This window comes from Sander lucioperca, chromosome 10, assembly GCF_008315115.2.
Source record: "Sander lucioperca isolate FBNREF2018 chromosome 10, SLUC_FBN_1.2, whole genome shotgun sequence".
NCBI classification, from domain to species: Eukaryota; Metazoa; Chordata; class Actinopteri; order Perciformes; family Percidae; genus Sander; species Sander lucioperca.
The window spans coordinates 3,855,338-3,999,516 of NC_050182.1; the positions used below are offsets into that span (position 1 = coordinate 3,855,338).

The 144,179-nt window shown below is 41.9% G+C and overlaps 3 protein-coding genes across 9 annotated transcripts in view; 1 reads left to right on the forward strand and 2 right to left on the reverse strand.

Annotated features, from left to right (window-relative positions):
* The first annotated feature begins 26,813 nt into the window (after window positions 1–26,813).
* On the forward strand, window positions 26,814–29,786 carry cited4b (Cbp/p300-interacting transactivator, with Glu/Asp-rich carboxy-terminal domain, 4b). 2 transcript variants are annotated; one of them, XM_036006409.1, is made up of 3 exons: window positions 26,814–27,085; window positions 28,007–28,468; window positions 28,502–29,786. In XM_036006409.1, exons 2-3 carry the CDS (start codon window positions 28,016–28,018, stop codon window positions 28,886–28,888), a joined length of 840 nt encoding a protein of 279 aa, XP_035862302.1. In that variant the 5' UTR covers window positions 26,814–27,085; window positions 28,007–28,015; the 3' UTR covers window positions 28,889–29,786. The 2 variants fall into 2 exon arrangements, with proteins under 2 accessions (XP_035862302.1, XP_031145114.1); XM_031289254.2 differs by having other exon boundaries at window positions 28,007–29,786.
* A 6,823-nt stretch (window positions 29,787–36,609) lies between these two features.
* On the reverse strand, window positions 36,610–109,738 carry LOC116042856 (polycomb protein SCMH1). 5 transcript variants are annotated; one of them, XM_031289274.2, is made up of 18 exons: window positions 109,616–109,738; window positions 109,027–109,116; window positions 57,291–57,421; window positions 51,726–51,797; window positions 51,377–51,454; window positions 51,099–51,169; window positions 50,710–50,944; window positions 50,248–50,336; window positions 49,750–49,996; window positions 44,730–44,974; window positions 43,700–43,891; window positions 42,821–42,947; window positions 42,339–42,539; window positions 41,854–42,024; window positions 39,648–39,770; window positions 38,446–38,577; window positions 37,564–37,697; window positions 36,610–37,397 (listed from the first exon to the last, which is right to left on the reverse strand). In XM_031289274.2, the coding sequence occupies exons 4-18, from the start codon at window positions 51,748–51,750 to the stop codon at window positions 37,278–37,280; spliced, it is 2,190 nt and encodes a 729-aa protein (XP_031145134.1). In that variant the 5' UTR covers window positions 51,751–51,797; window positions 57,291–57,421; window positions 109,027–109,116; window positions 109,616–109,738; the 3' UTR covers window positions 36,610–37,277. The 5 variants fall into 5 exon arrangements, with proteins under 5 accessions (XP_031145134.1, XP_031145151.1, XP_031145124.1 ...); XM_031289291.2 differs by lacking the exons at window positions 109,027–109,116; window positions 109,616–109,738 and adding an exon at window positions 58,047–58,164 and having other exon boundaries at window positions 49,750–49,993; XM_031289264.2 differs by lacking the exons at window positions 109,027–109,116; window positions 109,616–109,738 and adding an exon at window positions 58,047–58,164.
* Window positions 109,739–133,350: 23,612 nt separating this feature from the next.
* LOC116042875 (forkhead box protein O3-like) overlaps window positions 133,351–144,179 on the reverse strand; it is a 32,477-nt gene continuing 21,648 nt past the window's right edge. For both annotated transcript variants that reach the window (XM_031289313.2, XM_031289303.2), the window contains one exon: window positions 133,351–136,976. In XM_031289313.2, coding sequence (XP_031145173.1) covers window positions 135,264–136,976 — 1,713 coding nt within the window. In that variant the 3' untranslated portion in view covers window positions 133,351–135,263. The remainder of the gene's footprint in view (window positions 136,977–144,179) is intronic.

Below are 144,179 nucleotides of genomic sequence, written 5' to 3' on the forward strand. Positions count from 1 at the left end.
ATGACACTGGAACAGCAGCTCACTTTGAGCAGCGTACCCAACACATCAGCAACCTTCTGAAAATCAATAGTGAAGATAATTGAAAAGCTGAGTTAGCTCTGTGTGCTTCTTCTATCTGTCTTTAGTTGCAGTGTCACCGACCTGCCTGGTATTTGTATGCAACTTGTTGGATGGCACTTAATTGATCAACAGCATGCATTATCCCAAAAAACAACAACTAAAGAACCCAGGCTGCCAGCCTCCCATCACTTGGCACAGGCACACCATGTAAATTTCATGACCACAGGATGTTACTGCTGCCAATTCTTTGTTTTGAGTCGGATTCACTGGGACACCCACAAAGCCTTGGGCATTCATCTTTTATAATGCTGGTTTTGTCTTTATTTGACGGTCTCAATGAAAAATTTAGGGAGATGCTAAATCCTATAGGTCTAGCCAGGTAGATGGATTCTGCTACTGCTACTGCTACTGCTGTGGTGATGAGACCCGCAGTGGAATGATGGAGGGAGGCAGGGTGCAGACTGACAAGCAGACAGACAACCATGGCTGTTAATATAGCAGAGAGGGAGGTGCTGATGGCCTGTTGCCAAGGTGACATGGGCCAGCCGGGTTCTGTCTCATTTGCAGATGCAAACGAGACCTCGCAGCTCCTACCGACACTTGCTAAGCCTCCTCTGGAGACACAAACTGAACCCCCTCCTCCCCGGAGAACAGCCCCTGCATACACCTGAGCTGAGAAGGGAGGGGATGCGCAACTATTTATTTGCTTTTCACGTTTGCTTGTGATTTGCCTCCTTTGTGCCCCGTCTGTCTTGGCTCCTTTGGGAAAGAAGGATTGCTTATAGTTTCTAAGTGTCCAACAACCCCCACATTGACATATTCCCTCCTTGCCTCCTATTCCATTGATTCCCTGTGTTGAATTGGCATTCAAAGAGGGGGGCTGATAGCAGCGTGCGCTGTTGAATAACAGCCCTCAGCCGACGCAGAACTCCACCCCAGCGACAACAAAAAGGCAGACTCCTTTGTTTGGCTGGAGGTAAACAGCTGGGAACAGATGATGCTGGCCGGGCTGATTTACGTGGCCACAGCTACCGTGGTGACAAGGTTTTGTTATGATAAGGACAACCAGAAGAAGGGAGAGGGAGGGAGAGGAGAAAGGCAGAGAGAGCATGATAAGTCAAGCCAGATGAAAAGAAAAAAAGAAAATTTTGGAGAGCAATTTGGTTTGTTTGTTTGGGTTTGTGTAGTCCCCTCTAGAGAGCACACCTGAGAAAAAACAGAGGGCCTAGCAATAGATGTATCAGTGGGATGTCACACAGGTTTCAGAATAGACATCCAAACTGCAGCAAATTACATTTAAAAACTCACCAAAGAAAAAAATAAGGGGAGAAAAAGACACACCATCCCCACTCTTGTGTTGTGTTTTTCTCTTTCCAACAAACACAAATATAGTTTGTCTTGAATTATAATATCGATCACCTGGAAGACAGAACAGAATTTTTGAGTGCTGTTTTGTGATAATTTGGAGGTACAGAATAGAAAACACAACAGTAATGAAAGTGCCATTTAACAAGTGTGGCTGACGCGCACTTATGAGAAACGCCACATATGCCACGCAGACCAAATCCTGAATGGTTAAATGGTCATGAATAATTAGGGCATTCTCTCACTGAGCAGATGTCTCTTTCTGCCAAACGCTGCTTCTCTCAAGAATGAACGGCTGGGCAAGATAAGCCTGGTGGAGGAACAGAGTGGGGGTCTCATTGGATAGAAGAGGAGAAGGGAGGAAGATTGGATTCTGTGGCCTGTAATACAGTATGCCATGTGTGCACTATCACACACACAAGGGCATATATAATGCAAAGTCTCACAAAATGCACACAAGCGCTGATCAATGCCTCAAGCCTCCTGACCCTCCCCCAAAACACATGAGCACACTGCACTAACATTATTTACGAGCATTCCCACTTGAAGGCCCTGGAGTCTGGAGAGACTATGGTGACGAGGCCCCACTCAGCTACATGGTCACTGTGTCAGTGAACACATAAATTACTCACCTTGCCCTTCAAATATGAATAAGGCAATCCCCATCTCACTAATACAAAGGAGACACATTTTCTCCACTTTGTTGTTGAGGTCCAAACATGTTTTCATAGAGGATTGCACATTTTTCTGTAATACTTGTCAAGTGCAAAAATACCTTAGATTACTCATTGGATTAATCTGTTTCCTCTCAGGTTACCTTGTTGCGTCACACTTTTAAAGATGTGTGGTCCATGGGAGAGTGTATCCATATTACAAAGAGTGGATAAACTCTACACTAACATAGAAATGAAACAGAATCGGACAGACAGGCTGTGAACAATTAAAGCTATAGTGCGTAGTTTCTGTCGCCCCCATGAGGAATTCTAAGTAATGACAACAAAACTGTCGGCGTGTCCACATGATACAAGCCTTTCCGTGATCGCGCACCGCCCCCACCCCTCCCCCACGCAGTTGCTAGTAGCCAAGGAGGACACGGAGGATTAAAAAAACATGATGGAGTCTTCAGAAGAAGTAATTACCTTCACTTGAGTTTCTGTGCGCGAAAGTCGCCGGATGGCACAATCTTCTGAACACAGCAATACGGAGAAATACAGAGAGAGTTGTCTGGAGCTGATAGTCTTAATTAGCTTTGTAGCAACTCATTTGGCAATGGCTTCTTGAATGTAACGTTCATTAATATGAAAAAGTTACACACTAAAACTTTAATCTGTAAACAATTTTTCATATTGACAAAAAACACTCAAGTAGCTGTTCTGGAGCTTCTTCCTCCGCAGATGAAGCTGTCCAATTGTGGATGGAAATAAAGATGTTCAAACTTCCATTTTTTTCTTTGTCTTGTTCTTGTTTTCTCGTTCATGGTGCCTTAAAAATGAGATTATTAATTAATTAATCTCAAACTTTCAAATGCTTGCTCTCTCTTATTTATGCTTCCCACTCCCAACTTCAACAATCTGACTGAGGGTGTTTCCTTGTTGATACATTTTGCTGTGACCTCTGTTAAGCAGTTATCTTGTTGCTGTCCAGTTTTTTGTTACTCTCCGGGCTGCTGTCAGTTGTCATTTTAGAGCTCGATTGAGACAACTGACTGCCAGCCCTCGACCTCCCGTGTTAATCAGAGCTCGCCCCAGAGTTAGGTTGAGCTTCAGGTCACAACCACCTAGCTCTTCAGGTTAAGGTAAAGGGAATAGTTTAACATTTTGGGAAATACGCTTATTTGTTTTCTTGCCCAGAGTTAAATAAAATAATCAATATGAAGCTAGACCTAGCAGATGGTTAGCTTAGCTTAGCATAGAGACTAGAAGCAGGCTAGTTAACATGGCTCACTAGTTAACATGGTATAATATTGTTTGTTTAAAGCTATAGTGCGTACACTATAGAAAATGCAAATTTTCGACCCTTTTCTGGCAAGATGCTATGCTATCTCAGCCACAAATTCCATCCATCTCTGTGGAAGCAGTGCTCGAGCATCATTCCACATTAGTTAGCACCGAGTTTGAAAGAGCTTTCTAGTGTTTTCTGTTTACTAACCGTTTTCCGGCGCGTTTGCCACGTTAAATGTGTCACACCCCAAAAAAGGGAAAGGAGTCTATTATTTTTAGTGGGGTTGTAAAAAAAACTATATATACGTGCTAATTTTGGTGAAAAAAGGGTATTAGTGACCTTTGGACAGAGCAAGGCTAGCTGATTCCAGTCTAAATGCTAGGCTAAGCTAATTGTTTCTTGGCTGTAGCTTCACATTTAGTGTACAGACGTGAGAGTCCTCATCCAACTCTCGGCAAGGAAGCAAATAAGTGTAATTCCCTAAAATGTCACACCTTTGATGTTGTGTTCAACACCAGCACTGTATTTACTCCATCAGGAATATTCTGTGTCTTCATGGGGTTGAAGAAAAGTTGAAATCTAATCGCCTCAGGACTCACATATCTCCCCAGCTTTAACTATATTGTGCAGTGTATGGGCACCTGGGTAGCTCACCTGGTTGAGCGCGCGCGCCCATATGCAGAGGATCCGACATGCGGCCCTTTGCTGCATGTCATTCCCCTTCTTTCTCCCTTTCATATCTAAGCTGTCCTATCAAATAAAAAGGCCTAAAATGCCAAAAAAAAAGAATTTATATATATATATATATATATATATATATATATATATATATATATATATATATATATATATTGTGTTATTAATTAAATGTATGGCATACACTGCACTATATATATATATATATATTGTGCAGTGTATGCCATACATTTAATTAATAACTGTCTAAGCCTTTCTTTCAATTAGTTTCTCCTAGTTGAACTGAACAGCAGCTCTCAAATCTGTGCTCAATGAGCAGCTGTATTTTAGCAGTCATGGAACGGTGGTTTTTATCATGTATAAACGCATTCACAGTATCTAAAGGTCATGTCATGCCGGGCAGAATGAAGTGTATTCAGTGGTCCGTCACACTCATTTGACTTAACTGTTTTAGGTCTGTGGACAGTTAAAACTGTCAACCCCCAGAAACATGACGATGGCCAGCAATGGTGGTTCACGTGTAGGTGTCTTGCCACCATTCATTGATACACATTCCCACACAGTTATGAATTCAACCTCACACCTGCAAAGGTCAGCTAAGGAAAACAAGTGAGGAATCGATGTACAGATTTGTCTCTTTGGAATCAAATTAAGGCAAACGGACTCGAACTCTGGGATTTGAAGCAAGGGAAACAATAATATGTTGTTATTAAGCGGATTGAATAACAGAGATGTAGATTCTACTCGATCATTGGCTTGCAAACAATTTAGCACTTGAAGTTTATTGATTTCCACAGCTTCCCATACATGCTGTAGGGATTTGGAAAAGCCTTGATGGCTCCAGGTATGGCTGTATTATGACAGGGAACAAAGCAGTGAGTCAGAAGGAGACACTGACAAAGACTCCTCTGCTGTTTATTTGATCCCGTATTGAATTCAGTTGAACCAAGGAAGCTGCTGTAAACCGTAGCTCTTCTACTGCCTCATTGCTGCAAAAACCTCTTATGGAAACTGAATCAGCTGCCAGTTTTGGAGATGAAATTGTCTGACAGTGAAAGAGCTTAATGTGGAAGGCACTCCTGGTTGTCACAGTAAAATTGTCGTGACTAGATAAAAGAAAAGTGTTTTTCTAGTTACAGGCTTCATTTTGTTCTTTGTCAAATGCTGCCTTCCTGCTCCTCAATTGAGTACAGAAACTGGGACTTTATCAGTCACATAAAGATTGATGTCTGAACAAGAGAATAACTTACGGGGAGCCTGTGAATCGAGACAACTGTGACTAATTCTGAGTTGCCCTTGTCATCCTATGAATTTGTTCATGACTTATATGCATCACAAGTCGAACAGTCATGGCCTCACACCTTTATAAGGCAGGGGAGCTGTGTTTGTCCGCCTGGCTGAAGCAGGATATAAGTCCATCAAATAGGCAATGGTATTTATGTTTGTGTAAGGAAGTGTGTGTCCTGATCACCACATCGCCAGGAAATCCCCACAAGAGGCAGCTTGTGGCACCTCATCCTATTTCAGAGATAATGCCATCATTGTCTTTTTGGTAAGAGATGGAAATGAGCTATGCTCTGCTCCTTTAGTTGAAATGCTGCCATAGTCAAATAAGGATGTCTTTGTCCCACTCTGTATCATCCAACTATTGTTGCTTTTCCACTTATTATGGTGTATGTGTAATGATTCAGCAGGGCAGCATGTTTATTAACATTAAAAGAGAACAGCAGCATCGTAACAGTGGTTTTTAACAGCTCTAAACTGCAAAACATTTCAAAAAGTGTTTCTGAAATTGCTCTAACACATCAGCAGTGTTGTTTGGTTTGTGTAGGTGTTTCAGTTCCTCATGGCAGAATGGCACATCACAACAGGGCGATCACAGTTTTTTTCAAGGAAGTGTTACTAAACACTTGGTTACTAAAGCGGACTTGGGAATGGCTTCTACTTGTATTCTTCCCCTTGGCAGAAATGGCAAACTGACCTTGTGTTACCAGTTTTTGAATAAACTTCACACCTCCCAAAATGCAACTGCAGGTGTGAAGTCATTTTACCTCCTGCATAACATTTTCTCTGAGCCAGCTGGAACAAAAAGTAAAACTGGTTAATTGTAAAAGCCTTTGCTAGCCAGTGACTGATTGCTGACCATTTAGCAAACATTTGCTTCCAGACATGTCTCTAAAACTGGAAGTGAGAGATTTTTTCAACCTGATCTCACAGAATTCCGTGAAATGAACACGGCCCCTTAACTCAAAATCTGTGGCAGTTTCAAGGAATAGTAAAAAATTCTGTGATGAGCCCATGGAAGAATTCCGTGAAATGAACACGGCGCCTTAAGTTAAGGAAAAGGTCGTGGGTGGGCTTACGTTTCCATGACACGTGGGACAACAACGGGACAGTTGGGTTTAGGAAAAGAAGAACGGGATGGTTGGGTTTAGGACAACAATAACGGGACGCGGGACAACAACGGGACGGTTGGGTTTAGGAAAAGAAGAACGGGATGGTTATGGTTGGGTTTAGGAAACGTGAAACGCGGGACACAATCCCCGGTCCCCTGGGTGAAAGTCCTGTGTTTGACCCATCCACCACCCCAACCAGCCTCCCTACGTGGATTTTCGGGCTTTCATACTACTCGCTACCGTAGTCGCTCTTAATACTACGTAATTTTCTGATTGACTTTACATTGGCATTGTTTTCCGTGGTGGCCACACAGAATTTTCACATATTCCGTGCCGCCACCACGTAATGCGGTGTTAACAGTTTGTGATCATTTCACGGAATTCTGTGAGACCAGGCTGGATTTTTTACCTTCCATAAGAATGAGATTTAGGATGCCATCAAGGAGAGAATAACCCTTAGCTATAGCAGAAAGATCAGAGAGGCAGAGTGACACAGTAGATGACAATTCTGCTCTCAAAAAATTGTTTGTTTCAAGCATACTGACACCATAACATGGGCAGGGATTCATTCTTCCAGATCTGTTGAGGCACTCTGGCCAGCTTGGAGTCACTTGCACAATGAATGAGCATACATTCTCATTAGTTTTCCAAAACTAACATGGAAAATGACTGGATCCGATGTTAAAAGCATCTCCGACCTCACAGAACAGTATACCCTCAATCTGGCCCTGAGGATAGTGGATGATCCATCCCACCCACTTTTCTCAGAGTTTTACCCCCTCACCTCTGGACGTAGATTTCGAATGCCCCTAACAAAAACCAAACGTGCCATTACATCATTTGTGCCGAGGAGCATTCAGTTACTGAACAGATCAGACACAGGCACATAGACATTTTATAATGTGCACTATTGATTATTTATTTAATTATTTATTGATTCATCTTAGCTATTGGACTGATGATTGCATGTCACCACCATTGCTGCATGGTTGTTTTTTATGTTCTGTTTTGTGTATCCTCTACGTCTTCAATGTTGTTGGATGTTTGGTGTGGTTTTTATTGTTTATGGTTATTTACTGTTGTATGTACTTAATGTTTAATGTGGCTCCCTTGAGTGCAAACCAAATTCCCCTCGGGGCAATAGAGGTTTCATTCATTCATTCATTCATTCATGGCTAATAACGTCTGATGGAGGACCTGGCCAAGCCACATGAATCACTGCAAAGAGTTATTTCCTCTAAACTCAGGCATCCATTAAATCTCTCAGGTCAAAATAATAGGGTTGGTAGAGGCACCATTAGCCATAATGATTTTAAACATACTATACTGTACATACTGCAGTAGTTCAAAATAGTTTTGCTGCATATTAATAGCAATAATGATCTCTGAACACTTGACTGCCTGAAACTTGTACAATTTCTCTTATGACAGTAAAGAACTCTTGAGGGTATGTACTGATGTCACTTTTTCCACACAATCCCATGATCATCTACTACTGAGAAGCACACTGACATACCTACAGTGGTTGGCTCTTGGCTGTTATGAATGGGAGAGTTGTGATACTTATTCATGTTTTGTGATAATTTAATAAATAAGATGAAAAAGGTAAAAGTCAATGATAATGCGGAATTATTTCATTCTTTCTTTTTACAGTCAAATAAACTAAAGCTTTTCCATTTTTATTCCCAGGTGAAAACAGTTTCTTGTTGTTTTTCACTCAGATGAGTGTGACCAATGCAACTTTTACAAACAACACACACATAATTTATTACAGGCCCTGCTGTGTTTCAGTGAAAAGTGAATTTCAACATAAGGTTCATTTTTTATTCTAAAACTACAACTCTTTTTTCCGGTTTTCAATGTACAGTATGCTATGTGTCGTAATCGTTGCAGTTGCAACATGATCTAATATCTCCATGTTTCATACAGCAGAAGCACTGCTTGTGTACACTGTCACAGGCGAAGTTATGTGAAAACTCTAATTAATTTAAAAATGTAAGTTTCAGAAGACCATATTCAGACAAGGCTGACACACAATGTCTGCACTGAGAGATGATCGATATATTTACTTAGTAAGTTTAGAATGGGCCAAAGAAGAACCCATTGCATTTAGGACCAATTATTTTTCACTTTTGTTAACATTCGTGTAGTGTCAGAATAATCAAAAAACTGACTACCCAGCTAGGAAAATTCACACTGCATTAACATGTGAGATAGGGCATGGCTTGGCAGAGGTCTGCGTTCTCAGAGTGCTGTTCTAGTTTTTAAAGTTCTAGCTCTGTTCTGTATTTGTTACTTAACACCATTATAAATCAGGTTAACCTCCTCAACGGTCATTAAGAGTAAAATAATGGTTACAATAATTCAATAGGTAGCCAACTGGCACTAAACTTGACCATACATTATACTAGAAACCCGATCAAACTGCAAACACACAGTCTGTGTTTTAGGTCGATTCACATAATAACACTCAACAACTGATAGAAATTATTCTTATAAACAATGCAAATAAAAAACCTATACCACAAAAAGCCACCAATTACGCATTAGTACTGATGAATGGAATGCATGTTTCCAGCGCCCCAGTCTTCATCAGTGTGTTGATATGTTAATTCCAATTTTAAAGCAGTGGCTAAACAAGTTGATCAGGTGCCTACAATGTGAATATGCACTGGTGTAGAACTAGGCACCTTAAAATGAAATGAAAAGGCTATAGTGCATTGATGCGCACTGTACTGAGGAATGTAGAAAGTTGTAATAAAAGATGAGTCCAGCCAGCAAACGTGTGCAGTGAAATGTTATTTTGGTCATAAATCAGCCATTTTTCCCGTGCAAACATGCCAGATAAAATTGCTGCAGTAACACTGACATAATCCAAAATTACTAACAATGTACATCATACTTTCAGGGGTTTTCGTGTTTGAAATGTTTCAGGCAAATGTTTTCAATTTAAAAAATGAGCATGCAGCTCAAACAGCCTTTACTCTACTTAGTTTTTTATTAGCATATGGATTTAGAATTGATCTACTGTATTGTATATATTAGTTGTTTTGTTTTTTTTTAATCTTTTTAATTGTATATATTACTTATCTTTTATCTTTATCCTTGTTTTACCTGCACTTATTGCACCGTGGGTCGGAGAGAAATGTATTTTCGATACCTTTGTATGTCAAGCAAATATTGCAGAAATGACAATAAAGTTGTCTTGACTTGACATTGCATAAAATGTGAAAGCGATGTGTTGTGCAACAGTATGATAGCTCTTTTTGAAGCATTATTAACTTTCTTTTTCTATGAGAGGAGTGGTCTGGAGAATGTTTTTAACAGAGTTCACTTGTACTTGTTCCAGTCCCATGCTGTTTTCTCCCCTGACTAAACACCATGCAGCACTTGGAGAACAAGCCAGAGGCAGCAGATAAGAGGGACAGAGGAGAGGAGGGAGAATGGAGGAGGGAGAGGAGGGCGTACTCCCTGACCGCAGAGCACAATGTCTTATCTTGTCCTCTGTCCTCCCTGTCGTTATCTCCTGCACATGGACGTGGAGACTGTACACAGCTGTTTGCTGCCCGCAGAAATGGAAATAAGAATGTGATGTTTTATACAAATACAAAATATTTTGCCTCAGTGATATTCTAACAGCCAGAGTCTGTTCAGAAAAGTACTAACACAAAGGTTAAAACTATATATGACCAATAAATGTTTGAGCGTTCAGTTGCTCTTATTTAAAAAACAAGATGTCACAATGGCTCCAAATATCCTCTTTCACTGCCAAAATGCAAAATGTGTGACTTGGTTTGGCCAACAGCCAAGATATAGTATGTTTTATAGTAAATGTCAGATCCTATTGTACAGAGCAATCTTCTTTGGTCTAAAGAAAATATTTTTTCAGCCACAATAAACAGTTTTATAGCTTAAGTGTACGGTGAGACCTTAACAGTGTGATTCCAGAAGAAAAAAATCCCATTCATTTTCTGAATCCAGATTTTGATTATTAGCCATAATGTCTTAACTATCCAAGGTACCTTTCCATGAGCTACAAGATTGTGAAACGATGTTATGTTTTATTCGCGCAGTCATGGAGAAGTACTACACTACCCACAATCCTAAGCGTAACAGAGAAGCCTCTGATTGGTGGAGCTCCTGTTACCATTAAAATGTTTACCGCACTTGTAGTCTATATCCACGACGTTCCACTTCCGGTATTGCTCCGTTGCCAACGGAAATTCCGCTGGATTTCACTCTTTTAGGCCGGATATCCTTTACCTTGGGCTTTCTTTGTGTTGACATTTTAAACTCCAGTCGATTTATGAGGACTGTGGTTAACCATTTCGCAGATCTCTGCAGGGTAAATCCAGACAGCTGGCTAGACTAGCTGTCCAATCTGAGTTTTCTGTTGCACGACTAAAACAACTTTTGAACGTACACGATCCACCAAAACAAGTTCCTTCCCGAGGCTATTTGCAGAGGCACTGTTGCTCCGTAGGGCACTTAGCGCCACCCAAGATGATTGTGATTGGTTTAAAGAAATGCCAATAAACCAGTGCACGTTTTTCTCCCATCCCGGAATGCTGTGTGGACTAGCCAGACCCTCCTCTGCAGCGCTGTGGAGGAAGGTCTGCCAAAGCGAGACTACTGCACCTGCAAACCCGCGAACCGCTAGTGAGCTGCTACCACTGAAGTCTATGATCGTTTATGTACACTGTCTTGTACCATTGCCTTTTATCCTGTTTCAAAATGGGTTTTTTTGGACACCAAATCACATTTTTTTTAATGTTCACAATTCATCTTGTATTTGGTTTTGTTTGGTTCCAGGCTTAAAACTCTTTATATAAGTATTTTCTGAAACATGGAGCAATTGAATAGGGAAAATCACTCCCAGACCCGGAGCACTTCAAAAAGTGTGTGGTCACTGTTGAGCTCCACGTAGTGGTCATCGCCGCAAATTCAAGTCCACCAAAGTGAAAAAAAAAAAAAAAAAAGCTCAGCTCCAGTTTAGTTTGCCTCCATGAGCAAATCTGATCGCGATAATTCCACTGAAATTAACTGTCTATGAGTTCTCTGTTATGCTACTCTCTGCTTCTGACTGTTGTAGATAATAGTTAATTTATAACTGCACTGTGCATATTATATTCACTGGATAATTACCAAAATGCTTGAACATGCAGTTCAAGTATTTATTAAATCAGTATCTGAAAATGTTATTTGACAGTTTCTTACAGTGGATGAATATTGTTATGGATATATGACAGGGGCCTTTTGGTTTTTATTCTGTATTATCTGTTCTTGATTCATGGTTTCAAACAGCAATATCCAGGGATGAGCCTAGAGTGGATCTTGGATTAGCCTCTAGCCCTTGGCTTAGGTCCCCACCCCCATCTCTCTAGTGCTAGCTCTACTTCTCTCTCTGTCTCTCTCTCTCTCTCTCTCTCTCTCTCTCTCTCTCTCTCTCTCTCTCACACACACACACACACAGACTCCAAAAGCACTACAGACACTCTGCCAATTTAATAAAGAGAGACTTTGTCATGCGTATCTCTCCCACAGCTTCCTGGCCAGAGTGACAACAGTGTGGGTGAGTGGAAAAACAGGAAGAAGACAGACAGACTATAGACAGCTCTAGCGGGCAGTGGATTGGCCTGTGTGCGTGTGTGTGTGTGTGTGTGTGTGTGTGTGTGTGTGTTTATATGTCTATGCTGAAGCCTGTGCATGTGTATGTACAGCATATGTACACTTAGACATGTGCTCACCAGGACATTGCTCAACATTTAGAAGCAATGGTGGTGTAACACAGATAGGGCTCCCCGGTCAGGAAGGAGAACTAGCTGTTTCCTGGAGGGGATGTCTAGCTGTCAGCGCCCGGCCCGGGTAGGAGCGGGATATGGCTTCACCATTAACAGACCTCATGATGGGAAGACCAATGGACAAATGCCACAGAGGAACCTCACCCAGGCACACAGCTTTTAGGGGGACTCGATAATGCATGATTTGTGTTTTCTTGGTAGTACAGGATGATTGCTCTCCTGAATGTCCCTCTGGAGGATAATATCTCTGAAAATGTACAGATCTCTCAACTAAATAAACTCCAAAAGATGCAGCATTATGCCTTTTAGAGCTTGGCTATTCTTTAATCACCGACCCAGAGACCACAGGTAGCCTATTCTACCCTGTTTTTGTAGTGCATGAGCAGTCCACCATTGTAATTTGCCAATATTTTCCTTATTCACCCACACTTCCCCTCCTAATTATTTTTCTGCTGTCAACGATGTTGTAACCAACTGCTTGAATACTAACTGTGTGTCCAAACAGATTTCTGCTGTGAGTGAGTCATTTGGTAAATATAGGGAATGACAGCACTGACTTTCAATTTGGGCTCAGCTGTTTAGCAGTCTAGTTGGAACACACAAACACATGAACATGATGACAGATGCACACACACAAATACACAGCTGTCAGTGGTTTGGGTGTTCAGAGAATTCTGCAGTGCATACATGTAGGAGATGAAACTGCAGTGTGCAAACATGGCATGACATGAAACCTTGGTGTGAAAATAGGTCATATCATAGATTGTACAGCTTTTGAACTGCCTCAAGTGTTATTGCACCGATGTATCAGTAGATGAGACCTGCTTTAGCTTGACAGCCAAAGAGGCTCCCCAGATGGCAAACTGAAAAATGAAAGTATGCCCAGACCAATCCAGATTGTTATTGTCCACAAAAGGCTGTTACTTCCTGGTGTTTATGTGGGGCTGAGCTACAGTCAGAACTACCTTACAGCTCACTGTCATATTTATACCTTAAGATTTATTTTGGATGAATGAAAAAAGCCCACCCCCAATACCCCTGTACAACACAGAGACATATCTGTTTACTGAAGAGGTGTGTGTGTGTGTGTGTGTGTGTGTGTGTGTGTGTGTGTGTGTGTGTGTGTGTGTGTGTGTGTGTGTGTGTGAGAGAGAGAGAGAGAGAGAGAGAACAGACATGTGCATGCATGTGTGCAGGCGTGTGAACAATATTTTCCTGCGTCACATGCATGGGTGTTTGTGGAGGGAAAAGTGTCACCCGGTGCTTTAGCCCCGCCACAAACCCGACTCCTCCTGACATCTGTGAGTCAATTAGCTGACTAAAGAGAAAACATCCCTGCCCCCTCTCTCCCACACCCTCCTTTCCCTCCATGCATCCCTTCCTCCACCAAACAACTCCAACCAGCCAGCCAGCCAGCCAGCCAGCCAGCCAGTTAGGTAGTGTAGCATAGCAGCTCCTGTCTGCCCTGCCTGGTGTGAGGCACTGGGGGAGGGGCGCTAGTCAAGCCCGGGGGTGGGAGGGTAGTGGGGGTGATGAGGTTGGATGTCAAGAATGTGGCTCATGGTCTGCTCTTTTGTGTGTTTTGTGCAAGATGAATAGGCCCATGGCAGGCTGGGGTGGTAGCCGGCCGCAGCTCCCCGTTGACTTGTGTGTTAGAAAAGCCTGAAGGCCCTGGCCTGCCCCTCTTGAAATGAGACAGACGGATAATGAAGGCTGCTGGGTGAACAACTTAAACGCCCACTACATATAGACATAACTATTTCAATGTGTTATTTCCTCTATGGCTCATTCTTGTCTCAATATTGCGTATAGCTCCATTATCTCTCTTCTCTTCGGTCTATCTCTATCTCTCTGTCCATGCCTCCCAGAGCCCCCTATCAGGATAGTTATTGTTTGCTAAGCTGGTGTGGGGGCTGTTCTTTTTTTGTGCCTGGTGCATCCCATATTCCCTTCCACACTTGTCCCCAATGGCCTCCATGTCCTCAGGCTACTGCTATGGAAATATGCTTCAGTCACATTGCTAATTATTTAAGAGTCTTCACCTCATTAACAGTGCTGGGAGATAATGAATGATTAATAGGTCATTCTTCACATCGTCACTGTGTTCTCTCACTCTCTCCCTCTTTCCATATAGCTACTTGTTTGACAGGTTGTATTGGCTCTTGTTGTCGATCTAGGCTGTGTTTCCCCTGCACTCCTGCCATGCATGTTCATGTTCCTGAAGGTAACTGGAAACGTCATCAGTGGCTGTAAGGCAGGAAGTGCAGTGAAGGGGACATGATTAGTGTTTGTGTCGACAATGATCCCTCAGGCTAGTAAATGCTGAAGAATGATGTTGCTTCGAAATGCAGGCAGTGGGCTTGTGGTGCTGACTGTGAATGAATGGCATTGCTTGGTAATGAGCCAAGATTGGATACATGAAACCAGGGAGTCAACTCCAGTCGTATTTGTATAGCTTGCATTAAGTCAGCGTTGGGGTGTGTGAACACCTGCAAGCACTAAGCTTATGATAAGTACGCTAAGAATTCTCAGCTGAAGTAAGGAAGTTATTTCAGTTGTTATCTGGTGTCTCAGAAATCCCTTTATGGTCTCGACTTTCTCAGCTAACAGGAACTTTGCGTTCTTTAACACATTAAGACAACTCTTCTCTACTAAAGGCCTCAGGGCCAGATATACATACATTTGCGAATGTAGCGTCATCAGCGCCATGGCCAACCTGCAGAAAGCGCATGCTGTGATACTTCAGCTTACATCGTATTTACCAAACCTGCAGTTCATCGGGTAATCAGCGCCTTTCTCTGTCCACTATGCCGTAAATTGCGCTGTAGCAAAGCGTTAAGTACTGGTGCTATGATACGGCTGAGTGCAGACTGCGATATTCCCACTGCTGATGCTATGACTGTTTGAAATGATCCTGATTCCAATATTTGTAATGTAGCGAGGAGTTTAACAACTGCTGGAATGGAATGTGAACGCTGAGTCAGATATTCAATGTCATCTTTGATTTCTTCCAGTAACTGTAATATTGCATGGCTGCTTAATCTGTAACGCTTAATGATTTCGTGTTCACTCAACTGAAAAAGTGTGATCCTTGTGGCAAAAATCCTTTCCTTTCCTTTTTTAATTTGTAGTTTGTTAGAAGTCATATGGAGTACACAGCTGTTTGCTGCCCGCCAGAAATGGAAATAAGAATGTGATGTTTTATACAAATACAAATATTTTGCCTCAGTGATCTTCTAACAGCCAGAGTCGGTTCAGAAAAGTACTAACACAAAGGTTAAACATATATGACCATAAATGTTGAGCGTTACAGTTGCTCTTATTTAAAAAACAAGATGTCACAATGGCTCCAAATATCCTCTTTCACTGCCAAAATGCAAAATGTGTGACTTGGTTTGGCCAACAGCCAAGATATAGTATGTTTGTATAGTAAATGTCAGATCCTATTGTACAGAGCAATCTTCGTTGGTCTAAAGAAAATATTTTTCAGCCACAATAAACAGTTTTATAGCTTAAGTGTACGGTGAGACTTAACAGTGTGATTCCAGAAGAAAAAAATCCATTCATTTTCTGAATCCAGATTTGATTATTAGCCATAATGTCTTAACTATCCAAGGTACCTTCCATGAGCTACAAGATGTGAAACGATGTTATGTTTTATTCGCGCAGTCATGGAGAAGTACTACACTACCCACAATCCTAAGCGTAACAGAGAAGCCTCTGATTGGTGGCGCTCCTGTTACCATTAAAATGTTTACCGCACTTGTAGTCTATATCCACGACGTTCCACTTCGGTATTGCTCCGTTGCCAACGGAAATTCCGCTGGGATTTCACTCTTTAGGCCGGATATCTTACCTTGGGCTTTCTTTGTGTTGACATTTTAAACTCCAGTCGATTTATGAGGACTGTGGTTAACCATTTCGCAGATCTCTGCAGGGTAAATCCAGACAGTGGCTAGACTAGCTGTCCAATCTGAGTTTTCTGTTGCACGACTAAAACAACTTTGAACGTACACGATCCACCAAAACAAGTTCCTTCCCGAGGCTATTTGCAGAGGCACGTTGCTCCGTAGGGCACTTAGCGCCACCCAAGATGATTGTGATGTTTAAAGAAATGCCAATAAACCAGTGCACGTTTTTCTCCCATCCCGGAATGCTGTGTGGACTAGCCAGACCCTCCTCTGCAGCGCTGTGGAGGAAGGTCTGCCAAAGCGAGACTACTGCACCTGCAAACCCGCGAACCGCTAGTGTGCTGCTACCACTGAAGTCTATGATCGTTTATGTACACTGTCTTGTACCATTGCCTTTTATCCTGTTTCAAAATGGGTTTTTTTGGACACCAAATCACATTTTTTTTAATGTTCACAATTCATCTTGTATTTGGTTTTGTTTGGTTCCAGGCTTTAAAACTCTTTATATAAGTATTTTCTGAAACATGGAGCAATTGAATAGGGAAAATCACTCCCAGACCCGGAGCACTTCAAAAAGTGTGTGGTCACTGTTGAGCTCCACGTAGTGGTCATCGCCGCAAATTCAAGTCCACCAAAGTGAAAAAAAAAAAAAAAAAAGCTCAGCTCCAGTTTAGTTTGCCTCCATGAGCAAATCTGATCGCGATAATTCCACTGAAATTAACTGTCTATGAGTTCTCTGTTATGCTACTCTCTGCTTCTGACTGTTGTAGATAATAGTTAATTTATAACTGCACTGTGCATATTATATTCACTGGATAATTACCAAAATGCTTGAACATGCAGTTCAAGTATTTATTAAATCAGTATCTGAAAATGTTATTTGACAGTTTCTTACAGTGGATGAATATTGTTATGGATATATGACAGGGGCCTTTTGGTTTTTATTCTGTATTATCTGTTCTTGATTCATGGTTTCAAACAGCAATATCCAGGGATGAGCCTAGAGTGGATCTTGGATTAGCCTCTAGCCCTTGGCTTAGGTCCCCACCCCCATCTCTCTAGTGCTAGCTCTACTTCTCTCTCTGTCTCTCTCTCTCTCTCTCTCTCTCTCTCTCTCTCAAACACACACACACACAGACTCCAAAAGCACTACAGACACTCTGCCAATTTAATAAAGAGAGACTTTGTCATGCGTATCTCTCCCACAGCTTCCTGGCCAGAGTGACAACAGTGTGGGTGAGTGGAAAAACAGGAAGAAGACAGACAGACTATAGACAGCTCTAGCGGGCAGTGGATTGGCCTGTGTGCGTGTGTGTGTGTGTTTATATGTCTATGCTGAAGCCTGTGCATGTGTATGTACAGCATATGTACACTTAGACATGTGCTCACCAGGACATTGCTCAACATTTAGAAGCAATGGTGGTGTAACACAGATAGGGCTCCCCGGTCAGGAAGGAGAACTAGCTGTTTCCTGGAGGGGATGTCTAGCTGTCAGCGCCCGGCCCGGGTAGGAGCGGGATATGGCTTCACCATTAACAGACCTCATGATGGGAAGACCAATGGACAAATGCCACAGAGGAACCTCACCCAGGCACACAGCTTTTAGGGGGACTCGATAATGCATGATTTGTGTTTTCTTGGTAGTACAGGATGATTGCTCTCCTGAATGTCCCTCTGGAGGATAATATCTCTGAAAATGTACAGATCTCTCAACTAAATAAACTCCAAAAGATGCAGCATTATGCCTTTTAGAGCTTGGCTATTCTTTAATCACCGACCCAGAGACCACAGGTAGCCTATTCTACCCTGTTTTTGTAGTGCATGAGCAGTCCACCATTGTAATTTGCCAATATTTTCCTTATTCACCCACACTTCCCCTCCTAATTATTTTTCTGCTGTCAACGATGTTGTAACCAACTGCTTGAATACTAACTGTGTGTCCAAACAGATTTCTGCTGTGAGTGAGTCATTTGGTAAATATAGGGAATGACAGCACTGACTTTCAATTTGGGCTCAGCTGTTTAGCAGTCTAGTTGGAACACACAAAACACATGAACATGATGACAGATGCACACACACAAATACACAGCTGTCAGTGGTTTGGGTGTTCAGAGAATTCTGCAGTGCATACATGTAGGAGATGAAACTGCAGTGTGCAAACATGGCATGACATGAAACCTTGGTGTGAAAATAGGTCATATCATAGATTGTACAGCTTTTGAACTGCCTCAAGTGTTATTGCACCGATGTATCAGTAGATGAGACCTGCTTTAGCTTGACAGCCAAAGAGGCTCCCCAGATGGCAAACTGAAAAATGAAAGTATGCCCAGACCAATCCAGATTGTTATTGTCCACAAAAGGCTGTTACTTCCTGGTGTTTATGTGGGGCTGAGCTACAGTCAGAACTACCTTACAGCTCACTGTCATATTTATACCTTAAGATTTATTTTGGATGAATGAAAAAAGCCCACCCCCAATACCCCTGTACAACACAGAGACATATCTGTTTACTGAAGAGGTGTGTGTGTGTGTGTGTGTGTGTGTGTGTGTGTGTGTGTGTGTGTGTGTGTGTGTGTGTGTGTGTGTGAGAGAGAGAGAGAGAGAGAGAGAGAGAGAGAGAGAGAACAGACATGTGCATGCATGTGTGCAGGCGTGTGAACAATATTTTCCTGCGTCACATGCATGGGTGTTTGTGGAGGGAAAAGTGTCACCCGGTGCTTTAGCCCCGCCACAAACCCGACTCCTCCTGACATCTGTGAGTCAATTAGCTGACTAAAGAGAAAACATCCCTGCCCCCTCTCTCCCACACCCTCCTTTCCCTCCATGCATCCCTTCCTCCACCAAACAACTCCAACCAGCCAGCCAGCCAGCCAGCCAGCCAGCCAGTTAGGTAGTGTAGCATAGCAGCTCCTGTCTGCCCTGCCTGGTGGGGGGCACTGGGGGAGGGGCGCTAGTCAAGCCCGGGGGTGGGAGGGTAGTGGGGGTGATGAGGTTGGATGTCAAGAATGTGGCTCATGGTCTGCTCTTTTGTGTGTTTTGTGCAAGATGAATAGGCCCATGGCAGGCTGGGGTGGTAGCCGGCCGCAGCTCCCCGTTGACTTGTGTGTTAGAAAAGCCTGAAGGCCCTGGCCTGCCCCTCTTGAAATGAGACAGACGGATAATGAAGGCTGCTGGGTGAACAACTTAAACGCCCACTACATATAGACATAACTATTTCAATGTGTTATTTCCTCTATGGCTCATTCTTGTCTCAATATTGCGTATAGCTCCATTATCTCTCTTCTCTTCGGTCTATCTCTATCTCTCTGTCCATGCCTCCCAGAGCCCCCTATCAGGATAGTTATTGTTTGCTAAGCTGGTGTGGGGGCTGTTCTTTTTTGTGCCTGGTGCATCCCATATTCCCTTCCACACTTGTCCCCAATGGCCTCCATGTCCTCAGGCTACTGCTATGGAAATATGCTTCAGTCACATTGCTAATTATTTAAGAGTCTTCACCTCATTAACAGTGCTGGGAGATAATGAATGATTAATAGGTCATTCTTCACATCGTCACTGTGTTCTCTCACTCTCTCCCTCTTTCCATATAGCTACTTGTTTGACAGGTTGTATTGGCTCTTGTTGTCGATCTAGGCTGTGTTTCCCCTGCACTCCTGCCATGCATGTTCATGTTCCTGAAGGTAACTGGAAACGTCATCAGTGGCTGTAAGGCAGGAAGTGCAGTGAAGGGGACATGATTAGTGTTTGTGTCGACAATGATCCCTCAGGCTAGTAAATGCTGAAGAATGATGTTGCTTCGAAATGCAGGCAGTGGGCTTGTGGTGCTGACTGTGAATGAATGGCATTGCTTGGTAATGAGCCAAGATTGGATACATGAAACCAGGGAGTCAACTCCAGTCGTATTTGTATAGCTTGCATTAAGTCAGCGTTGGGGTGTGTGAACACCTGCAAGCACTAAGCTTATGATAAGTACGCTAAGAATTCTCAGCTGAAGTAAGGAAGTTATTTCAGTTGTTATCTGGTGTCTCAGAAATCCCTTTATGGTCTCGACTTTCTCAGCTAACAGGAACTTTGCGTTCTTTAACACATTAAGACAACTCTTCTCTACTAAAGGCCTCAGGGCCAGATATACGTACATTTGCGAATGTAGCGTCATCAGCGCCATGGCCAACCTGCAGAAAGCGCATGCTGTGATACTTCAGCTTACATCGTATTTACCAAACCTGCAGTTCATCGGGTAATCAGCGCCTTTCTCTGTCCACTATGCCGTAAATTGCGCTGTAGCAAAGCGTTAAGTACTGGTGCTATGATACGGCTGAGTGCAGACTGCGATATTCCCACTGCTGATGCTATGACTGTTTGAAATGATCCTGATTCCAATATTTGTAATATAGTGAGGAGTTTAACAACTGCTGGAATGGAATGTGAACGCTGAGTCAGATATTCAATGTCATCTTTGATTTCTTCCAGTAACTGTAATATTGCATGGCTGCTTAATCTGTAACGCTTAATGATTTCGTGTTCACTCAACTGAAAAAGTGTGATCCTTGTGGCAAAAATCCTTTCAGCTCGTCTCCTTGGCCTATGTCTCCGTCTTGCTCGGATTACTGCTGCCATTTCACCAAGAGGCATATGCGAGGAAACCCCCTTCCAGGTTTACACCTGCTTTTAAGAGGCGGAGAATTTTCACCGCAAAATAGAGGCGCGCTTTCACAGGCGTTTTTTGTACATACCGCGGAATACATAATTAGGCGCACTTTACGCTTCCCCTCCCATCTCTTTATGGGAACTCCCACTTTCCCCTTGACCGTCCCGTGAATGCATATGCATGACACGGAAAAGCGCAATTTGCCATTTTCAGTTCCCGCGACAGGCAGTCTGCGCTTTTACCTCAGTGCGGCCTGTTTGTACATACCTCGCCATGCTTTTACGCGCACGTTACGAAACAAATACGCCTGAAGTGGGTGCAAAAGCATTAGTACATCTGGCCCTCAGTTTGCTTCAACAAAGTCATAGGACATGTCATCTGACCATGTCTAAAGGGAAAAGAGTTAATTCTGAATCGCCAAACTTTGATAGAGGGGAGGGGTTGGAGAATGTAGAATGAATGAAACAAATGGCAATAACAGCACATAATCAGTCTCTCCTCTGAGGCAATCATGGTGTTGTGCTTGGTTGTACAGAAGTAGTTGCATGAGGAATGACAAAAGAGAACTTGATAAAGACATTCAAACCCTGCATTACTTATTCTGAATTACCACTGCATAGTTTGGCTTGGCTCGGCTCGACTCGCCTTTAGTACCAGGTACTTTTCTCAATTTTGTTTTCCACTGCGGATAGTACTACATCAATGTAGGCAGGATTCTTAGCTGATCGTCGTAGCAATGCCATGTGAAATTGCCATGACATCATCTTCTATGTGACACAAACACAATGTGTTCTCGCGCTTGATCGCTTTATCTGCAACCAAACAGAGGAACGTCTGTACTTTGTCAATTGACCACGCCGTGGTTTTGCAGTCTGCCATTTAAAAAAAACAAAAACTGGGTCGAGAGAATAAAAAACTTTGTGCAGTCCAGTGTTATGCAAGTACTGATTCTATTGGGATTCTCTCTGACCAATCAGCAGTATCAGCTCAGCCCGCTTGGAACCTCGACCGAGGTTGTACCAAAAAAATACCAGGTACTATTCACAACTTTCCCAATGGAAAACCCCAAAAGAACAGTTCCATACGAGTCGAGCCGTGCCGTACCATGCAGCACGCATTTTTTCGAGGGAGACCAAAACCAAGTGTTAAAGCCTTAACGTGTTCCTGTTCAGAACCACTTAAACACTTTTGCCTTCCAACACGGTCGGACTACTGGTTCGATGAGAGCCCCCTCCCTTTACTTGCTTGAATGTGGGTCTGGACAATAATAATAATTTAATGTTACTATGTATCACCTCTCAGCGGAATCATATTGTGACGACATGATTTTACCATGCTAATATTTCACATAAATCTGTTGTCCAAGTCAATACATTCGACCAAGCTGTAATGAAACTAAAACATTTTTTATTGAAAATGTTGTTTTACACGTGTGAAGTGTTGTGCTATGTAATACCAGTGGAACACAGCTAACTGCAGACAGATATTGGAAAGAAAATCTTATTAATATTGTGATATTCATTTCAATTATATTGCCCAGCCCAACAGGACTGACCTAATTTTCTCCACACAGATAAACTATGAGCCCATTCTTACCAACTATATTTTTGGATCTTTTTTAATTTGTAGTTTGTTAGAAGTCATATGGAGATCAGGCCTACTCTGGCTTTTCAAGTGGCACGAAATAAGTGTGTAAAAAACAAGCCAATCAAGTGTATCACTGTCAAACAGTGACAGACCAAAGTTGTTTTTGTAGAAAAAATGTTAATTTAACTTCACATGGAACGATCACAAAAACTGGAAAGCTGCTTTAATGTGGTACGTTCCAACCACCCCCCCACCCCACCACTTTCACCCAAGCCTTACCCCTACTTGTGGACTCAGTTACGTGAGTGGCAGTTACCAGGTTTCTCCCCCTCCCTCACTTCCAAAGTCCCTTACCCACTTCTCCACCACAGCATGTTTGAGTCAGACCCTCCCCCGTTAGCCTTGACTCAGGCTTATTGCTCTCTCTCAGCTGCTCGGCTGAACAGGGACTGTTGATTGGTGGTTGAGTTGGAGAAGGAAGCCTTGGGAGTATTTATAGAGACTCTCTCATTTACCAGAACAATAACAACCCTCCCCCACACTGAGAGAGAGGCAAACTGACTTTTGGTTTCACATCTCAGGGGAAATGTACATACTAGGACACGCTTTGTCCTGGTGAATACAGTGACTGTCCATTCCTGTTAATGCTGTGTAGCAATTATAACAAAATAGGTTGAAAGTGATTCATAATTAATTCATGTCTTGAATTTAGAAAGATTGAGAGCAAACTTCTGGGATGTTTTGAAAAATGTGTTATGTTGCAACTATTTAGGTGATTGTGTTAGCCTGGTTGACTCCTGTAAATGCCACTACTGAAAAGGCTTAAATGTATTATTTTTTACAATTAGAGTCAGCAGAAACAAGTAGTTTAAATGATTTATATTTCAATTACCTTCTGGAGCACCATGTGCACATAACACATACAGTAGTATTTGTTTTATCTGAGATGAGCCAACACATTGTATATCAGGAATGGTCATACCGGCAATCCAGTGATGCAAGTGAAACCGATTTATTTTCAGGATGTGGCAGCACTTCCTGAGTACTCAGCCCTATGGCTCCACCTCTATAAACGCACATGTCTGTACCAGCCATGAGGCTCTATACATCGCTAACATTGGCAATAATTACTGGCAGAGACAGTGTTGGGAGGATTAGTAGGTAGGCAGAATTGAGTCAGCTGGTTTCAGTTGATGATGACAGAGATTAAAGATGACTTGTGTGATCAGTTCAGTCTTCACTGGTAGATGATTACTGTAGCGCATAGTGCTGCCCATCAGTTTGACCATCTGTTCTTCTGTAGACACAGGATAAGTCATTTTTCTCAGACTACAGACATAGAAAGTGGTGTCACACAGCTACAGGCCTGACGGGGCATTTACACCAAAAAAAGCGATCCACGATTTTTCGCAGGGTGGTGCGGCGGGGGGAGGGTCAATGAAACGGCCCATTTGTGTGACGTGTGTTGTGTTCTTAAACCCCCCAATAAATGCACACATCGACTTTATATTTAACAATTACTGTTTTCCGTCAGATCGTTTACAGATTTCGACGTTCCCGACCGCGCTTGAAGGCAGCTTTTTTTCACAGGAGAGAGAGAAAGAAAGAAAAGAGATGAGCGAGACACAAGTTTTTTGTTGTTTAAGGAAACATTCAGTTATTACACAAACTCCCGGGCAGTTCAGTGCTTATGTTTCGTTTTTTACCCTCATAGTGTTTTAAAACTTTCTCGTGGCAGCAATAAAGGCAGTGATGTTTCCTGTTTACTGTACGGGATTCTCACACCACCTCAAACTATAGCTCAAAACACACAAGTCTGATCTCCGGTTGCATGATTGGCCACCAGTGTGATGTGGGGTTGCGTACCTTCAAAAGTTGAGTCTAGCACTACCCCCATACAAAATGAATGGAAAGACCTGCGTTTTTGCCAGACCGCCGTAAGGCCGACGCAGGCTGTCTGAACTTCAAACCTAGCAATACTATCATGAACATACAGGATTTAGAATAAAGCATTGCAAAAAGTACTTGTATTGTAATTTAAGTGTATAACGTATTAGGAAGGCCTACTTCAGATAAGTTTCAGAAAGAGATGCTGTGCAGAAGGGTCCAACAGGCACCCACCAAACAGAGTTGGTATGTTGGCTGGATGCCACATGTAAGAACTTTCACCATTTTCTTGTTCTTCGGTTTTGGGTGTTGAGCTCCTATAAGCTTCTCCTCTACCAACTTGCAGAACCAGGGATAAAGCTGGTAGTAAACACATCATCCTGCAGGCAATTCCTCTGTGCAGAACATCAGACTTCCACTCCACTACACTCCAGTGAGTGCCTTTGCTCCAGGGGGGCTCTCCACACACTCCAAGACCCTGTTGAGGAACAATAAAAATTGGCCTCTACATTTCTACAGACTGTTGGCTCCCTCAAAGTCTGACGTAGAGGGCCTGGAAGCGGCAGCTAGATGTTTTGTGATCTTTATGGCCAACTTCATAACAGCTAGGAAGGTTGTTGGAGTTAGTGCAGTCACCTCAGACAGTGGGAATTACATGCAGAGTGTTATAGGCAGATGATGCACAGACAGAGTAGGCTGAGCTGTACACAGCGATCTGACAAAGCAGCTATTAGCTACGTTATTGTCTGTTGTCACTAAAGAAGAGTCAATGAGGAATGTTGAGGTCTTTCATAGGGGGAGCTCATCAAAGGTTGGAAAAGCTTATAGTCATACTGATTAGCTGAGAACACAAATAAGTGAAGCTAAGCTGTTAATTCTTTAGACCCCTGTTAGAGCGTGAAACCTGTATGAAATGAACTGATCCTGCAACTGCATCATTTTTATTGCATGTTTTACAGTGTGGTACAGGGGTGTGTCCAAGTTGGGAATGGAAGCAACATTTCCATCCTATTGCTCCTATAAACACAGTCACATTAACTCTTTCTCTCTCTCTCTCTCTCTCTCTTGCTCTTTATCCCTGAAATAACACACACACACACACACACACACACACACACACACACACACACACACACACACACACACACACACACAAAAGCATAGTACAAAAGTCAATAAATGGCTCAAGGCAAGGTGTGTGGAGACTCCTCTAGCAAACCATAGACCACAGCCAGAGAAAGTAAAAGATACACAATATACAGAAAACAGCCTTTAAGGGACATAACTGCAGTGTATCCTCTATCTAATTACAACCATGCAAGTCTGTTCAATGGAAATATAATTACAAAATGCATATCTTCCACTACAATCATTGCTGATTGCGATTATATGCAAATATCTTGGGTTTTAAACAGACGCAGTGATGTGATTGTGAGCTCCATAAGGTTTGGACACAATGACACCATTAGGAGCTTTTGGCCCTGGGATGACAATAAGGATTGTTTTGATGCATTTTAAAATGTGTGTTTGTCATACTGTCACAGGCTGCAGTAACCTTGCTCAGAAGACACTCTACTAAAAGAGTGATCCTCACAGCACAACAGAAACATATGTTGATTGTGTGTTTTGTTTGAACTGACTGGCTGGATGAGTTTTTCAGATAGTACCCATACCTGGGAGTGGCTTATTAACACTAGCTTAAAGTGGCTGGACAATGTCAAACAATGACAAAACGCCGGCCAGTGGTTGCCCATTTATAGTTGAATTCCTGGGACAATAGATTGGCTTGCTCTCCCAAAGTGGTGCCATTCATTTGCAATTGCAGGCAAGAGGTCGTTGTTCTGAAGTGGGCAATCAAGAGACGTGTGCATCTGCAGAGTGGAGGTACACACTCAAACACACACACACGGAAACATACACACGCCTGCATCCACAGTCCATACACGTAAACCAGTCAAACGCACATCCATGCACAGCAGTAGTTACACTGCCGCTGCAGCTAGTGTGGCCTAGAATAGCACACAGGCTACATTCCTCTGCCCACCCTCCACTGCCTCACTGAGGCGAACACACAGCAGACTGGTGGGTCACATGGACCGACAGTGATCTTGGAAATGAAGTGTACATGCACATACCAGGGGCAACACTCTTGCTACACATACACATATACACTAATGTTATGCTGTCTGACACACACAGGCAGATAAGAGCAAACATTCTTACTCCTACATACATGCATAAAAGAAATAAATATGTCAATAATATCCCTATCTATCTATCTATCTATCTATCTATCTATCTATCTATCTATCTATTTGTCTGTCTGTCTGTCTGTCTGTCTATAATTGTTTTTATTCAATCACAACAGCAGCAGTTATGAAGACATACAAGATGTCCAAATTTTCTTTAAAAAAGAAACAGTGGGGAGGAGGGTATTTAAATTGGCTACTGTGTCACAGCTCTCGAACAGCCCCTTTTTTCTACGCCCATGCACAATTATATTAAGTAGGGCCAATAGGAACAAAGAAGAGGCAGGACCGAGGCTCCACCTCTCCCCGAGTGCCTTCCTCTGAGCTTTTAGATGTACATAATCCCTGAGTTGACCCAGAAAATAGGCAGTCGTTTCAAGATCTGATGCGGCAGTCTTTGTGCACACCGTCCCCGCTTGAGCATGAAGCGTAACCCTGTGGAATATATACTGTAATTCAGAGGAGCTTTGCCTTACAGAGGAAAACTGTTTAAATAGACGGAGCCGAGGCAAAGTCGCGCAACTTTGTGAAAACGTAGCGGATACGGGTAAGTGATTTTATCGGATTTATTTGTTGGAGAAATTGGGGTTTTGGTCTGTGGTGGTCTCCGGGGCTGCTGCTCCATTGTTTGCATTCCCTTCTTTCAAACTCGAGATTATAAGCAAATTGATAATATTAGGCTACAGTGTACAAGATTATTGAATACAAACATTTAAACAAATCGGCACAAGGTAGTCGGAGAAAACCGAAGCCTTTGTTGAATGTATGCCTTGTTAGAAATGTGGTGATTCAGCTGTTGGGTGATGTTGCATGATGTCAGTGTTCTTTGTTGCAACCTTACGTGCGTAAAATGTAACAGATTTGTCTGCCTCAGCTGGCATGCAACATGGATGGGGTTTAAGCAATGCATTACGCGATGCACGCATTTTTCCTCCGTTTTGTCAACCCCTTCGTGCATGAATGAATCCGCATCTTAAACGCACCCAAACAATGTATGTTAACCTGTAATTCCGACCTGGGCGTCCATTCCTTGGCACAAAGAGGGGAGGCTTTAGGAGGACTAAACACACGAGCAAGATTTTCAGTGTTGGCAAAACTAGCGTGCAGATTTTTTTTTTTTTTACGGAAGCGTTTCGTTGGTTTAACTTGAGAGGTGGAATTGTGACATTACAAGGACAATTGTCTGTGTGTTTTCAGTGAAATTAATTGTGTGGTCACTGTAAGAGGAGTCAGTTGGCTGGGTATGCAATTGGTTTTAACCACAGCAATGTACAATTTCTTGTACTACACATGACACCGTCAACACAATGGCTGTGTATCTTAATAGTGATACTGGTTCAAATGGACCGCTACATATGCTCATGTCAGCCTTGATCCAGCTGCACCTCCCCATAAAATGTTTTTACTGCTTCCAAACATCTTGTCTGCCCTTTGCAATGTTCTAACAGTGTCTCCTCTCTTTTCATAGACAGGAGGCATGGCAGACCATCTCATGATGCCCATGAATCACAGCTCAGCGGGCGCCAGTATCCACGGCTACAGGATGGGCATGAACGGTGGCCTGCAGGCAGGTCACCAGCAGCATCCCAACCAGCAGGGCATGCGCGCGCTGCCCAATGGCCAGATGATGCACTATGGTGGTGCCCAGGCCAACATGGAGACCGCCATGAGGCAGCGACAGGGCATGGTGGGTGGACCCATGAATGGACAACTGAATGGGGGGCAGATGGGTCACCACCAGATGACATCTGGTAACATGATGTATAATGGCCCGCCCCAGCAGCAACAGCATCACCCGCAGCAGCATCACATGCATCCACAGCAGCACCAACAACAACAACAACAGCACCAGCAACAAGTCCAGCACCCGCAGCAGCAGCAGCACCCGCAGCAGCAACAGCACCCGCAGCAGCAACAGCACCCGCAGCAGCAACAGCACCCGCAGCAGCAACAGCACCCGCAACAGCAACAGCACCCGCAACAGCAACAGCAGTTCATGAATGGAGGGTTAACGTCCCAGCAGCTCATGGCCAGCATGCAGCTGCAAAAACTAAACACCCAGTACCATGGACACCCACTGGGGCCTATGGGTGGGAACCACATGGGGCCTGCGGCCCAGTACCGCATGAACCCAGCCCAGTTGGCTAACATGCAGCACATGGCCGGGCCGACACTGGCCCTGAACGGCATGGACGCAGATATGATTGATGAGGAGGTTCTGACCTCGCTGGTCATGGAGCTTGGCTTGGATCGGGTCCAGGAGCTGCCAGAACTCTTCCTGGGCCAAAATGAGTTTGACTTCATCTCAGACTTTGTCAGCAAACAGCAGCCCAGCACTGTTAGTTGCTGAGAGGACCCGATTTGCCAATGGGCGCAAATGGAGACAGAAGAGTGAGAATTGACCAGGGTGGATGAAGAGTGCTCATCTCTTCACTTTTTATTTCCTGAGCACCTCCCTGTACAACTAAGCCCAGTTGTGGCAAGCAGGATGCACAGAAGAGAACTCTGGATATCCACAGGGAACACACAGTGCTCGAGTCCCGCATGTTCTAGTGGCCAGAGGGTGGCTGCCTTCAAGGCCGAGTTCCACTTTTCCCATTTCCTGGACATGAATGTAATAAAGAAATGCTGAAATTCTTAAAAGCCACTCTGAACAATGCTATGACACTGTGTAGCCTCCAAGCCTGGACTCCAAGACAGTTTACCAGTACAAAGGTGTATTTATTTATTCCTATCTGAGAAAACTGATATAAAGAATAACCACCTTCTCCATTTTGGGAATCAAGTGGTTTTAATGATTTTTTTTTTCTGAGAGTAAGATAGGGGAGACAATTTAAATTAAGTTCTCTGCTCATGATTTTTTTTCCCTCATTCTATTTGGCCTAGAATTTAAATAAGCTCAGATGACAAGGTCATCTAAAAGAGAGCCTGGGTTTTCTATCATAAGTCAGGCACGATAGAAGTACAATGTTATCTCATTTGAATGGGAGCCTCATCAGATCTTTTGGTAAAGTGCTGCCTTTTTAGATGTGATGTTCTCAAAAATCTACTGCTTTTACTGTATGAAGCTGTATAACTCCAACATGTCCACACTGTTGTGTTCTATTGGAGATGTAGAACCGCCTTAATCACGCAGATTCTTATTTATTGTTTGTTTATATTGTCCCCTTTTTTGTGGTCAAGATGGGCGGGTGGTCTTTGTGAAGGGGGTTTTGAGGATCAATAAAGATGGCCTGGATAGAAATGTGGCCTGCTTTTCCATTCATTGCACAGTTCTTCCCCCAGGCAGTGGAGAGCTAGCTGAGTGCTTAAGTTAACCTGTGGGTGAAGGGAAACCTCAGCTAGGGATGGAAACGTTTAAAACAGATACACTATTTATGCTTTTTAAGAAGAACATACTCCAAATCTCCTGGGTTTTCAGCATCCTGTCTTTTCCTTTTTAATTTCCTATTTTCATTGCTAATAAGACCATTGATGTCACTGACAGGAACATGATTGATTTACGGTGAATGACATGTTTCTCTGCCGGTTAGCGAAAGAGGACTTATGTCCGTGTACATCTGACATGACATCTCGGGTAGTGATAGCCTAATGTGATTTACTATTCAACCTTTTATCTTGATGCTTATCTAAGCAAATGCCACACACTGGCATTATAGGTGGTAAGAATGTTTACCATAATGGCAGGATATTCATTCAGAGGTTGATGGGCTTTCAAAATCAGCATTTGAATAACACTGGTTTCTCTACAGCACAACAAACATTTGTTTCTTTTCTGTGTGTAAAGGGTAATGTGAGTGTGTGTGGTTGGGGGAGGTGAAAATGGCCAAAGAATGCTTACCTTGATGGGGGTTTAACTGACTTGAAGCTTGTAAGCCCGGACTTAAAGACAGTGCTGCTTTCCCCCAGCTCTCCCAGTGGATGATCAGAGAAACTACTGACTCTAAATAATAACAAATGACTTGTGCAAATTCAGAATAAACCCTCTCCTGTCTGACCTAAGCCACAGCTAGTTGGAGGAGTGAAACAATTTTCCTCATATACATAATTGCATTTATTATGAAATGAGGGTAAAGAGATTCTCTGCGGTGGCTGAGTTTGTTGGATTGTTTTGTGCCTGCGGGCTATGAAAATGCTTGATTGAGGTCATGTTGGGAATGTCATCACCATGTCTAGCTTTTCACATTGTCAACAAAGGCATCTTTAGTGAGTAACGAGGGGAAAATGAGAGCACTGTTGCTTGCAAACCAAGAATAGTGTTTGTTGATTGCTCAATTTTTGAGTCAACTCTGCTCTTAAAGCACCCTCATCTCCTCATTTATCCAATTGTGTTAAAGGCTGATGTGCTCAATTTGAAAAACGGTATCATGGATGATCCAAAATGAAACATCCTGGCCTGAATGCAGGCTTGTTTCAGAGAGTAGCTAAAGGGTGTGTGTGGATTTCCTTGGCTTTGCACTGTCAAGAGAATGGCTCATAAGTAGGCCAACAGCCTTGGCCCAGTGCCGATCTGGTGAGATGGTCTTCTGGTGTGTGGCACATTGGGGCATGCTGGCACACTGTCAGAACTCTGTCGCCTCATATATCTCATAATTGTATGCTGCACTGTGAGCTCCTTGTTTAGCCCCAATTAAATGCAGAGGTTTAGTTTCTTGATTGTGACTCCATAGACAAATGGTTAACTACGCTAAACAGCCCTGTTTGCTCTCCCAATCCCTTGTTATGACTGCTGCCTGCCTCATAGAGGCCAGTCTAGACGCATGCTAAGCAGGGTGGGACACTCAGAGACGTTTACAGTTACTACTGTTCTTCTTATTCTCTTGTTTTCAGCCCACCCACCGCAACTGCTCAATAGAACACTGTCTTCCTGTGGCAGCTTGCCGGTTTCTCAATATAAGTCAGAGACCAAAAGCCACATTCTGATAGAGGCAAAGTGAAAGAGACAAGACATAAGAAAGAGGGTGAGAGAAAAATGTAAGGATCTCTCCCGTTTACAACTAGAAATTAGGTGGAGGGATTTTTTTCTTCTAGTCCTCGGGGATTTCTTACCTGGGTTTTCCCACAACACTTTTATGATTCCATTTAAAACCCCTTCAATAAACATCACACGAGGTAGGCTAAATGCAATCTAGGTGACATTCCTCTCTTCTGCCACATATCTTTAGATGAACTGTATATGTCCATGCATTGAGCACTATCTAGTTGTCTTTTTCCAGGCTTTGGTCCAGCTGGTGCCAAGCCTGAGCTCATGGTAATCTCAGGCCCTAGCGCCAGTGATGGATAGGTGGTCATTTGCTGTTGTCACGCATGGCTAGGTCTTCACATGCACACACACACACACACACACACACACACACACTCACTCACAGCATCAGCACACAACCTGATCAAACAGGCTAACAGGGATACCTCAATATCAGTGTGGAGTCAGGGGAAGATAAAGGATTTATGTCGCATCTCTGGTCATTGTGATCCTTACACATGTTGGTAGATTATGGTGGATCCATTATTGGTGTAAATGAGAAACTCCCATGAGTGATAGTACATCCAGAAAATATTAATTTATAAAGACGTACTAGAAATGTGTCATTTCCAAACAGTATGACTAAGCTGAGCGTTACCTTTCATTGGAGTGCTAATTCTGGGATATTGAAAAAGAACCCCCGCAGTGTGAATAACTATAAGCGAAGATTGCAATACACAATGGAAGTGAGATTTATTTATTGACAACAGGGGGCATGTTTCTATCGCTGTGTGTGAATATGGTGAGAAGAGGGCACGTTTTAACTTGTCTGCTCCAACAAAAAAGTTCGGAGGTTTTTGGCATTGTGTGTGTGTGTGTGTGTTTCATTCAGTGGACATGTTGCTCAAGCTGAACTTTCTAGCTGAATAGTCATCTTGTATCTCCACCTGACATGCACTCCTATTGGATGCTACTCTTCTCTCTCCTTGCGTCAACTTCCCATCACAAAAACACTTAACATAGCACAGATATTTCAATGCAACAGGCTTTCTCTGGAAAACATCAGTTGTTGCACTGTTGTATTCTGCTCGTGGGCTTTTAGTAAAGCCCCGCATCTTCTGAGCAACAAAACCTTTCCTCTTTCTCACACGAGGGGGAAAAAGCAATATAATCACATCACACTTGTTTCTCAGAGCCACATAGTTTAGCTGTGTCACAGTAGTTTTCCATATGATCCTGCTGAGGAGGCTTTTAAATGCAGCCGTGTACCTTGTGCAGAGGTAAGTTGCTGATTTTGGCATGTCGGGGCAGGTGACCTAGAGGTTGCCTAGTGACTAGCACCTCCTCTTCCGACCCACCTCCCCAAATCTGGGGTTGAATGGTTTGCCAGCTCTTTGAAGTCGAAGGAGGGGGTGTAAATAATTTATTTTCCTGCACACAGCTGACACTTCTCCGTCGAGCCGGCTCAAACACACCGAGGTGTCCCAACAATGTCTAACGGTGGTAAATATTTAAGGGTTGTGTGATTTACACGGTTGAGCCAAACTGAGCAGAGCTGCAGCTTTGCAACAGTGGCAGAAAGTTAACCTTAGTGTCAGCACATACCCAGTAGAGCTGGTCCCTTGTTAAAATGTTTGTTAGTTTGTTAACAGCATGGATTACCAGATGGAAAGGGTTTTTTTTATCACGTGATTCAGACTAATTCAGTCATGGAAATAAGCTTAGATTGCCTCTCAAACTCCTTTTTATTGTTGCTATTTTACAGTTTGTGTCAAAACCTGCCAAGCAGATTACAAGGACATAGTAACATTTAACTGCAACATTTGTGCAATGTAATACAATCCAAAACAATATGACCCTCTTGAAGCTTAAACGCTGACAGTGTGTCAGTAATGGAGCTGCAACGATTAATCGCTTCAATAATTAGTGGTCAACTATTAAATTAATCTCAAACTATTTTGATAATCGATTCAAATTCTTTGAAAATCTCTGATTCCAGCTTCTTAAATGTGAATATTTTCTAGTTTCGACACTCACTCTATGACAATGAACTGAATATCTTTGAGTTGCGGACAAAACAAGACATCTGAGGACGTCATCTTGGGCTTTGGAAAACACTGACATTTTTCACCATTTTGTAGACCAAACAACAAATCCATTAATCGAGAAAATAACTGACAGATTAATCGACAATGAATATAATCGTTTGTTGCGGCCCTAGTCAGCAAGATATTCTTGTCATGACACCTTACTGTACAATATAATATAGAGGCGAATCTGACAGTCTCAATAAAGATTGAACATCATAACCTTCACAAAGGTATTATTTTGTTGCAAGGCTTTTTTCAGAAGTCCATACTATTGTGTTCACCTCCTGTACTGACAGTTTTATTTGCCTCAGGCTCGTTTAACGTGAGCAGGCGAATTATGTTGGCTTGCCCGGGAGGAGTTACAGGTTTGTAGGTTAGAATAGAGTGAAACAGTATTAGCACAGGCTATGTTCTGTACACAGTGTCTTTGTGAGCAGAGCTTTAAGCCTGCGTGCTAATCTGGTGACAGTGGCAAGCACATGCGACCAAAGAGAGTAACAGGCTATAGGCTGGGGGGTGGAATTAATACAAGAGCAGTTCTTGTGAGGCTTTACAAGTGCTATCTTGCCAGTGAAATCTCCCACTGTAATATCCACCGTGATATCAATGTGTTAATGCCAAGAAAAACCACACACGTCATATTCACCTGTGTATTCGTTGGTTTTTGCGTATGTTTATGTGTAATCCCTGCTTTTTATTTTATTGCAATCGTGGATAGATAATACCCACGCAGCCGTGTGACCAACATTTTCCTTGTAGGAAAATCCTGACATTAGCCGGCCCATACCATCTGCAGGCACCAGGCTGACAGGGTAAGCGTGTTGGGGTGAGGGCTGTCAAGTTCTGTCAAGTTGTCATCGTTCTTAGCAGATTTCTCCAAATCAAAAGTCACTAGAGACAAGCAAGCAAAGCATGTCAGCAGCCTCATTTATAGAAGGTAATGAAATCAGATTTTAGAAAGATTTGTAACTATACCTGGCCTACAGGTGTCATGTATTATAACATACGTAAAAAGGCTTTGGGTGTACATCCCTGAGATGTTATTGTTTCTCTGATGTGTGATCACATTTTCCTTTCGCATCCCTCATTATTTGGTTATATAAACCCTCAGAAGTTTATACTCACTGCATTGTGAAATAATACATTTGAAAGATATAACATATATAATACTGATAGACTATAATATAGAAATAATAAACCGTAATCAGCGACAGATGGTTCATATCCGGAGTAACAGAAGTGTGGTCGTCCCAACTCTTGAAGCATTTAGATAACGCACTTAATGCACAATCTGGAAACATGATCCAAAGAGCAACCTGACAAAGAAATTCAAGTAGTCTTTTATAACTGAGGGCTTCACAGACACACCAAGACCTGAGGCCAGCAGTACCATCACCCCAGAGCACCTCAACTCTCAGCCCAACAACATGCTGGGAATTCTGGTTTCAGCTGGAAAGTAGTGGACTGAACACCTTATTTTTGTATCGTTTCTCTCTAACTGCCCGCACTTGTTTTCAGAGTACAACCAGACTGTCTCTACAAAGAATATGGTATTTCCATACCAGAGCATGACACCTGAAGCAAAGACCCGAGAAAGTCGTTTTTTCTTCTTACAGTTATGACTGATCTGCAAGCCCGCAAAACTTCCTTTCATACATACTGAAACTGTCTCGCTGCTCTATTTAGTGTATGACAAAGACAGGGCAAAGACAGTGGATGACTCAGGAGCCCTGCACAGCATTGTTGGTAAATATAAGAGGCTGAATTTCCCCAAAGTACCTAATATGTCATAACAATTAAGATAATCTATCTTGCCTCTATGTTTTCAGACAACCCAATCAGTCATGTTGAATATTCACCATACCATTCACAATACTTAAAAGACCTCTGCCTGTTGCAATATCAGCAACACAAGAATGGCGCCCGATAAAAATCACACTGTAGTGTTAGGTGCTAAAGTAAAAACTCACTTCACAAACACAATATGCAACACAAGGAGCTGTTATTTCTAGAAATAGCACTGGCTTCATGCACAACACTTTGGCTACTATTACACATCAACAAGCACAGGCATCAGCCACGAGCTCGGAGCTTGTCACATGTGCCTGAGCAGCACAGATTGAGAGAATGTGTCATATGCTCACACACAGAGAAATGCATTCATACTCATCCATGTCAGTTAGAATCAGTGGGTTTGGTCACTGTTTTCAACCTTACGTGATGTGTTCCTGTTTTCACTAGGAGGATGTGGTTAGATTTTCTGTCTTGTGCTGAGTTGCTTCAGTAGACACAAGTCATTTTTCGCCCACAAGCCTAATAGCCCACTCGTGTACTGACACAAACAATGACAGCAACATTTACCAGACACAGCATGAACAATAGGTTGACATAATCATAAAAGACAGGTTTGTTAAATAATGGAAAATACATGAATTACAGCAATACAGGAGAAATACTGACAACGGAGCAACCCAGTAATAACAACCATATGAAGAAATCTTCTACGTGATGTAGAAATATCACTGGGTGATCATGCTGAGTCTACCAGATGGAGATATGGCCACCCATGGCAGTGCATGTCAGTGAGTCCCAAGCAGAAACAGCAAGGAGAGAGGACTGCAAACAGGTAGAAGAGGCTGTGCTGCCCCCTGTTGGTGAACTAGTGTCACTACATTTAAAAAAAAACAAACAGTAAATGGCACTAAATGTATTTTTCAAAATCAAATTATTAATTAATAACTTTAACCCAGTAGTTGGCATATAATAAGTCTATCTGAAAAGGTCAGGCACAAAAATATTGTACTGATTAAAATAACAAGTGAACATCAATTTATGTAGTGAAAACAAGATCACAAATTGTGCCTTAAAAGGTTGATGTTGCAGAGCAAAAAGCACAGAAAAAAAAGAATAAAACCAACTTTTGAATTATTATATATTTATTGAACAATGTTAAGTATGATAGGGCTCTCCACGTAGGAACTCTAATAATATAGTATAAAAATTAAAAAAGTACAAATAACAAAGACAAGACAAGGCATTGTAAACAACATTCAGAATAAGAATAAAGAAACTGATTTCCTTATGGCAGTATTGTCAGATAAAGTGTTTTTTTTCTTTCTTTCATAAAGCGTGTTTCTCCTCCTCACTATTAATATTGTCGTAGTTGCAAAATCGTGCCTCAAACTGAGACGTTAACCAGAAGCATTCCCAAGTAACGGGGATGAGAGTAGTGTTTTCTTTTCTTCCTTTAGGGTTCTTTTAGCATATCCAACACAAACCGTTGAACAAGGCAAAAATACAAGTCCATATAGCCATGAAGTACAAAATATGAAATGTACAAAATAAATGTAACATAATAAAAGCCGGCCAAAAAGCCTTTTACAGTTAAAATGGCCACATATAACTTCAAGTTGTACTGAAATGCAAAACAGATGGCGGACAAGTCGGTGATCCTACGTATCCCATGCTGCCTTAGGGCTGGATTGTGCTACACAAAATAAACATTCCTCATTGGATGAGGCCAGGACAGGGGTATGTAATACCAGATATGGTGGTCTGATGGAAGTTGCTACATGTAAATGGTCAGTATATGTCCAATATGCAATGCATGACATACTGATCTTAGAACAGGGAGATGAGGTTGGAGTTCAATCCTTTGGAAGGCTACGGCTGGTCGGCTGACCTCCTCAAGCCCGTTTGAGCTTGTCGATATGGAAGGTGAGTTTGAGGGCGGGGCCCAGCTTCAAGCCCATGTATTTCATCATCATGTCACTACGCAGCAACAGGAGGGCTTTCCCGTCAATCTCCTGTAGCAGAGAGATCGAGGGAAAATTGAAAGACTTTTTTTTAGCAAAGCTATCCACCAAGTTAAACACAAATCAATGTCTAGTGTAATAAGTCTAATAAATTGAAATGTTCTAATGCAGAATATAGTTATTCTAAGCATCTTTACCATTATGGTAGAATACATACATGTTTTCTGAAAAGGTCAGCATGAGGTGCCAGCACTGGGTCGATATCTCTGATATACTGCCTGACATCTTCCACTGTCCACAGGTTGGGGTCCTGGCCACTCGGCCTCGGGCTGTCCCGGAAACTACCTGAGCCTGAAAGTGCAATCCATGAAGACAGTCAATTCATTGGGTATTTCATCGGTCTATTATGTTACTTACATCTTTCGCAATTAATGATTAACTCACCAAGCACTATAATAGACTCTAGCTTGTAATAACATGTTGATAATGGGCCAATTTAAATTTAACCTGTCAAATAAATCAGACATCTGCTAGTCACTGCTACCTGTGCTGATATGATGAAGTTGTAAGTTGTATTGGTTAAAACCTACTTACATTTGAGTCAATATGATTCTTCTGATTTTAAGGTGCGCGTTTAGACAGACAACAGCACTGCGTGGAAAAAGCTCATTCATTTGAATGGGGCGTTTCCGGCGACGCAGCAGAAGTGCCAATGCAGAGGGCTCCAGCCAAATAAAAAGCAGGGTCATCATCCGTCAAAGTGCTATGTCAATTAAATATGAGCGAACACAGAGTCCTGGTAGATTACTCTGTAAGGTAACGCTGTATTTCAACAGGTTACGTCTCGATCTTCGCAATGAAAGAAATGATTGTTGACATGCTTTCAGAGAAATTCTGTGTCAGAGTATTTTATCATTTTACTAATATATTTAGTGTCTGACAAGCCTTCAAACACCTTTCCAGTCTCTTGCCGTTTTAAAAAATATATATAAATACAGGGCAGCTTTTGGTTTGATCACCCACTTGGGAGCATTACAACCGCTACACTGAAGTATGTGCAAACGCAGACAGCGTTTCCTGTATCAGTGTCTCTTCCTACCTGTGGAGTTGTTGTGATGCAGCAGCTTGGAGGGAGACCTCAGGCTGGGAGTTTGTACCGTAGAGTTTGGAGACAGAGGGCTCTTCTTTAAGTGCTCTGACGCCACAACACTCTTCTCCATGAAGGACTCACCTGAGGACAATGAACACAGAAGACTCACCAGGGAGATGAAAAAACACATAGATGCTTAAACATGACCAAAGTAACAAAAGGGACCACCAGCCCCCCCTCAAAAAAACTAATATATATATATATATATATATATATATATATATATATATATATATATAGGGTATACAGTGATTAAAATGCTACTTGCACAACGTGTCTTATTCTCATGATATATTTCACAGAAATATGCCTGTAACCCTCAGAAATTATGACAGTGATTTGAGTTTGTGTTCTAGCCTTCTGGAAAAGTTGAAGGCCATTTTAATATAAGGGGGATATTACCCTTTTACATAAATCTCTTCAAATATTCCATTTACTTAATTAAAATCTAAGGAAATTGAAAGACAATTAAATGATTAACCTCCTGTCCCAGAACTTAATACGACTTACTCCTGAGCCAAGGGCTTCTTCTGTTTTACTACCTCCTTTTATATGATTATATAAGGCTTTACTGGACAACTTAGAGCAGTCGCTTATTAGAATTAAATGTCCTACATAAAACGTGGTGCAGCATTAGAGCTGAGAGCCACTGATTATTTGAACAAATACTAATACACTTGAGTGGAATGCTTGTTTAATCACTGAAACCCTTTGATTTGTGTAAGGTACTTCTTTTTTAATTCACCAATAAATAAAAATACTATCGAAAGGCATTAAAACCAAACTGAAGTTTACTAGCAAGGAGCAGCAGCATATACTTTGTTTCAGCAATGCACAAAGTAGATATGGTAAAATTCAGGCACCTGCCACATCTATCTAATGTAAGGATGAACAACAGCTAATCCTCCAATATATAGGAGAAATATTACTGTTCTAATAGTGGAATCAAATCCAGTCATTAAAAGTGATATATTAGGGGTAAGTGAACTTATCAGAAAATCCAACTATGTGGTACTGACATTGTTCTTTGTTGTTCTTTTCTGAATATAAACAAGCAGAAAATCGTGCCTTTTTATAATTAATGAGGTACAGGAATGAGGTCCAGGGTAGAGAAAAAAGAAAAAATGACAACAATCACAAAAGTAACATACCATCAGTGGAGTGCCGGGGGATTTTGGCTAGTTTCTGAGGCAGTGAAATGTTGTAGTCCTGAAGGAACCGCTTGGTGCCTCGGCCCGGGCCCGTCGTTAGGCTGTCTCCAAAACTTCTCCTCTCTAAAAACCAGCACATATGCAGGAACAAGCCACAAATGAATCATGATACCGGTAGAGGTGAGAAAGGTTCAGATAAGTGGATCAGACTGTATATCATTTGGTTACACTCTTATTTTTGTCAAAAGAGTCTGAATGGAAATATAGAACCTGTCAAAGTACAGTAAATTTGGTTTGCGTCAGTGAATACTATGGTATGTATCATGTTTTACGATTAATCAATTAATTAATGACTTTAGAAAACTAAAATGCATCAGTAAGAATACACACTGTAATAGTTTAACCCTGTACATGACCACACTAGGTTTTGATGAATGATAGAAGGCTATCTACAGCATTAACAACAAACAATCATCACAGCAATAAACAGCACAAAAATACAAAATACAAAAATACACTTTTAAATAATGGTTGTAAAGCTGGTAGCCAACAAAATGTTTTTTACGTCTGCTTTATCTTGTTGCCAAGAAATCTAAACTCTAAGCATGGCACAAGTTATTTGCCTTTTGTACAGCAGTGTTAAAAACACACTGTGCAGATACTCAGGGGAGGCACACCTCCCTTGAGTATTTACAAGATTTGTTTCTTAGAAGGTCACTGCCAATATCTCCACATGACTAAGGCAGACAAGACTTTCTTTTGCTGTAGGGAGTTTTTAATCTAAAACACAAACAATGAAAAAAAACCAATACTGGTGCCCTTAAAGATGATCCATATTGGAGGCACTCGGTGTAAACAACTGAACGGAGTACAATGGAGTATTGTGCGCTTTGGATACTTTAAGTGAATGTAGCCATGTCTAAACAACAGAAAAGCTCATCAAAACGTGTCCAAGATGCAAAGGCATATAGGGAAGGACTTGGACCACAAGAAAAGGTGCGATATTTTGAGAAATTACGGTTTATTGGCAGTGCAGATCCCTACAAGTTGGCTCCCTCTTCTTGGATCCATGACGACCCGGTGATTCTTCCTTCAGTTGCACATCCCAATATAGTCAACTACCTGGTTTTCTCGCCAAGCCCATACACAGCGGAAGACCTTAAATCCTACAAAGGTTTGGACCAGATGGTGTGTGGATGGGTGAGGGAGACGCCGTACCAAGTCATTAACGACCGTTGTTTGTGAAGGCCAAAGTAAGTAATGCAATAACGTCTTTAATCAACCTAACCTTAACTGTATGATATAATTGCGACACTTAAGGTGTAGCCAAGTGACTCTCAATAGTTTTTTTTTCATTTCAAAGACTGAACAAGACAGATTTGTCCCTCGTAGATCCTGGTTGAGCTTTGCCAACCTCAAGCGCCTCCTTTCCTCTGATAACTTCTGGCATTCCTCTCCCTGGTTTTTAATAACTTTTGGAAGTCGATAATATTTCGAATGATTTTCTCGGTCTGACCTATTGGTACAACCTAAAACACGGCAATAATTAACCATTTTCCTTGACGACGTTTGGGATCTACTTCAGTGCCTGTGCTTTGTTGTTTGTGTACCTCCAATATGGCGACTTCCGGTCTGATGACGCGTCGTGAAAACCCTCTATTAAGACATTAAGAGTGGAATCTATATTATATGAATTACGTAGCACTGTTTTATTCTTGTATTCTTGTCAACTTAAACAAAATGTACACATGCAATCTAACTGCTATCTGGACTCTGTAGAGTCTAGTTTTAGTTTCCAGCATATTAAAAAATGGGTAACACTTTACTTGAAGGTATCTACATAAGATACCTTGTGTTCATGACACTGTCATGAACACATGACACTGTCATGACACAGTCATGACACATGAACCCTAACTCTAACTTGTCATGACAAAAACCAAATGGCACGTACTAAAAGAAGCGTTGTTATAAACGTTTATGACTGTTTATAATGTTTATGACACGTTCATGACAGTGTCATGTCACTGTTATGTAGGTACCTTCAAGTAAAGTGTAACCAAAAAATGCATTAAAGCTGACACCCCATTAGATTTGTTTCAAAGGGCACAATTCTCAACATAGCTGCTGTAAATCAAACATGGCATTAACACTAACCAATGTAGAGGTGCATGTGAAGTCACAGCAAGAGAACAGTAGCACTGACCTGTAGTGTATGTGTGACTGTCGTAGTGCAGGCCTCCTCTGGCTACAGGCTGGCTGCCAAACAGAGGATCGCAGTGAAGGTTGTGGCAGAGTTTTTCCAGGAAGCGGAGGACGTAAGTGACACTGCTGACTGTGGGCAGGGTCAGGGTGTGCTGCTGCTGGTCAAAGCAGGCTAGACAGGGCAAACAGGGGCAAAGGACAGAGGATCAAATTCTGTTCAATATAGTGTACAGTCTTTTGTTGTACGTTTTTCTTTTGTTGTTTTTTGATGTAACAATTACAACAGAAATAAATGCTCCATATGGCCTGGTCATTTTTTGGTGGGGGTTCTTTTAAAACAGCACTACATTCTGTTAATTGAACAAAGATGTGATCGCTACAATAAACAAGTAAACAATAAAGCAAAATCCTCCTAAAATGCTGCTTCATGAAGACTTTCCACAGAAGCAGGAGTCATATTTCTTTTAATGAGAGTTTTAGCCCCACCTGAAATGACTTCACCTCCTTGCCCAGACTTGAGGCAGGCAAAGACTGTGCCCTGGTTGTGCGAGGAGTCCACACAAGCCTGAACACACTGCTGAAGCACCGAGGAGGCCCGGCCTGGCCCAAAGTGGTCTGGGAGCTGCTGAATACGCCGCAGGTCCAAATGGGGTCCCACCTTGCCATACTTGTTTAGGTACACACAAACTAGGGGGAAAGCAACAAGCAGAGGAGTCCATTTTAAAGAATATGTGACTTATTTGATCAACAGAATGTTATTGTAATTTAATAAAAAGGGACCACTATGTCTATTTTAAACCTTGTATGCATGTATTAACCACTTTTTCCTCAGATTCTGCTGCAAACGCAGCAAAAAAGGCAGTGACAGTGTGTGCGATTGTGACAGCATGAGATGCACTGAACATCCCAGACAGCTATAGCCTTCAATAGTAATGTGCAGTATGTCCAGGTCTGAGGACATTGTGTACCTGTGGGGGCCTGTAGTGCAGAGTTGGGGATGGTGGCATTGTCCAGAGGCACAGTGCTAGTGTCGGGCTCTGGGGTGCTGCTGGTGGGAGACGTGGGGACTGGATTAGGTACCACGCGTGGTTTTCTCTGGATACAAACACACACATTCAGACATGTTACAGCATTTGTCTCTCTGTTGGTTCCTTACTATCACTATATTTGATGTACTGATTTGAACAATTCATAATATTGCATCAAATGTGACACTTACGTTGCTCTTTGTTATTATTTTCATATTTGAACTCTTAAAATAAAGTGCCTGTAAATGTAACATGGTTTAAGATCTGAAAACAAAAGGAAAATTCATGACTGCCAAGTAATTCCATCATCTCTCTTCAGTACATTATTGGGACCTGATGAGTGAAGCTACTTGCTTTGCTAGCATACAACAGTTGGACAACCACTGTGTGTTTTTTAACCGTTGTTGCCTCTTAAATGAAAACAAGCTCAATCTGCCTCCCTTAAAAATGTCAACAAACAGGATGGTATTTATACATTTTAACCCAAGACAACCATCATGATGAAAAATAGATCCTTTTTCCATTTGCTTAGTATTTTGAAACATATTCTCTTGATGGGTCATCCAGTCTAACTTGTCAGAAAGGTATTAAGTAATAACAGAGATGAGCGCAGGATGTGGCAGAGCAGAAATAAATATAACAAGCAGCGGATGTAATTTCAAAACAATAGTTATTTTTATTTAATTTTTTTAACAGGACTAGTTTCAGACTAAACAACTTCTCTAAGTAAATAAGTTGTCCTCGTGCAGCCAAATGCTATAATGTGATATTCTGTGGTTCAGTGATGCCTGTGTTAATGTGTCTGTACTGGATGGCTACCTTGCTGCCAGGCTTGGGCCCTCTTTTCTTTGGGATCTTGACAGGTTCTGCCGGAGTCTGGGCCTGCTGCAGAGCTATCCTCTGTGCCCAGTTGGCAGGCAGTCTGCCTCTGGTTCGCCCTGGTCCTGTCACTGGCCGTCCTGGGCCAGCCATGGCATCTTCCAGCCAGCCAGCTCTTTTTGCCCAGCCCAACTGCAAACCAAGAGCAAAGGAGACAAAGAGTCAAGTGGGTTAACTCTTCATTTTGTGACACTCTACAATGATAATGCTCCTCCAACAGAGAACAAGACCAAAAAGATGCCCTGTGTGACACAGAAATAAGCACTCATTTTGAGACGTCAGTCAACTCATTTTAATTTACCTGAAATAGTATTTAGCCATGTTAATACAGTAGTTTGGTTTTAGTCCCTTGGTTGTGACATATGTGCCCCTGAGATTTCTGCTGACACCCCAATACATTGGAATAGAATTCTGTCTGTGGTGCTCACAGCATTGAAAAATTCAACGGCAACATGCTGTGTTTCCGCATTCCGCCGCTGCTATATTATTGCCATCGCTGCTTTAGAATTTTATGAAATGTCATGAAGTTGTAATTACACGACTCTGAGGGTGATCCACTGGAACAGTGACAGGACGTCATCACTCGCAAAGTCATGACAACCAAATAAACAACAGCGCGAGTACAACCGTTTCTCTTCAGGCAGAGTTACAAACAGGGACGAAAGCCTGTAGCTTGGAAAATAGCGTTATGGGCACTGAATTTGATGAATTCACTGTTAATCAGCCCCAGATGAGACAAGATGTTAACGTTAGCGAACACTGTGGCCCGTCAGCCTCACTCCCCGCTGCAGAAGACGTATTCACACACTGGTTCGGTGGAAGAGGCAGAAATCTTGACACAGATATCACAAATATCGAAACACCATTAGATATAAATGAGAAGATAGTTTTTGTAATTTGGGTGAACTGAACCTGCAATTAAAGGCAATCGTCTGTCCCTGATGGTATCTCTGAACCACTTCATGCCTACCTTACTGCCAGGCTTGGGCCCTCGTTTCTTTGGGATCTTGATGGGCTCCAGGCCTTTGCCTGGCTGGATACTCGGTTGTCCCAACACTGAGCCCTTCTGATTCCAGGGCCCTGTCAACTTGGTTTTCCTGCGGCCGGGCTTGCGTCCTCTCTGACCTGGAGGTCTGCCCACTGTGGGCGTGGGGTGCATGGCTGGGCTCTCCACACTCCCGTCTGTCAATGCCCCAAGGCTCTTAGGCAACACTACTGCATAGGCAAGGATGTAGAGATACACACAAAAAGGGCAATTGAGTAAAAAGCTGTGTGAAAACAGGGAAAAAGAACTAAATAACAATTATAGCTCCAGGCTTCCCATTTAACCAGAGGGGGTATATACAATTTAATAATGTTTGAACAGTCAGAATAGTTATTTTCTCATTAATTGCATTTGCGAGTTTAGAAAAATATTTCTCCACCAATGTGAGTATTTAGTCTGAAATCTAGACTCCATATTGTGGTTATGTGATGTAAATGACAACAGATATAATTGAGAAACAGATATAGGTTCATTCGAAATCAACTATACCACACTTGCCATGTAACATGCACATGAGACCAACACAAAGTAGAATACGTCCGACTGCACACACATCCAAGAAGCCTTTACGCCGTTGGGTACAACGTCCCTGTTTGACTCTAGCTGCTGCCAACCCAAAAAGTTGTGTCTCACTCACACTCACACACACACACACACACACACACACACTCTCATGTGGCTCATCATGTATAAGTATTACTCACCTAGGCTATAAACACATTTCTCAAATGTTGAACAAGTAATGTACCACTTCATTTTCAAAATCTGTAGCATCAAACGTTTCAAAATTCCCAAATATTTCAGTCATGTTTAATGCAGAACCAAATCCAGACTGATCATAACACCTGAGCTCAAAGTTTCTGACAGTAGCACAACAGCAGAGAAGGCAAAACATTCTTAGCAAAACTTTTTTTCCCTCACTTGAACTTCCTTCCTTAGTTATAAGCCTGAGGACAGCACACTACACCTCACAGACTGGAGAGTCCTTCACAGTGAGAGAGTGATCAGTTTGAGAGAAGTAAAGAGGGTGAGAGGTAACATTAAGAAGTGCATGCTCCAGTTCGCTTCAGAAGACTGCTCATTGTGAGTTTTTGACCTTCCAGTGAACTCAAAGGATTTAGGTGGCTTTTCCCCCCGTATATAAATAAGGTCACAAATTTTAAGACTCTTGAGAAATTCACTGCAATATGATGTCTCTTCATGGTCGTCAGATTAAGGTAGGGGAAATAATAGATGCCTACAACATCTAATTAATCATTGTATCATGTTACACAAAATACCCTGCAAATGGTAATCATGGTACTTTCTCCCGCAATATTAAAGGTTGGTTCATCCACATTACAAAAAATATATAACAAAACTTGTCAATTCAAATGAGGAGAATTTTGTTTGCAGTACTCAAAGCATAGGGTGACCGGGTTAATCTAAGGGACTGATATCTAAAAACCTGAGCTAATAAAGCCTAACCATCTGCATGGCCAGATAACAGTAAAGGTTAGCAAGAGCATATGTATCATTAAGGTGGTCAACAATATACAAGTTTGTTGTATTGTGAAATCAGACAAACAGGCATTACCTGCATAAACTGTGATACATTACAACCAACAAAAGATGAAGTAGAGGAAAAACAAGGACTGAAAGATATCAGGCAAGAGGTGAAGGGAAAGAAAGAACAGAAGTGATCAAAGATGATTTTCTTTTGGTCCATCTTCAACTCCCTGCTGGCTAGAATAAAAAAGAATAAATGTGTGAATACCTTAAAAGCCTAGGAATAAACCCTAATAAAGAAGTAAGCTGCTGACAACTGACAGTCTTAAAATGTATCCCTCCCACTCCCACCCATGAATGCACACACTTCCTTTCTTGATAGGAAGCACTTCAGAAATCACATGAACCACTGAGGGAACATGAGCATGTTAAAATCATTTAGAGCTGGGCCTATATTAAATACATAGAAATAACAAAATAAGCCATGTACTTTATATAAGCCAACACAGCTGGCAAAACTTCAAGAATGTGTCCATGAAAAAACAAACACACAGAAGAAAGAACCACAGTATAGCAAGGATAGTTGGCTTCACATGCACCTGCAACACCCCCCCCCCCACACACACGATTAACCAAGGACACATTTACGAGAAGAGCGGCCACATTCATTAACACAGGTCTAGGCCCGTGGGGCTGTATTTATTAAACACACTTTAACACGAGCACATCAATCAATGCAAAGCTCACTCTGCAGGCTACTGCGACTTTTCATAGGGGAGCCACTGTGAAGCTAAGAAATAAACAAGACACCTGATTGATCCTGAACTGATTGGACCAATCCTAGATAAAATGTTTAAAGAGCTTGAGGTTACATGTTCATTGATCAATGGCACTGTTTGTAAATACAGTCAAACACGTAACCAGCAAACCCTTTTTTTTTTTCCCCTCTCCCTCTACCGCGAGTGCACCGAGTTCATTGAGTTCACAAAGCCACCACTGCCAGCTTCACATTACAAGAAGATAACTTCTCACAAGATTTCTATCACTCCGACTGCATTTCTGTAATTTTCATTCATCTTTACTCACCTCTCGTACCCAAACAAAAGTGAAAAGTTTGTGGTTGTCTGCACAGCTGTCCTGAGATTCACCCTCTCCTCCTGCCCTGTCCTCCTCTCCCACTATTCCTCTGCGTTGCTCCTCCTTTCTTTTTCTCGCTCCTTTCTCTTCTTCTCTCCTCCCACCATCTGCTGACACTGTAAACAATCTACCTCTCACAGCGTACGTCTGTCTTTTCCCTTCGTTTCTATCCCCTCTCTTAACTCATTTCTCTCCGTGGTGTCTAATCAGACGCTGTTAGCCAGGGTGCCAACGAGAGGCCTGTGGAGGGGCATCCAGGCCCGTTTCAACCACGTCATGGCCCGACTCTGCCAACTGGGGGAGTGCCAGGCCTTCATAAAACACTAGCAGGCTACAAAGGCATGTCCTGCCTCCCCATATCCCTGCTTTCTTCTCCGCTCCTTTAGATACTGTAGATTCTAACAGAAGAGTACAGCTGACCCTGTGGCTGATAACCCTTGTATCTACTTCATCTTTTTAGGTTTCCTGTATAACAAATTGCTTCCTCTGGTTCTTTATGTTGAGAAAGTAAACATGGCTACAACTTCTGTAATGCTCCAGCTTAAAGAGAAACTGACTGGTGACAAGAAATGTCCTCGTTTGCTGAATGGAAAAACAAAGAAACAGTGCATCGTGTAGTTCTGTTCACCGTCAGATTGTGTCACAAACGCAGGCAAAACCACAGACATGCCCGTTTTAACATTTTACAAACTGAAAGAAGTCACTTTTGCAAACACAGTTCAAAAGTTATGTGGAGAGAGATTCAACACTATCAGGAATTAAAAATAGCAAACTCATGTTGATGACCTTCAGGCGGATGATGTACTTACATCACACTGCAAACAGTGTTGCACCAACCAAACCCACAAATACCATGAGAAGTAATGGGAAAACTCCAGAAGAATATGTTGATGAAATCTGCTGATTATTGTGGTGAGCAGTTCTTAAATTTAAAAGCAAAGCAGACAAAAAGTAAAGAAAAGAAACTACCACTCAAGGTTGTCCTAAAATAAGCACCACAAAAGTGTTTGTTATGCACTGGATTTCCTGTACAAATGGGTCTCAGATTTTTTCAGCACGAATGGTAAAATACAGTGGGTGGACATAAAACAAAAGCAACATCTTTACAGTGTAATGCAATCCAACACATAGGTAGAAGATCAATTATACCCTTATAAAGGTTATAAAGTTACATTTTTGTTGGGACTTAGTCGTGGATGTGTTAATCAAATTCTAATTATTACAATTTGGGTACAATATAATAAATATAAATATGTCTTGCAAAGCGGCATAATGTAATGTGTGCCCACCCTAGAGCTGTAATCGGGCCTTAAAAGTTCGGCCCGAAAAGGACCAAGCCCGACAGAATTCAGCCCGAGCCCAACAAGTACATTTTGATTGATAGCTTTTTAAAAGCCCAAGCCCGTTTACAGCCCGACTGCACAAAAGGCCGTCGATCAGCAGTGATTAGAGTGCATGTCGGAAAATAGCGCGGACACGCGCTTCACACCGCGAGCGGGCACACGCCCCACTCGGCGGAAAAGGGAGAGAAAGAAAAAAGTGTGCCGCACGCACACAGCTCTTTCGTCAAGAATGAGTCATTTATACATTTTTTAACCTCATTTATTCATGACTAACGTAGGCTATAGTTAGTTGGAACAAAGAAATAAAATAAGTCTGTTTCACCTCCTCAGCATCCATTTACACGATAATCGAAACGCATCAACTGACCGCTCATTTACCACGCAACCCGGAGCGCAAGCCAGAGTCCGGCCCGAGCCTGTGTAAAATGATAGAAATTAAGACCGAACCCAACCAAACCCGTCGGGTCCCATCGGGTTCAGGCAGAGATCTTCAGCTCTAGCCCACCCCCGTTGTTAAAGGACCTGCACACTGACAGGTATTTTCAGTTACCCTCATTGATTGGATCTCTGCTCTGGTCAAAGTTGGTCAGAGCTATGGATTTTTGTGGTCGCCGATCTCGACATACCAACAAGAAGGATAAAAGTGTAAGTTGTAACTGGAGAGAGAGAGGGACATGTCAAGAAGCCCATTTCAGCACACTTCCACTATCCTGAAAGGACGTGCAATCAGGCGAATAAGTGAAAACGTCTGCGTAGGTGTACAAATAGTGTAAGTGGCTTTAAAGGGTCAGTTCATCCAAACTACTCACCTACTCTAGTGTTATCTAGCAATGTAGAAATATTTGGTTTTACATGTTGAGATTTTTAAAACTAAATCTCTTCTGGTGTTTCTGCCTTCTTAACAATATAGTGGAGGTGAAAAATGACATGTGACACCCTTTTCATGAAAACTCCCCCCCTACTGTTAGAGTCCAGACCTTTGGTGCCAGGCGGCTGAAGGTTGTCTCCAGTGAGGCCGCACCAGCCTACAGGGAAGATGTCTCGCGAGTCATAGCGGCAGTAGTAGTCAAAGGCTCCCCGCCAGCCATCAAAGGTGACCAGCACCTCGACACCACGCAGTGCACCCACTGTCGCTGGGCAGATAAAGTGGGGATTTTTACGGTCCACCGCCTCCAGCTTCATGCCTATCTGGAAAGAGTTCTGCTCCGGGGCGGGAGGCTCCTGCTGGGAAACATGGAGAGAAAGAAAGGAAGTCAGCAATGAAGTTGGCATGTGTGAGTATCTGTGTATTCATTTGTACACCAAATATTGGTGGATTTTTGTTATAGGTGTAAAGTTTTCTTCTACCGGACATTATCAGTTATCTTGTGTGAATCTTGGTCAGTATGGCAAATAAATATGCTTGTTTTCTCAATGATATACGACAGCAACTAGTTTTCCGGAGCGTGTTAAGCTTGTGAGCCTTGTACAGGTACCTTGTGAAATATGCGAGAGGGTGCCATCTCAGCTCCATTTAGTGTTTTCAGAAGGAACATGGGCCAAGAGGATGCATTGAGACGGAAACCTAAAGAAGAGCAGAATTGTTGTTATAACTACGCCAGCTTCAATCATGGAAAAAGACATCTGAAGACGCCACCTTGGCTCTGAGAAATTCTGATGAGTTTTCACCAGCAGATGAATGAATGGATTATGAAAAGAATAGTTAGTTGCAGCCCTAAAACAGTCAACAACACTTTGTGATAACAGTCAATAGTCAAACTTTTATCCAATGGGTATTCAATACAGACATTTCCTGGGTAGGAGGCTTTCTAAGCTGTGTCAAGAAGTTATTCATAGGCATTGACATTCAGTGCTGTAAGCCGCTGACACCTAGTGGACCAAAATGAAAAGTGAGAAAAGCTACCGTGTCAGTAGAAAACCTTTGTGAGCGTCCTTACCAAGTGGTGGCTGCAGCATGCCTCCGTTCTTTTCACAGTTGCCAATTGGCTGGATCTCTGAGGAGTCCACGAGGCGCCAGAAGTCGTTCTTGTTATCAGACCCGTCCAAGCGCAGCCGTAGCCGCGAGCCTGTCAGGCCCACCACTGTGGCGATGCAGGTGGACGTTGTGTTTCGCGGGTCCTGGGCCTCCAGCTTCATCCCTGCTTTGAACTCGTTAAGTGGAGGTGTGAGGCTCTAGATGGTGACGATAGACAAGTGTTAGTTGGAGAGTGGCAACATAATATCAGCAGAGCAAAAATAATTGTGTGTAATTAAATTAGCGAAAAAGAGATGCTTACACATAGGTTTGATAAAGACAGTTGAAAGTGGACCTTTCAATCTTGCTCACCTGTCTGAAGCAAGCAGAGGGTGCAGCAGTGGCACCTGTCTCTTTCAGGTATTTCTCCCAACTGAAATGTCCTGTAGAAGAACACAAGGAGCAACAAGAAATTAAATAAATAAATCGCTATTTTCTACCACTAACAAGGCTCAAAATAGCAGGCACCATCTTGGGAAAACAGTCATGACCAGTCAAACCACGAACGCCCTGCTAGAGCTATATTACTGGTTACAGGTTGCACGGCGTTCGTGGTTCTCATATATCACTGGCTACTGTGGGTTATTTACCTTGGTACTGTGAGGGCACCCGGGAGGGCCGTCCACTCCGGGCATGCTTGATCCTTCTGGCATCTTTCCACTCTATAGCTAGAGGAGCCAAGAACGATAGAATAAGCTCTCAAGCATGGGTGAGTCAGTACCTTGCAATGCCTGCTACACTCAGTGCTCCAAACATTGTCTGGGATTACAAGACTATTACAAGATAATATATAAATCTGCCTGCACAGTAAAAACTAAAAAAGATTGGCTTGAATGAACTCAAACTTTAATGTGCCATACTTCTAGCTTTACCTGAAAGCTACAATGAATACTTGTTTGTTACAAATCATACTGAGAACACGGCATAATAATTTCTTACCTTTCTGTGGCACGGGTTTCCTCATGCTCCAACAATACTGACCAAGCTCACAACACAACAGTGGCCTCCACTCTAAAGACAAGAAAAAAAGCCACACAAGTAGCTGTTACAGCTGTGTCAAATAAAGATAATCATTTGGTGACTCTTGTTTGTTGTTACTGTGACAATTTAATTTATCACATTATTGCTTAAATATAATCAAATATAAGATACCTCCAGTTTGGAAAAATGACAAATATTTGTCTTTCATCTCTCAAATATTTGCATTCGATGCAATAGTGCAGCCCTAAAAACAAGGTACGAGCATCATAGAATTTAAATGAATGTATTTAAAAAGGACCATACTCCCTTAAAACCTTGATGACCCACTTGTATGTCAGTCATTACAAGCTCGTGCTACAGTCAAACCTTCTCCATTTAACTTTATTTCAAATTCTAGTTGATAAAATGTTTCAAAAGATGTGTCAATATGTCAGGTGGAATTTTGGGGAAATGTGTTTAATATTATGCACAAGACATCTAGAATATTTCCATTTGATGGAATAGTGCAGCTATAGAAAACATTTCATTCAGTATAACATAATATTGTATAAACAAAGAGCTGGAACAAGCTGAAAATGAACCATGCTGTCAGACAGTATGGATTTCTCCAACCTTAAATCTACTTAAGGGCCGTGCTGTTTAGGGTTGTTCTGAAATCTCCCTAAAACTGGCATTAGAGACCCAGCAGGCTTTAATGTTTTTTATGGTTATAGCTAAAATGGTTATTTTGAGAGCATGGAAATCTAGCTCCCCTCCTTGTTGCTCAATTATATGGTTTCTTTTTATATCTGGAGGGAATTAGGTACTCAGCATCTGACTATAAATTTGTTATGATTTGGGGTCCCTTTGTAGATTATATAAGACAGTAAATCGACTCGCCTGTAAATAAGTAGTGTATGTTGATTTATGTGCCCCTCGGGTGTGGCTTAAAGGGATAGGTTGTTTTTTTTTAAAGTGGGGTTGAATGGGGTGCTTATCCATAGTCAGCTAATGTATTTAGGCCACCTAAAACAATCAATATTAGTTTAAGTGTACGTAAGCTATATTTAGAATATTTTTACCACTTTACCTTGGTGATTTTAATATCCATGTCTGTTGTCCATCAAAGCCTTTAGTTAGCCAGTTTCTACAACTTGTGGACTCATTCAATCTGACTCAGTCTGTAACTGGTCCCACACACTAACATGGTCATACACTGGATCTTGTTTTATCATTAGGTTTTCCTGTTTTAAATATTGAGCTGGATGTTGCTAGTCTATCTGACCATAAACCTATGATTTTTAATGCATCACTTTCTAGAGCTGGACAATATATCGATATTATATCGATATCGTGATATGAGACTAGATATTGTCTTAGATTTTGGATATCATAATATGGCATAAGTGTTGTCTTTTCCTGGTTTTAAAGGCTGCATTACAGTAAAGTTATGTCATTTTCTGAACTTATCCAGACTGTTGTAACTGTTCTATTATTTGCCTTTACCCACTTAGTCATTATATCCATATTACTGGTTATTATTTATCAACAATCTCATTGTGTAAATATTTTGTGAAAGCACCAATAGTCAACACTACAATATCGTTGTGGTATTGATATCGAGGTATTTGGTCAAAAATATCGTGATATTTGATTTTGCTCCATATCGCCCAGCCCTATCACTTTCTAATCCATTACCTAAACCTTGCTTGCCAGATCGCTACATCCGAGCACTGAACCCGTCCACTGCTAGGCAATTTTCTGATACTTTCATAGCTTGTCCTTTTGCTAGCCCTACAGAGATAACCTCTCTGTCTACAGATGAGCTAGTTACTCGGTTTAATACCACTGTCACAGATGTTCTTGATATTGTTGCCCCTTTTAAACTGAAGCGACCCAAAGTCAAAGCCCTACCTTGGCTTAACAGTGAGACTCGTGCCCTTAGACAAAAGTGTAGAAAAGCAAAGAGGAAATGGAAAAAAGATAAACTGCAAGTGTCCAATGAGATACTGAGAGATCAGGTATCCTACCAACGCCTTGTCAAAGCATCTAAAGCAAAGCATTTTTCTGATATCATAGCTAAAAATGCACATAGCCCTAAAATTTTGTTTAGTGCAATACTGCACTAAATCATGCTATTGCACTCCCTGATGCTACGTTTGAAATCACAAAACAATTGTTGAGCTTTTTTTATCAACAAGGTTGACACTATCAGATCTTGTATTTCACCTACTGATCATGACCCTTCTAAAATCAATCCTATGCCCTGCTTCTCTGAATTGTTTTGTGCCTGTGGCCCTGTCAACATTGATGGATATTGTATCACACATGAAACCTACTTATTCATCTTCAGATATTGTCCCCTCTCGTCTTTTGAAAGAGGTATTTGATACTATTGGTCCCAGCCTCTTGTCTGTAATAAACAGCGCTCTTGTGAATGGCACAGTCACATCTAGCTTTAAACAAGCTGTGGTTCAGCCTCTAATTAAAAAACCCAACCTTGGGCGCCCAGATAGCTCAGTTGGTAGAGTGGGCGCCCATATAGAGAGGTTTACTCCTCAATGTAGCGGGCCCGGGTTCGACTCCGACCTGCGGCCCTTTGCTGCATGTCATTCCCCCTCTCTCTCTCTCTCTCTCCTTGCTGGACCTTAATGCTGCATTTGACACTGTTTATCATGCCATCTTGTTTAGGGCTGGGATGGTTACCGCATTACCGGTGGCCGGTGACCTGCACATGTGTGCACGTTGTGTCTAATGACATGGATTCATTGATTCTAATGACATGGAATCATTGATTCTAATGACATGGATTCATTGATTCTAATGACATGGATTCATTGATTCTAATGACATGGATTCATTGATTCTAATGACATGGATTCATTGATTCTAATGACATGGATTCATTGATTCTAATGACATGGATTGTGTCTGATGACATTGTGTCTTACATGGATTCAAGGTTTTCTAAACAAAACTTATCATCAAAAGATGGAGCAAATCCGACCTTTCGCGAGTTGGGGAGCGCAATGTTCAATGACACATAATAACATTCCATTCGTGTTGACTATTAGGCCTATATGCGAGAGTAGCCTACCTGTGTAATGACTTGTATTGGAGAAATGTCTTTGGCAAAGACATTTCTCCGTTCTCAGCTGAGGTAGACACATTAACGTTACAGCTGCAGTGTTTACCATTGCACATTAGCCTAGCTAATGGTTTATAGCTTTATCCCGATAAAACGGCACGGTTGAATTTTAGCCTGCATGGACGTTTCGTAGCCTAAAACAGAGCGACTTATATTGGTAGAGAGAGCCACAAGTTAGCGGACTGTCGAGTCGCCCTCTCTGTCTGCTCAGCTGCTAGACGGGCTGCAACATATTTTGTAAGGTTTAAGCTTATGTTTTTCGGGGGTAACGCCATTCACTTTACCGGCAGTATTGACAACAGATAAAGCCACCGTGTCTTGAGAAGCTCTAGCTTGTTGTTTTATTGTTCACTTTTAACTCACTTTACATCAACTTTGCTATCTCTTTTTCCTCTCTCTTTTCCTCACAGCGGCACTCATACGCTACTCTGTTACTGCTCGCTCTCTTTGCGCGACCACACGGGCACTGACGTCACTCACTTAAGGCACCCTGCCATTCTCGCTCTAACTTACGCTACTCTCGTAAGGGGGTTGCAGTATACCGCTCTGCCGTGGGAATTTCTTGCTTTTCAACCATGGTAAGAAAAAATCCATACCGCCCCAGCCCTAATCTTGTTGGATCACCTTCAGCATAGGGTAGGCTCCAGGCTGTTGCTCTACAGTGGTTCAATTCTTATTGAAAAAATAGAACCTTTTCTCATACCTACAAACTCAGAAGGGCTGAAAAAGGTGACACATCTCTCCCCCCCCCCCAGAAGGAAATAAAGGGAAAAAACAACTATTTCCCGGTGCTAAAACGATTAGCATTAGCATTTAAAAGGGTTTTAAATGTGCTCTATAAATAAATTGACTTGACTTACCTTGCCATCAGACAGCCCTTTCCAAAGTGGAACTGAAGCCCTTATATCCATTTAAACTCTCTTCAAAGCCACCAGACTCCTTTGACAAAAACAGAACATTTACCTAGCAGAACAGGGGAGTTTCTGGTTTACTGCTGCCTCCATCAGTTAGTTAGGTTGTGTTATTGTGTGACTTCTTCCAAATTAACCCCTTAATCCACTAAAGTCACACAATAACACAAACCGTTCAAGGCAGCAGTAGACCAGCAAGTCCCGTGTTCTGCAAGGTAAAATTGCTGTTTTTGTCAAAGGAGTCTGGTGGCTTTGAAGAAAGCATATAACAGCTTCAGTTCACCACCAGAAAAGGGCCCCTGATAAAATCACTTCAAAAAACAAAAGGGGGGCATAAACTTTATGGCAAGGGGGTTAACAACACGGTAATAAAGAGCGTAAGAGTTAACTGAAATAACTGATCACACCAATAAAAGACCAAGCAGTATTTGGACCCAAGGTTAGGCTACCTCATGTTAACTGTACTGTACAGGGAAACCAGCGAGCTGCCCTCGTTAGCTTTGCAGCACACAGGACTTCTCTCCAGGCAGGGGGTCGTCATGGGAGGCAACCAATGGCAAGTTCAACAAAGAGACCCAAGATCATGCCAATAATGTACTACATATGGATTTAATTAGCTTTTTTTTCCCCACAATTAAAGATCAAAATACATTAAAGCTCCTTGCTGTGCTAACTGCATGTGCAGGCAGCAAATTATACAAACAAAGTGGACACAATAAAAGAAACACCCCTCAGTATAAAGCAAAACAATCAGCACAAACTACAGCCTCCAAAACCACCATATTGAATTAACACCTCTCTTAAAATTGTGTCAATATCGCTCAGCTCCAATTGCTATTATGGTTACTCCACACATCAATTACCATGCAATAATCTCATAAGAAATTAAAACATATTGCCTTTGTTTAAGGAAAAATTTGCTTTATAGTGCTGAATGTTCACAAAATGTCTTGTCAATCAGTGAACAGGGGTTTAGAGAAGGGCAACATGTTTTCAGGATCAATGACTTCTCCTGTAACCCAAACCCTGGGAAAACCAACATTACCAACCAGACACAACATCCAGGTCAACAGGTCAGACTGAGACTGGTATGAACAAGTGCTTCAGCTGGTTGTTTCTCCAGTCCCACAGTAACCACAGCCCCACGTGAGATTTATTAATATAATCCAAACTTCCGATTAGATGTAGTTTATGATACGATAGGACTGCAGTGACAGACAATATACAAAAGCTTTTTTTTTTTTTAAACATGCACAAACTATAACGTGAGGAATCAAATACGAGTTAGTAACGTTGCACAGCGTCACTTGCTAACCATCTGCCAAATATTTGAATTTGCCGAGAAAAAACACACAGCTTTATTGTGAGAGCAGTTCTAAATTAACGTCAACTGTTAGCTCGCATGGAAAAAAACGCGTAAAAGAGCAATAACACAGGACCCACATGGCAACTTAAATAGGGTGCTGTTGTTATAAACATACCCACCTTATAACTTCATAACCGTTTAGCGGCGTTTCTCCTCCCCGGATGATTTCCTTTTCAATGGAAGTGCGCCTTTTTCTTCCGCCAAGAGGGGTGGCGTCCAAATTAAAGCGGCCCGGTCCCTGTTCTTCCGTCTGGGAAAGTGACAGTTGGACTGGCATTAGAGAGCTCAGCAGGTACAGTCTCCTCCTGTTGCTAACCCAGCAAGTGTTTACAACTCAACGTCCAGCTAGTACCACTTCTCTGACATCTACACGGGACACCGTTTCCATTCATAGCCAAAATATCGCGTCTCACATTGCCGAAGTGTGTTGAGCTCCTTTCAAAACACAAAGCCAACACATGGGACCACCTCCCCTCCGCCGCTGTCTCCTGTGCTATATTTGCATGCGCGCCAGATGCCCATTTACGTGACAGTATCGCTAATTGTGTTATTCAGGAGTTAACGCTACCTTGACGGTAGCCTCTAGGGTATGAATAAAAAAAACAACCACTGAATCAAAACCAAACGCGCATGCAGCCGTGCAGACACCACTTCCAGCATGCTATGCTACGCACGGCTACACAGAGACATGCCCACTGCCCGGGATGCTAGCTTAGCATGCTAGGTGGCTTGCTAGTCGTTGACCTGATTATAAATATTAGCATTAGCAAAACGGGAGCACACCAGCACTGAGAGGCCAGTCTGTGGTAATCTGGGCTCAACACTGAAGCCGAGCCTAATAGGCGACGTTGCTCGGTGTATCCGGAGATGTTTACCTTGCTTTTTAACGTGTGTTTGTTTCTGATGTGGATTTAGCGCTTGTCCGCCATTTTTTCCCTACACGATGAGGAGGGGGTGTTTTGCCAACATTTGTTGTTGGGCAGTCAGTCAGGCAGGCTGAAGGATGGATAAAGGGCAAAACAACAACCCCTGGCGGCCAAAGGTTTTCAAGCATGGGAGGAAAAAAAATTATGAAATGTAAAAATAAAATAATTATTTTCTTATCCAGTTTAAGCCCCAGGGTAAACAACAAACACAATTTAATAAAACTAAATACCTTATCTGGTAGGCATACCTAGCTAAAATGAATGCAGTCTAATATAAAAAACAGGCCTGCAATAAATTCTACCTTCATGAAGGTTATGTTGTCTTTCAAAGGTTTAATTTATTTTGGATGCTGCAGTTTGACTATATATATATATATATATATATATATATATATATATATATATATATATATGTATGCATGTTCCTACATGTATACACACACACACACACACACACACACACACACAGTTGCCAAAATACAGCGTCCAAAAATAAAGTTATCAACACCTAAAAAATTGCATTATGACCTGCATTAAGGTGGGATTTATTGCAGGCCTGATGTAATAGACTGCATTCATTTCAGCTAAGTGTGCCTAATAAACTGGCAACTGAGTGTACTGTAGATGTGTTATACGTACAGCATACAGCCTGCTTATCAATAGAATAATATGTAGTTTAATGCTATTGCGAAAATTGTCCTTTATATTATATATCCCCATTCAAACAATTCCCAGTCCTCCCACAAGCACTGCTGAGATTGCTGAATTTCTTGTAAGAATGCTGCAGAAATTGAGTTTCTGTTAGAGTGTAGCTCTTGAATTTAAAATAAGGTCTCATTAATAATAAGCAGTCATTTTATCGCACAATGTTGAAAACCATGATCAATTTATTGCATTTTTATGAAAAAAAAAAAAAGAGTTGAAGTTAAACATTATTATTGCAGCATTACTGCCGTACAGAGTACTGCTCTAGTTTAATTTAAACTGTGCTCTAGTTTTGGGTGTTTGACTAAGAATGTGGGGTATTTGCCTTTAGGCATAACATGAATAAAATGTGATTATCAGTGAACACAAAGCTTAATTTATTAACCAGTATTTGTTCCAGTTGAGATTATTATAACATTCTGAACAGATTCATGGCCGTGTCATAATGTACTACAAATAGAGAAATTTAATAACTCAAACATAACGAAATCCACACTCCCAGAGTGAAATCAGAGCAAAATATCACTGAAATACAGTATGCCTGCAGTAGTGTAATACACCTGGCACAGTACAATATCACTAAAGATATTCCAGATACATTGTGTAGGTGTGAAAATTAGAAATAGGGGCCATTTGGTAATGTCATGCCAATTACGTCTGGGTAGCAACTGTAACTGTGTGATTTGGAGAAACACCCAGCAGTTCAATTGTGCGTAATGGTCACCTGGCAGCACTGCTAATGCCCATTTCAGCCTACGCTGGGCAGGCCATGGCCCAGTGGCCCCCTGCATCCCAGGCAATTATGTTTGGTTTCACACGGTGAAAAGGGTTAATTGGCAGTGCCCACGCGCCTGATTGGACCTGTTTCACGCCTGTCAGCCTTCATCGCATCAAAGGAAGCCCCAGTCCACCAGGCACCATTATTACAACACACACACAAACACACACACAAACCTTATGCACATGCACTGTACACAAACTCTGTACTTAAATCAAATGTTCTCATGATTGTACATACAAGGTGAAATAAACACACATGCACATAACCGGCATACACAGTATGAACACACACACACACACACACACACACACACACACACACAAAATAAAATACAACATACACCTAAAGGAACACACTCATACAGAAATATTAAGTATTCATCATCCTCATGCAGACATAAGGTTTTTCACACAGGCATTATGCAAATCCCTTTCTGGATGATCCTAACTAATATCACTAGGGGTCAGTGTTGTTTTATACAAAACAGGGCCACATAATTCTGCCACTTTCCTCTCCCTACATTCATTTCATGATAATTTTGTGCTTTTCTCTGAGCACAGCACAGTAACACTTTTTTCACTGCTCACTACCCTCTTTAAACTCTCAACTTTTATTCTAATGATGATTATGGGTTTTATTTCTTTTCATGGAATATTTTTTCAATTTTATGTAAAATCCTTTGGTTTACTTTCCTTTTAATAATACAGCTCTGTGTTAGATGTATTCGAGGACTAATTGTATTCTAGTGTCTATGTCTCCGTATTATAGGCAAACCGAGTGCTATGCAGTGAAGCCAGGCCTATGTATATGGTGTGCCTGTCTATTTGTCAGGATCTCCATGTGGTTCCAGTTTTTTCATTACTAAGGCTTTAACCACTGAGCTACCAGCAGTCTATGAAAGTTCATCAGCCATTATACAAGCCAAATTGACTAGCAAATAAAAACAGTGATAATGTGTCCCAACTAACGGTCAGCTCTGGTATAAACACTTTCCCAAGGTTCAACACATTGTATACACAAAACACATTGTACATACAATCTTGCTAAATGTTTTCATTAAAGAAAAACTCATGATTGAAGTGAGTGAAAGTATTTAGGTACATAATAACTTTATGTATTTACAGTATCAAAATGATCTTCACTGATCCAATAAAATAACTATAAACAACGAACAGCACTTATAAGGAAATTATAACACAAATACACAAAGAGCCTGTAAATGTACAATTTCAAGACAGACCTTTTGTGTCAATGCAAATTAGTGTTTTCTTTTCCCGTTTGGCAGCGGTATCAGTTTTTGGTCTGTTTGAAATGTCTTACATGCTCTTTTCATTTTATCGCACTAATTGAATCTGGCTCTCTTAGCTGGCGATGTGTTTTTGGATTTCAAAACATGTTGCTGGAGGTGTCCACTAGCCAATGGCATTGCTCCATCACCGTGGTCTGTTTCTACACACACAGACAGTACAGCAAGGATCTTTTCCCACTGTGCCTCCTTGTCACTTTCAGCACTCTGGCACGCTCCAACAAAGTCGCCCCTCTCACACATTCACAAATACCCCAACACACACAGGCATAAATAGACACGCACACACACATATGTGCACATGTACACACAGTGAGAGTCAGACTGCGTGTTCCTTCCCGACTGTGCCTCAGAGGACCCTGCGCTTGTTCCACAGACAAGGATATGTGTGCGCGCACACTCACACACTCACACTCTCTCTCACACACACACACACACACACACACACACACACACACACAGACAGAGTCCTGATACACACTTCTCATCTCTGCTGGCATCCTGGGAGGGACGTGCAAGAGAGAGAGCAAGAGCATATGTTGGATAGACGTTTGTTAAGGGGGGATATTTCTCTTTGGATGTTGTCTTACAAGCTCTGACGGCGTGGCGCAGAAAGAAGGAATTTTTTCGTCCAATTTATTAATCCTTTTAGGCAATGTTCTCTGTTCAGAAATGCAAATTGAATCAATCTGAGGCTGACTTTAAGACTTTTCAAGTGGGATTTAATTAGAAGCCAGGGCTGCAGTTTTTAATGAGAGAGGGGGTGGAGAGGCGGAGAAAGAGAGAGAAAGAAAGAGAGAGGCATGGGGAGGGAGAGTGGGTTTGCGGTTTTGATCTGGGGGTCCTGCTGGAGAAAGGATACACAAACACCCACAACATACACGCACACAAACGTACACACATGCACGCACGCACACAAGTGCACCCTGTAGAGCCGAGTATGAGGCGGATGCCCGCTGTTTGGTTTTTCTTCACATCCCTCATCTCCGTCTTTTGAGAGTTCAACCAGAGATCTTGTTACTTCAGTATACATCTCAAACCCTTACACCAAAGTAGCATATCTCGGCATAGATGGAGTGAAGCTTCATGCTACTCTTCAGTGTTGGAGCTGCTCAATAGTTTGACTTAAGTCAATACTGGACATCTCTCAAGTGCCAGGGCATGTAAAGCCATAATTGAGAAGCTGTTTTTTGCAGAAGAAAACACATACCTACCTCCTCTGGATCAGCAACATTTTTATAAACAAGTCAATGTATAGATGAGATTGGTACATCTCAAACACAGGGTACACACATACGGACATTTGGAAGATTGTGCTTAACATTGTGCAGGTGTGTGATCTATACCTGCTGCTTGTCAGTATTCATTCATATCAGTTTAAAGTGAAGAAATTGCACTGTTGCTCATTGTTGCTTGCTTTTGTGACCCTTTAAAATGAATTGAATGTGTATTTAAGAACCCACATCACAGAAAAATTCAACCAAAGAGTGATTTTAGCTTCTTAAATTGTTTTATTTGACTAATTTTTAGAGACCCGAAGAGCTCTTTCTATGATTTCACAAGAACAAAGACCCATGTCTAAAACTGGTCATTATGTCATATACCAGAAATATGGTTTTTTTTGTCTTTGCTGTCCAGTTCAACATGGCATCATGACTTCACGTAACCATAAAAAAAAATGCGTACAGATATCATGCCACTTGGAAAGCTCTCCTGGGTGAGAGTTCTGTGTTTGACCCATCCACCACCTCGACCAACATCCCTACGCGGATTTTCGCCCTTTCATACTACTCGCTCCGGCGTCAATTCACACGCAAGGTAATGTAAGTCAATGGAGGACAAACGGCGTTGATAAACATGCTGAAAAGCGAGTGTGCGTCTTCATAACACGCCAATAACGGCATACCAATTGGCGTGTCATACATATGCCACTTCATGAGATCAGTCTGTCCAGTTAATCATTTTTAACCCCTCGGATTTATCTGAAGGCCATGTATATGCTTTGAGTTATTTTTCCCTTATTCTCGTTATTTGAACAATTACAGATCTCCTCGTCACTCCCTTGTAAATGATTCCAGCAGACAGCCCTTCCCTCAAGAGAAAAACTGCTCCCAGGATTTATCAGAGATTTCACTGCCATTTGGCTATCACATGCTACGTCTTATACATTTTGGGGAAATATGGTGCTGTTAAAAAGGGTGAAGTCGGCCTGTGGTGTCGGGATGTGGTTTTAGAGCTCACGCTCTCCTCTCTACAGTAACTCTCTGCCATCTTTCCCTCTCCCCTCACTGTTTCCTGTCACCCTCTCAAATTGGAGCCAAGGCTGGAGAGCGCTGGCATGTTTTTAGGGGCTGTGCGACATCTTCACAGCCACTATGCTTGATTTTTCTGTTTCTGTACTGCCACTTATGTGTCGGCATCCACCAGGAGAAGGAATGGGAGGGGAAGGGTTTGACTCGTTAGTGCTTTTAACTTGACCATTTCCACTTTGAGAGTTTTCTCTGTGCTGCTGACTTTCATTCAAGCTGTGGTTTGTCTATGTACTGGAAAAGCAGCAAAATATAAATGTCAGGAAGTTTATTTTGAAGCATACAAAGCTTAATATAGGTAGGAAAAAACAATTTCAGATGCCAGCGGAGTTGATGTAAAGTATTGAAGAAGTAGTGGAAGGAGGGGAAAAGATGTAAAGAGATGACTTTTAGGCTGCCACGGAGAGACATGAATTTACCCATTAAAGTGAGAAGTGTAGTGTGCGCCTCGCAAAACGCTTGACGTCTAGCTGATACTGTCAATGTTTAAATAATACTAATTAATCTCCATTATTGAAACATGTAATTAATCTCTCTCTCACCCTCTCTGGCTGTCTCTCTTTCTCCTTCTCCTTCACATTTAATGGAACATGAAAGGGAAACCCAAAGAGCAAATGCTGTGTTGTGGTCCTCACGGGGAGCTCATTGAGGGACTCACATCAGAGGAGAAGAGAGGCAAAGAGACAGACGGGTGGACATGTTTTGACAGACAGACAGTTGGTCCAGAACTCCTCCCTATCTTACCACTCTATGCCTCCCCTCTCTCTCTCTCTCTCTCTCTCTTTGAACTCAGGCCTTCATTAACAATCTGCTTATTAACAGGCTTGGGAACACGGGAGGTAGACGGATCAGAGGGGGAGAGATAGAGGGAGGAGAGAGAGACAGAGCGAAAGAAGAAGATGGGGATACAAATTAGAGTATGTCCACAGTAAGGCTATGTTCAGACCAACATAGCACTGTGTGAAAAAAACATTGTTCAAAACCCTGGTCACTTAATTTTTTTGAAAAAGCCGGATATGTCAAAAAAGTTAAAGCTGGATCAACAGCAACGCAATGCGTGGGCAATCAAAAAGTGTACACGCAAGCACATATTCCTGATAGAACACTTTGTAACGTGAATGCCATATTTCTGCGGTTTACCTCATGATCTTTGAGATGAAGGACTAAAGGATTGTCTCTACAGTCGTAAAATTCATCCTTATAAATTTATATAGTATAGTACTACACAGTCCCTCCAGGATTTCACGATCGCAACAATTCACGCAAATTCAACCAATCACCGTGAATTCGGTGCGACTCGCAATTTTGACCAATCACCGCAACTTTACCGCAAATTTGACCAATAACCGGAGGTTCCCACGCCTTCAACCAATCACAGCAGTCCCACGTGCCAGACTTTGCGTCCCACTGACCAAGCAGGAGTGAGAACGGGCTGACGTACGTCGCCAAATTAATTTCCTTGTTTCTGATATGAAGACAAGACGTGTGTGACTTGAACATCTCACATTTACCAACAAAACGTACAGCGAAAGACCATGCAAAACATCAATGTACGCTGTAACGTTTTTTCACTCTAAACTCGCTGAAAGCTGCTGCTGTTTCAATCCTGTCGGCTCTCTGCAGCGGGCGGGACTGGTCAGTTCCCCCCGCGACTGATGCGCACACACAAACACACACGGTGGAATCAAGAAAAACCAGAGATGAGACGTACACGAGGACCTAAATTGAGGACAGCTGCGCTCGTTATTGTAAGTGCAATGATAAGTTAAAGTCCAACAAGTACTTTATCAAACCGTATGAATGTGTGTCCCAGGCCAGGATAGGGAATTAACTAACAATGTAAATATCAACAAGCCACTGACAGATACTGTATGTTCATTTTGATTCATTCAATAACTTGTTTTTTTTCTTAAATACACCAGCCATTTTCATATTATACCAACATTTGCAGCATCCTGAGCCTTTTTGGTAAGGTTACTAAGAAAACTCAGCCCAGAGTAGTTTTATTCTCCCCGAAACAAGTCTCCTTTTTATTATTAAAAAAGTATACCAAAAAAAAATTGCTACTTTTTTAGCTATTTTCACTGTCTCTCGCAATTTCATTGTAACAAAAATACAAAAGACATTGCAACTTTTATCGCACTTTTTTAAAAGTTTTAAAAAGCTCCTGCAAAATCAGGCATTTTGGGCCACAACAATCTCAAAAAAAGGCCGCAAAATCCTGGAGAGGCTGATTATAAGCTTTTTGAATGGCTATCCAAAGTCTTCACCTCAACTCCATTGAAAAGATGTGGACTGCCCTGAAACAAACAAAAAATACAAATCTGGTTGAACTTTTGATGACTACCAAAAGCATCCAAATAAGGTGAAAATGGCTAAAGGACCAATTGAAAGGACATGCAACCAAAATCCAGCAGTGCTGTATGTATATTTTTGACACATTAGATCTTGTTATGTCTAGAAGATGTACAATTAATTTGGTAATGAAACCAAATGTGGGAATGTTTTTTGTGAATCACTCAAATCACTAAAAAAAACAGCTGCAAAAAAAAAATCTGACTCAGACAGTACACTGTAAATGCAAGTGCACATTCCTGGTAGATTACTTTGTAACACAAGATGATGGATGAAATGATTGTCTCTGTGATAACTATCTGGAGTTGTAAAATCCTCATAGTATTATAAACTGCTGGGCAGTATTTTGGCATTTTTGTATTTATATCTGATAAACCTGAAGTCAGAGAAATATCACTCAAACCGGCCCTCCTAGATCACATTTCATCATCATGGTACTGAAAGCAACACACCCTGCACCAATGCAACCCTTTGCGTTTTTAAACGTGGTGTTGTTTTCAGTTTAAACAATCGGTAAGCCAGACAATTTTACACTCCATCCATACAAAGCTGATATTTGAGATTTGGAAAAATTATCTAATTGCAATTATTGCGATATGGTTCACGATATTAGAGGGAATCATCATTTTTGCATTATTATTCTCATTTTCATTTCGAAAAATATATTAAAATGAACATGGCATAATTTTTTGCCAAGATCTGTACTAAACAAAGATTTTTTTCTTGAGTCATAATATACGTTTTGTCGGCCGACTTCCTTCAGAATGCTATTTTGACACATATTTTGCCTTTAATAAATATTCCACCTCCTGTGATTTGGATGTTGCACTAGTCCATATTGCAATTTGGATAAAATTCCGATTAATTGTTCAGCCCTACCTAGAGTAATCTGAAATATCTGGCCTCACATTTTGGTGTGGATGGGAAAAACTGAGCTTTTAAAGAACAATTAAGTAAGTCTGTGTGGCAATTACAGTAAGATAAGACAACTCTCCCATTAAGTCACTGTTTTATGCTCTTTCCGTTGTCTGAACAAATTGAGTTTGGCTGTTTTAAAACATAGTTTAGGTGATGACAGAGAGCAGGACAGGACATAACGGAGGTTTAATCATCAGAGATTCAGAGTGACCACACTATGTTTGTCCCAGATGTTGGCTGTGATGCACAGTCATGTTGTTTGTGAACTGACAGAGGACGGCGAAGAAGAAGAGACTTTGCCATTTTCCTATTGTTTTGGTGTTTTGAGTGTGGAAGGATATCTTTATGAAAATGGTCTGAAAGGTGGGGGGACATTGGCCGAGACGGGAAAACACAAAGGAGAGACAGACTGACACAGAGGGAGAGACAGTGGCAGAAATTTAGGCTGATAGGCAGAGACAGAGAGCGAAAGAGCCTGTGTGATGGACATAGAGAACGAGATAGACTGACAAATGGAAAGAGCGAGGGATGTGCCTGTTTTGAATTAATGATTGCTCTCATCAGAAGATGAATGTTCTCCCGCTCTCCCCTCGGAACCGAGCTGGCAAATAAAAAGAAAGTCAGTCCAACGAATAATGAGTGCACAAATAAATAAATAAGCCAATAAATAAATGAATAAACGTGACAGAACTCCTGAAAGACAGATTATGATCGATGTACAGTCAGTGGTGAGCTCTTTTTTTTTTAAAACAGATTTTTACTTTTGTGTGTTACGGTTATGTATGGGTATGTATCCACGCTGCATGTGGTTTGGTGTGTGCTAGTTTGGGGCTGTAAACATGCCTGTTTTTATTGTGTTTCCTGCAGTGCACATGTGTGTAATTGCTGTTGTCCATGCATGTGTGTTCATAGTGTGTTTGCTGGTATGTTTGTTTGTGTGTGTGTTTTGGTGTTTATGTGTGTGTGTGTGTGTGTGTGTGTTTATGTGACTGTGAGTTTGTGGTTGTAACTTTGTGTGTGTGTGTGTATGTGTGTGTGTGTGTGTGTGTGTGTGTTGGTATTTACTTGCATGTGGCTTTGTGATAGTGTGCATGTATCCATTTTTATTAGTATGTATGTGTGTGTGTGTGTGTGTGTGTGTGTGTGTGTGTGTGTGTGTGTGTGTGTGTGTGTGAGAGAGAGAGAGAGAGAGAGAGAGAGAGAGAGAGAGAGAGAGAGAGAGTTGGGGGCTCTCTGGTGAGTCTCCTTAACATCAAACAGCTGGAAGTAATAAAATATTTAGGAAGTGCTGGGAGTCTGTGAATATTAATTCTGCCTTTTCTTTCTGTCTCTCAAATCTCCCTCTCTTTTTCCCTTCTTTCAGTTTCTCTTTCTTTCCTCCCAGTTACTCCCTCCCTCCAACCTGACTCACCCAGCCTCTATCTCTCTTCTTCCGCTGCTACATCTCCATTTGTCCTCTCCCCCTTTGCTTCCTTGGTCCAAACTCATGCTCTGACACTCCCTAACTCTGATTCCAGTGTCTTTGACCTTGTTTATGAGGGAATCACAGTCACTAAATTGGGAGTCCGCTCCGACCGCTGGCACTGAGGGTGATGGAGAGAGAAGAGAGGAGTTGACCTATGCCTTTCTGTCTTGCTAGGCCACGATGGAGCCCTGCAGCTCTAATTTCATAGGATTATTTACTGACATTTTTTCTAAATTACATACTGACACTTTTAGTGACACAAAATCAATGTCTTGACATCTACTACACTAGAATCACTAAAGCCAGAGTACAAGAGCAGCTTTAGTGATGTGAATATTTATTTTAAAAGGGGAGAGAATGGACACTACATTAGTGTCCATTCACAATTTTAAATATAATGTAAGCACACTAACATTTACTTAGTGGTATAATGTATGGAGTCTGGAGTGTGCCATCAAAATATTTATATACTGTAATTGTTTGATTATCAGTTAATACATTGATACATTTAGAAAAAACAATTATAAATCAATTAAATGTACACATGCATTAGGATAAAAATACAATTAAATTTGCAAATTAACTATTCAATTTCCTAATTTTGCCCTTAAATGTTGAATTAAAGAATGATTTTTTAAATGCAATTGAAAAATTTATTTTCAAAAGGATTTCATTTGTTATCATATTCCATCCATAGACTGTATATAGTCTATGATTCCATCTCACAATTCATCTTGTCTGTCAACATTAACTCTGCCCAGCCCACAAAGTATGGAGACCCAAAGTGCTCAATATTAACATCATGAAATAAATAATGATATAAATGAATACAAATTAAAAAAAAAACACAATACAAAATTGTGAAATAGTCCAATAAATGATTAAAATAATTATAATAAAATGTTATTTCATCTTGCTTCTAGGGTTGGGTATCGGTTGTCTGTCCCCCCCCCCCCCCGATACTGGTGCCAAAACGATACTTTTAAAACGGTGCCGGTACTTTTAAAAAAAGATTTAAAAGAAAAAAGAAAAAAGGAAGAGCACAAAACAACAGTCGGCGACATTAAGGAATGGCTTGTTTATTGCTAAGGCCATATGGTCAAAATGAAATGATTTATTAAAAATGTAATAACAATAACCTATAACCGTAACTTATTTCACCAGTAAATTGCTGTTCAACAACAAAAACAACCATCAGATGTGAAAAAGGGTATTTTACAATAACTTTGAATGCACCATGAGGCTTACCAGTTTCAAGTTAACACACCGTCTGTGTTGTTTTTCCGAAAACGGCAGCAGCAGACTGTTGTACATCCCTGTGTTGGAATCCTCTACAGTGAAACACACTTTACACCGTTTAGCTGTCAGCATTTTAACCGCGTTTAATCCAGCTACTAGCTAACGGTAGGCTAACGTTTCCTGCTGTCAAGTGTAGTGTTAACTGGTGTCATGTGCAGCGATACTTCTGTTGCCTCTAACGTCTGTTTCGGAGCATCAAAGAGAAGCGCTGCATTTCAGTGGTACCGAAACAAGGCACCGAAATCGCCGTTGCTATTCGGTCCGGTAGAAACCGCTTGTTTATTAGCATCGGGTTTCGGTACCCAACCCTATTTGCTTCTTCACACATCAGTTTACTGCAGGTCATTTCTATTTTTGTTCCAGCTGTTTTAAATTCCAAAATGTCCTTTTTTCATAGTTCATATTCCATCTTTTGTATGTATTTATTCAGATGATTATTTATTTCATAATGTTACATTTAATCATTTCATTTTGGGAACACTTTGGGTCTCTGAATGTGGCAGCAGGAGCTCTGATTGGCCAGCTGTTGAGCTATGACGCCCGCACATGCCTCCCGCCAACACACAGACTTGTTGCAGTACAGCATGGCAAAACACTGCTCAATAAACAACTACAGACAAAGAAGATATTTTTGATGTAAACTTGAAGCATCAACAACACCATCAATGTGTTTTTATGCCTTTGTTTGAACCAGTTTGGCTGTTTAAGAACCTGTGTTTGTTTTTTTGTCAATGCTCCTCAGAGACACAGGGAGATAAAGGTTGTACAACTTGTATTAGACAATATTAGAAATGCTTCTCATCATACAAGTTCTGCATAAACATCGTGCATCATTTGGCCTATTTAAAGGACACACATGCCATCTCTTTTGTCAATATTTAGTTTTGGCTGTGACTGGGTTTGTTTTAAAGTAGACATTTACCATAAGTTACCATTTGTAATAACCATGCAGCTGAAATTGCCATTAAACTGTTTAGTTTATTTTGTAGTTTAGTTCATTTAGATCATTTTGAACATGTTAAAAAAAAAAAAAAAGATTAAGAATAAGAACATTTATTTATCAGCAAACATATCTTTCAAAATTATAGTAAATGATCCAAATAAGGATTTCCATGTTCAAATTGGACATGGAAATCCTGTCTTTTAAATAAAGGTTATATCCTACAAAAAACCTTAAATGCAGGTCAACTGAGCACTTTAATTAGCATGAATCAAACTGTGAGACAGACTGCGATGTGAATGTCTGAGATTAGACCCAAAGGCAGCAGGTGTTGCAAAAGTCTTAGGATGCACAAGGTCAGTCATTACAACAGAGAGTACATTTTACACAAGGTAAGACAGGGACGCAAACATGCGACAACAAAGACACAGACGAGTCAGACATGAAAGCAGGACAAACCAACTCCAGCAGAAGGTTGTGAATCAAGGTCGCTGGTTTTGAGCTGCCATTCAAGGCTGCCACGCTCTTTGTCCCCTCTGGCAAAAAAGCATTCCTGTATGTGTGTGCCAGAGAAACATGCAAAGAAACAAGTAATTGCACTGCTCATTACATGGCCATTAAAAGAAACACAAAAGTGCATGCTTTAAGACAGGAAACACAGTCCTGTATAGCCGGGCGGACAGGAAGGCAGGTAGCAGGTTCACAAAAGAGGCAGAGTGAGAAACAGGCAGACCGACAGTGAGACAGGCTTCAGAAGGGAGACAAAGAGATATAGTCATACTGAAGGACAGGCAGATAGGAGGGCTGGCTGTTGTCAGCATCAATGACAACAACAGCAGCAATGTAATTATAGGCTCTCTGATTAAATCAATCTCATTTCTGCCAATCACAACACACTTTGCCTGCTGAAAAAAATGTCTGCCTCGCTGACACCTCAGCTGGGGGAGCAAAGGGAGGAAGTGAAGGTGGACAGACGGGCAGGAATGGTAGGCATCTTTGTTTTAACTGCACTACTGTGGAGTTTTGAACAGCAACTGTCAAATGTAATTTTTGCAATGAAACAGTGATTCTACTGGGATTTGTATTTTTTAGACTACACTTTAATACAATGTGAGGTAGGTACTCAGGTAGGAGGTGGTTTTTTTCTTTTCATGGTGGCAATGGCTGATCATGCTAGCTAGAAAGAAAGATGTAAGATGGGAGAAAAACAGATATATGCCAATGGCACATGCCACTATTTGTGTGTGACTGGCATCATAAGCTGCCAATATACTCTGTCAGAACTGGTCACCAGACACCAGACACCAGGCTCTTTTCCTGCTGCACCTTTCGGACAGATGGATTAAAGGGAGCTGTGTCCGACCATATCTGTAACTTTCCAAAACAGACGATTGAACATTCACACCCAGTCAGTCTTGACACAATATCACTTTTTATGTACACAAGCAAGTGCAGCATAATGAATGTCTTCAATGAGAGACTGTGTGCCATTATCCCTATATTTATACTGCATCTCTCCCCTCTTTGTGACAGCTGACTTTTCACTCCATCTTCCAGTATGGCCGCTCAGAACAAGTGTAAGTTTATGAAAGTAAACTTTTGATTTCACAGTTGTCAGACAACACGTCGTACGAATTGGTTCTGTTCGAACAGAAGCTGGCCCACACTGGCCTCCCACCTTCTCCCCTTTCAAAGGCGTCTACAGTTTGTTGTTGTTGGCCTATGAGGTCAAAAGGCTCAGATAGCAGACTGATCTCATTAAGTGGCGTATGTATGCCATTTTGGCGTGTTATCAAGACGCATAATCGCTTTTTAGCGTGTTTATCAACGTCATTTGGCCTCCATTGACCTACATTACGTGTGAATTATCGCAGTAGCAAGTAGTATGAAAGGACGGAAGTCTGCAGAGTGAGGTTGATTGGGGTGGCGGATGGGTAAAACACAGGACTTTCACCCAGGAGAGCCGGGATTGCGTCCTGCGTGTGGCGTTTTTTTTTTTAAGCCTTCCCCAATGTTCTTTTCCTAAACCCAACCGTTTATTGTTTTCCTAAGTGTGTGACGTTGGTCACCGTCTTTTTTGTGTGTTACTAAAGCCTTTCCCAATGTTCTTTTCCTAAACCCAACACGTTTTTTTACACGCATGTGACGTTATTCTCGCGATAGCACGGCGCGTTCTCGCGATGCCACGTGGTGTGTATGTTTACATCCGCTGTATACAGCGTAGACATACACGTGGATAGCTCAAAATGCGTACAGATAACACGCTATTTGGCTTTAGGAAAGTGGCGTGTATGTTTACGCAAAGTCATGATGCCATGTTGCAGATACAGTGGTCTGGCCTTAAACCTCTACAGCGGCAGATGAGCCAATACACGCAAATCTTAGTGTGTTGCTCCATAGGGGTTAAGTGGGTAAGCTTATGGACTAATTCACTGGATGATTTATGTGTTGACATAATGTGTGACACTTCCCTTACTGTGTCAGAACCAGTGGTGGAAGAAGTATTCAGATCCTTTACTCAAGTATAAACCCCACGTAAGAGGCAAGGCCGAAAACCAACATTGAATGCCTGTAACCTTTGATCCCTCAGGCGGCACTGCATTAAAAACCGACATTATTATGTAAAGGATATTAATACGTGGCTTCAGGAACACTTCGGAAAACCATTGTCAGTTAACACAGTTCGTTGCTACATCTACAAGTGCAAGTTAAAACTCTACCATGCAAAGCAAAAGCCATATATCAACAACACCCAGAAACGCCGCCGGCTTCTCTGGGTCCAAGCTCATCTGAGATGGACTGACGCAAAGTGGAAAAGTGTGCTGTGGTCCCCACATTTTAAATTGTTTTTGGAAATCATGGACATCATGTTCTCAGGGCCAAAGAGGAAAAGGACCATCCAAATTGTTATCAGCGCAAAGGTCAAAAGCCAGCATCTGTGATGGTATGGGGGTGTGTTAGTGCCCATGGTATGGGTAACTTGCACATCTGTGAAAGCACCATTAATGCTGAAAGGTACATATAGGTTTTGGAGCAACATATGCTGCCATCCAAGCAACGTCTTTTTCAGGGACGTCCCTACTTATTTCAGAAAGACAATGCCAAGCCACATTCTGCACGTGTTACAACAGCGTGGCTTCATAGTAAAAGAGTGCGGGTACAAGACTGGCCTTCCTGCAGTCCAGACCTGTCTCCCATTGAAAATGTGTGGCGCATTATGAAGTGCAAAATACAACAACAGAGACCCCAGACTGTTGAACAACCGAAGTCGTACATCAAGCAAGAATGGGAAAGAATTCCACCTACAAAGCTTCAACAATAAGTGTCCTCAGTTCCCAAACGCTTATTGAGTGTTGTTAAAAGGAAAGGTGATGTAACACAGTGGTAAACATGTCCCTGTCCCAGCTTTTTTGGAACATGTTGCAGGCATCATATTCAAAATAAGTGAATATTTGCAAAATACAATAAAGTTTATCTTTGTAGTGTATTCAATTGAATATAGGTTGAAAAAGATTTGCAAATCATTGTATTATGTTTTTATTTACGTTTTACACAACATCCCAACTTTATTGGAATTGGGGTTTGTAAAAGTACTAATACCAGACTGTAAAAATACTCTGTTACAAGTAAAAGTCCTGCATTGATCAGGTTTGATCAGGAAATGTACTTAAAGTACTAAAAGTAAAAGTACTCAATGCAGAAAAATCTCCACATTTTAGAAACTGGAAACGTTCAAAACAGTTCTATGTTTAATCATTTCAGCTGGACTTATAGGTCTAAATGTTGTTGGGTAGTTTAATTTATAATAAAACATTGTATTTTATAAACTACATGTGTTTTGTGTTCAAAAATCTTAATGTGTAAAGTAACTAGTAACTAAAGCTGTCAGATCAATGTAGTGGAGTAAAAAGTACAATATTTCTCTCTAAAATGTAGTGGAGTAGAAGTAGAAAGTGGCATGAAAAGAAAAGACACAAGTACTGTAAGCACAAGTAGCTCAGTTTTGTACTTAAGTACAGTACTTGAGTAAATGTACTAAGTTACATTCCACCACTGGTCAGCACATACAAACTGAATGCAGATTATTTAAATTTGAAAGCACCGATTTCTGAATTAACCTGTCATCAACTGACAGACGAAGGTAGCCTAGGGTAGTCTTAAAACATTAGTTCAACTTCAACCACACCACTTTTCCCAAACTACGTTTCAGACTTAATTTGTGAGCATACGGTTATGCTAAAACAAATACACTTATCAAAGCAACATCTTCTTCCTTGTGGCCAGGGAACGCGTTGTTTCAGATAGAGCATGATGATTTCATGGAGTTACAATGAAATCCATGAAGATTTAATAGAGCAGAAGTTTATGGATTTTTATTCAGGCTTTTTTTTCAAAGTTGACAACCATTGGAGCAGCACAGCTCAGTCAGTGTGGTTTTGTGATTTGCAGGTCAAAGAAGGTGTCTAGCTGGCTGAATTTTGACAAATGAAATTGAAAATTTGTTTTTTAGACATCCAGTTTACAAATAAATTCCAAAACTGTCAAAAAAAAATATCAATTTAAAAGACTATATTTCAAAATGTACTTCAGGATCTCCTATACATACGTGCATTTCTTAGGTTTATTGCACAGGTTTACAAGTGAGATGCCACCACAGTGGATAAGGCTAATTTCATCTCCCTCCACCAATTACAATCAAATTAGCCCAAAGAGCCAATGCTTATAGCCTAGAGTATTACAAATTGTTCATATGATATGACTATTTTCCCAGCTAAAGAGAGAAAGACACACAAAATGAATGAGTGAGAGACACACACACACACACACAGAAAAGACAGATTGACAGAGAAAGAGAGAGAGAGAGAAAAGGCGTCAGTGTGGAGAGGATTTATGAGTGGGGCCTGTCTGTTGGCTATGGGCCTGGTCCCTCTGTGGTCCACTCCTCTGTAATATTCACCGCTCCTCAGGCTCCCATGTGTCTGTCTGTGGCTGCAATGTACACACGCACACCCTTACACGCACACAAATACTGTACAAACACGAGTCTATGCATGCACATATAGGCTGCTCGCTCCAGAAGAATCCAGTCACTGTACAATTATCTGCTCCCACTTTTGTCTTTTTCTCAATCCCCACCTCTTTCTGTCTGTTCATCTCTGACTGCTTATTATCCCCGAATGTCCACCTGACCCTACGTGCAGACAACAGCGGCTGAAATGCGCCACAAACCGCAAGTCAAAGCATTTAACCGTCAATGAATTTAACTGGAATTTCAAAAACAAGCCACTTTATTTCAGTATGGGCCAAGATTGTCTAGAAACACTGCTCAGGCAGAGCAAAGAGGTCGATTCATTAACCATTTATAGTACATGGTTATACGGTTGGATTTGGTAGAATTTGTTATTTGAGGGAGGTTTGAAAAGGGAAAAAACTAAATGTGTAGGAGTAAAAAAACAGCCACGCAAACATCTATGTACGACACCTACGTATATTCGCAGCAGTATGTGCAGCCCGAAGAAGCATGTTCCAGCGTTTAGTGGTTGAGCTTTAGCCTAGAAATCTAGACGCACCCTAGCGGCAGCAAATGTAATTTGCAGCCAGGGTCAGTCTAACAACTCTCCGTTGGCTTGCGAGCTGGAAAAAACTAATTCTGGTCAGGCCAATCACATCGTGTATTGAGTCGGTGGGCGGGCTTAACATAAGGACGGCAGAGTTGCGACGGTTCTTGAAAACAAAGAAGATGGCTGCTGCTGCTGCTGGCGAACAGCGGTCTTTCGAATCGGCTTTAGCCGCGACTCTGGAAGACTTGGAGTTAAGCACTGAAGTCATTCTTAAAAAAGAAAGATGTGTTCGGAGTTTTGCCGACCGGATACGGCAAAAGTTTAATCTATCAACTAGCGTTGCTCTGGTTGGCTATGAGCGCAGAGGGAATTTGAAAGTCAAACCGTTTATCCTGCCCCTCGGATTGAGCCCTGCCAATGGTGAGTTCCCAGACCCAACATTTTGATGTGGGTCGGGCTTGTCAGGCTAGTTGAGCTTCTCAAGGCATAGAAAGCCAGACATGTTTTGTTTGTTTCGAATGAAAGTCAACGTTGTTTACAACTTGACTTGCTTCTTGAAGTGTGTTTTACCTGCAAATGTCTGACATAGGGTGACGGTTGGCTTTCACACTGTCAAAGTATTTAAAAGCTTACAACTTAAACGCATACATATACATTATGTACATTTAAACGAAAATGGCATACTGTATGTATATACATTTTCAGACACAAATACAAGTGATTCAACAGCAGGAAATAAAAGAAAAAAGATTTTTCCCTTTAATGGATGTGTAAGAAGGTTACAGACTGCAGAGCGAGAGAGAGAGAGAATCCGGCCTTTATTGTCAGTGTGAAGTGCGACTGAGGCCATGTGCTAGACATGTCCATGTTGCACTGAAGGGGGGCTGAATGGGGATCCCTCCGCTGTGACCGTGGTCAATAAGCCCACAGCAGTCTGCTAGGACGACTAAGACAGAGACCAACGGGATCAAAGACAATGAGGCAGGCGGGAGAGTGAGGGAAGTGAGGGAGCGATGGATGCAAGCAAGGGAAAAACAGAGAGCATCTTAGGGGACGTTTTAAGGGTTGGGGGGGGGCAAGGCAGACACATTTAACAAAGGCAAAGAAGAAAAGAGAAAAAGAAGAACTGATGGAGGAAATACAGAGAAAAGGTTAGGGGAGTAAGGTAGAGACAGGGGGAATAGGAGAGATGCACGAAGGCGTCAGGGAGAGAAGAGTATTTCTATGAGCGTTTGTGATCTGGGCTTGTGAATGTGAGTGTGCGTCCACACGTTCAAAGAGAGTGCATGAGGGATTTGACAATAAGAAAGACAGAGAAAAAAGGAATATAAAAAACATCAGTGGCATCAAAACAACAATAGGAAGAAAAAGTCAGAGGGACAACGGAAGAATAAAAAAAAAAACAGAACAGAGAGGACGAAGAAAACTTTGGAAATAGCTCATGAAAACTGATTGTGTGTGAGACTTCCCCTCAGTAGTGTGTGTCCCATGCAGCTGCCAGTGTTGAACCTCTCTCTGCCTAGGACACTTCTAAACACTGAAAGACAGAGTTCACTAGCAGATTCATAAGACTTTTTGTTAGAAGTATGGGACAATCAATTCATCTTCATACACATCTGATGCTATATAGGATTTTATAGCAGAGATGGGCCATCTTGTTAGAAATTAGGACCACCAACAACAAAAAAAGTATGAACTAGGGAAATGTATATATTCAGAGAAAAATATCACGCTTTCCTACAGGAAATATTGTTAATTGAGTAACTATTGTTTAGGCCGTCATCAATTATCTAAATTGATCCGCTTTTCAAGCTCAGGGTGGCTTACCACAGTTTCCTGGAGGAAATCCTACAATGGATATGATGCAGTATACAGTATTTGATCACGTAACTGTTCTGTGGGAATCCCGTAACATTTATTTAATCTCCTCAGATCTTTCATTGAAGAAATACAACAAAGCATCAATTCATTCATTTGCAAATTTTTTTGTAGTTATTTTTTGTTCATTTTATTATCATGTTATCCAGAGGGCCAGAGTTAAACTACTATGTCAGATGCTTTTCAAATGCTTTTACTGCATGATGGCACCAGAAAATATCATCAGCCTAAATCCAAAATATATATTGGTGCTTCCCTCCAACATTATATAACAGTTAAACCTGAACAGAGATGCTGTGAATGTGTCTCTAAGGAGAGAAAGTGGTCTATGAATGGGAACCGTGTGTTGTGTATGCGTGCGAGTGCGCATGCATGTGTGAAGCTGGGTTCACTTATGTAACAACCACATGACACAGACAGTGGGAGGTTGCATTAGGAATTACAAATCGAGGAAGAGGGCAATAAAAAGAGAGACAATGAGACAGAAGGGAAACACAGACGGAGCATTTTGTACGGATACATGAAGGAAAACTTCATTAGGTCCTCACAACTACCGAAATATAGGAAGAAATTGGCCATTTTGCCTGGTGATAATTGAGAGAGGTAGATTCACTCAGCAGACAGACAGTCAGACAGACAGACAGACAGACAGAAAGCTCTTGCAGGGAGTCTGTGCTCAGAAGTGGCTTTCTGTGATCCCTGCCACTTCCAAACAGAATCAGGAAAGAGTGTTGCTCTGGCGGCCAGCCGGGCTGTCGCCATAGGGACCCAATTCAAAGAACCCGAGGCCAAACCATCTGAAAGATGTCGAAGAGGGTTATTTGAAGATGCAAAGGCACAGCAAGAGTGTGGATTTAGTGCTTAAACACCCCATATTAGTGCTATCATCCGGCCCACTAATCAAAGCCCCAGTTTCTCTTTACTTTCTCTGTTCTTGTCTACGTCTCTTTTTCTATTATGTGCATTTTTTTCCTTCTGTTGCTGACTTAGAAGTTGTTTAAGTGAGACGAGAATCCAAAATTCTCTTTCTGAGTTGATCTACCCCTCTCTCTCTCTCTCTCTCTCTCTCTCTCTCTCTCTCTCTCTCTCTCTTTCTCTCTCTCTCCTTTAGCTCACAGAGAAGAATTCAAAGTGTACTCTTAATGGCTTACATGTGTTTCGATTATGAAGCTGGCATGCACTTCTCATTTTAATGGGCTTTCTGTGCTCTCAGTTCACTGCTGAGCTAGGTTATGTGGTGGGGATTTGGAGGTAAAGGCTTTTAATTGCCAGGCTATGGCAGGAATGTGGTTAGTCAGATGGCAGGAATGTGGCATGGCAGACATATTTTTCTGCCTTTGAGACACATATGTGGGCACAGACTAGGGCTGCACGGTATGACCTAAAATCAAAATCACGATTAATTGCACATTTTACCTCGATAACGATAAATGAACGATAATTAATCACGTTGTTCCAATTAAATTAAATTATAATTAAATTGAATATTGAAGTTTGCTAAACTTACTGTAACTAAATTCATGCATGCCTGTGGAATAAAGCATCATTTCTTCTCAAAGTGGGAAAATACAACATTAAAATAAGTGGCTAGTCTGAAACAGGTTTCAGTCAGACTGGCCATTTATATAGTTGCTAATTCCACTATTAAACGTAAAATTAGATTATATGAAACTCTTCCAGTTTGAACACACAGCAACAGCATGCAGCTAATTCAAAAGTAATAAATTCTGGAAAAAGTTCTTTAAAAAGTTAAATTTACCTAATTTTGTGAACTGCTGCTGGTTGATTGAGTAGACATCCAGCAGTTTAAGTCAGATAAACTCTAAACAGTTCTTGCATGTTCTAATTTTCCTTAGATTTATTTCTCTTTAACTCATTTCTTATTTTCTTGTTTCATTTCATGTGTGAATCAATTTCATCTTATTACATTTCTTCCATACAGCACAGCAATACACTGTGTATATAAGCTGTACTAAAGTAGGGCCCACTCGCTTACTGTGTTTTTCTCTCTCCTCTCTCCCTCTGTAAAATACTTTGCAGGCCCAAACCAGCCTGCGGTTAAAGAAAAAAGAAGAAAAAAAAAACACTGGGTGTAAAATAATCCCAGCCCTGTAAAATTAAAAAAGGGGAGGAAGAAAAATGAGCGCGCCCAATGTGGCATGTGAACTAATGATGGGTTGGTGGGGTATTGGTTTTGGTGGAGGAGCGAGAAGACCGGCGATGCGTGTAATGCAATCATCACCTTTTGTCCAGTGTATGGTTAAAATGGGCCATGCCCCGGGAGTTTGTGGCGTGCCCACAGGGTCATGCCAGGGCATGTGTGTGGGTGCTCGGTCGATGGGGGCAGGACGGGGCAGGAACAGGGCGGATCGGAGTTAGTGTGATAATAAGGAGGAGGACAAGAGGTGTGTGTGTGTGTGTGTGTGTGTGTGGGGAGACAAGGATGGACAAATGAATCGAGTGAGGAAATAGAAAGAGCCTAAAAGCACATAAACACATGCGTCAAGACACACACACACACACACACACACAGTCACAACCACTCCAAGTCACCCTATTATTATCATTATGCAAGTGTGACTGCAAATGGTCCCCCTGAGCAACAGCGGGACTGAGCAATGAGCCCATAAACAGATATGGGCTATGGTGTAGCAGTGTTGGCATTTTTGATGAGGCAGCAGCCACACACAAAACACACACACACACATACACTTCTCTTTCCCTTCGACCTCTGCTCTCCGAGGGAAGGCAGGGCGAGCACACAGCCTGCCGGAGGGACTGAGCGACAGTGCGCCCAGCTGCATGCCAACTGCGCCCGCGGGCTGCCCTAACCCATGCACCCAAGGGAGCAAACAGCCTCTGCCGCTCTCTATATCACCATCTCTCCCTTTCCTTCTCTTGCCCCCCCTCGCAGCCTCTCACTGGCCTTCTCCATCTCCCAATTGTTGTTAATCTCTCTTCTTTCTCCTGGCGCTCGGTCTGTCCTCCTTTCTCCACCCAATCCTTCTCTACCTCTCACTCTTACTGCCAGTCCTAGAGAGTGAGTGACAGGCTGTGAATTGCTCTGAGGCTATACCCAGATAAAAGGCAAGGAATGCACATAAGTACACACACATACACACACACTTCACTGGAAATCACATCCACTGTCACATAGATAGACACAAGTCTTGCCATCCTCGTGTTGGTGAGAGCAATACACACAACACACTGAATGTGGAGTGACAATCTCTTTGTCCAGTCCCCCCCAGATGCCTGTGTGCTTGGTCACTCACTGTAATGGTACCCAGCATCTTTCTGTGCGTGAGAGAGAGAGAGAGAGAGAGAGAGAGCGCGCAAGCGTGGGTGTGAGACTGAGACAGATTGAGAAAGTGTGTGTGTGTGTGTGTGTGTGTGTGTGTGTGTGTGTGTGTGTGTGTGTGTGTGTGTGTGTGTGTGTGTGTGTGTGCGTGCGTGCGTGCGTGCGTGCATGATGTGCATGTGTGTTTGTATGAGTGTGCGAGAGGGAGAGATATTGTGTCTCAGTGTGCGGTGTCAGGTCTGGCTGTGTGAGCTGACACTGATTATAGTCTTCACAGCTCACTCCCATCACAGGCAACTATAGCCACGGCCAAAGCCCTATATTTTCAACAAGTTGCAACACTGTGTGCAGGATCCAGAATTGCTTTTATGCCTCCAGCAGTTCGGCCACTGGCTTCCCGGAACAAAATTCAAAAGCCATAGCGGTCCCACTGCTTGGCATAAAAGTAGTATTCAGACCTAATGGGACATTCTTTGGTACTGAAAATGTGTCAAAGCTAGGGGTGTCACGATTCTCCAAATCCTTGATTCGATTAGATTTTCGATTCTAAGATCACGGTTCGATTCGATTCTCGATTTTTAAATTTTTTTTTTAAAGCACAGTTTGCTATGCCATTTTTAGACTAGACTTTTATGCAATATAATATCTGACCTTTGTTCGCAATGTACATTGTCAAATTTAAAACATTTATTAAACATTTATTAACAACATAATGTAACAATAACTTATATCTATAACCTGCCATCTAGTTTCTCTTTTGTAACTGCAGTCTTCTTCACAGAAGATGACATTCAAGTTCACAACAAAACAAACAAAAAACAATAAAACAGCCATGTCCATAGTCTTCTCTGAACAATTAAGTGTCTTAACTACTTCCGAACAGTTGAACATACACCACACAGATGAACTGCCATGTTAGTCGTGCTGCCAGTGGAAGAATATGGTACACGCACATAGCAGAGCTTGCACACTGTGGCTTTTTTGTCAACAACGCGAACGTTGTCAACATAACTCACTGGAAATCCAAAAATACTTCCACACCGACGACTTCAATGAAAGAGAGGGGGTTCAAGTTCTGTCGATGGGTCTCCTCCATCTGCAGTTGCCATGCTATCTTTTGGCTGGCTGTAGCTAAATTAGAGGAGGTTGACTGACTCAGCGCTTCAACACTAGTGTTGACGAACTGACCAAAGACCCGGTTAATTAACCCGTGTAGTGTCACTGAACCAGGAGAATGAACCGACTCACTCCTGTTTTTTTACCTCATTCGTGCAGGCAGCGCTTTTCTCAAGCTGAGTGCGATCGGTGTATGCGCCGTTGTGTGTAGCTGGTCTTCTTCTGCTACTGTGTGTGTAGTAATCTAGCTCATTAGCGCCTCCACTGGAGTGGTGGTAGAATCAATCAGGAAATGGGCTACTTCGAGTGCACACGAATGATAAGAAGACCTACCACCACCAAAGTGTAATTGAAATACTATAAATATGGTCAGTGTATATTTATGTATATAGCCAGAGCACTAATACAAAAATCATCCACAACAGTTTTCTATGTAAAAGCGTTGTGGACTGCTCTTGTTGAGACACATGCTCCTTTTGTGCCAAATGATAGGCCGTACTGCAGTGTATAATTATTGTAACAAGACTTCGGTCTTACCCTGTATACACCAATGACGAAGAAGCATTCAGAAAAACAAACAGTGACACTGATGAATGATGCTTAGTCTTAGATGCTCACATTGAAAGGCTACCAAACCATGAGACTCCTTTCTGTGTGTGTGTGTGTGTGTGTGTGTGTGTGTGGACATTCTTTTTCTTCTTTTCATGTGCTCTCACTTTTCAGTGTCATTGACTGCTTTATGCCAGATATAAAAGCAATGCATGACCAACGAAGCGCATAATGGGCAGATTTGACTAACGTGTCAGTGCAGAGGAGTGAAAAAGAGGAGGGAGTGAGAGGAGGGAGGGTGAGGCAGGAAGGAGAAGAAAAAGGAGAAAAAAAAGAGGGGAAGAGAGACAGATAGAGGCAGAGGGGTGGGGACCTGTGCCCTATCTTACAACAGAGGTTGCCGCCCTGGCATCTGCAGGCACAGCAGGCATCAGATGATATGCTGCACGACTCACAGGCTTTGACTGGAGTAGATTGGACCTGCACATTCATGCTGAGTTGAGGTGGAGAGACTCCGCTGTCACATAAAGTGACTCTCTGTCAAATGAAAACAAATGATAAAATGAGTGGACGTCCAGTCTGAATCAATCTGAATTACACAACTGAAGCAACTATGAGCCAAATCCAGGCAGGTTGAGTGTGGGTTCGACTGGGAGATCCAACAGAACAAGCATTGGGAGTCCGATCACGCTTCACCCCCTCAACCTGCCGCGTTTGAATCTGACGTGAACGACGCTGCAGACCCCATTCAGAATCTTCCCTCTGAGCCTAATTCTCCACTCTGTCACGTGAATCACGTCCACCATGAGCGTAGTTGACTCCAGCTGATGTGTGCTGACATGCAAGTGCCCATAGTGTGAATGTTAAATCCGGCACTGTGCTTCCATCATCCATGTGTAAACTCCATGCTGTGTATGTATACAGTGCTAAGCCCTACTGGAGATGATGTAACTGGAATTCAATAGAGGTCAAGCGTTGTCCATAGATAGCTACTGGATTCCTCATAATGTAATGTGTGCATTAATGTGGCAATAATGTCTTCAAAAGATCAACATACTGTAAACGACTTAGGCATACATTATTACGAAGTACATCAAGATGCTACAGCAGTATATTGTAAAATTAACTCATTCTAAATTTATATGCTCATTTGGCATTGAGCGCCATCACAGATCATCTTTTATTACTCCTATATCGCCTGGTTATGAAACATGTGAAGGCTCAATATAGTAAAGCTGATAGGCTCCACAATACCTTAACGAAAACCTTCAGATATGTCCTTAACAGAAAATCTACCTTGTCCAGAATAGTGTTTTGAAGGTGGGGAAAGACAATAAGTTGGTCATACATAATAAAGGTATAGACGCTAATATGTTTAAGCACTTGCCCAACAGGCATTTTTGGCAGCCCAAATATAAGCCTATGTTGTCATGGTTTTGGTGTTTTGTTTTGTATTGTGTTCCATTCCTGTTACCTGTTTGTTTATTTCTGTTGCTTCCTTGTTGTTTTCTGTAAGTTCCCTGTTTTTGTTGGTTTTTCTGTATTGTGTATGTTTTAGTTAATCCCTGTGTTCTGTTCTCCCTTGTGTTGTGTCAAGTTTCTGTGTTTAGTTGATGTCATGTTTTCTGTCTGTTGTTCCTGTTTCCTGTTTTATTTTGATAGTCTGTTTTCTGTCTTGTCATGTCTAGTTTTACTCTCTGTGTTTCCCTCCTTTGTTGATTTGTCCTGCCCCGCCCTGATGCGTTTCACCTGTTGTATCACCTGCCCCTCATTTGTTCATTACCTCGTGTATTTAACCTCTGTGTTCCCTTTGTCTCTTGTCAGATCATTTTGTGTCTTCGCCCGGTCAGTCTGTGTCCTCGGGCCGTGAGTTTCTGTTCCTCGTACTTCTTGTTTGGTATTCAGTCAGTTTATTTCAGCCTTGTGCCTTTTTTGCATTTTTCCCTGTTTTTTTCCAGTCGCTGTACTGTCCCCGTTTTTGTTGAATAAATCCTCGTGTTCTACCCTCTTCCTGCCTGCCTTCCTCTCTCTGCGTTTGGGTCCAGTATTCTCCTCACTTCCCGTAACATATGTAAAAACAATACAGAAAAGGCAATTTAACACAACCTTCCTCAACTATGGCACTTCAATTAATAAAAAGACTTAGTGAAAATATGGCACTTCAATTAATGAAAAAGAGATTGATCGATCGATAGATCAATAGATATCTGGATCGATATATATATATATATATATATATATATATATATATATATATATATATATATATATATATATATATAGACACACACACAAGACAGACAGTAAAAACGCAGTCTATTCTGAGACGAGACTGAGTACTACAACACTGGCGGGGGCTACTTATAGGCGGGGTTGAAAGCGTAAACAAAGACGGAACAAGAGAGGAAGCTAAGTGCTAGGCTAAAACTAACTCATTATAGGCTATCACTACCCAGCATTTTCCTCACCAATGTATGGCCTCTGGAAAACAATAGATAATAATAATGGACTGCAACATCATGATTTTCATGGAAACATGGTAACAAGGCATTACCGATGGCGCTACTGGGCTGAAGGGATGCTACGTCCCCCATTCTCAAGAGAGACCTGATAAAACTTGGTGGCTACAAGTAACCAACTACAGGGGATATTTGGTGGCCACAGAGTAACTTTTTGCAGCCACAGGCCATGGTTAATGTCGAACCCTGTAATAGCGTAGATGTTAAAATACAGCTACAAGTAGTCATTGAAACAAGAGATCAAAAAGCAGGCTGCAGGAGATTAAAATAGTACGTTTTTAATTAGAGATGCACCGATTACAACTTTCTAGGCCAATTCCGATTTTCTTTGAGTTAGGCCAGCCGATACCGATTTTAGCCGATTCCGATTTCATTTTTTCTAACCACTTTACAGCACACACACAAATATTTATTTTCTACCTTTTCTTTAATAGAACATTTTGCATAGAACATATAACATTTTTTGAACAGATAATGGATCACTATAAAATAGAACTCTATAAATTACTCCTGGTGTGGGAAATTCACACACATCTAAAGTGCAATGTTAGAACCATTTCCTTTTCACATCAAATATCCAACAGAAAAAGTGATATTTAGCAAACTAAACCTCTGTATGAAAACAGGGAAAACAGGTAATGGCAATACAATAATATATAAATAACATAAATAAAATAAATATAGCCTTGCAGTACAAATATTTCTCAAGTCAAAACACACACACACACACACACACACACACACACACACACACACACACAGGCCTATTGCAATCACTTGTACATCAATGGCAAGTTTTTCTTCACAAACAGAAGCATTTCTGCTTTGTCACCAGATCAGTGATCAGTCTGTTTCTTCTCATCTGCCACATGTCCAGCCAGGCTAAACAAGCGCTCACTGTCAACACTTGTACATGGTGCAGAGAGGTAAGCTCGGGCAAGTGGAGCAAGTGCAGGGAAATGATCTTTGTTGATCCTCCAGTAGGTCAATGCATTTTCACTTTTGCTAATGGGCGCCTCTGACAGGTAGCTCTGTACCTGCACAGACAAGGGGCTGGCCATTGGTTGCTCCAGCTCAGTATTTTCCTTAAGGATTTCATTGTGAACTGAAAACCGTAAGCTACTTTGGCTGCAGATGCTTCCTCTGGGTCAGGTCCACGAGCCATGGATGCTACAGCAGCAGGTTCCTCTGGTGGGCATCTGGTCTCCCTCTGCAGTGCAGACTGAAGCTCCTGTTTCACTTGATCTTTCACTTCATTAGAGAAGTAGCGATTCTTGTACCTTTTGCATAAACAAAAAAAGAAAGATTTAAGAAAGTATTGTTTCACAATCAGATATTAACAGGCTATAGGCCTATGCAAACCACACACACACGTTTATTCATTAATTCATTAATAAAATAGGTTAAATACATAAATAAATGTTTTAATAAATAACCAACCAACCTTGGGTCAAGAACTGTTGCCAATGTGTAAAGGGGCTCCTTCTCGACGTCACTAAACCTTCTCTGGACTGCCTCCAACAAGGTTGCTTTTGTGGTGCCCACTCTGAAGTCTGTATCAGCTCTTCTCTCCAAAAGCCGGTTCAGCACGGTGATTGCTGGAATCACGTCTGCAGCTGTTGCTGTCGATGAGCTTATTTCTTTTGTAAGTTCTTCGAAAGGAGCGAGGAGAGTGAGCACGTTCTCAATTAACCCCCACTGGTGCATAGTGAGAATGGCCGGTCGGTCACGCTCCGTAGCGAATGCCCCTAGCGCACGTCTCTGCTCAAACAGCGATTGTAGCATATAGTACTAGGTCCATCTTGTGATGACATCTTGCTGCATTTTCCTCCCGGTTTTCACCATGTCAGTGATGCATCGTTGTGACAGCAGACCCTCGTTCTCTGCCAACTGTAATGTGTGCGCCATGCAGGGCAAACTAGCCAAGTTGGCGTCATTCAGTGCTTTGACCATGTTCCTTGCATTGTCTCACAACACCACATGCACCCTACACCTGTCGATTCCCCAATGTTGTAACATTCTGTTGAATGCACAGGCCAGATTGGCAGCAGAGTGGGACCCGACCATCTCTTGAAGTTGTGCAGTTGGAAGTCATCATCCACCCACTGTGCAGTTAGGCTTAGCATTGACTTCAGGCTCACATTTGACGTCCAAATGTCAGTTGTAAAACTAATCACTGCATGTAAGATGTTGCGAGTGTGTTTTGACACGTCAACCACTTCTTTCAGTGAAATATCTGAGAAATATCGTCGACTTGGTATGACATATTTTGGGCTCAGATAGTTTATGAGATTTCTGAAACCCAGATTTTCAACCTCAGAAAACAGCTGGTCATCCAGTGCAATGAATTCCATTATCTTTCCTGTTATGCCTTGGCTCCTTTCCTTGCTTAAAAAAGCGAACAGAGGTTGCTGACTTGCGGATGGCTCAGTGCTAGTTTGAACTTGGTGTTTACCTTTAGCCCCGGAGCGTTGCCCTTTGCTAGCTTCGTCAAACTTCGCAAATTCAGCTAGGTGATGTTGTCTCAAGTGTCTGATTAGATTCGTTGTGCCAAAGGTTTTTGGTGTCATCCCTCCATGCCCTACTTTTTCCTTGCAGGTGTTGCATATTGCAAACTTGTTATCTTCTGCACACACGCTGAAGGATTTCCAAACAGCTGACGTGTTGCAGGTTAATCCACGAGGTTCCCTACATGTGCGAGAATAGCGCGGACACACGCTTCACACTGCGGAAAAGTTGAGAGAAAGGAAAAAGAGACTGTGCTGTCACGTCCGTGTGTGTGTCCTTGAGAACTGTAACTCGTATAACTTATGTTGTCAGTTAATTGTAGCATTGACCGGCATGAAATCAGCATATGTCAGACTGACCTGCCGGTAGCCGGTCATGGCCGAGCACGTGAAAACCGGTCAATTCCGGTCACCGGCCAGTCTATCGGTGCATCTCTATTTTTAATACCAAATGCAACAAGAGTATAATTTAAAGTAAAGGATGAGTTGTTCTTGTCTGGTGTTCAGAACTTGATTTAGGTTTCAGTCACTTTCCTCCTAATTTTTCTAAAAGTGCAACGCCTCCATTGGTGGCAACGCAGAAAATAAGCTTGGTGCTCTGCCTATTTTCACACCTTTCCACACCTGGCCAATCGTTCTAGAAAGCGGGGGCGAGTGTCAAATGCTTTGGAGAGTCAAAAAAAAGAATTGGGCAAAAGAGAGCCCATTTTCAGACTCTTTTTTGCAGACTGTCCAAGCAGCACGTCTGAGGGACCATGTAACCAGCTTTAAGGATTCCAAATAAACTACGTGCACAGTCTTGTCAGACCAGCATATAACAAGACAACACCTATGTTTATGTGTTTTAGTAATATGTGTTTTCTGAGGACAGTCCGTTTAACTCACGTGAATGGGATAATTTCCCCATTTGCTCTTTTTTGGGGGGAATTTATTTAGTCAAATCATTAAAAGAGTTGTTGTTTCACGAAAGCTTTTGCCATGAAAATAATGCATCTAAATTTGTAAACTGGTATTCCCCTGTCACTGCCGATGAACCGTTGCGGTCATGATTGGCTCCAGATGTCTGCTTTTTTAGCCTTGTTGTTTTCAATGGGTGGCCAGTGAGCATGAACACATAGTGGAAAAATATTGGTTTGTGGACAGACAAACGTACAAGGAGCAGGTGTATGCTGTAGTGGTGCAGTCCTGGTCCCCACCCCCCAACCCTCTGCTGTTTAATGACTGTGGTACAGCCCTCCACTGTGGCTTCGCCCAACCCCTCCTGCCTTTCTGAGCATTTGAAATGTGCCGGCCAGATGTTCGGGGCTTACACCTGTAGGAGACAGTCTTTGACATGGTCTCTGTGGATCTGTGATGAACGAACGAACGCACGCACACACACACACACACACACACACACACACACACACACACACACGGCCGTGCACATTACCAGATGTACATACAGTCCATCCATGTGCCCGGCAGAAGTGCATGCTCACGGATATGCTAAAAGATGGATCAGCAGCCAACATGCAGACACACACAAAGACAGAATCAGTCACACACACCCAAACTGCTCCATCTTTAACCCCTCATTTATCACTGTTCACTCACCCACAGCTTGGCTCCAATGTGAATTTCAGGACGCTGGTGGGGTGGCGGGGCATCCAGTTTATGCCACCCTGGTGCTATACAACTCTCTCCCACGTCTCACTCTCCCTCTGCCTCCTTTTCTCTTTCGATATTGTGTGCCATTACGCTTTAGATTTTTGTAACTGGAGACGGTCTGTCTGGCTGGTGTAAGCTAATGGAGAAGAGCGAGTGTATAGAGAGGCTATAGGAGAGACAGTCTCCCTTCCTTGCATGCTGCTGTCAGAAAGCATACGGGCCTGATTAACGACAACAGCCACAATAGCTCTTTATGCATTCTCTCCCCACTGCTGGCCCGCTGCCAACTCACCCTCAGGGAAGGAAAGGTATACATGGTGTGAGGAGTGTGTGTGAGGCAGAGAGGGAGAGAGGAAGGTGAGGTATGTAATATGTTCTGATTTTGTGTGTGTGTGAGAGAGAGACAGGGGTAGGTGCGAGAGGGAGCCTTGATAGAGTGCTAAAGACAACAATCAGATGCTACAAATCCAATCCTCTCTGTAAAATAACATAAAAAGTAAACAGCTACTTACTGTGCTGTCTTATATTTATAATGTCTATCAACAACTCTCAAAATGACCTCAACGTAACCCTTGTTCTAAGCAGTAAAACTAGTCGGGACTGTAACAAATATAACTGGAAGTCGAATGAAAATAGCCCTACAACTTTATATCTCTTTTAGGTTGTGTTTTGGGTCTCAAGTCTCCACTGATGCTGAATTCTTGTATGTGTGTGTGTGTGTGTGTGTGTGTGGCTAGCTAGCAGCTATCTCCCCTCGCTCCTAACACAGAAAGGTTGAGAAGAGCCATCTTTCATCTCCTCTGCATCATCACAGCGTCTGCATTATTAATGGCCCTGATTACTGTAATCAAAAATTCTTATTTATTTGGAGGAGTCGGAGGAGGGGGAGGAGGCAGCGAGGCCTGGGCTTCTCTCTCCAGACAAAAAACCTTTGGTCTCCAGCTTTAATTTTTCAGAAATAGAGATGCCGCAGTGCCCTATCTTCTCCAAGTTCGGAGCTAAGCTAGTTAGGCGTACATAAACATGCAAATACTGAGGCACAGACGTTCAAACTTTTTCTTTTTCGTCTTTGAGCATCACGTACCCTTGCATACACAAACACACAGCTGCAGAGATGCACATGCATACACACACACACACACACCCATAGAAGTAACTGTCAATAATAGCGTCTTAACGAAGACAATCATCTAGACCTCCAGACAGTGAAAACGATAAAAAGCAGTCATCTGGTTTTGAGCCTCTTTTCCACCTCCTTTCCCTCCTTCAATAAAGTCTGTCCGTCTCCTTGCCTTCCTCAATCACCTCCTCCTTCTCCTCCCTTGCTTCCTCCACCATCCACTCCACCCTGTCTAATCTTTCCAGGCACTGCCATTTGCATGCAAATAGTCCATTACCCAGTGGCAGGTAGACACAGCCAGGAGCTCACTACTAGGTAATCAAGGACAAAAGAAGTGCAGGAGTGATGCTAGAAAGGAATGGGAAAAAAGAGAGGCAGAGCGGGGAGAGAGTGAGAGCAGTGAAAGATCACAGGTGAATTAACATTACGATAGAAAGGCATGAAGCCACTTGGCAGACGAAAGAAAGGAGAGGTGAGGCAAGGATAGGAGAAATACAGAGCGACTAGTGGAGAGACGACTTGTTTTAAGAGGTGACTGGAGACAAGGATCTTTGTAATGTAAAAGTTACAAGTCAAGTTGAAGACTGGAATGAGCAGAGTGCTGCTTTGAGTGTGAGACGGATCAAAGAGCACTTTATTACAGCTTGTCAATCTACTGCAGGTTTATGAAATAAAAGACTGTTACACTCAAGTAAGCATCCAGGCGAAATGTTTCTCCCTACATGTTTTGTCTGAATTTAAAGAACAGCTTGCAACAAATAGCTTGTCACTGTGGCAGTGCCCAATAACGGGCAAATTTGTAGCATTTGAAAAGAAAGTACATTTCAAAAGAAATTAAAGGCATACTTTGATATTTTTAATAATTTTTTTGTCAGCAGATATTTGGGGGAAAAACATGTTTTGCAGTTTATGTAAATAATGTTCACATGTTAACATCCCTCACAACAAGTCCTGCGCTAATAGCATGCTTTGCGTGATTGTGAAGGACAGAGGTAGATTTTAATTTTTTTTTATTTTAAGTGTTGATGAAAATGGTCTTTCTCTGCTCAAGTGTCTAACAATACAAACCATAAGTGCCAATTATATACATATATCCTGGATACAATAAGGTACAAGTAGTGCTGAAGCCATTAGTTGGTAAAATGAAATTAATTTGCAACACTTTTTATCCAGTGAGTAAGAAATAGTGAAAATGCCAAACACTCACTTTTAAATGTGAGGTTTTCCTGTTTTATTCTGGTTTAGGGCTTTGTAAATTGAATATCCATCTTTAGAATAGTCTTTCTTGGACTGTGAGTCAGACAAAACAAGCAATTTTAGGATGCCACTTTGGGTTCTTGGAAAAAACCTTAATTTTTCACTATGTTGTCCATTTTATAGACTGAATGGTTAAATTAGAGTCTAGATTCTAACATCGCTTTAAGCCAAATGCTAACATGGTGATGTTTAAGGTATACTGTTTACTATGTTTGCATATTAGTTTTACGTGTTAGCATGCTAATGCTTGCTAATTAGCACTAAAAACAAAGTACAGCTGAAGAAGACGGGTTTTGCAGGTACAGTATTTGATCATAAACCAAAGTGTTGGTACCAAATTTGATAAGTGAAATCTTTGACCAGCTGGTAGCATTGGATACAAAGTCAAGAAAAGTCAGTAGGAGACATGAATGACTGTACACAACTTCATAATAATCGATCCAATGGTTTGTTGAGATAGTAATGTCTGGACCAAAGTAGTGGACAGACAGACTGACAGACCAATATTGCCAACCTAGAGGCACTGTACACTGTTAGCATAGCTAAAAATGTCAAATACTCACTGGGTCCAGCATCTCAAACATGAGTTTGTTTTTAACTATTTTATATTGAGCATATTTCATTCATGGACTGATAGTATGACAAAAAAGCAATTTGAGGATGCCACCTTGGATTCTGGGAAGTTGTGATGGCTGCTTTTCACCATTTTGTGACATGTAATAGACTAAATGACGAAATGATTCATCCAAAAATTTAATCAACACATTAACACAAGAAGTTTTCCCACAAAACAGCTCCTCTTGCGTACTGCAACAAGAAATGTGTTTTGTAAAAGCTAGATCAGTCTATTCTGTCAGCTGCATGAAAAATAGGATTGCTTCCTAATTATGAAAAGACCACAAACAGATGATGACATCTCAGGGAAATATTTTTAAAGTGAGGGATTTCACTCTGCCACCCTGCGTCGTCCATCCTTCTGTATCTGTCGGCATAACCTCTTGCAGCTTTTGTTTCACTTTCGTATGTCTGATGTAGCACCCAATCTCTCTCTCTCTCTCTCTCTCTCTCTCTCTCTCTCTCTCTCTCTCTCTCTCTCTCTCTCTCTCTCTCTCTCTCTCTCTCTCTCTCTCTCTCTCTCTCTCTCTCTCTCTCTCTCTCTCTCTCTCTCTCTCTCTCTGCTGTAAGAAGCTAAACATATTCTTATGGGAAAAGAAGAAGTGCATGAACGTCAAAGGAAATGAGCCCCCCCCCCGCTGCCGTCGCCACCTCCGAGCCCCTCCTGTCCCCCTCCTCCTCCTCCTCTCTGCGAAGCGGTTGATTGCGGCCCGTTTGATGTCCTAAACGCGGCGTGCTAAGATTTGCTCTCTGTTCCTCGCCGAGCCCGTTTGAAGCTCTGCATGAGCGACACACATTTTCAACGTTACACTCTGCTAAAACGGGCAATTATTTCTTCCCCCCTTTTTTTATGTTTGGCTTTAGAATCTCAGCGCGTATGGAGGGGGTAGAAGAGAGAGACAGGGAGCGATCACTTGCACCCACACATTCCTCTAACTAAGACGTAAATATGCATGGTGCAAAGAGCTTTCTTCTAAGACAGGTACTTTACTGTTTCCTAAACTTTTATTTATTTTTTTCTGTCACAAGCGTTACTGAAATTACACCTCCTGCAGATACCACCACCATGCCCCTATTAAGACCCATATATTAATGTCAGTAGTGTTTGGTTGAAGCAGCATCTACCACTTCTCAGCATCTCTAAGCACTTTCATTAGCTTCCTCGGTCGTGGGAATATAAAAGAGTCCCCTCCGTGATATAAGTTGCTGTAAAGGGGTTTTATTCATTGTATGAAGCTCTACTGAAGCCGCCCCAGGCTCGCTTCTTTCTACACCCACTACAGCAGCTCCAAGACAGTGGCTTGGAAGGAAGAAAAAAAAAAAAGCTCCAGCCTTGGACCTGCTCCTTACCCACCCACTCATCTCTATGTGAAGCAAGGTCACCACTTATTTAGGTTTATCATTTAAAGAGACCAGACAGAGCTACAGAGCTCTTTCAGAGTATGATATCTGCTTGGCTGCGGGTTCAGCTGGGCGTATATTGGTAACACATGCAAACGCACACACTCGCATGTGCACACCCGAGCATATATACACACTGAGACACACACTTCTCTCAGAGCTTGGCCTGTGCCCAGCATTGCACTCCCCTTTTATGACCGTTGCTTTATGGTTTATTTAAAAAGTAACAGTCCCTTTATAGGTCATTAAAGTAGAAATAAAAGACAGCAGACGGCCTGCAGTGGATGGAGGAGTGAGCAGACGCCAGCCAGATTGGCTTGAAACACACACATACACACACAAACACAAGCGTATGCAAGGGTGCATCCAAGGCCAAGGGTTGTGACCCTCCTGGTGCGAGCGGCTGGCTGCACATCATCGCTTTACACATCATTACCCTGGTCGTATATTGTGCCATGACAAGTTGTAGGGACAAACAGACCCATGTACAGTACATTTATACATATGCAGCAATACACAGACAGAATAATTATACATTTCCAAGACAGACAAATACAGATGATAATACATGCAAATACACAGCTAATGCAAGAACACAAATACATGTATTCAAGTGGATGCTCACAGTAGACATCCAGGTAAGCATACTGTATATGCTTCATGTTATTTTATCCTTTTAGGTTATCTCTCTCTCTCTCTCTCTCTCTCTCTCTCTCTCTCATAGATACCCTCAAACTTCGACCTGTGCGTGATGGCAAAATGGGCATTATTAACTGTACAGAAATGTCAGCTGAGAATAATGGCTGAAATGTAATCAATGGACGAATATGGTCCATGGAGAGAAGAGCAAGACAGAGAGGAGAGACAGAGAGAGATTGCATTGAATGTATTGGTGCTGTGTGTGGTTCGAACAATTTTGTGCACATTTTTGCTGCATCAGTTGAAGTGTTCACAAACATCACGCACGCACGCAGCGTGCTTTGCGTGATTGTGAAGGACAGAGGTAGATTTGAATTTTTTTTATTTTAAGTGTTGATGAAAATGGTCTTTCTCTGCATTCTCTGCTCAAGTGTCTAACGATACAAACCATAAGTGCCAATTATTTACATATATCCTGGATACAATAAGGTACAACAAGTAGTGCTGAAGTCATTAGTTGGTAAAATGAAATTAATTTGCAACACTTTGCAACACGCACGCACGCATGCACACACGCACTGAGTGTTAGTTTGTATGTTAAGCAATAGTTCTTCTTTAGACATCATCTGTGACTAGAAATAAATCTGTCTCGTTTAGTGTAATAACCTTGGACTGATGTGAGAGGAATGGTGGTTTACAAACGTGTAATTGTGTACAAAGACAGGGGAAGAAACAGTGACAATGGCTGTGTACATGTTACATTTAGTGTCTTTTAAGAGAGGATTTATTTTAAAGGAGTTTCTATAAATAAGAATCATTATTATTATTATGTATATCAACACCACAGACTGGGACCATTTTAGTGTTTTTTGTGGAAAACAGATCCCTGGTTTGCTATTGTGTGTAATGGGTTATATTTGTGTTGAATGTGTTTGTCGTATCAGTGTGTGCATGTTGAAATTCTCTCTCTCTCTCTCTCTCTCTCTCTCTCTCTCTCCCTCCTCTCTCTCTCTCTCCTCTCTCTCTCTCTCTCTCTCTCTCTCTCTCTCTCTCTCTCTCTCTCTCTCTCTCTCTCTCTCTCTCTCTCTCTCTCTCTCTCTCTCTCTCTCTCTCTCTCTCTCTCTCTCTCTCTCTCTGACTGAGAGGGTGCAGAGAGCAAGGCCATAGTCTTATTAGTGATAATGAGAGAGAGCCACTCTGCCAATTTACATCCGTAATCTGATATTAGCTCCTGCCACCCGCACTATAAGAGCACACACACATACACACAGATGTAGACAGACGCACACACATTTGAAATTAGTTTTTCATATTCCTGAAAAAGAGCAAAACTGCTTTTGGGTGAAAACTATGGTGACCCCTGAGGACAAAAGCAATATGCTCCAAAAACCAGAAATATCAAAACACATATGCACTAACTCACTAACTAGCAAGTTAGCATTATTTCACACTGCAGCGCATTTCTAGCCATGCTTGTACTTTAAATGTTCTCTAGTATTTGCATCAGATTTGGAGTACATTCCCATTTCTGTGTTTTCATTCTTGCATGCGTTTGCACAACTCAAGACGCATGAGTGTACTAAATGTCAATTTTTCAATTAGTAGGGCTTTGTTTTTAGCTATATGACACTACACGTTTGAATCTAATATGCTATATAATAGGGGTGTGCAAAAAAAATCGATTCACATTCGAGTCGCGATTCAAGCTCTACCGATTCAAAATCGATTCATAGAATTCAAAAAATCGATTGATATAATATCAATTATGTTTTTTTTTAAAGTGTATGTCTACTGCAATCACATGGGAAAAGTAACTATATTTACATCGTTTTTGAATCGAGAATCGTTTTTGAATCGAAAATCGATTTTGAATCGAATCTTGAGTCTGAAAATCGATATTGAATCGAATCGTGACATTTTCTGAATCGTGCACCCCTACTACATAAGGGTCTGAGATTTTGCTCGCATGAAATTGTTCAATTGAAAATATGAAATCATCAAAATTAGGATAAAATTAGAAAGGGTGTGCCGGCCAATGTTGTGTGTGAGAGTTAACCAAAAGGTTCAATACCTAAACCTGAGTTTTTTTTTTAGAGACACAGCATTTCAGTTATGGACCCCCCACATCTTTAAACTACAGCCAGTTTGTGACCAAAATTCCAGACCCTTTCAAAAACATATTGGATATAAGACGTTTTCATCACTCCTTTAATTTGTATTCTACAGATTGTGATATACTGTATACTGTATATATTTGTGGTTCTTTTCCTTCATTTTGGCCAATTTGACATGTATAATTGGCGAAGCGGGCACTGCCAGCAGTCAGACTCAAATGACCCATCTGATTGGTAGAGTGCTAACCCGGAAACGGGGAGCGGAATGAGTGTGACTAGAGTCTCTCAAAATCTGACAAAAATCTTTTAAACTGATCTTTGTCGATCTGAAATGAAGACAGATTCAGCAACTGCATGGCCTATTTCTCGCTTAAAATGTTTTCAGAAACACGTTTCGGTGAACTATTTTAGTACAATATGAGATCGTATTCTGAACAAGCCGCCATGACAGTCTGTCTTTGAATTCCCGGAGAAACCAGACCCACGTGACGCGTTCGTCCAATCAGCTGCCGGTTTTAATTTTTGGGCGACAATACAGATTAGCGCCGCCTGCTGTTATGGAGACGTATTACGTCTCATCACTTTGGTGTGTCCCGAGGCACTTTTTTGACCAACTTGGGGAGACTGATCAGACCAACTGCCTTTTTTGCCGAGGGTCGGCCGTCTGGTCAGTGTGTCTGCAGCTTTAGAGTAAAGTTGTGTTAATATGATGCCTGGAAGGTCCATGGCTGAAATGTTGTGTCACGGTGCCATCAGCGTTTGTGAATTCAACCTTTTCTTTCACGATTCAATTTTTACCTACACACCTGTCCACCAGGTGTGCATTAATCAGCACTTACTTTGATATTTGGGAGTGAACAACAGTTACACACAAGGAGAAGTTTACATACAGCAACAGACACTCCTGCAGACAAACACATAGAGTGACAAATCCCCATATAGTGCACCACAAATTAATGATATAAAACACATGTAAAGTAGCACGTGTAAGCTCTCATACACACAAACTCCATAAATGACATATATATGAGAAAATTCATCCTCAGTCTCTGTTTCCATATCAAGAAACCGATTGATCCAAGAAACGGATGGATAAAAGAAAGCAGATTCTCTCAGGCGAACACTGAAGGACTTGGTTGAAGACGATAAGTCCTGGCAACATATTCATGACTATTCCATCTATAGTGGAGAGGCAAATCTCTCAATCACTTTCATTCTCTCGTGTTTCAATTAGATCCAAACCACCCAGAATCAGCTAATTGTCATAAGCACATTAGCATGTATGGCAGGATCCCCACCGCCTATCCGCGGGCTAGAATGATGACAGAGCATTATGCAAGCAAGGGTGGGGATCTTTTAGCTGTAACATCACACACATAAACATACCGTCATGTGTAGCAGCAAGCCTCTGAAATCAATTGCCTCCACATCAGGCTGTGGTTTCACTTTACCATACCCACATCATTTTAACAGGACTTCTATAATCCAGTCGTGCCTGGCATATGCCTGGCATATGGATCTACACTGCACAGCATTATCTAATAACAGCACATCTTGTTATAATCTAGTCTACTCAGTTCCCAAGCCTTAGAAGCACGTTGTTCTTGATGCAAATGAAGTGGAAATGTGACTGTCATATAGGTGCGCAGGTATCTGCAGCCTGTTATTCAACACACTGTCAACCGTTTGCAGTTCTTCTAATAAGCGCAAATGAGGCGACAAATATACAATTCAAATATGTTACATAGTTTAGATTAAATCCATTTTATTAAAGAAAGGTATTGAGGCAAGTCCAATGCTTTTAGATGCAGATGGCAAGCAATTAACTGCCAGTATGTGTAATGTGTGTAAGAGCTGCTCGCCATTTTGGGTTCGGTACATATCTTCTTGGTGTGTATTTTAATCCAAAACTTCTATGAAGTCACTTTGCAAACAAAACTAGTTCATTTCTGAGATGTATGGGAGAGTGAGAATGCTATATGTAAATTGTGCCTGTTTAGTTTTACTTGATGTGTGGAACCCTGGCACTTAAATATGCCACCGTTTGTATGCTGCTTGTGTGAAGAAGCATAGTACCCAATCAGTTATTGCCTCGCCTTTCAGAGTTGGTCACACTGAATAATCCAAATACCTTATCTTCCAAGTTACCTGCTAAACAACAATGAATTAAAACAACTTAGAAGATTTTGTATGCTATATAGCATGATTCCCTATCTTTTGATGATTATCTGTTTCACTGAGAGAGTGATGGCATGAGGGTATGTTCGCTGAAACTGACAAACAAAAGTAACAAAATTAGAGATGCACCGATAGACCGGCCAGTGACCGGAATTGGGCGGTTTTCACGTGCTCGGCCATGACCGGCAACCGACAGGTCAGTCTGACATATGCCGATTTCATGCCGGTCAATGCTACAATTAACTGACAACATAAGTTATACGAGTTACAGTTCTCAAGGACGCACGCACACACGGACGCGACAGCACAGTCTCTTTTTCCTTTCTCTCAACTTTTCCGCCGTGTATTGTGCGTACCCGCTCGCGGTGTGAAGCGCGTGTCCGCGCTATTCTCGCACATGTAGGGAACCTCGTGGATTAACCTGCAACATGTCAGCTGTTTGGAAATTCTTCAGCGTGTGTGCAGAAGATAACAAGTTTGCAATATGCAACACCTGCAAGGAAAAAGTAGGGCATGGAGGGATGACACCAAAAACCAAAATCACATTTTTTTAGTTGGATACTGGATGTGAAAAGAAAGAAATGGTTCTAACATTGGACTTTAGATGTGTGTGAATTTCCCACACCAGGAGAAATTTATATAGTTCTATTTTATAGTGATCCATTATCTGTTCATCGGAATCGGATAAATCGGTATCGGCTGGCCAAACTCAATGAAAATCGGAAATCGAAATTGGCCTAGAAAGTTGTAATCGGTGCATCTCTAATCAAAATACATTTATAGATAGATAGAATAGAGTATGTGAAATACAGCTGAATTGATAACTCCATTTATGAATTAGTCAGACTGACAGAAACATGATGGGAAACTATTTTTGATAATTGATTGATCGTTAAGTCATTTTTCAAGTAAAAATGGCAAACATACTCTAGTTCCAGGTTGTCAAATGTGAGGATTTGCTGCTTTTCTGTGTCTTGTATTGATAGTAAACTGAATATCTTCAGGTTTTTGAATTTTGGTCCGACAAAACAAGCAATTTGTTGTCAACATCTTGGGAAAGTGTAACAGACATTTTTCACAATTTTCTAAATGTTTTTTTTAATTCATGTATTGATTCAAATAACATTTTTAGGGATATAAAAGCCTTTTCAAGTGCTGCTGCCATGGAGTGGCTTTTTTATCCAAAAGAGCACAAATCTTGGAGGTATTCCAGCCTCCTGTCAGCTTTCATCTTATTGCGTTTATTTTAGACCACATGTAAATATAATATATGTGGACAAAGATGTCTAGTCATCCGTCAGCATGCTGAGTCAGAGTCTGGCTCCAAATTGGGATATCCATCACGTAAGAGAGGAAAACACATTAATTGGATTTAAAACAAATATGGTATAGTTTGAATGATGGTGCATAACTTCTAGGCTCTTGTTGGACCAAAAGGCAACTACCAGCTGAGATGACGTTTTAATTAATTTCTAGCTATTTATACAGTGATTTTTTTTTTTCATGGATTTCACATTTTGGAAAAATCCCAAGGACCTTCTGGCCTTTCAGTTTTCCCTCTTATTGATCATAACGGAAAGCTGTGACCTTAAAATCTGTCTTAATTTAACGCTCTCTATTCTACGGTTTCCTTTTAGCATTTACCCTAGCTGCATTAACCTTACTTAGTGCCTCAAAGTGCCTAAACCCTCTTACCTTCGAGTGTGAGAAAAATGCAGCCAACCTAAGCATTGGGCCGGTGTGTGCACTGCATTTTCTGTTTGACTGAGAGTGACTTCTACTTCTCCCTTTCAATATTGTGTACGCCGTCTCCCCTGCACGCTGTCAATGTACTGTACCACACACTCTCTCACCAATTACCTGTCTGTATCTTTCCGTCTGTGTTGTGTGATTGAGAGAGGGTGTGAGAGGAAGAGAAAGTGAGGATGTGTCTGTGTTTTTTTTATTTGTGTGTGAGCATACCTGCATATGGGAGTGCATGTGCGTGTGTGTGTGTGTGTGTGTGTGTGTGTGTGTGTGTGTGTGTGTGTGTGTGTGTGTGTGAGTGAGAGAGAGAGAGAGAGAGAGAGAGAGAGAGAGAGAGAGAGAGAGAGAGAATGTGTGTCTGCGTCTCATTCTTCTGCCTCCGTTTCCCCTCCGGATCTCATGTATAATTTATGGAACCTCTCATGAATATGCTAATTAGCCAGTGTGCAGAGAGAGGTGAGAGGGCTTCCCCTGTTCTATTCTTACATTCATCTGATGAGAGAGGGATGGAAAAGAGAGAGAGAAAAACAGAGCGAGAGAGAAACTGGGAAAGTGTGTGTTGCTGCTGGCGAGGAAAGGGAATAAGTGAAGGGCAGAGAAGGAAAACGCTGGAAGGAGAGAATGTGGAAATACATTTATGAAATCCCCGGCGTTCGACAAATAAGCATTGTGGCAATATGGACGGTGGCGAGCCCATGTTGTGCTATATTGTGTTGGAGACAAATGAATCACCCATGCTGAGGGGACGTGGAGAGGCGAGATTGGAAGAGGTAGTGAGAGAAAATGGGAGATGAGAGGGAAGAAAAAAAAAAGGAGAAATAGTTGTCATTGTTCCATCACCATTTCATTCGTGTTTTTGAAAGGCTAGACAGGCTGGCAAATAGGGCCGTTATTCCAGTTTCAATTGCTTCTCCCATAAATAGATGATAAGTGCCAAGTTTCTGAAGAAACGCTGAAAAACACCCTTCTGAGTATCATTTTAGACAAAAGGTAAAAAGAGGGTGACGCAAGCCCCTAGTGCTAATCAGATAAATTGCAGAGAAAGAGAGGGAGAAGGTAGAGATTAATCCAATAGCTAACAAACTAGCAAACTAAACATCAAACGTTTCATCTTCAAAGTTGTGTAACTTGAAAAACCCTTTAAACCACATCAAAACCCTCACAGACAGCTGAGGGAAAATCTCACTCTTCTTTCTTCTCTCTCTCTCTCTTGAACTCTCTGTCAGTCTATCTGCAAGCCTCTCTCTCTCTCTCTCTCTCTGTCTGTCTGTTCTTGTGTCACACTCCACCTCTCTCGCTCTCTCTGTCTTCTTGTCTCACACTCAACCTCTTCGGCTCTCTCTCACCCTTGTGAGTGTCTCTCTCTTCTCTCTCTCTTCTCCGCTGTGAGAAGTGAGTCTCATGTGAAATAGTGCATGACAAGCAATGTGTGTGTGTTTGTACATGCATGCCAATGTTTGCATGGATGCATACAGTTAAATTTGTGCAGTGTGTGTGTGTGTGTGTGTGTGTGTGTGTGTGTGTGTGTGTGTGTTGTCTTCCCTCCTGGCACCCTCTGGGTAGAGAGAGCATTCCAGCGGGCAGCTCATGATTCAGCATCTGTCGCCCAGCTTATGTAAGCGAGCACAGCGACACAGGCTGACTGACGGAGTTAACTGACTGACTGATGAATGGCTGTGTTACTGACTGACTGACCAACTGACTCAGTAAACAAACTGATTTACTGACTTTCAAACTGACGGAAAAACTGTCAGACTTATTAGCGTTCTATCTTAAAAAGGGAAAGACATGTATAGATTGTTGAAATTTACAAAAACAAGACACAAATAACGAATTTCTACTAAACATATTTTTTGTCTTGACAGTCAGAAAGAAGCACATGTTGAACAACTAAATAAATGCAGAAAAGAACACACTAAGTAAGTCAACCACAGGTAGACTTACTGTGTGTTCAGACATGAATGCGAAGCCAATGTTAGAGGCGGCACGTTTGCATACAAAGTCAACAAGGAAGACGCGATTAGCCGCGGATAATGCCCGAGCGAGGACACGTCCATGGAAGTAGATTTTTTCCCCCCGAATTGAACGAAAAATTTGCACATATCCTAGGGCTTTATGAACCAGCCTCGTCAATCTGCTACACACTCAACTATCACATAAAAAAAGGTAGTTGCATAGCTAGTCAACCCCAGAATTCCTGTGAAAATCAATGCTGATGTGTTCCTGTACCAAAGCAGGAAAAAAACTCTGCAGAGAGATAGCCATAACCCTGAAATTCCACCAACTGCGGAAGGGCTGTGGATCGGCTCCGCTGCGTGTCGGCTCCGTGCTCCGCCGTCCTTCAATACCCACTAGGTCCAGATTTGTTGCGGTACGGCTGCGGCCATGACTGACAGCTGTAGTCACGAGGACCCACGAGATCTTGCAAATTCACGTAGAATAGAACCACAAAACCAACAACAGTTTGTTTCCATCCAGATAAGTAGAGGGGAAACAACTCTGTGCTGTGTTTTCAAGGTGTAGTGCAGGGAAATATGATCCGCCGTGAGCACGGTGTATTTTATTTTGAAAATTAACCAGATGTTTTATTTTGCTTCTGTGCTTGACTTACTGTCCCTCACAATCTGCCCTGTGCTGAATTGCTGCGGAGCTCTCCGGCGTCCGGCAAAAATAGAAGCTCTGCGTATCTGCTCCGGAGGGCTGCGGAATGCCGGAGTCGGAACGCAGCCGTTCTGCAGTCAGTGGAAATACACACATTGACTTTAATGGAAACCTATTGACTCCGCCGCCATTCCGGAGCGGATCCACAGACGTTCCGCAGCCGGTGGAAATTTGCTGTAAGAGTGCAGATGAACGTCAGGTAAGCTGTGGCTCTGCCCTAACTTGATTCATAAAATAATACCCTATCCCTTGACGAAAGACCACATTATTTTGCAGTTTTCTTTCTGTTTTTTTTCAGCCGCTGTGATGAGAAACTTTACTTTAAACATCACACGCTGTAGTATTTTATGGCCCAGCGGTCAACAGCGATTGGCCAAGACCGAAATGCACTTGGTCCGCTTAGTTGTGATGTCTAAATCTAATAGTGGTGGGAATCACCAGAGGCCTCACTATACGATATCATCACAATACTTATGTCACGACACAATATTATTGCGATTTTAATAGTGCTGTCAGTTAGCCATTTTAACGGTGTCAATTTTTTTAATCGCGAGATTAACGTTCTTTTTGGCCTAGCAAACTTTGTCGTTTTTTTCACATGCTGTTGCAACATCTAGTAACGTTAGAAAAACTACAACACCACACCGGATCTAGCTAGACCGGAAACAAAACAACAGGCACGCTGCACACACTTGTTTGGGCTTGCGAGCCGGCCAAAGAGTAGTAGGTTAATGTTACGTTTTGAGTGGATGGCGAGCACGAGACGCCGAAATGGATGCCAATAAGATTCTGAATGGAAAGTTTACTTTTAAAAAGTTGTCGAGAGGGACAGTAGTTTCACGCATACACAGCCTGTATGACACGGAGAAAGCAGCCGAACTGGAACTGCTGCAAAGTGCTGCAAACGCTGTCTCATTAACCGGTGATCACTGGACGTCAGTGAGTAACAGGGGCGGATCTAGAAAAATATTTATGGGGTGGCGAGAGGGGGGCAGGAATTTTTGAGGGGTGGCAACATATGGCAGACTGAATAGACAGATATACTGAATTTTATCACAGTTTGATGAGAAATAGTATGTACACACTACGAAAGGGCACAGGCTGCCATTTACATACTCAGACAGACAAACTTAATCTCATGCAATCAATATCTTGCATTTGAGGTTTCATGTGAAACAGTTCATTTTAGGAATAAGTGACCATACGATGAGATCTCACTTAATAGGAGATAGAAGTATGATAGAAGTAAGGGGCATTATCACAGGAAAGGCATTAAGGTAAGACACAGGTGATGAGTGTCAGATGTGTGAGAGGGGAAGCAAACTGTTTTGGACTGTGTCAGAGAGGCAGCGTTGCAGGTAGCATTTGTACAAGATTAGGAACTGTCATTGATTAGTTATAACCATCAGACTGTGTTAACACACACTAACATTTTAGCCTGGGAGAGTATTTTTAGGTTAATTTGTTTATTTTTTTAATTTAATCTGAGCAATAGATCTAAAATACATTCTACACAAAATATAAAAACTCATCTCCACATCTCATCACACTTTCACACTGACAACTTTCCCTAATTATTCATATTAAAGCAAACATAAATTTTTTTATTTATTTGATGTCTAAGCAATGTCTCTTAAATTTTATAAAAATGTCCATCTTTGTCATTTGTTGTTCTTATTCATATGTAACTTAATATATATGCAGCAACAATTTCCATACCATGTGGACCAGCTCGACTGGAGCTCGTTGGTGATGGCCCAGCTCTCTGCTTTCCCTTTCACTGTCTGAGCCCTGCACGGTATCTTGTCTCTCGCGTTCACCCTCCTCATCTTGGTGATGCTCTCCCTCCATATCTTCACCGCTGTGGTGTTCTCCAACCTCCTCCTGTCCCTGGTCGCCTTGGCCTTGTATTCTATCTCTGTCACGTTTCTGTTGCCCTTTTCTCTCCACCTCGTCTTCATCTTCTCTCTCTCCTTCCACCTCTTTTCTTTCTCCTTCCACCTCATCTTCTCCGTCTACCTTGCTCAGTTCATTTTCTATTTCTCTCGCCTTTCTCTTTGGTGAGAAAAAACTACATATGCTACATTTCCTCTTCATTTCTGTAAGATTAAAAGTAATTTTACAATGTTTTCCTTGACAGACGCTGAATCAATATTAGCTTTTGTAGCCTACTTTACACAGAACAAACGTCAGACCTAACATTATATGTGTAGTTAGCAAAATAATGTTCTTCAACCTGATTTTTATCATCTCAAAATCAGCATTGCAACTATGCTAGCACTGTGCTTTTGTTATAATTTCATTTCTTGATAGATAGTTAATCCGTTTTGACCTCTTTCCTCCTGTGTCTCCTTTCCTCACGACTCCTGGCTCCCTTGCTTCGCGCCACTCAGTTTTCCAAACAAATCAGGCTCTTGCCGCTCTGGCCTCATCTCGTGCTGCATTCACTGCAGTCGGACATTGGAGATTCGCGCTCATAAATTGTCAAATTGGCCATAACTTTTAATTCGTTGCTGCCAACTGGGGTGGCAGCAGGGCTGGCAAGGCTTTCTTTTAGGGTGGCATTTGCCACCCTATGCCACCCCGGTAGATCCACCCCTGGTGAGTAATCAAAATTATTTAGAAGTTACTGCACACTATATTGATGTTGATTGATATTGACTATGTATATCAGCATACGGTTTTAGGACGGTGTTGTTTGTATCTTTTTTTGGACTGTTTTTGTCATTTGGGACATTGTCCACCCCCTTTTCTGTCCAGGAGAATTGTTACATTCCTTATTAGAAAAACGTAAAGGTTACAAATGTCCTGCTGTGGCAACCGGTTTTTGGACCATTTTGTTTGTACTGTATAAGCAAAGTGTTAGTGTTACATCTCAGTTAAGTTAGGTACTTGTAGGAATTGTGCAATAATGACAGATTCACACATTTTTCTTTTGTTTACAGTAAATAAATAATAAACAATTACAAATCTTAAAATCAAGTTCATAAAGTAACTTTCTTTGCATTCATTTGATTCCCAATTAAGATACACTGGTAAGAATGGCTTTCCATTGTTAATATGTACTTAAAAACAGTTCTGAAATGCAAAATAATCGTGATTAACTATAGAAATTTCGCGATTAAAAAAAGTCATCGTTTGACAGCCCTAGATTTTAAACATATTAGAATATTCTGCCATATGTTGCAATGTATTACGTTTTTTCCAAATTCAACTTTTTTCCCAATTTCGAATTATGTCCCAAAATGGAAACTTTGTCAACTTCTGTTTTATCTAAAAAGGAAAATGTCTCCGTTTGTTCATCACAACACATATAATAAAAGATCGATACTTGGTGTGTGTGTGTGTGTGTGTGTGTGTGTGTACCGATATAGTACGGAAAATATTGCGATACTATGCTGTATCGATTTTCCCCCCCACCCCTAAAATCTAACTGTTAAGGGGTCATCAATTGTAATGTTTGTGCCTACCTTTACTGACAATCTAGTTGACTCACCGGCTTAGTGATGCTGACTAATTAGTCATCCTCCTAACATGACAGCTGTCAGGCTAACTGACTCACTGGCTAACTTACAGCTGGATGACTTATAGATAGGCTGGCTGCCTGGATGTCTGATTCAACGCCTGATTGGCTGGCTGCCTGGCTGGCTGGAGTCAGGCGAGCAAGAGAAGAGAGATAGAAGAGAAGAGAGGTGAAGGGGGAGCACAAAGGCAAACCAGAGTTCATTACAGTAAACTTGGAGAGGCAGTGGTGACAGGCTGAGAGAGAGTGCAGAGACGGGAAGAAATTGAGAGTGGCGTGAATACTCTGAGCCCTCATGCAAATAGATGCAGTTACCTAGATGGCCTGCTCCTTATAGAGACACAATGGAATATAATCACAAACACAAAATGGAGTGTAGCAGGTAAAAACAGAGAGAGAAAGAGAGAACCATTCACAGTGGAGGTGCACATGCACACTGTGTGTGAGGATGCTTTTTTTTTTTCAGGCTGAAGGTTGTCAGTGGCCCGGAGCAAAGAGGACAGACTGGACAGAGGTTGTGGGTAAGGTTGTGTGTGTGTCTACATGTGTGAAAGAAATAAAAATAAACAAGAAATGAACAATTTTAAAGGAAACTGAAAAAGAGGAGATAGCATTCACTTCAGCAGTGTGACCTTCAGTGTCGGGCTGTGGGGAGGATCAACCTCTGGGTGACATGTCAAAGTTACTCCTACCACAGGGCTTACTGGCAGACGGGTCAGGCCAACACACACACACACACACACACACACACACACACACACACACACACACACACACACACACACACACACACACATAGACATAGACATAGACATAGACATAGACATAGACACAGACACACAATATGAGGTGTAATAACACCCAAAGTGAGTGGGTTCCTCTTGTCGCTTTACAAAAGAACACACCTCCAACACATGTACACACCGCGCTCTACAATTCACACATTCTCCTTTAGTGGCCACAGACAGAGGGAGGAGGAGGACTGAAAGTAGAAGAAGAGGTGGGGGGTAGACAGCGGGAGGGAGAGAGAGATAGAGAGAGAGAGAAAGAGCAAGAGAGGTGTCGCCTCTCCTCACTGATCCCTTATGCTAAGAGGGATTTGCATACATTTTTAATCAAAGCAAATTAGATCATAACCAAATTAAAATCACGCTTTCCAGCCGCCCCCTTCTCTGTCTGCCTCCTGCTCCATCCACCCACCTATTCCTCATCATTTCATTATAGTCACTAATAAGTATGGTTAGACACAAAAAAAAAAACTCTACACACATGTGGAGCTAATTGACAAAAATATATGTGGAATATGCCTTTGTGGTCCATTAAATTGAATATATATATATATATATATATATATATATATACCCATCCAGTATGAATAAAAACATGGAAACTGGATTTCAACATTCAGTAGGCAAAACTAATTTTACATTAGCTGTCTTGGCAGGTTTTAGTGTCAACTGTCAAACGTGTACCGACAAAACATAGCAATAAATCAAATGGAAACACACACGCACGCACGCACGCACACACACACACACACACACACACGCATGTCTGGCTAACAAAACAGTCACCCACCACAGAAACTAGACACCTACTCCTACATTCCTCTCCACACACTATGCTGCTTAACAGATTGGCATCGGCCAATTGCTGGCTATTGCCCATTACACAATGACTTCCTACTGTTGTCCAATAAGTCAATAACAACCCCACCATAGGAAATCATCATGAGGTCCACCTCTTCACTATCCCAAACACACTTAGCCATAAACACAATGTGTTTGATTTTATCCTTGACGGGAAAACAATTCTCACACACAAATTTAACTGCATGTGCCAATTTATACACACAGACACCCCTACATGTATACACTATACACACACGCGCAAACACAAGCATGTTAGTGTTTAAGTGCAGTCCGTTTCTTTCTTTCTCTGTCACAGACACATGCACGTAGGCACACAAAAGGTGCCGGTAGGCCTATTTGAGATGCAGACTCCCATGTCCCAGTAAATGATATTAAAAGTCATATCATGAATAAATCACCAGGCAGGGCCCTAACGTCTCCTCCATGACACATTCACATACAGTACGAACAGAGGGAGAGGAAGATAGAGAGGAACAAGGATGCCATCATGTAGAGCACAATGCATACAAACACACAAGGAGGCACACACTGAATACACCTATACTGTAAAAGTATAATCTGAAGACTTTGAAGGTTGTGTAGTGTAAATTTAGCTTAAGACAGGGAAAAGGCAACCAATTCTCACAATCAAGAAGCTGAAACCAATTCATTTTTTTGCAGCTGTGGTTAAAAAACAGCCAATAGCCTTCAATAAAATGCTTGCAAATAATTTCTCATGTACTTAATGTGTTCCAACAAGCTGTAGTCCAGTATTAAACACACAGGTTCACATGAGTCAAGCCTGGTTAAATCTTAACTGAACAAAGCAAGGACGCCTCTATCTTGAGTCTGCCATAAGATTCTTCATTAACAGTTTAAACTCACCTGGACACCGGCTCCTGCTGCTTTAAGCCATTTTTAAGTTCCATTAAGATGAAGTTCATGGAGGCAATCTCGGCCCATTTCAGTTCTGACCTGAGGGACAAATATGAGACACATACCCTGGGGCTATAAACAGTAATTTCCACAGTATATTTAAACGAGCACAAACACTTGGGAGGCCTTGTAGATTAAAGAAAAAATGCTTAAATCGAGGCATTTTGAATCTGAGCATAAGCGCTGACTCTAATGCTTGAGGGTGTGATTAGCAAAATGTTTTTTCCTTAACATCTAGCAGCAGTTGTAGGAGACTACAGAGATAACCTGAGGCTTCATATAGGAATGTTTAGTCTCAGTTTACTAAATTTTAAACAAGTAAGGTGGTGCCACACTGCTTGTCAACACAATGTGCTAGTGTAACTGTCCTTTGAAGCTGCTTCATGTTTCAGATTACACTCCACAATGAGTTAGTGTCGGATGTTTCAAACATTTTAATGAATTTGAGCCTGTGGGGAGCTGTTTGCTATGTTGCATCAACAATTAACATTTGCTAGCTTCATTTTGTCGTTAACATGAGCTGCATCGAGCTTCTTACCTGTCCAAAAAATACCAACTGCGCATCCACGTCAAAGTTTTCCTCTTCTACCTTTCGTTGCACATAGCTCAGGTTGTTGGTGCAGAACACATAGTGAGTAGTTCAGGGGGCCTTGGAATGTGGAGTATCCCCAGAAAATGCACAGGTCACGCCCTCTCTGCCGGGTTTAATAGCTTGAAATATACTGTAGAGCTGAAACAATCAGTCGATTAAATTAAATTGGACAGAAATTTAACATTTATGATTTTTCAAAATGATTTAATCTTCTCAAATGTGACAATATGATGATTATCTTTATCTTAAGTAGCCTAATCATAAATTGAATATTTTTGAGGACTGTTAGTCAAATAAAACAAGCAAAAACAAATATGATTTATAAAGTATTTTTCAACATTTCATAGGCCAAGCGATTAATTGCTATATCAAGAAAATGATTAGCTGATTAATCGATAATGTACTGCGTTATGGTAACCTTGCTCTCAGAGACAGTAAATACTTTTTAAAACCTTAAGTCAATGATTGGACATAACCTGCTACCTGAGATACTGCAGTTGGTGTACAGCACCATGATACACGCTGTCCATTGCATGAAATCAGTGTGAGCATGTTCATGTAAATATAATTATGTACTGGCATGAAAAAAATGCTGACCAAGTTATTTTTAGCTGCAAAAGAAAACGACTTGTTCCTAAATATAGTTCTGATTTCATCTCTAATTCGTGCAGGTGCTGAATATGAAAGATGCTGAAAGAAAGCAGCCCTCGGTTATTATTACTAAATGCTTTAAGAGTAAATGCAGTCACAGGTTGTCCTTTATGGTAACCATAGGTTAACTAGCTTTTGTTTGAAATGTGCCTTCTAAAAGAGTTGTGGGCCATATCCTACTAAGCTGAATATTTTAAGTAAACTAGTTTCTATTTAAGTACTTAACGTGAGCATTTAACTAATTGATGAATACGGCAAATCCTATCACTTGGGAAATATGAGTCAACTGTAATGAAAGTTTTACTTCCCAAGTCTTGCTCACACAGCACATAGTGACTTCTCTAGTTTGGTGATATCCCGTCTTCTTCTGGGGGGATTGTAGCTGTCAAGGAGAAACGTATTGCTGAGGTATAACGATATCCGGACCTCTAAAAGCCAGCCTTCGTTTCATAAAGGTAATATTAAAAAAATATTTCCTGGTTAGTCATAACAGGAGAGATTTGCTCTTCGGGTGATAAATCAAGTGAAATGACACACAAAAGACTCATGAATCCAGTGCAGCACTCCTTATTCACTTCTTGCATGCTATCATGCTATATATTACTTCATATTGTGAGGTTCCGTTTATGTGATAGTGGGTCCAATGTGTGTGTTAGGGGTCAAATGATGAGCGTCATTTGAGTCGTAGACTTCCCTTTTCTGTAACTCAGGCGTTTTGTTGCTTCATGAAACAAGTTGTTTCCTCTGTCAACACCTAGGTGGTATTTTTTTTTTTTTACTTGTGCACTATATTTTCATTATTCCAGAAAATATTGTTTATTCTATCAGTATCATAAAGATGATAGGCCAAGTAGGCCTATTGGTAAAAATACAATTTATTGTAGGTCAATTTCTTCGCGTAACAGAATCTTGCAGCAAATATCTGAGAGGTTTTACAATGAGCTTGAGAGAAGAAGTGGAGGAGTCATTTGGGAGATATGTACGGTAAGATGTGTGTGTGTGTGTGTGTGTGTGTGTGTGTGAGTGTGTGTGAGTGTGTGTGTTAGTGTGTGTTTGTGTGTGTAAGAGAGAGAGTGTTGAGTGGCGCAGAGAGCAGGGAGTCGGCTGATGGGCAAAGGCATGCTGCCTGCAGGTTCAATCTGCCCGCGAGTCAGGCATCAAACTTTCACATCCACACATCAATTATTCAGCTCCCCGCATTGTCAGAGTGTTAGCATGCCACAGTGGCAGACGACAAACCTGGGTGAGGAGGGAGAAGGAAATCGGAGGACAGGGAAGGGAGGGAGGGAGGGAGAGGGGAGGGGAGGGTTGGTGAAGAAAACAAACCTGATGATTTGAGAGACGGATGGAAAGACTGTGCACAGTCGCGTATGAAAGAAGACACAAAGGGGGTTGAAGGGCTACGAAAGAGAGAGGAAGTCTGGAAAATGGAGGGAAGTGACTTTTTGAAGTACTGTACTGTACTTTCGTAACTGTATTCACATTTGAAATGAAACCTGCATTTACCATTTCACAGATGCATTTATTTTTACGCATTGCCATTTTCACTTGCACAGTGTGAACCTTTCTTAATGTAACAAGCTACCTACCAATGAGGCTCAGGAAGTGGCTGGGGCTGGCAGCAGCAGGAGTTAGCAGTGACAAGAACCACGGTACAAGAAAAAAGACCTTTCACTACCTCTTCAAACACAAGTGTAACAATTAATAACGGCTGCATTCTATTTTTTTAAGTGCCTGAAAAGTTATTAGTTACGCCTGTGCTTCTCCCGCTATGTCAGAATGTCCATCTGCAATGTCCACTGGAAAGGTTTATTTCATGGTCCAAATAGTGGACAAAATGTGGAAAATGCAAAAAAAAAAAAAAATGAATTACCTTTGCTTGGTATTGTTATAAGCACTTCCACACCTGTTCAAACAAATCATATTAACCGAGCGATAGCACCAGGGCTCTTTTGAATTGAATCAAACAGTATAGTCATCATGCAAATTACCACTTCAACACTTTTGTATTAGAAGCAACCATACTGTATATCTAGATCTCAAGGTAGCCAGAGGAATAGTAAGTTCATGTTTAAAAGTTATAAAGCCACTGGGATATAACTAAGGTAAGTTAGCTATAGCCTAGTTCATGTGGTAGCTTAACAGATCTAGTCTGCGCACACACAGACGTTATAAGTAAATACACACACAGATGTATTTACTTATAACGCCTGATTAGTCCTCTGGACTGTATCAGTGTGTACAAACTGGTCTTGACTGATGTGTCCCACACTCTACTGTTGGTTTTGTTGCATCTGTTAGGCCAGGGCAACGTACAATTCAATTTCAATTCAATTTTATTTATAGTATAAAATCAGAACAAGAGTTATCTCAAGACACTTTACAGATAGAGTAGGTCTAGACCACACTCTATAATATACAAAGACCCAACAATTCCAGTAATTCCCCTGTTACAGTACAGTACAGTACACTGTTATCATTCCCATTGGTTTATAGAGTTTTGTCACATGAATTAATTCACAGCACATATGCAAACCGATTGAACCTGAGCAGAGGTCTAATCACCCAGGGTAATTGAAAACGCCTGTGTGGGTGTGCAGGGCCTTTAAAGCAGATGTACTTGTATAAACACTGCTGTACATTCCAGGTACTTTCCACCCTGAGCATGTTTAAAAAATAAATATGGACAAAAGGTTGATAAAGTATTCATCTGTATAAGATTTGCTTTGCCTCAATTCAACAGACACTTACAGCACACTACAACATACAGCAATAAAAGAGGCAAAGAAATGTAGAGAATATGGAAGAGAGCACACAGAAGAATGGGAATATTTGAGGTTAAACTTACAGCAGTCCAATCTTCATGTGTCATGATGCATTCAGACTGTGGTAACATAAATAGAAGAAAAAATGAAGGTGAAAGGGATTGTAAGCAAGAAAGAAAGAGACAAAGTGGATGAAACAACTGTTCATGGACACTAAGAAAGCACAGCAACTACTCTCCGTTGTCCTTCTTTTGCTGTCTGTCTCATTCTCCCATGCCCTGACTTACTCCTGTAGCTCACTTCATTGATTTTTACACACTCACCTGTACAGTAAAGTATGGCTGATTTGGACTCCCACAAATTATAATGTGACATTTGGTGGAAAATGCATTGCAGATGCCAATAAGGGAGATAATGATATTTAAAGGGGCTTTACACCGCTGGAGTGGTCCAGAATGACTTTCCACAGCTCCACAATTGACTGCATGGCTGACCCCGATGTCAGCTTGTGTCACATATCATCTGGAAAAGGGCAAAACTGAGCATTGGTACTCCATCGAAACTAAGATCTTTTATTTTTCAGACAGTGAGCTGCTTCGCTGAGCTACACCCAGTATTGTTCCACAGTACAGTTTGAGAACGACCCCATTCTTTTCAGCTGATCATGCACAAACACACATGTACTCTAACAGTCAAGTGTATCTGCACATGAGAGCACACACACAACATGCGCTCACACACACTCACACAGAGTTACGATATCCCACTTGTGTGTGAGCCATCGCAGAGTGCAGGGAGACGACTGACAGGCAAGGCAAAGTGCTGATGGTAAGCAACATTCTCCTGGAATTCTCGAAACAGGAGGGTGTGTGTGTGTGTGTGTGTGTGTGTGTGTGTGTGTGTGTGTGTGTGTGTGTGTGTGTGTGTGTGTGTGTGTGTGTGTGTGTGTGTGTGTTGGTTTGCCAGATATGCACACACAAGGGCAGAGCTTTACAATTCTCACTGTTATTTTTCTTACTATCTAGATTATTGTAGGCTATTGATGTCTTTCATTTGTAATGTTCACATAAGATTGTCAAAATAGCTGCTTCATTTCAGTTGGACTAAATTAACCGAAAATAAATGATTCCAACTGAACTGAAATAAGTCAAAAACTATGATGCAAACGAATCCACAAGGTAAACAAAACTTTGAATAAGAAACACAGAAATAAGAGAGACCGAAAGGGATCGAAAGAGAAAAAGAGAGAAGAAATAGTTAAAATATAAGGTTATACTGTAATTTCTTTGTGGATGTGGAATCTGTGTGCTTGGTGTGGATCCCCTAAAAATAACCACACTGGCATTGCGCCTCCATCTGTCCTCTACCACTGGCCTTTAAACATCGCCTCTGTAGCTGCAGGGGCAAGTTAGTGACCTCTTCATCATTTGGCTCCCTCTAAAGACACACACCCACACACACACACACACACACACACACACACATACACAAGTTTGTATAATTACACTTGTGAAGACCTTCACAGACTAACCTCTAACCCTGACCTCCACTCACTACACTACACACATGATAAGGCCAAGCGCCAGCTAGATAATTGACTCCAAACAAGTTTTCTGAACACATAGGCAGAGACAGTATGGAACCCCCCTTGCTCCCCTGACTGATAGATGGTCTGTGTGTCTCCATTTACGCACCCTCCTGAACTCTTGGCCTTGTTTGGCAATTAATGTTGATATTGTTCTGATTTATTGCAAATCTGGGCAAGTCAAGACAGAAATTTGCTGTCCACAAATGAAACAACATGTATTCCCCTGGCTTAAGGCTGAAAAGGCTACAATTTACATGTTTGCACCAACCTTATCACAATAGAGAACACTGATACTGGACAATTCTGAAAATCAATAATGCTTTTGTGTGTTTTGTGCCAAATCTTTTCAAATGACTTATTTCTACAATATTAGCAGATGGCAACCATAGCGGGAAGTTAAGGTTAAAGAATAGTTTGACATTTTAGAAAATATGCTTTCTCGTTTTCCTGCTGAGAGTTAGATGAGAAGATGATACAACTCTCATGTTGGTACAGTTACTAGCTACAGCCAGCCGCTGATTAGCTTAGCTTAACACAAACACTGGAAACTGGGGAAAACAGCCTTGCTCTGGCCAAAGGTAACAAAATCCACTTTCCAGCAACTCTAAAGTAAGTAGCAGTAACATTTTTTTTTATTTGTGCAAAAAGCAAAGTTTTTCCTTTGCTAGGTGCAGTAACCCTCTGGAGTCATCATAACCCATAACACTGCAACTTGTCATTTTTACACTCTGGCTAGTGTTTTCCAGCAGTCTTTCTCAAAAGTTTAAACTATTCCTTTAAGGAAGCATCATAGTCCACTACCCTGACCTCCTCACTCTTTTTTTCCACCTTGCTGCATAACAGACACACCACCTCCAGCATTGTCATTGAATTTTGTTATAGTACGTAAATTGCATGCTGCAGATTCAATATGAATATCACTTCTATGGATACTGGGCCAGTATATTAATGCAAAATTGCAGATTTGCAACTAAAACTATGTGTTTGACTGTGGCTGGCGGACGGAACTTGTAAAAAATTTCCCACAGCCTTATTTGCCACCCACTACACTGTCACCTAAATTGGTCAACAATATTGTGAGAATTTTGACTGCATCCTTTGGGTCGTGTGTTTCCAGTTTACTACTTCCTCTCCACCGCATTCTTGCCCACCATGACTCCTCACCACCAATATGCCCCTTCTGATGTGGACAATAACAGGGAAACTAAAAAAAAACTAACCACAACCTCAACCTAAACCTAGCACTAAAATAGTCCCCAAGTAAGGGGAATTTTGTTTTCAAGTATTTTTCTCACATTTCTCTACACTACCCCTGTCAGGATATTTTGTGATTACAAAAATAAAGACACAGAAAAGAAAGCAAGACCACACACATACAAGCATATAAACTCATTATAGTTTTACAATTATTCTCTTTTGCTCATGTTCAGATAATAACAATCCTTTACATTCACTTTTGCCTCCCATCTCTCTATGCTGTCTCTGTCTCACTCACACTAAAAACACACACTGACCGACTGGGTTGACCGATCATGCCCATTGGACCATCCCTGATCTACCTAGTGTGCAGCGGGGCATGTGCATGCCAACACGGCATCTGCATGCAATCTTGATATCGAGTCACTCAAGCAGGCAGACAGAGGATGTGAGGAATAGTGGAGAGGAGAGGGAGAGTGAGAGTGAGAGGGGGGCCACCACAGAGATCATCTATATTTCATAGACCTCTCAATTAGTGTCAGTGTTCATGGGTGGGAGGTTGAGGAGCAGTCCCTGTCTACTTGGCCTGCTCGCCTGCTCATGCTTGGCCTGTACCATCGACCCCCTTACCTTCCCCCTCCTCCCTTGTACACAATAGGAGGTCTGATTTAGGTTCACTTTGGGGGTTTTCAAATCATAATGAATGAGATGCCATTGGGGATTCCTAACAGTTTGATCTGATATATTTCCTAAATGTGATAATGGTGTTATTCTAAATGTGAGAAATGGAGGATAAATAAAGAAAGTCCCACGGGATGCCACATTCAAGTCAGACGTTTACATTTATCATGGTTTTCATGGTGCACAGATGGTGAAGTCGGCTTGTCATAAAACATTAAATGGTAGCAAAAAATGTGTAAAACAGCATTCAAAATAACAATCCCAGATTAGCCCCTCTGCATGTTTTCAAATCTCATTATTCATTTCAAATCTCATTATCGTAAGACTTAAGTGTAAATTTATAGTTCAAGGTACGAGAAGCTGCACATTTTTGGGTGATGTTGAATAGTCCAAATTATTGGGATTAGCACCCCTTACAACTACCTTTCTAAGTATACCTCCAATATGTCAACATCAGGATAGTTAAATAATTTTTACTAACAGAGCCAGATTGCTTGACTCATTCATTGGTTCAATTCTTCCTGATCCTATTAGACCCCATTAATAACATATTACATTATTTCTTCTAATTATCTGATTTATACTGACAATTATATATGGCAAGTGACAGATTTATGCAGCTTGACAGCAGCATGCATTTAAAGCAACACCAAAGATTCTTTTGTACCTTAAAATAATGTTTCCAAAATTGTTTCAGTGGTTCATCAACTTGTAACAGGGTGAACGGCACTTCTGCATTCACTTTGCGGCCCTCTATCGGCTATAACCGCACTATGCAAGTTTGACAGATTGGGTAGCGGATCTGTAGTTGGAATGAGACATAATGAGACATTACGACAGCGGTAATGGACAATTCCGCTTCCACCTGTAGGGGGACCAAAGAGGAAAAGTGCTTTGGTGTTGCTTTAAGCTCGCCGAAGTTAATAACTTTTTGTGATTTCAAATACAACCATGCCATTTCTTTCAAATAAAAGTGGTAATTGGAAGCTACTAAGATCCCATGTTACTATAAGAGATCACAGCTGATGGCTTTGGCTTAGTCGGACCTGTCCTCATCAGGTTAAGTTGATTTGCAGCAGGTTAGGAGACATGAGAAGAGCAAATATGATGAAAATCTTGTAACCGACGTGAAACGAAGGCGGCAAAAAGCTCTATTTGGGCTAGAGAGAAGTCTAAGTTTTGGATCTTTTGGCATTATGGTTGCATACACTGAGAGTGATCCAAAGTACAAGACCTTACGTTCAAGCAAGGGCTTGGAAATGGTTGAGTTACTGTATTTGGTTGAGATGTTTCAGTTAAGGTTTGTGTTTGTGTGGTTCAGGGGCCCATTTCTGAAAAACGATTTGTGAGCAGCGCTGTCAATTTGCAAGTCCTACAGGGCTCTCGCATGTTCATGAATGGGAGGCAAGGATGGCATTTGTTTTAATTACTTAAATGTGTCTCACTTGCAGATTACAGTTTGCATCTTGCAAATGTGGTAAAACAGGCCCCTAGTTCTTGTTAGTCATGTGATTTTCATCATATTTGCCCCATTGGTCTAGTCCCATTAGGTTTGGGCATTACTTTTTTCACCTGTGCCGAGAGCAGATAGTGATCATGAACCTGGATAAAGTGTTTACATCCCACAGTTTCCCAGTTTCTATTGGAGTACTTTAGTAAGTACACCTGGGTGTCTAAAAACAGATACATGGTTTTATCCAGGTTTTTAAAGTTTTGATACGCACGAAAACAACATACTACAAAAATCAGATCATAACTGAGATATAAGAGTGCATGCAAATGTACAAAAAAAATGATGTGGAGATTGTGTGAAAGGAGGAGATGGGTTAAAAACAGAGCAGGAAAAGAGCATATTTTCTGTAATATATTGTAAAATGTGTACGCAAACAAAGAGCATATTTGACTTTACTGTGAGCATCAGGCTCTATCCCAGTAAGCCCTATTTTTTGCCATCTTCACGAGGAGAATCTACTCTGTTTCTCGTTCATTTTCCCTCTCTTTCTCCTTCTTAACCCAGCTGGAAGCTCCAACTGCTAGGTTATAGCTTGTCTGATGCTCCCCTGTGGCTCATTTATCCAGAAAAGGAGGCACAGGAGAGGCAGAGGAGAGACAGAGGAGAGGAGAGGAGAGGAGAGGAGAGGAGAGGAGAGGAGAGGAGAGGAGAGGAGAGGAGAGGAGAGGAGAGGAATGACAGAAATGTTTGGTCAAAAGGAGAGAATGACTACATTAACATGCACAAAAGAGACCTGATTATTGGGTGAAATGGGGTTACTGTGCCCATGGAAACTGACTTATTTAAACTTTTCAGTTTTAGTCAGACTTTGAATTTAATCACTTTGGATCCAAGGACACATCGCTATGAGTAATGATGTTTCCTTTCATCCCACTGCTGCTACACAGTGATACTCTCTCTATCTGAAGTGTCATACATGCACATACAAAAAATCCCTGTTACACATAATGGACAAGAAATATGGTTTCTCCAGCAGAAATCTAGCTGTGTTAACCATCTCTGTCTTCATCTTTTACCCCAATTTAGCAACCCAGGTTTCTCATGATGTGACATTCAAGAAAACCTGCAGACAGCTGAGACTATCCAGGTAACTAAAGTGCACTGAATGAGAGATAGAGGGCAAGTGGTCTCTAAAGGGAAAGATAAACACTGTGAGTAGTTGGGCTGGGAGAAAAGGGAGTGCAGTGCTGTATGGGGTTTACTCTTAGTTAAATTGGTGGCCATGGGGGTTAAAGGTCAGACTAAAGGCCAATAGTGATTGGTTCCCCTGAGGAAGGTCACAACACAGATCTGCCCTTAAGCTCATCCATGCATTTTCTTTCTGTCTTTCTCTGTCTCCTCAAACACTGCATAGCGACCTTGAGAAAAAGAGAGAGAGATTTCTCTTCTTTTTTTTTTTTTTTTTCTTTTTGTCCTACCATCCTTCCCCGAACTCACTGAAAAATTACTGCTATAGGACGCTCAGAAATAAAGGAATCTCAATTCCTGCAAAGGGAAGAGAGCTCTGGGGTATAAGAGACAGTGTGAGTATGTGTGAGTGTGTGTGTGTGTGTGTGTGTGTGTGTGTGTGTGTGTGTTTGGTGGGCCCCTTCCTCTTTTCTTGCTGCACTAGGTAGCCAGCAAAATAGCTTCAGTGAGTACTTTAGGGTATGCCCTGGGCTAGGATTACCATGGGCCGGGAATTAGGAAGGAAGGCAAAGGTCGGAGGGCTAAATGTGTGTAGATGTTTGTGTGTATTTGTATTTGTGTGTGTGTGTGTGTGTGTGTGTGTGTGTGTGTGTGTGTGTGTGTGTGTGTGTGTGTGTGTGTGTGTGTGTGTGTGTGTGTGTGTGTGTGTGTGTGCGTGCGTGCGTGCGTGCGTGCGTGTGTGTGTGTGTGTGTGTGTGTTTAGGTGCTGCTAATGCAAGCAGACATTACGTGCATTTGGTCAGAATGGAACTGACCCAGCAACTGTTTAGGGGATGATTCAGTTTGTTACAACTTATTCTTATTTTCTTAGTTTTGGCCATCATTTTTGTTTCGTGATCTGGGAACATTTTTAGAAATATGAGCTGTCAAATGATCAGACAGATTGCAACAAGCCAATAGTTACGCCAGATTTGAAGGTAAAACTAAAAGTAAGCCAAACTGTGGAAAGTAGGTCAAAGTTGACTCTTGAAATTGATATGTAAATTGTGATGGATAGTAGTTCCTAATTCTTTCTGACTTTTCTCTAATTTCTGCTTTTGTCCTGTGAAAGATAGAATACTTTCACCTCTTCAGCACCCCCAAAAGTTATTCAAATCAAACAATCTGAGAAGGAAACATTTTTGGTTGAACTGCTCACAAATCATGTCAACATTAGGGCTATTACTTGTGATTGAGACATTCATTTTAAGGGGTCGCAAGCCCAAAAGGTTGAAACCACTGTATAATTTTACTGAAATTGTTGCTGAATTCCCAGATTTTAGCAATTACATTGTTAAGGAAAATCTTGCTATTACTGATAGGAATACAAAAATAAGATCCAAGTTGTAATAAACCTGATTAATATTTTCCACCATTTTTTGTATGCTTTCACTTTTAACCAAGTCAGTTAAAGAAGCAGCTTGTAAAAGCTTGTTTCTTTGGTTTAATTTGTTTGGATTTCTCTACATTAGCACCAAAATATGTAGGCAGATGATAGGGGTAGTTTATAAAAGTCACACAAGTGGTTTGCGGTTATGGAAGAAAACAATCTGATTGGAGCGCAGGCCATTTGACTTTGCCGCACACCGAAGTGCACATCATCTGACCCCCGTGAAGCCTAATGGACTGACAGAGCACATAGCCTAACAGTGACTTAAGCAAGTGAAACTGAACTAAGTGTAGATCCATACCTCATGGCAATGTCACGGTGCAGGCCTACCTTCAGCACTGATTTGAAGCCAAACGCAGTACAGGCAGAGATGAGCTGCTGTGGATGTGAGGCAACGGGAGCGCTGATCTGAGAGCAGCCTCGGAGGCCAGCTGAGGATAGCTGCAGCTCTGGGCTCTGGTGAGTAGTGAGAAATTAATTAAGAGTGAAACAGCAGCAGGAGGGAAGATTGGAGGGAGGGCGGCAGAGGGACTGAAGGAGAGACGGAGCATGAGAGAGAGAGAGAATAAGAGAGAGGGAGCCTGTGGGAGTGGGCCGCTTGGAGGATCAAGACTATTATTGCTATTATCATTGTCTAATTTCCCCCTCACTCCCTCCCCCCATCCTTGTCATTTCATCTGCCTTCCTCTTCTTTCTGTCTCTGATGTATCTCACCTCCTTCTCTCTCACCTTTCCTCCCTTCCATCCTCCATCATCTTCCTCCCTCCTTCCCTCTCTATTCTGGCCCTCAGAGTGAGGACAGGCTGCTAGCCGGCGGGTGCTGTAGAGGAGGGAGAGCAAGCGAAAGCCTAATGAGATGTCTATCGCCTCCGTCTAGACTGGGCCTCTCCTCTCAGCAAAGAATCACCACCACCACCACACCACCCTGCACTGTACTACACACACTGTACAATGCCTACTGCTGCTGCTGCTGCTGCTGCTGAGGGAATAGCGAGAGGCAAGGTTTGTGTGTGTGGAGTGGAGAGAGGAGAGTGTGTGTCTGAAGGGTGTGTGTGTGGGGCTGTGTGTCTAGGAGGTGTGTAGAAGCAGCATGTGAAGGCATTGGCCGTGGGTGTGTGTGTGTGTGTGTGTGTGTGTGTGTGTGTGTGTGTGTCTGAGGGGTACACTGGCAGAGCTGTATTTTATGAGGAATGAGTGTGTGTGTGTGTGTGTGTGTTTTTGTCTTGTTTGTGTATATCGTGCACAGACATGTCTGAGTGACAGTGTGTGCTACTGTCATTGCTAGCTCTATAATTCGAGTGTGTGAGAAACTGGCCCCTGGGCAGACAATATTATGATGGATGCCCTCACACACACCCTCCCCCACTGTGATTGCCTGTTTGGGCTCTACTCTCACAGGCTGACAAAAAAAATCGGCCATCCAAATCCCACCATCATACACACTGCTTGCAGAGGCCCCTTTTTATTTGCTGATATAGGCAAACCCATGGCGAAGCCCCACCACAGGGCCCTCTGCTAATACCAGGGGGACCTATGTTGTTCTGGAGAGACCTCTCCACTGGCAAAGTCATCAGAAGTACTCAGTTACACATGTTTCCCAGCATCCATCTCCACACTTGTCTCTGTTTGCCCACTAGGCTGCTTTAATATTTCACAAATAGAAAACATACTGCTACCAAATCCACCGAGGAAGTTTGATAGATACTGATGTCTGTTCCCTTGTGATGCCACCAGGGTTGGGTCAGATTACTTTGAAATGTAATCCATTACTGACTACAAATTACATGCCAATTTTTGTAATCAGTAACATAATCAGTTGGATTACCCAAAACATGTAATGTAATCTGATTACTTTCGGATTACTCTTAGATCACATTAATAAATATGCACCTTAAGTAAAAGACACCGCCACAGAATTGATCAATGAATTCTCATTTTATTTTTCTCTTTATTATTTCATTACATCTAAGAAATATTTTTGCTCTCATTAAAGCATTCCTGTGTGAACTAACTAAAAACGTTATATTTATTACTAAGTACTTTCTTTACTCTGAACATATCCGTAAATGGTGAAATAACTGAAACCATTAGTTTATCATCATTGGACCACCTGATAGCTAGCAATGTTTGAACGATGCCGAGCATGTTCCTGTAATGGTAATGTTAACGTTCAATTTACCTCCAAGTGTTTCTTCAGATTTGAAGTAGATGTTAGCGCCGTTGACAATACTTGCACTTTTGGTTTGCACAACTTGCACACAACATACACATTATTATTTTCCACTGTCTTTAAATCGAAGTTGTGGCGATATTGGCAACTAGTAAACGCATTTTTCCAAACTGAAACGGGTCTGTCTTTCGACGTCGACGGCTCCTCCATCTTGAGTTTTGATTTGAACCTTTTTCTTGTCAAGAAACTACACAGGCAATTGGATGATAGTGACATCTAGTGGACAAACGAATGAACTGCTTGTCAAAGTAAAACAGGCTATCATAAAAAAGTTGCATTGTTTGCATGATAAAATGTAATCAGGTAGTCCTCAACAATGTAACTGTAATCTGATTACATATTTTTTATTGTAATCTGGGTTGATTATAGTTACTTGATTTTTGTAATTTTATTACATAATCCAGATTACATGTAATCTGTTACTATGGATGCCACACAGCAACATTTTTCATTTTTATCAGATCATTTTCTCTATAATTTAGTCCTGAAAACCTTATATCCTTGAAACAAATTACAATAAATATTAGATTATTTTAAACTGTTTCCATATTTTTTTTATTTTTTTTAATGAGTTTCTGTATATCTGTAATAGTTGAGAAGGTTGATCTGCATTAGCAACAGGTTGAAATAGTCTACTGCACTGGCACAAATTGTGATGTGTTATAAAGGAATAGTGTAAAATGTAAGGGAAATCTGATTATTTGCTTTCTTTCTGAGATTGATATCAATGTCATGTCTAAGATCAATATCAATCTTCTCATTTAATTTACAGAAATACAGCAATATGTGTATTTCCTTTAAGAACCATTCTAATAACTTGGCACTCAATTTTAACCAAACAATACTTTTTTTCAGTGCTACTTTGTTGTTATAGCAACTATCTCTAACAAAAAGTCCATTAAGGAGCCACTGGGGGAGCAGCTGTTAGTGGCTAGCCTAGTATGCTGCTATGAAGGCAGTGGACATCATATCGCCTGTCAGCTCAGTTCCCTATGTGGGTGAGCTGTGAAAAGCTGGAGCTTGTTTCACTAGGGCCCTTTCTCTTTCTCTCTCTTTGTCTCTTTACATGGGTTTTTATAATCAGAAGCTCTTGTGAGGCATCTCTTATGGTAACCTGGCCGCTACACGCACACACTCTGTTCATTAGAGTGCAACTCTGGAGAGGGCTAAGAAATGCAGGGGTAATGAGAGAGATACAAATGAAAGGAAGCAAATAGAGAGAGAGAGAGAGAGAGAGAGAGAGATAGAGTGAAAGAGAGTGAAAGAGAGACAGAAAGCTTGTTAGCAGCCATGCTTAAAGTCTGCTCCAGTTATTCAGTTGAGTGAGAGGCGCTTTTAAACTCCCCCTCACTGTCTATGTTTCATCCCCACACCCTCCCTCCTGCTCTCCCTCTCCTCTCTGAGGCCGTTGGTTCCAGGTGACAGGCTTACTGAGGGTCAAGCAAGACTGCACACTGGGTAACTCACCTCGCTCACACAAAAACACACACATTTACCGTCTCTCGATCTCTCTCTCAGAGAAACACACACACACACACACACACACACACACACACACACACACACACACACACATGCTCACACACTGGGCTTTCGACTGCAGGCCTCATTAACTACACTACAGCTGCCCCTGTTTTAGAGACACTCCTCAGCGCGCTGTCTCTCTCTCTATCCCTTTCTCTTACAACCACACACAGCTTCCTCTCTCGCTGTCGCACAGTGCCTAACACACACACACACCGAGTCACAGGCACACAGATTGTCCTTCAAGCTTTGTAGCCTATTTATCTCTGCCCACTTCCTCTTCCTCTCTTTCAGCATCATTATCTCTCTTTATCTGTTTCTCATACAGACCACTAATCACAAGGTTCATCAATTTAGTTTATTACAGATTTTCACCAAACAATATCCAGAGTTTGTAAAAGCACAAGTAGTAGTAATGGAGTACACTGATTTACACCTGGATCTTTATAACTCACATATATCTGTTTCATGTAGCACAAGAAAACTAATCACTAAATGTTACAGTAAAGTCTTTGAAATGTTATGAGAATTTTTTGAACCAGCATTAAAAAACCTTTAAGACATGTTGTTATAGTATGTCTTCTTGATGTGACTTTGTTTTGGAGTCTATTTTCTGCACTCTAACTGTGAAAAGGCAGCTCTGATGCAGCTTTAAAACTTGCTTACACTCATGACTTGTCTTCTTTTTCTCTCAGCTAAATTATGTGAGTCTAAATATGTGATTTGTTGTAAAGTCAAGAATCACATTCAATACTAGATATGGGACTATGGGGTTAGATATGTCTCATTAAGTTTGTGTGAACAGATGGACAAGCTGTGTTTAAATGTGTAATCCCAAATGGGACCCTTTTCGAAATGAAAATGTAAAACTGGAACATTCTGGGAAATTTACATTCTACATTGTTGGATATTTCACAGGTTTATTCCAGTCATTTCCAGTCATATTCTCGTCATTTAGATCCAAAATATTTTATTTGGGATGTTGGGAAATAAAATTTCACAGACAATATGATTGAGAAAATACTGTGACTGAATAAATAAAATGTTTTTTAAAAATCTTAATAAATAGTGGCTACAGCATTACTGTATTGTATGCTGGATGTGGGAGTGGTTGTATATCCTTCACAGTATGTGTAAAGTCTTTATCTGTATGTGAAAGTCATTGGGTTCAAGAATTAATATATAAAATAAAAGTGCAACTAACAATATTTGCCATTTTAAAAACATAATACTTGTAACAAGGTGTAGTTTTTTGGAATTGAATAATACATGTGCTAAATAATATACTGAATGTACAGGACAGACAAAAACTATATAATGTCAACACCTATAAATCTCCATTCTCTTCTACTTTTTGATTGGTTTAATAAAAGCAATTGTGAGATACATTATTTGAGCCTAATTCACCTCAGCAGTGTAGCCTACTTCATTAAAAAGAGTAACTGTTAATAATAGTAAGCCAATTCAGTGTATGTGTATCTGTGTGCCCGTATGTATGCCCGTCCTGTGGGATCCTGCATTGCCTCAGCACAAACAGCTCTTATCTCCTGCGATGGAGTCTGATGCTCCAAAGCTGCTGCCATCAGCCACAAACTCATTAATTACTCTTTAGTATCAAGCCATAATTAGAGACACCAATCAGGCCCCTGCTCTGCTATCCCTCTCAACCCACCCCCCTATCCCCTATTAGCACTCCACATCGTACTCTGTGTGCTAGCGAGCTAAGCTAGTTGCCGCACAGTAGCTATAGCACAATGCTGAGATGAGCTCCTTCATGTGTGAGATTAGGCCACGTGCGGTTAGATAGAAGCAGGAGAGGAGGGAAGGATGGGTAGGGCAGGCTGGATGTGTGTTGGGAGGAAAATAAAAGAGGAAGAGAGGAGGGGAAGACAGAGGTAGTGAGGTGAGGGCGGGGAGAAATACAAGAGGGAGGTGAGGCGATGTCTGTGCTCAGGAGGAGCATTAATTTGACATTAATTGTGTCATCGCCGCTTTAGGTCACCCCCTCCCCTCCCCTGCACACACACACAGACACACACCTCTCCTCTTCTCCCACTCCTGATGAGTGGATCATTGGCGGATGAGAAGAGAAAAGATCTGATTAGATCAGTCTTGTCTGTCTGCACTGGAAGAGGGTGAAATGGGGACAAGAGGAAGAGGTGGAGGAGGGTGGGGGTTTGGAGTCATTAAGGCCAGTGATTGGTTTAATAACGCGCGAAGAAGAGCGATAGAGGATAGGAGGATTTCCAGGTGGGTTATTTTCGTTTAATCAGGAAAACCTCAGTAACCCTGGACACCCAAGGGACGCTTGACTTGATTACGTAATCTGTTTTATTTCGGGGGTTTGGATCATTTTAGGGGTATATTTTTTTTTTTGAGAAATAATTAATGACATGGGCTTTGAGAGAGCTTTGAGTTGAAATTTACAGTTTCTCTTGTTATTATTGTAGCCCATTTAACTGTTCTTACGTTCAAACTTAGTTTAGTTATAATGTATGTTCAGTCTTCTGCAGCAAGCTAAACACATTTCTAATAACGGTTGAAGGTAACGAGTTGGACATTGGAGTTTTTAGTGGCAGCAAATTGGGTGAAATCAGTCTATTAGTAGCTGTCCGTATTTGCTTGGACACAGATCTGACAAAAGGTAGAGCAGTAACTGTTATAGAACTGTAGTGGTTGCTACTAGCAACAACCAACTGAAACCAACTGTTGGTGGCAGGATAGTAGCTAAGTTTTTACTAAATTGATATTTATGCTAAATTAAAACGGGTTGCACCACATAAACTGTGCAGATTTAAACCCAGTAACTGCCAGGTGTAACAGGCAACGTAGCCAACAGAACCAACTGACATAGCTAATGTTAACTTGCTAACATATGAACTATGAGCAAGTAATGGAACGTGTTCGACAATATCTGACTTGATTGTATTGCTGTTTAATAAGGATGTAAACTGGAAAGATTTTAAATTAGCCTACATTTCACAAAAATAAACAAACTGTCACGGCACTAACGTTACCAAATAATGTAGGTTAGGTTATTGGATTATTTTCCCCAAATTCTAAATTAATATTACTAAATCTGGAATGCACACATTTCTTCATGTTTGCACATAGCCTACAAATCAAATAAAGTCGTACTTACGTTTAAAAATTCCATCTTTGTTGGGAGTCGAACATGCGCAATAGTTAGGTAAGCACTGCTAGCTAATCAGAAGCAGAGTATGAGGGCGTGCCACGCTAGCAGCTAAGTGAGCATTATAACGTGTGTTACAAAGTGACGCACGTTTGTCACGGAAGTAAAGGCTGGACTACAATAGAGCTGTTTGGAACAGTTTGTGAACAGTGTTTTCTATTGGAGATGGTAAGTCCCTTTGGGGTGGACTTTGGGCTTTTTCACTTTGGAAGCTTATTACATGCACAAAAAAGATATATAACACAATAAAGGAAAGAGAAAACGCCAAAAAGCATAATATGAGCACTTTAAACATTTGCCTTCTGGTTTAACGTAGATTCCTAGCTTTCTATGCTATGAAGACTTGGACAAGATGTGTCCACAATTCCTGTTTTACCCTCCTTCTGCATTGCCTCAATGTGGATCACGGTTGGATTGAATCCAAACTACAGTTAATATACTTACTTATACTTCGAGCAACTACAAAATGTGCTCATGAACATCTCATTGCACTGCCAAATACAAATTAGGAAAGTCACAAGATCCTGTTTTAAAATGATTAGATCTCATTTGTTTCTTATTAAAGATAAATACTGTTATCAAGCACCATATGCACCAGATTATTAGACTTGTTTCATAAAAACTGGACTTGATTTATCTCAGTAAGCTATTCAATCTATTTTTCAGCTAGAGCTGACAAGAAATCGTTGCATGGTTGATGCACTGATATCCTAAAACATCTATTATGAGAAAGCTAGTTGGCTAGATGTTGTGAAGGCTCAAAAATAAAGAAAAGAGTAGCCTCACCACCAAAAACACAGGACTGAAAACTCCAATCACTCCCAAATAGATTGACAGGTATTTTAATACAGGATGTAACACTAGACAAGAAATGAATCCAAGTTATTAATGTTTGCTGATGCTGTTAAGGTTTGTTTACATCAATGTGAGGAAAAGTCAAGCCGTGTGAAGTGATGCAAAGACCTCTCTGTGGTGTAGTTTATAGAGCCTTAAAACTAAAGTGTGCAAGCTTTCATGATTTGTCTGAGTAACTGGAAATAATTATACGAAAATAACATTTCGTACTGTACCATGGTGTTAACTTTCTTAACACTTTAAATCAAGTTCTTAGTGAAAGACAGCGAGACATATGAACATAGTTGTCATTTGTTGCATTTAAAGAAATGCTTCTATCTGTCCGTGAGGCCAGGTTTTAACATGCTGTTGTCTTGCTATTGTGCTGGTGCTCTGTGCACCAGTCCCACAGCGTTTAACTCTGCTTTCAGCATTTTAACACATTTTGACTATATTCTTGATGCTGTGCTGCTTTTGAGAGCAAAAAGAAAAAAGAAAAAAACTGTACAATTGTACAATGTAATACAATGATTGACGATTATCTTTCAAATTAGAATTTGTACTGTTTGCCAAAATCTCTATATGAAAGAAAAAAGTGTCACACACTGTGGCTCCATATGCATTTCTCTTTCATTTAAATGGTGTTTTGGCCCTCAGGCCTTCCTCAAGATCAGTCTGATGCAGTCATTTTTCTTGAGAACAGTCACATTTTTTCACTTTTAGTTGAACCCTCAATGGATCATCCCCTCGTTAAGAAAACCCTTGATCCTATGAACTGTGATTGTCTCTTAAGTGCTTTTACAGTATTTAAGGTTCAGGCCAAATTTTTTTATCTTTAGATATAATCTTGGAAATACAGAGCACAAAGACTGCTCTTGGCGAGCAGATACAAGCAGAGTGCTCCATTTTCATTCTTTTAAATCTCTGTGGCCTTCAATTGTCCTCGTTCTTCAACAGCTCAGCCAGCATCAAACCTCTCCTGGTGGTCTTTTGGTGTCCTCTCTGTGGAGTCACTTTCGAAGACAATCATTCGGACCAGTTGTCTCAGAAAGTCTCAGAAGTGAATTTAATAACGAAATAGCAGACAAACAATGTATAACTTTGCAGTGTCTGAAATATGAGACCTGCTGTCTAGTCTCCAATGGATGTGTATGTGGTTCGCTCAAACCAATCAGTGTGCAGCTCATCTAAATATTCATGAGCATACCATATTTGGAAGAAAAGCTCTTGTTACAAATAGGGCCATATTCACAGGGTAGTTAAGGACCCAGAAAATAGCATTCGAGCAATTTTCAGCCCAACCAATGTTACATACCCTATTAGGAGACCTTAAGGAACAGTGTGAAATACCCTATATAATCATTCTATCACCCCGTTAAAGCTTTAGTGCGTAACGTTTTGATATTAATGAACGTCCGTTACATTTAAGCCATTGCCAAATGACAAAGCTAATTAAGACTATCAGCTCCACAAAACTCTATGGACCAGATGTACGTACATTTGCGAATGTAGCGTTGTCAGCGTCATGGCCAACCCGCAGAAAGCGCACGCTGTGATACTTCAGCTTACGTCGTATTTACCAAACCTGCAGTTCATCGGGTAATCAGCGCCTTTCTCCGCCCACTATGCCGTAAATTGCGCTGTAGCAAAGCGTTAAGTACTGGTGCTATGATATGGCTGAGTGCAGACTGCGATATTCCCACTGCTGATGCTATAACTGTTTGAAATTATCCTGATTCCAATATTTGTAATGTAGCGAGGAGTTTAACAACTGCTGGAATGGAATGTGAACGCTGAGTCGGAGATTCAATGTCATCTTTGATTTCTTCCAGTAACTGTAATATTGCATGGCTGCTTAATATGTAACGCTTAACGATTTCATGTTCACTCAACTGAAAAAGTGTGAATTTTTTCAGCTCGTCTCCCTGGCCTATGTCTTTGTCTTGCTTGGATTACTGCTGCCATTTCACCAAGAGGCATATGCGAGGAAACCCCCTTCCAGGTTTACACCTGCTTTTAAGAGGGGGAGAATTTTCACCGCAAAATAGAGGCGCGCTTTCACAGGCGTTTTTTGTACATACCGCGGAATACATAATTAGGCGCACTTTACGCTTCCCCTCCCATCTCTTTATGGGAAACTCCCACTTTCCCCTTGACCCTCCCGTGAATGCATATGCATGACACGGAAAAGCGCAATTTGCCATTTTCAGTTCCCGCGACAGGCAGTCTGCGCTTTTACCTCAGTGCGGCCTGTTTGTACATACCTCGCCATGCTTTTACGCACACGTTGCGAAACAAATACGCCTGAAGTGAGCGCAAAAACGTTAGTACATCTGGCCCTATGTATTTCTCAGTATGGCTGTGTTCAGAAGACTGTAATGTCCGGCGACTTTCGTGCGCAGAAAATCGAGTGAAGATAATTACCTCTTCTGAAGAGTCCATCATGTTTTTTTATCCTCCATGTCCTCCTTGGCTACTCGCAACTGCGTGGGGGAGGGGTGGGGGCGGTGCGCGATCACGGAAGGCTTGTATCATGTGGACACGCTGACAGTTCATTACTTAAAATTCCTCATGGGGGGCGACAGAAACTATACGCACTATAGCTTTAATATTATGTTTTAAGACACACAGATCACAGTTTGATTGCATTTGTGGAGCTTAGTTACATTTTAAAGTCATTGTTGATAGACTTGATTATAATGATGTTATGTTACTGGTGGTATGGTGATTATTAAATTCATTTTTTTTACAGTGGCTGCAGTAGCTTAGAAAAAGTCTTATTGTGGACCCATTACGTCAAACTCCACCCTTCAATATTGGTGAATTAATTTGCTATGAACAACTGAACTGTTGCAATATAGCAGTTTTTCACTTCAGCACGGCCTGGAAGTGAGAAATGCTGAATCCTCATAAGCACTCAAGGACATCAGTACCCTGGAGCGTTGCCTGGGTGGGTCTCTCTGTTAGCAGTTAGCAGTATCCCCAGCCAGCCTTTACCTCCAAGGGCGGTCTCTACAATGATATCACTGGGCCAAGTAAGAAAGGACCTGCTCCCAGATGCTTGAGTGGATGAATAATGACACTGTAACACAGCTTCTCTCTGTCTCTGATAATGAGGAACAGAAGAGCAGACCCTCCCTGAGGCGCAGCACCTGGAGTGGACTGCCTTCCTGTCTACCTCAGCCTCTACCTCTCTCAGGAGATGGGCAGCGAAGAGTGAGACTTTGGCCGCACGCCAGGCTCTCAGTCTCAGTTACACTCAATCACACTCAATTTGGTCTAATTGTAAAATTATGAAACATCTTATGAACTTACTTGACCATGTTTGAGCTCATCAGACCCTTACAAATGTTTACAAAAAACACTTTTTAAGGGTGTTTTTTTTGTGTCAGACATCTTTAGCTTTAAATATATGCCTGTCTTCCTCCCTCCACACCTACATCTTTCTCTTTCCCTCCACTTCTCACTCCTTTCCCTGCAGGGAGGCTTTGCCAAGTGGAGTCAATTAAAACTGTACATTTAAGTGAGAAATGTCTGTTTGAGTGTGCGTGTTGGTGCGTATGGTTTCATAACTGCGCTGTGTGCTTCTTTGTGTAAATGTGTGAATTTGTGGTATTTGCAAATGTATGTGTGTGAATGTGCATGTGTGTTGTGTGTTTCTGTGTCTGTGCAAATGTCTGAGTGAGTGTAGAGGCGGGGGCTCCCCTGGGGCCTGGCAGTATGGCGCTGTAGCGCTGCACACTCCTCCTGTGAAAACGCCTCCAATGGGACCAGGACAGCTGTGGCCAACCTATACCGTTTTATGGGCCAAAATAAGTGCTATGAGACAGACAGACACACACACACACACACACACACACACACACACACACACACACACATTACTCCAATCCTGCCAACTCTGGCTGTCAGGAACTCTCTCACACACAAACAGAAAAATTCACCCTATTTCTCTCTTTCTCTCTCATGCAGTCTCTAGCACTGATGCTTCTCGACATATGTGAAGGTACATTTTTCCCATTTTCATTCATACAGCCTACTCTTTCTCCCTCCCACTCAGCGACTTGGTGTCCTGGTCAAACACGACTGCCAAGAAGGGTTGTCTGCATGTGTGAAAGGAGTTATGTTATTAAAATGAAACAAATGACACAATAAAGAAATAAATTAACAAGCAACCCACATTCATTCATCTTGTCTGATAGTGTATACGAGCACATGAGAGAAATAGCACCTGGCAAGCACAAGTAAGCTCAGGAGAATCCACTTCAGACTCTGTGAATTGTAAGGAAAAGATCAATTTGTTGTGTTTTCATGAACAAAAACCAATCTGGTCAGATTCATAAAAATGCAATGACAGAGACTTATTTTTAATTTAATTTATTTAACAGTCACCAGATGATGAGATACATTCTCTTAAAAAAGAAATAGACAACAAAACTGATATTATTTTGAGATTTTAAAAACTATTATACAATATTCTTAATATATAGATTTTGTACAAAATAAAAGTCAGGAAAAGGGGCAAAGGGAGAGTGACATCTTAAAAAACAGAAGAAGAAAAAAGAGGAGGGGGATAGGAGTTGACTCAAACAACTACCACATTTAGGAGTGACAAAGACCAATCTCTTTCATAAATAAATATAGGAAAATTAGACATCATATATAGCTCTCTTTCCAATAGCAGGGCATTGCTAAATGTCTGTAGCATAGGTCATAACATAAATGCTTTGTGAGCCCCATTTGCTTAGAAAATTCCACGCATTTTCCACACGGAGATTAGTTCGAACCAGCGCGACTAAAAGCCCTGAAATAAAGGTATTTACTTCAATAATGGGTCTGATAGTCTGTGCCGTGCTTGACCTTTGGCTGTAACAATAACCCCCACCCCACCCTTACCCCCCGCATCTTTTCCTTTGTGTGTGGTACTTGGAACTACAGAATAGGGGTCTTTTTTCTCTTTCAAGGCCAGTAGGAAACAAGCTTCAGACTCCCCCACTCACAAACGCAGACAATTGAGCAGAGCACGTGTGGGAGGGGTGCACGGTATTGGAGCATAGGAAGGTCATACTGCACTACCAATATCATTTCACCATTTAATATTGTCCTTACACTATAGGTATTTCAGCACTGTCCTTGTTGGTCCTTAGAATTTGAACAATACAACAACAACTACAAGACAACAGAATAAACACACAAAAGTGGATGTGGATGGCTGTGGGGCATTACAACCCTGTTTGACATAGACTCATGCCACTCAGATTGGCTGATTGTTTTCTCCTTAAATCCCTCCATTTGCACCTATTTGAGTATTTGAAGCTCAGGGTATAAGTTCTGAAAAACATGGGCACAGGGGAATACAAAATTGGAGATTGGAAATGATTTACAATACAATTACACTACCTGTTTTCAGACACACACACCCAAAGAGTATGGAAACTGAGGCTGATGATTGATCCCACTGCAACAACAGACTTTTGTTCTATCCTTGTCTCCATCTTTTCCTTTTTGTACCCTCTGTGAGCAAGCAAGTGGACAGTGACATTGGCTCTTCTCAGAGCAGGACAGCAGGCAGAGTGACTTGGCGTTAATCACAGTTTTGTCTTGCTTTCTTGGCACATTAATTCGGAGGGGCGAGTGGCTGCCCGGACGGCCGGGTTGAGAGATGGGAGGACAACGCGTTAGATTCTCAATAATGACGCATTGCTGCCGCATCACTTTGCAGATTAAAAGCAAGATGCTGAATTTCAATCAAGCCACATTAATGGCTTGGTGTGAGGAATGGTCACTTTGTCTTCACTGGCAGGCAGAGAGAGAGAGAGAGAGAGAGAGAGAGAGAGAGAGAGAGAGAGAGAGAGAGAGCGAGAGCGAGAGAGAGAGAAACTGGCACGAGAATCCCAGGTGAGACAAGGTGATACGGTATTTTAATTCACCAAATTGCTTGCTAGCCAGTAATGATAGAATACATTTAATGATGTAGTGACAATATTCTGTAACAGAAGGCAAAAGGGCACTGACAAAATGTTACATCCAATAGAAAAGTCAAAGCACTAAGGACTAAATGCATGTAGCTGTACATAACAGGATTGCTGGTGTAAAATAATTATTTGGATCTGATGAGAATTGTGAGTTTTTAACATTAAAATGATAAACTGGTTTCAGATCAGGTCTCTATTTAAATATTCTGTATAAATACATTCAAACCAGTGTCAAATAAGGGTTATATTTAACAATTTATTGTATTTATTCACATTTTAAATTTCGTACATTGAGTGATGATAAGGAATTGGCAGTATCTAAGGTGTTGAGCTAAAGCTTGAAAAACCTAGGATCTAATCACAAAGCGACTACGATTTCTTTTCAAAACAAAGATTGTCCCCACCACTGACAATGACAGCATATGAGAAAAGGAGTCCAATTTTAATTCAATGCCCATATGTGACACTTTAACTATCAACGGAGCTTGTAATTTACTCATTTGTTGCCGTCAAATACTGCAGCCAACCTACAAAACATGTCAAGCTCTGCCTGAGCTGCTCTGTGAATGTGTTGCACTGCAAGATGTTACCCACTTGCAATAAAGTGCATTGAGAGTTCAGTTCTCATGGTAGATGAGAAGCGATGTTGGGCAAGTACAGCTGAGAGATTGTCATCACAGAATAGCTGATATGAAGAAAAACCTAATGTGGGGGGGGGGGGAAATCAAAAAAGGATAGGGTGAGAGAAGAATAGTCAAGACAACAAAGTGGGATGGGAGTGTTGGTCCTATAGTCTCTGTGTCAAGTCAGGAATGTCACAGTTGAGCACAGTGCTAGGGTAGGGTAGTTCTTTTAGTTCAGAGGTTAGGATGTGTTGTCCTAGACTTCAGCCAGGCACCCAGCTCTGGTTGCTATGAGCTTGCTGTGGACCAGTCAGACTGCTCATTCCCATCCCCATGCCCATGGTCACACCCATGCCCATACCCATGCCAATGCCCACCCCCTGGGCTAGGGAGCAGTCAAAGTTAAAGTCCATTTCCTCCCCAGAGTCCATAATGTCATGGAGGAGGATGGACTCCACATCGCAGTCCAAGCTACCGTGGAACATGTCAATGTCCAGGTCAGCTGGTAGTCTCTCATGGGGGTGAGGTTGGTGATAGCCATGGTAGTTGCTACCAACACTACCATTCCCCATCCCCTGGCCATGGTGGTATGGTCCGTTAGTCATGCCTTGGTGTTGTGGGTCGGGGTAATGGTTGTGACGGGGGTGTGGGGCGGTGGCCACGTGGCAGGAGTCCTGGGGCATGCCAAGCATACCTGCTGGGTTTGGGGGGAGGGTGGTGGAGGCAGGGAGATGGGCATGTGATGGGGGGCTGTACAGGTAGGGAGCTTTGTGGTTGTAGGTCTGCAGCTGATTGCTGTTGCCGCGTGGAATGAGGGCCACAGCCCGGGGTGGTGTGTGGTTATGGCTCTGGCTGAGGTTGTGACCGTTGTGAGTGAGGCTGTGAGGTGAGTTGTGGTTGGTGACATTGTTGTGATTATGACTACTAGTATGGCTGTGAGTTCTGTTATGGCTATGAGCTGAGCTGTGACTATGAGGTCCATTGTGTCTGTGGCCATTGTGGTGGCCAGGATGGTGGCTGTGATGGTTGGAGCCTACTCCATTACTAGCTTGACCCATCATAGGATGGCTTTCCCTCTCCTGTCCCAGCATCATGTCCTTGGAACAGTATTGCTGCCTAGCTGGACCCCCTGTTAGCAGACTCTGCAGGGCATTGGTGCTGGAGTATGCCCGCATGGTTCCAGAGAAACTTGCTGGCTTGTTCTCCTGAATGGTCTGCATGGGTGAGTGGTGGCGCAGCATCCCCATGCCTGTTGCATAGACGCCTGCACCATAGGGGCTCTGCCCCTTCACTCCTGAACTGTAGTGGTAAACAGGGGTTTGGTGCTTATGTCTGCCAACAGCTGGATGCTGCTGGTGTTGCGGCTGCGGTGGGTGATGGTGATGATAACTATCATCCATCAGCTTCTCATCCAGGCTGATGGCACCTGTCAGGTTAGCCAGCTGAGGCAGCTGCTCGAGGGGAGGACAGAGATTCCCTGCCCCCATGGATGGAGAGCGGGCACTGGTCGGTGAGGGGTAGAGGTGGGGGGAGGTGGAACAAGACAGGCCCCCCTCCTCGGGTTCCTCTGGCTCTCCCTCTGCGAGAATGGGTGACAGACGCCCACTCAATGTGGAAGCTGATGAACTAGCCCTGGAATGGAGGTCTGTCCAAGTATCAAACTCTCCATCTGTCCCAGATGCACCTCCAGTTCCTGCAAGGCCTTTCTGTGGTGGGCTGCCTTGGTCAGGGGAGCCCTGGAGCCCAACCACAACAGAGCCTGCTCCTATCCCAGGACGGCCAACCCTCTTGCCTCTGACGCGGCCTTTGCTTTTTAGGTATTTAGTGCTGTTGTCCATGGAGACTGCTCGCCGTCGGGGAGACTTTCCCATCTTTCCTCCATCTGGGTTCAGCATCCACCAGGAACTCTTCCCTGTTCCCTCATTCTGCACCCTGATAAAACGTGTGTGGAGGGATAGGTTGTGTCGGATGGAGTTCTGCAGAGAGATGAGACAGACACACAGTGAAAGAGAGATCTATTTAAATTGTAATATGTAGAGCACATCACTTATCATTAGTACACAAACTGCATTTCTGAGTGCACAAGATTCATATAAAATGTTCCAGAGGAAAAAAATATTTTGTTGAAATCAACAATGCTGACAAACCTACTTATACATCATTCAGTCTATACATGCTCAGTCAAAGAAAAATGTGCCAATTTATCAGATCGCTCCACGTCTATGATTATACACAAAACACACAGAAGTGGATACACAACCCTCTATGCAACCAGTGTCAACCAAAGTCAGAACATTGAGAGCATATTCAAAAACACAAACATGTTCGGAAGACAGCTACAGCTGGCACGGAGCACGACCCTGTCAGCCTCAACCAACCTGAAACGACCTGAGACTCAGTCTTGAGACACTCTCCTTATGCACGTCAATCCTCCCACTTTCATTTCCATCAATCCATCTGTCCTCCTCTACTTCTTCTTTCAGCTGGGCTGATGTAAGCTGCTGTGGTTGGGCGTACTGTATGTTTGAAGTCGGTGCCAGTCTGGCTTAGTGCCAGCCCTGTCTCTTCTGCTCTCATAGCTTGAATGGGGGGATGTAACTGAAGATTGAGCCGGGAGCAAGGAAGGCTAATTGATGTATCCTACCCTCCGACATCTACCTTCACTGCCTATCTCCCTTCCCCTCCCTTGTTCTGTCTTTATCACAATCCCTCTTTCTCTTTTGCCACGGAGTACTACATATTTTGTATTCTTCTCATTTCGCACACTTCTTTGCACACAACAGTCATTTTCCACTTCTGCTTTCAATCTCTGTGCCTTCAATTACACAGTGTGTCACCAATTACTTTCCCATTATCCTCTACACCGGCATGTACAGTCACTGACTCAGTAATTCATAGGATATAGCTTTTTTATTATCATTTACATCTCAAGGGTTGCTGAATGCGGAAGGTTCCTGGAGTGCAACAGAGTCTGTCGTTGCAATTCTGCTCTTTGTTGTGCGTGAGGCATTTTGATGCTCATGCAGGAAAATATAAAATCAAAAGCTCCTCCTGTGGTTTAGAAATATACTGGGACAGTAGATGTTTCAGATCGAGGGGTACTCACACTCCCACCATCTCCATTATGTTGCAGATTATTTGTATTCACACTGAATTGCACGGCAGGGAAACAAATGAATCAAATTGCGGCGCAGAACACATAAATGGGAGGCGAACTGAATTCATGTGATCTGTGAATGCCTCCTTAGGTTATCTCAATGTGACACCTCCGGCATTGGGTAACCATGGCAACCTGGTAAACGTGCCATGGCAGAACTATATCATATAGTGGTGAGAGTCAAGAGAGTGAGAAAGAGATGGAGGGAGAGTGGGGGATGGGGTAAAGGATGCAAGAGGAGGCGGTTGTTTGATGCTGATGCTCCAACACTAAACAACCTTTCATCTTGGCAGTGCAGGTCCGCAGGGGATGCCCACTCCCTGCTTCTGACGGCTTCTCTACGTGCCGCGCCAACTCCCTGTCTCACTGTGGCTGGATCATCCACCTATCATACCACTCCAAATCATTCCCATCCAGTCCTGTGCATGCCTGAATTAAAACATACGTAAGCTTTCATGCCATTCCACCATGGTCGGTTGTAAATGGGGCATCTTTCAGAGAGCTGAACCACTTCATGCTGCAACTCTGTGTGACCCGTCTGATTCAAATCGCGATTTATCCCTGTATGAGGGAAGAGCAGCCCCATTGAACTTGGATGGATTTGTCATCATCCCAAACCCTCTTTATCTGATGAATCCACCTGCTAGAGAGATTTGAGAGATTTCGGACAGTGGCCAGCCATGGCATCATCGTCATCATCACTAGTTGCTGGCATCCCGTTGTGTAGTTTTCCACCACATGTTTTTCTCTGTCATCCTGTTTGTGTGTTTTAGGATCTAAGAATAGCTCAGGTTGCAGGTGGTTTCACTGTGGGTGTGGTTCTGTCCGCCTGCTGTTCCCTTAGTCTGAGTCAGGGGCAATTTGGCCAGTCTATGGCCCTCACGCCCCCGAAACAAGCAGTCACTGCTAATCCCCCTCCATCCCCGAGTAATCCCAGACAATCCTGGGCTAATCCCAAGTTGATTCAGGGGCACTCCCAGCTGGGTGTCTCACACAGAGCCATGCCAGGTCACCATGGACACAGCGGGCTGCCCGGATATGCTATGATCCAATAGTAATACAGCATAAGGGAGGTTTGAAATGTGGGAAAAAAGGGACACTATAAACGCCTTATAGGATGTGGTATTAAACTATTCCTGATGTTTGTGAATTTTAGTAGATTTTTGAGGAAGTGATCTGATGTTAACCACATTTTTGATGCCTCCATCGAAATAACTACCTTTACTCTGTGTTTTGTCCTTGAGGGTTGGCTTTGCCACATTTTTACCCCTACGGGTTGAATAGAATAAAATTGAAAACTTTATTATGTATTAAATATTCATAAAATGGAAATTCTCTTTCAGCCCCCTGGCTTGCTGAGGCAGACGGATGAAGCCCACAGAAACATACAATGACAGAGAGGAACACACACATCACACGCCTGGGTCCAGGAGGCTGCTTCCTATTCAAATCATACCCCTTTAATACAATGGGCCTAGTGGAGAGGGCTCTAAATAATGAATGAAGCAGTGGCTGGGCTTATGCAGAGCGATGCACTGCCTGGTCCCATAATACTGAAAAGAACAGACAGAGTCATACGTAGCGGTCTGACTCCTTTGTTTTGTTATCAGGGACATCCACGTCATTGTCAGTCTACAAACTTAATCAGGCTAAAAGGGCTTAATTTGGACATAAAGTAAAAGAGGATAAGGGTAAGAGTTTATGGACAAATCAAAGCCAATTAAGGTGGAGAAGGTTCTATTGGTAGCAGGAAAACAATTAGCTTGGGTTCAACTCTCATTAAGGCCTAAAAATCCTAATAGGTGATTTAGATATTTAGACAATACAGTAGATACCAAGTTGCAGGACAGCCCTCTTTATCCTCAGATTAAAAGCTTAGGCTCTTTTTGAACAAATCTGACATTATGACACTTTTTTCCACAACACACAGGTGGACTAAGACTATAATTTGTCCATAATAATCTCTTTAAGAACCATTCATTTGAATCCTACAATACCAATCAATTGTACTCCAAATCCCTCTCCCTTCTTCCATGCAAACCCGGTTTGATTCACAGACTGAAAAGGCCTATTTAGTGTTGGGAATCAATGAAGTTTAATGACTATCAGTGCTGAGGCTTAGCACACATCAAGGCCTGACTAACTACACAATCCACCTGCATTATGAGGCTAATATGGGTGCTCAATATGCCATATCCCCACTGTTCGCACAACAATGTCAAAACTGCCACAGGCTTGTCAGTTAGGTGACTGTGTCCACTTGTGTAAATTGGCTTGGTGCCCAACGCGTCCCTCTGTTGCCTCTCCCAAGATGTCAGTCAAGCAGTAGCATTGGGATAATATGAATATGGGGGCAGGGGCCGTTATGTTGTGCCCAATGGTTCATCTAGGACAGGGGTCATCAACTAAATTTTTCCAAGGGCCAGAATTTTTCTAAGCAGACACTCCGGGGGCCAGACTTTCAAATAAAGAAAATAAAATGAATTTATACCTAATACGCCTATTCTTGTTCGAAATGTTCACTTTCTTGCTGAATTAATGCTATATATATATATATATATATTATTTTTTTTTTTTACATGTATTAGTGTGAGCAAACTCCTAAAAAACATGGAAACTCCATAATGATAACTAGCTCTTTAACTAGAAAAAGATCTCAGACTAGGAGGCAGTTCACTGAGGAGTGATGGTTAAAGTCTGTGATTATGGAAACATGGTTGTAGAATGCAGCGTCCTGATTGGTGGAAAATGCTTGCAGAAGGAAACGGCTGTTGTCAGGTAAGAATGTCACTGTCAAAGAGGCTGAAGCGAAAAGTTGACGTGGAAAAGCCTTTAATGATGAATGGACAGATAAGCAGGCTATGCATTCGTCATGTATGCCTCGTTGGCAATGAAACGATGTTGTTGCAAAATAATACAACCATCATCATCAAGAATGAAGAACGCAAACATAATGGTCGCGTCATTCACGTGCATATTAAGTAGCCACATGTATCTGTTGTGGTCTTATAATACATCCATAGGTTTACTGCTCCAGCGGAGAGGATGGTTCGCTCAGCCAGCAGTTAAGTTCATAAGAATTTGTCCAAATTTCAAGATTCCCGGCAAACTAAGAAACAGTTAGACTACAAACCGACAGCTTTTGTTTTAGCTTGTTTGTAAAAATTCTCTATTTGCAGAGTAGAGCTGTGTTTGCGTAAAACAGCGCGGTGGACAAGAGTGGACTGAGCAGACAGAGCAGATTGAAATATGCTTTCTACACGTTTATGCCTGTCTATACAGGTGAGTGCATTGATAAGTATTGACTTTTTACTCACAAAGGTTTAATTGTAGCCTACTTACAGTAACGAGACTAGCGTGAGTTGATCTGCCCCAGCGGCCGTTGGTAATCCTCTTTGTATCGTTCCCAGTCAGGTACTGCGTGTTTTAACGCACACACACCTCGGCTCAGCTGTGTGTGTGGAGCGCGGGCATCGCTGTACAGAATCCCGGCATGTGAATAGAAATGTAAATACAGGGGCTGGGTTTGTGCTCTACCTGTGTAATGTTACCTGCTATAAATGCTTGAAATGCTACATAACAGAACGCATTTTTCCTCTTCACCTTTTCTGAATACGTGATTATTCTGCGGGACAGACTAAAAGCTTTGGCAGGCCGGATCTGGCCCGCGGGCTGCCAGTTGACGATGGCTGATCTAAGATAACCTGTGGTGGGGGGTACAGCAGCAGGTGGAGGGGCCTGGGGGTAAAGGGTGGGAATATAGAGGTACCGAAAGGGGCCCCTCCATGCCACACAAAGGGTTGCCCTCAAAATACCCCCCACTCGCCCCATCCCCCTCCATTAGTCCCCCATCACAACCCACTCAGGGTTTTTCCCGCTCACACACCCACACACATGCTCACACACAGAAGGGCGAGGAAACAGGTCAAACGGTTTATAGGACCCATCTTGTGGCAAATGTGCACTCATTCAAACAGAACTGAGTGATGAACTAAGGACTGTGAGTGGGGTCTGGGAACCAGCAAAAAGAAACCACTCACCCGATTCAAACAACCTCAAGGGTGAAGCAGCGTGGTGCGCTTGCCCAGCTAAGAACACAGCAGCTGTTCTTGTAGTGGCACCGGGTAAAGCCGTTTGCCACACTCGACTGGTATTACCAAACCATTTCATGCAGAATGGAGCCATTATGTATTGTCAAAGGGTATCCCTCTATGGTGCACATTCATTTGATAAGCCTAAATCAAGGGGGAGTAACAGAAGCACTAACTGTGTTTATTGTGATGCTGTTTTTGCCTGTGCACAAGGCAGGAGGGATCAGGGGGAGGGGAGGTTCCAACACAAGCAGTTTTGTTCAGCACAGGAATGAGTTTTGTCAGCTAAGCCTGTCTCCAGGCTATTGGTGGAAATTAGTGCCGGCTAAATATTCGCTTTCCATGATTGATGTCACGGCTCGCGTTGTCCCTTTGAAGGAAAATAAAGAATTTAGAGCCATGTGGATTAATAGGGACAGGGTTGGGGGAATTTTATGTGTCTGAGGGGGACTTGAAGAGGGACTAAAGGGCCTAATGGCTATACAGATTTGGCACAATGGAGCTGAGACGATATCAGAGAGTGAGAGAAGACAAGTGAGACTATGACAGTGAGTACAAGAAAGAAAATTGGAAATTGTGTGTATGTGCTTGAGAGAGAGAGAGAGAGAGAGAGAGAGAGAGAGAGAGAGAGAGAGAGAGAGAGAGAGAGAGAGAGAGTGTGTGTGTGTGTGTGTGTGTGTGTGTGTGAGTGAGAAAGAGAGACATAGCTATTTGCCTGAGAAGCCCAGAGTCAGATGATTAAAATCCCTTTAGGAGGCTTCTTTAAGAGAGACAGATGGGCCAGACAGGCCTGTTTTTGGAATGCAATCAAATTGAAAAGATTAAAAAGGAGTCTCTTTTATTAGGAGGTGAGAAACAGTTACTTCTCTGCCACATGCCATCATCGCCTCCACAGCCGTGGTCACGACTGCATTGGTATGCGAGGCACATTACTGCCCTTGTTGGGGAAGAAATTAACCTGGGATTACGAATCGCATCTATCTCAGTGTATCACTGTGAGGTCTCTGAGGATTGGCTAGCATTTCTAATTTCTTGTTGAATAAATACAATTTACAGGAAAGAGTCAAAAACCTCCAGCTCTCATTTCTTCTAAAATCATTACGGAAAAGAATAAAGTGAGCCGGAGTAACTCAAGGACTTTTCACCAACAGCTGTCCTATTACGAACAGAACTTTCACTTAATCTCAACACAAAATCTGGTACAGGTACAATTCAAATGCACATTCCCTTGGCTGCCATTGTACTTGAATAGACTGAGTTTGCACAGTAGAGTGATTCAAGCACTGTGAAAGGTGCTCTGTATTCGACCCTATTATTCCACAACACTGCAGGAGTGCCATTTATAAAAAGGCTTAAAATGGAAACCAAGTGTGTGGTAGTGTGTCTGGTAGCCTCAGATCAGGAAGTGGCTGTGGAGAGGGGTGTAATGGAGTTGGTAGGGGATTCCTGCCTGACTGTGCACTAATTACATCCAATGGCTGGCGAGTCATCAGCCGTGCCCACCCTGGCGCCAAGGGAAGGGTTGGCATCGGGGTGGCAGGGTGTGGGATAGAGAAGGGCTGCCGCAGCTTTTGTGGGTAAAAATAGATGCTGACAGATTAGTAGAGCATCTGAGACCCGGACAGGGGATCGGAAAATCCGCTCGCCTAATGCCATGGACAGCTGAGTGTTTCCGGTGGGCACAAAAGGGACACAATCTGGGCATCACGTCTGACGCCCACGCACAAAACGGGGGAGCCTCAGAGTGGGTGTGAGCACGTGCCACAGGAGAGCATGGGTGTGGTTTTTCCACTGGGACATGCAAGGTAGGCAGAGCTCGCGCCCTCCCACTGAGGATTCACACAACAGGTGTTTGGGCTGGGCCACCTGTGGGGCCGGCCGCCTGCTCGCACTTCACACCTCGTCTAGGGAGCAAACTAACATTTTCCACT

What these genes read in the sequence shown, in the direction of transcription:
- cited4b (XM_031289254.2), top strand. Translation starts at nt 28,016, where the DNA reads ATGGCAGACCATCTCATGATGCCCATGAATCACAGCTCAGCGGGCGCC.
- LOC116042856 (XM_031289274.2), bottom strand. Translation starts at nt 51,750, where the DNA reads ATGAGGAAACCCGTGCCACAGAAAG. An exon ending in CATGCTGCAGCCACCACTTG is followed by an intron (nt 50,337 to 50,709) that starts GTAAGGACGCTC and finishes GCTCTTCTTTAG; the next exon opens with GTTTCCGTCTCAATGCATCC. An exon ending in GCATCACAACAACTCCACAG is followed by an intron (nt 37,698 to 38,445) that starts GTAGGAAGAGAC and finishes TTGCACTTTCAG; the next exon opens with GCTCAGGTAGTTTCCGGGAC.